This window comes from Melanotaenia boesemani, chromosome 21 (genome assembly GCF_017639745.1).
Source record: "Melanotaenia boesemani isolate fMelBoe1 chromosome 21, fMelBoe1.pri, whole genome shotgun sequence".
NCBI classification, from domain to species: domain Eukaryota; kingdom Metazoa; phylum Chordata; class Actinopteri; order Atheriniformes; family Melanotaeniidae; genus Melanotaenia; species Melanotaenia boesemani.
In genome coordinates, this window is record NC_055702.1 from 28,583,484 (window position 1) to 28,699,898 (window position 116,415).

At 43.2% G+C, this 116,415-nt stretch overlaps 1 protein-coding gene across 4 annotated transcripts; it reads right to left on the reverse strand.

Moving 5' to 3' along the window:
• Positions 1-4,392: 4,392 nt before the first annotated feature.
• On the reverse strand, positions 4,393-81,787 carry exoc6 (exocyst complex component 6). 4 transcript variants are annotated; one of them, XM_041973802.1, is made up of 25 exons: positions 81,391-81,787; positions 71,350-71,521; positions 60,955-61,002; positions 60,696-60,786; positions 60,415-60,460; positions 53,595-53,648; positions 51,122-51,272; positions 50,885-51,046; positions 50,435-50,503; positions 45,075-45,158; positions 44,705-44,751; positions 44,495-44,615; positions 40,993-41,064; positions 40,810-40,907; positions 39,762-39,867; positions 39,540-39,649; positions 38,334-38,445; positions 38,124-38,258; positions 26,074-26,253; positions 25,399-25,428; positions 19,307-19,448; positions 15,172-15,245; positions 9,906-10,018; positions 5,587-5,598; positions 4,393-5,121 (listed from the first exon to the last, which is right to left on the reverse strand). In XM_041973802.1, the coding sequence occupies exons 1-25, from the start codon at positions 81,486-81,488 to the stop codon at positions 4,995-4,997; spliced, it is 2,454 nt and encodes an 817-aa protein (XP_041829736.1). In that variant the 5' UTR covers positions 81,489-81,787; the 3' UTR covers positions 4,393-4,994. The 4 variants fall into 4 exon arrangements, with proteins under 4 accessions (XP_041829736.1, XP_041829737.1, XP_041829738.1 ...); XM_041973803.1 differs by lacking the exon at positions 5,587-5,598 and having other exon boundaries at positions 81,391-81,786; XM_041973804.1 differs by lacking the exon at positions 25,399-25,428 and having other exon boundaries at positions 81,391-81,785.
• Positions 81,788-116,415: the final 34,628 nt, after the last annotated feature.

A 116,415-nucleotide genomic window follows, 5' to 3' on the forward strand; every position in this document is an offset into this window, starting at 1 on the left:
ATATTAAAGTTATTCAAACTGAAACTTTATACAAGTTCTTTACAATAGCACAAAATATAGTTTTTATATTTGAACCATGCAGATGATCAAAAGTGGTATCAAGATGAATCACAGAGCTCCTCACATCATATTCTACATCAGCTAAACAAAAGAACGGCAGAAATTCAGTCATCACATTGGGTGAAGATGGAGTTTCGTTTTACAGCATCATTAACACACAATCAAGATATGCAGTTTATACAGCGGCATTTATGACCAAATAAAGGCAAATAATAAAAAAATAAATGAAAACAAGAACAACAACAGACACTCATGCTGTAATTTTCGTGCCAACAGGCTGCAGAGAGGAGACGACCCACCTGGAACAGGTCTCACATGTTCAGGTTTCCTTATTGCTGAGATCTCCACCTGGTGCTCACCTGAACGTCAGACATCCTCTGGTTCCAGACCCCTTAACCTACATTCATCATTAGATGTTTAACATTTCTGCAAACTAAACTGTGTTTCAGCATGTTGAAAATGAAGCAGTAGATAATTCAGTGGTTTTCCAGCCTCTCCATGCTGAGATGCTAGTTGTTAGCTTCCCGATGCACAGAACAGAAAATAAATGATCCACTCAGTATCTGAGTTGGGTAGGATGACTCCTCATTGGGTGGATCAGTAAATGGACTCGGCCGAGTGCTCAATAACATCATTTTTGTTTGTCTCATAGCACCATAATCAGCAACGTGCCACCTCTGACCCTCCGGCCTGCCTCTGTATTTACACACATCATTGCCGGCTGTGTCCACGTCTTTCAGCTGCAGCTCTGTGTTTACACCAACAAACCTTTCTGATTTTCAGCCAAAACACAGTTTCCAGCAGCTGCAAAGTGACAAGCTGCTGAACGGAGATCAATTTGTCCAGTAACAGACTGAAGGTGGGGAAAGGAACCAGGTCCTCTCACTGAAATAAAATATCATTCTGGAAACTGCACTGGTTTACACTTGGTCCCAGAATACGCTGCAGGGTCTGACGGATCCTCATGTTCCCACCAGGCTTCAGCGTTCTGAGACCATGTAGCCGTGGCATGAGCTCATCTTTCATGCAACATTTAAAGAGGAAAACACTGATTTTCAGTCTAAATATTAACTCCAGTTTCCACAGATTTCTGTCATCCTGGAACTCTGATCAACGTCCTCCATGTTTTCAGATTAAATGTGTGACAAACAGCAAACAAACCACCACAAAGCTCACCGCTTTTTTTTACGACTGTCAACCTTTTAGGATGTCCTCATCCATGTGTCCCTTGAGCATCAATAGATTTTTTTTTCACGTTTCCATGGTGACAGCAGGTGAAGTATTGGGGCAGTGAGTTCTTCTTCATGGTCTTCATGAATGATGATGAACAGAAGCACCAGTTTGACCTGCTTCATCACCTTTATAAAGAACTTCAGCTTTGTTTTATTCCTGACTCAGAACCAGGAGGCCATAAACCATCATCATCATCATCCTTCATAATGCTGCGCGGCTGAAGTGTTGATTATTCAAGCAGACGTGAAGATGCTGAAACTCTCCTGTAGACGAACAAGAGTCAGCATCAAACATTCGGAGGGAAAACCAGACTAAAGGTGCGAGCTGCAGCTGCAGCCTGGATAAGATGGCTGCATCTCCTCTACTGGGATGAAGAGCAGGAGGCAGGTGAGCAGCGCTCACTGCAACTGGAGCAACTTTCATATCAACTCTGGAGGAAGAAAATGAAGAAAAGAAATCAGCCGAGCAGGTCAGAGAGCAGCAGGCTCCAGAGAAGAAGTCCTGCACTGTAGAGGACTGGATGGAGGTGATGGACCAGCAACACCTGGACGGGGAGACGACGCTGGAGCTTTGGTTCTGGTCCAGGGACACAGACAAGCAGCAGGATTCCTGGGTTGGTGGTACAGGACCAGGAGAGGTGGAGGTCATTACCTCCACAAGAGCTGTTCAGCTTTAAGGATACAGAGCTCAGTGTTGATGAGGATGATGATGAAGCATCTTTCCACACATCAAAAAGCATTCAGACTTTTCTTCATCAACCCAATGACATGATCAGAAAGTCTGGATCTCAGCCCGGGTTCAGATTTATGGATTTATGATTCCATAATTCTTTGAGAAATTAAAAACCATAAATAACAGCAAACTTATTTGTTTTAAGTTCTGTTTAATAAAAGCATCATGTTTAGCTGCTAAATCAAGAGTTTTGTGTCATTTCTTTATTTTTACAATGAAAGCAACTGAAAGGGAGCAGTGGTTCCATGCTTTTCAGCTACAGGAATCAGAATCCTTAAAATCATAAATATCACATTAAATCATAAAACTGGTTTTCTTATGAGGAGTTCTGAATGTTTATATACAGATGCTGTTAAAAATCAGATGCTGAAGTAAAACACACACACACACACAGAAAGGTACAGCGCTCCTCGCTGATGGAACCGGAATAATAAATTCTCACACATCATCTACAAGTACAAACACTCTGCAGGAGAACCTCTAGAACCGGATTCCTGGACGGAGCTGAGGTTTATTATGAAAGTAAGATTAAAGTCTGAATGTTTTATTAGTGAGATATAACCTGAATGACGTCTTTAAACCCTAAAACTCCACCAGGTCTCCCCGAGCTCCATCTCCTCCACCAGCAGGGGTAGTGTGTGTATCTCTGTGGGGTAAATGTGATGGATAGCTACCCTTTAGCTGATCTACGGAAGTTTTCCAGACATTTCTATCCCGTCCAGGAAGTTTACAATCCAGCCACTAAATGTAGTTTTATTCAGAGACTCTATCTGGTAAATCCACAATGATCCATGATAACAGCATTATTTATCACATTTCACCATAAAAATATCACCATCACTACTATGTTGCTAAGAGACCTCTATTTAGACCTGGACATGATGATGAAGCCACTTCCTGTCAGACTTTCGACCAATCAGAGAGCTTAGATTGATGGTAACGTCCAATCAGGAGCAGCCAAAGATCAACCAGTGAGCAGAAAGTTCTATGTGTGTGTGAAAAGAAGAAAAATTAAAGCCGCAAGCGGCATCCATTGGGTCCAAGCCTCCTGGACCCCGCCACCCGATGCTAATAGGTTGCCATGACAACAGGTGGTGTAATGCATTAAGGACCCAACCTGTATGAATCCTGTCAAGTTTGGTGCAGTTCCCATGTATTCCTGTGGAGATATGCGCAAACCGTGTTTCATGGCGAGGCGTTTTTCCGTCGGTTGCCACGGTAACACGCTTTCTCCTATTAGAAAGATTTGAATAGCGTTTGGTCCCCAACTTGTCAGGAAGGTCCCCACCAAGTTTGGAGTCAATCACACAAATCCCCTTAGACTAGTTTGTTCAAATACGATGCGTATAAGGTGGAACAAATGGCAGTGAACTCCAAGATGGCGGGCACCCCGTTGCCATGGCAACAGGTGTTCGATTGACTTCTTAGCTGGACTTGGGGTGTTACACGTATGAATACTGTGAACGTTGGTGCAGATCCCATGTATTTCTATGGCGATATGAGCAAACCGTGTTTCATGGCGAGAAGGTCATATTCTGTCGGTTGCCACGGTAACACGCTTTCTGCTATTAGAAAGATTTGAATAGCGTTTGGTCCCCAACTTGTCAGGAAGATTCCCACCAAGTTTGGAGCCAATCGCACGAATCCCCTCAGACTAGTTCGTTCAAATATGATGTGTGTAAAGTACAAAAAATGGCAAAAAAATGGTTGCACACGCCAATATGGCGGGCACCCCGTTGCCATGGCAACATGTGTTCGATTGACTTTTTTGCGCGACTCGGGGTGTTACACATGTGTGCCGAGTTTCGTCTTCCTACGTGGAAGTAGACGTTCGGGACCCCATTCATTTGGGGATTTTTGGGGTGTCTAGGTGGCGCTGTTGAGCCACTTTTGCATTGAAGTGTATGTGGACCTTAGAATATCGCGATTTTCGCAGGGCTTGACATGTGTGCCAAGTTTCACAACTTTTCATGGGTGTTTAGGGGGTCAAATTTGGCCTCGAAGCGCTTAGGAGGAGTATAATAAACATTTCAACAACAATAGGGTCCTTCCATACTTCGTATGGCTCGGACCCTAATAATGCTCCTCTATGGCTGGAATAAAGCCAAGAAGACGTTTCTGATGCACGGTGGCGCCACAAAGCAGCTGAGCTGGAGTTGGTTTAGTGAGGATAGCAGGTAAATAGTAGCAGGAATAACTGGAAATGAGGAAAAAGTGGAAACATGGAAATAGTTTCTGTTGTGTGTTTGTTTCAATAACAATATTTTTTCTCCTGAAAGCCAAGACTTGAGAGAACGATGAGATGAGAAAAGGTTTGGTCACTGTTTATCTGTGTGTTATTTCTACAAAGTTCTGTTAGTAATAAATTCTGCTTTCTTCTTCTGGTCGACCTTTATGCTGCTAAATCTATTCATACATTCATTTTACATCATTTTAATAGATAATGAGAAAACAAAAACAGTAAAACTGGTTTGGAGTTTTAAGGGTTAAAGTTTAAGTAAAGAGGTGCTGATGTTTCATCAGAGAAAACCTTCATGAGTTAACATCAAGTTTTCATAATGAAATAAATAAATGAACCATGTGAACTGCATATAAAGAGGTCTGCAGTGGAACATGATGCGTGTGCCAGGGGTCGACCTTTGACCTCACCGCCTCAGTACTCGCCTCCAGCTGCTTCGTTTCCCTCCTTCTGCACCAGAACCAGACCACAGAGCTGTCTGTACATTCCTGTGAAGACTCCAGTTCAAAGTTTACCGTGTGTGTGACTATCAACAGGTAATCAGGTGTAATAATGGAGGAGTGGGCTCCCTGCATGCCTTGCACGGTGTGTGTGTGTGTTTTCTCTGTACATGACTGCCATGTTCATGTGTGTCAGGACGTCCTGGAGTTTTCTGGCAGTTTGTTGTTTGCATGCTGTGTGTTTCATTCGTCACATGTTGCTGTTACACACACCTGGTGTGTGTGTGTGTTTAGGAGGACATGCCGTTGACGAGGCTCCTCAGCTGTTTAACCACAGTCTCTATCAACTTCTGTTTGTCTCTGTCGTTCTTCCTGAACTGAGAGAAGATGTTGTTCTTCTTACTGGTGTCCTTCATCCTGGACAGAGAGACAAGAGGAGTCAGACGAACGCCTTGATGTGAGCGGCTTCAGGTCATTGCTAACTGGTAATGTCTACAACCCCAGTTCCAACTACGTCAGGTCTCTGTGTAAATGTAAAGAAAAACAGAATTCACTGATTCCCATTTATCTGTTCACAGATTCTGGTTTTGTTTAAAGTTTACACAGAGAGCTGACTTAGTTGGAACAGAGGTAGCATAAAAAGAATGGCATCCCTTTCTAAGACTGTAGGATTGGTTCTGTCCTGTGCCAACTCGTCTCTTTATACCTCTGCAAAAACACGCTGACCATCAGTGTGGATATATTTACGAGGAAAACAACAAGTGAAGCACATGAACTGTGAGCTGGAAGAGTGTGGGCCGAGATGATGAAACTAAAAAAGCATGTTTACAGCATGATGCTGCTGCACATTAGACTGGTAAAAGAGATGAGTAGAGGACCTACCCTCTGTAGACTCTGAGCAGCAGCAGAAAAACAGAAGAGACATTTTAGAAGAAGAGGAAAGTCACAGACAGCAAAAAAACAACCCAACAACATGTTTACAGCCTGTCCTGGGACGTCATGAAAAGCATTTACCGAGGCAGTGACAGCCCATTGAGACGACGGGGTTTTCGCCCAACCAATGGTGAGTGGGCTCACACAGCACCTGGTTGACCTGGGCTTCACCGTAAACCATGCTGTCCCAGTGCAGAATGCTGTTTTCCTGGGCTTGGCTTTAGATTTGGTGACATACACGCCCGCCTGTCGGCGGAAAGGGTTAGCACCTTTGGAGCTTGTCTCATCCGTTTCCGTGTGCAGTAAACCCTCCCTTTCAGGTACTGTCTCTGGCTACTGGGGCTAATAGCGTCTGCTATTCTAGTGATCTGACTCGGCCGCCTCCACATGACAGATTTTCAGTGGTGGGTGTCTTCTCTCAGACTGGAGCCCGTGCGTCATGGCGCATGGAGGATGAGTGTAATGGTGGAGTGCGTCTCGGCACTCCGCTGCTGGCGGTGTCCAGCTTTCCTACTGCTGGGGCTGCCTACGGGCACCGTCCTGTCACGGAAAGTGGTCCCAACCGATGCCAGCCTGTGGGGCCAGGGCCTCCAGATATCTCACATCAATTACCTGTAGCGATGTCTTTCTCACTAAAACGTTTTCTCCCGTTTCTTGGTGGACATCACGTCCAGGTGAGAACCGACAACATAGCAAAGGTGGCTAACATCAACCGTCGAGGGGGGCAGTGCTCCTGTCGGTGACGCATGTCTCAAGCTCTCTGAACCAGGGGGCGGATCTGCTGTCCTGGGGCATGTCGATGCTTGGCAACTGGACTTCACACCCAGTTATTGTGGAGCAGGTGTGGTCACGCTTTGGCCGAGCCTCGGTGGATCTGTTCGTGTCGAAAGAGAATGCACAGTGTGGTTTTCGATGCGTGACCCAAGTGCGCCGCTAGTCGTGTATGTGTTGTTGTGTATGCATCTCCTGTATGTTTCCACCCCAGCTCTTGTGGCTGCCACTCGATCCAGAGTGAGGGAACAGAGACACGCACTGATCGCTCCACACTGGCCAGCAATGCATTGGCTGGCAGAGATATATCATCTTCTGTGTAGACAGCCGTGGCAGCTCCCACTCTGTAGGAACATGCTGTCATAGGCAGGGGAACAGTGTTTCATCCGCATCCGGAACGCCTGGCACGATGGGCCTGGCCCAGAAGTTTAACTTGAAGACAGCGGGGCTTCCTCAGACCATTCAGAGTGCGAGAGCATCCTCCACCACGTCTCTTTATGACTGCAGGTGGAGGGGTTTTGAGGATTGTCATTCCTTCAGGAGCTGATTGACAAACGCAGGGCTTTCTCCACCATTAAGGCAGATTTATGGTCGCGTAGGCTCGGCGTAGCTCCGCAGAGGCTCAGCGCACCTCCTCAAGACCTTACGTGCACCCCTGCTACGCAGACGGTTATGTGGAGGTACTCCCTTGTGATTGGTCAGTTTGGGATCACGTGTTGCTCCTTGCTGAATTTGTGTGGTAATCACCATTTTTAAAAATAACTAGTGAATCATGTTGATGAGAGGCTGATCGAATTATTTCTTCCACAAGCTAATAAAGACAATGAACCGTACTGGACGCCATTGTTGTTTTAAAAAGGAAAATACCTACCGAACGGAAGTTAACCGTCCAAAGAACTCCGACCTGGTAAGTTTACCGGCCGATACCACCCCTGCTGCCACCTTCAGGTTAGGAGGAGAAACTGCAACACGATACCAAAACAACATGCACCCCGTACGCCGAGTGAGAGAACAAACTCACCAGCGTCAGCTACGCCGTAGCCGACCGCACGCAGACGCCGCACGAGCATAAAGCCAGCTATAAAGTGTACCTGGCTGCTACTTCTGCACGCCATGTCGCTTTTGGATGGTCAGCATCCATTGGTCTGTTATTTTATGACAGGGGTTGCAGGCTTCTCCCTTTGTCCAGACCCCTGGTGCCTCCATGGGATTTAGTTGGAGGGTCTTCCCGGGACCTCCTTTTGAAGTGCTAGATGTCACTGACCTCAAACACTTGTCTATCAGTATGCTGTTGACTTTAGCTTCTACAAAGCGTGTTCATCTTTCGTACACCCAGTTTGCCCGATGGGATGTGAGAGATTCACTGAAGCCTAATCTGTTTTTTTTTGCCCAAGGTGTTGCTCGCCCATAGTTCTTGTGGCCACCACCTTTCTCTTCACCTGAAGAGCAGCGCCTCATATGCTGTGTCTAGTCTGCTCTTATGTGGAAAGGATAAAGGGGCTCCGGAAGGGCGGCCAACTCTTTGTGTCCTGGGCCAAGCCCATGTTCTCATGCTCTCATAGCAGCATGAGTGAGATGTCTCACCAGCAGTGTTGGGCATGTTACTTTAAAAAAGTAATTAATTATAATTACTAGATGCTTCTTGCAAAAAGTAAACACGTTAGTAACAGAATTACAGCATAATAAAAGTAATTAATTACTTGGAAAAGTAAGTACTCCGTTACTTTATAAAAAAAATTTCAAATATGTTCCCTTGAACAGAATTTCAAATGAATCTGCATGTTCATTTATTCATAATAAAACCGAATATTAGATCTGACTAATGATTGAAATGGAAACCTAGTGGCATAAATTACTAAAAGAAAAATCATGGACACTAATCTCAGGATGCTGGAGGACGTCTCCATCTCCTCTTCAAGAGGAGCCTCACCTGATTCTACCTGCTTCCAGCCACCATCAGAAAACCTTGTTTCTGGTCATGATGAACATTTCTCACAACGTTCTCGTCTTTTATCCCTGAGGGAAAACTGATGTCTGTGGTTCCAAATTAGGACTCTCGCCGTTGCTGCTTCCTGCTTGTTTGTGTGTGTGGCTGGGCACTGATTGGGTCCGCTCCTTTACTGTCAGCCGGGTGGTGACCCGGGGAGAAATGGGTCCGCTCCTTTACCGTCAGCCGGGTGGTGACCCGGGGAGAAATGGGTCCGCTCCTTTACCGTCAGCCGGGTGGTGACCCGGGGAGAAATGGGTCCGCTCCTTTACCGTCAGCCGGGTGGTGATCCGGGGAGAAATGGGTCCGCTCCTTTACCGTCAGCCGGGTGGTGACCCGGGGAGAAATGGGTCCGCTCCTTTACCGTCAGCCGGGTGGTGACCCGGGGAGAAATGGGTCCGCTCCTTTACCGTCAGCCGGGTGGTGATCCGGGGAGAAATGGGTCCGCTCCTTTACCGTCAGCCGGGTGGTGATCCGGGGAGAAATGGGTCCGCTCCTTTACCGTCAGCAGGGTGGTGACCCAGGGAGAAGTGATGATGAGTGGACAGGAAAGCATTTGCCGGTGGTAAGAGCCTTTACCATAACAAAAGAGGCACGCATCTTTCAGGGTGAAATTGGTCATTAAAATAATAAAGTTAATAATAAAGCCAGAATTTTGTACACATTTCTTTCAGGTCTGCAAAGTGCATCAGTTTCTATTGGGGGTCTCTTAATTAACAGAGGACATTTAGATGGACGGAAACAGAACTGGAGCAACTGGAAGAATCATAAAATCAGCAGAAGTTGTTTGAGGAATTATAACAATTAATGATAAACAATCTACTCAACAAATAAAGGCCAAACATCAAAATGATTTATTTTCTAAGTTTATCAAAAAACAGACTGATTTCTTTGTTTTGTGGTTAAAAGGAGCGTTCTCGCCAAACAAGCTGTTGGAGAAGGTCTGCTACAGTTAAATGGAGTGAAAACTCCACCATAAATGGAGCAGACCCACCGAGCTTGCACCCGGTCACAGCACCACACCGCAGCTCTTCTACTGAGTGTATTCTCCAGTTTCCGCCTCCCTCACCCGCAGCAGCACAATATACTTGTGTTCACCCAAAACAAAAACAAATGTGATCTTATAAAAGTAATGAGCTGTCAGTAACGTTTTATCCTCAGTACCTGATTACCTGTTACTGAAATAGTAAGGCAGTTAGTTACGCCGTTATTTTTAAAGCCGTTACTCCCATCACTGCTCCAGCGAGGTGAGGTGCTGATCTTGAATGGTGCTGAGTTGTAGCTACTTAAAGAAAGAGTGACGTGAGGATTACAATCACCAGCCGATCAGGACTGACGTAATGAGATAAGTGCTTCTGAGGAATACGCAGAGGGGCGTATCCCATAGTGAGACATCACATTCTTGCTACTCTGAGAACCAGGGCTACACAAGCAACCTAAAGTTCATGTTGGTCTCAGAGAAACAAGCAGAAACAAGACAAACAAGCATTTTAAAGTCAGAGGAACTCACTTCTCCAGCAGAGCCAGCGCTGTGGCCGGGTTCACTCTCAGGTATTTGGAGTTTGGTTGCCCATAATCTGCCAGGTAAGTGGACCAGTCCCACACCATGAAAAGATCCAGGAGCTACGAAATACAAAGATTTACAGCTTTCAGACAGGTTCACATGGAGGTGGGAAAGCTGAGTCTCAGCAGCCTCTGATGCACATTTATCGGTAAAAAAAAAAACTGGTGCTTGATGTGGTCAACATTACTCATGGCATTAGCTGCTGATAAAAGCTTCAGAACAAAAGATGATTCCCTCCAGGATTACTGGGAAGTAAAAGAATCCTGATTTTAGGGCTGGCCAGAGCAAACATTTAAATTAGGTGGCACAGGTCATAGCTTTGTACCCAGTTTCATGTGAGCTCCTCTGGGGATCAACACATGAAAAATGATAAAAACAAACCTCAGACACCTCATTACATTACCAGAGTTCAACCTACAGACTGGATCAGAACCACCCCCACCATCATCACCATCATACTGAAGACTCACTCGCTGATACAATCCTCCATCCTGAGCTGCACCAGGAAACACTGGAGAGGAAAACCTCCATCTGAACCAGAACCAGGGAGGAAAACCTCCATCTGAACCAGAACCAGGAAGGAAAACCTCCATCTGAACCAGAACCAGGGAGGAAAACCTCCATCTGAACTAGAACCAGGAAGGAAAACCTCCATCTGAACTAGAACCAGGAAGAAAAACCTCCATCTGAACTAGAACCAGGAAGGAAAACCTCCATCTGAACCAGAACCAGGGAGGAAAACCTCCATCTGAACTAGAACCAGGAAGGAAAACCTCCATCTGAACTAGAACCAGGAAGGAGAACCTCCATCTGAACCAGAAGCATAGAGGAAAACCTCCATCAGAACCAGAACCAGGAAGGAAAACCTCCATCTGAACCAGAACCAGGAAGGAAAACCTCCATCTGAACCAGAACCAGGGAGGAAAACCTCCATCTGAACTAGAACCAGGGAGGAAAACCTCCATCGGAACCAGAACCAGGGAGGAAAACCTCCATCTGAACCAGAACCAGGGAGGAAAACCTCCATCTGAACTAGAACCAGGAAGGAAAACCTCCATCTGAACCAGAACCAGGGAGGAAAACCTCCATCTGAACCAGAACCAGGAAGGAAAACCTCCATCTGAACCAGAACCAGGGAGGAAAACCTCCATCTGAACCAGAACCAGGAAGGAAAACCTCCATCTGAACTAGAACCAGGAAGGAAAACCTCCATCTGAACCAGAAGCATAGAGGAAAACCTCCATCAGAACCAGAACCAGGAAGGAAAACCTCCATCTGAACCAGAACCAGGAAGGAAAACCTCCATCTGAACCAGAACCAGGAAGGAAAACCTCCATCTGAACTAGAACCAGGGAGGAAAACCTCCATCTGAACCAGAACCAGGAAGGAAAACCTCCATCTGAACCAGAACCAGGGAGGAAAACCTCCATCTGAACCAGAACCAGGAAGGAAAACCTCCATCTGAACTAGAACCAGGAAGGAAAACCTCCATCTGAACTAGAACCAGGAAGGAAAACCTCCATCAGAACCCTTTAGCTGATTCACAGAGTTTTTCCAGCATTTCTATCCCGTCCAGGAGGTTTACAATCCAGCCACTAAATGTAGTTTATTCAGAGACTCTATCTGGTAAATCCACATGAAAAAAGTTGAGCTTCTACAGGCAGTTTTATATTAGAAAACTATATCTGCTGATCTGGACATTGATGCAGGTCAGATCATGTAAAGTGTGTCCACCCTGGTGTAACCTGGGTGGTGGAGATCCTCTGAGACACAGGGGAAAGCTCTTATCCTACAGAGGAGGAGGAGGGGTTCTCCTGCTACATGATGGGTTGAAGAAAGCATCAACAGGAACATTTAAAATGACCTCGGGTTAACCCGAGGAGAAGACCCCCCCCCCCTCCCACACACACAGTATGCTAATGTCAGAGGGTGAAACAGCTGGGTGTTTAGGTCATACTGAAAGAGCATGATAGAGCAGCTTAGTGATAATAGCTTATTCAGCTAAATGCAGCACTCAGAGGCTTAGCAACAACTCCATTATTCTCACCTGATGAGCCACCGGCAGGCAAGCAGAGGTGTTATCTAGCTCACATCTAACACGTCCTTACAGGAAAACTCCATTTTACAATGATATGGATGCTTTTTTTATCAGTTGTGATAACAACTTTAATGTAAACCAACAAGTAGAAGCTGAAGCCTTCAATCACAGTATAAAACAGTGTGTAACAGCTTTTAATCCCAGTATAAACCAGTCTGTAGCAGCTTTTAATCCCAGTATAAACCAGTCTGTAGCAGCTTTTAATTCCAGTATAAACCAGTCTGTAACAGCTTTTAATCCCAGTATAAACCAGTCTGTAACAGCTTTTAATCCCAGTATAAACCAGTCTGTAGCAGCTTTTAATCCCAGTGTAAACCAGTCTGTAACAGCTTTTAATCCCAGTATAAACCAGTCTGTAACAGCTTTTAATCCAGGTATAAAGCAGTCTGTAACAGCTTTTAATCCCAGTATAAACCAGTCTGTAACAGCTTTTAATCCCAGTATAAACCAGTCTGTAGCAGCTTTTAATCCCAGTATAAACCAGTCTGTAACAGCTTTTAATCCCAGTATAAACCAGTGTGTAACAGCTTTTAATCCCAGTATAAACCAGTGTGTAACAGCTTTTAATCCCAGTATAAACCAGTGTGTAGCAGCTTTTAATCCCAGTATAAACCAGTCTGTAACAGCTTTTAATCCCAGTATAAACCAGTCTGTAGCAGCTTTTAATCCCTGTATAAACCAGTCTGTAACAGCTTTTAATCCCAGTATAAACCAGTCTGTAGCAGCTTTTAATCCCAGTATAAACCAGTCTGTAGCAGCTTTTAATCCCAGTATAAACCAGTCTGTAACAGCTTTTAATCCCAGTATAAAGCAGTCTGTAGCAGCTTTTAATCCCAGTATAAACCAGTCTGTAGCAGCTTTTAATCCCAGTATAAACCAGTCTGTAGCAGCTTTTAATCCCAGTATAAACCAGTCTGTAGCAGCTTTTAATCCCAGTATAAACCAGTCTGTAACAGCTTTTAATCCCAGTATAAACCAGTGTGTAGCAGCTTTTAATCCCAGTATAAACCAGTCTGTAGCAGCATTTAATCCCAGTATAAACCAGTCTGTACCAGTTTTTAATCCCAGTATAAACCAGTCTGTAGCAGCTTTTAATCCCAGTATAAACCAGTCTGTAACAGTTTTTAATCCCAGTATAAACCAGTCTGTAGCAGCTTTTAATCCCAGTATAAACCAGTCTGTAGCAGCTTTTAATCCCAGTATAAACCAGTCTGTAGCAGCTTTTAATCCCAGTATAAACCAGTGTGTAGCAGCTTTTAATCCCAGTATAAACCAGTGTGTAGCAGCTTTTAATCCCAGTATAAACCAGTGTGTAGCAGCTGTCAGATTAGGAGGTAAAATGATGTAAAATGAATGTATGAATAGATGTAGCAGCATAAAGGTCGACCAGAAGAAGAAAGATGAGTCGGACTACAGCCAAATGCTGAACCTTTAAGAGGTTTGTGGTTTCTAACTTACATGCAGACCGAGGAAGACGTTCAAGCTTCAGGACAGAAACAGAAAATGTCCAACAAAGAAACAGAAAGCAAACGGATAGAAACAAGAATTTGTGACGTTTGTGAGTGAACTTGTAGGAAAGGAAACATAAACCATCACTAAGACAGACAGGAGAGAACCAGCTTCCAGATTCATTCTATGGTCCTAGCCATCAGGATTTTTCAGTTTCTGTAGGTATAGTTCACCTTTCATCTAAAAACTATAAAATGAATGATGGAGTTCCACAAGTCTCGGTTGTAGGTCCTACCAGTTTTAATCTTTTTCAGGAGACGTGGCATCAGCTATCCTGTTATGCCGATGACACACAGCCTTACACTGCTGAATCTCCTGATGACCAATGACCAAGTGGTGTCCTTCTCAACTAGGTTTTAGACGTTAACAACACAAAGGTTTGAGTTTGGCAGTAAATTCAGACCCAAGTACATCCTCTAAAGCACAGAAGGTATATTACAAGTCCGTTTTAGAAAGAACACAACAAACACTAATACAGAGATCATTAAAATTCCAGCTGAATGTTAATTGTTGTCACCAGAGCACATTTTTATGAATAAAGTAATGAAGGATGACCTCTGAGTAACCTCAGCGCCGTCTCCGTAGGCTGGGATTAACATGTCAAACATCGCAGCTCAGACCCGTATACAGACCTGAGGTCTGCTCAGAAACACACGCAAACCAGGCAGCAGGTACCTCAAGCACGATTAGCTTTTTTCTCTCACCACTACAGCAGCTTGGTTGCTTAGACCCAGTTTGCACAGAATAACAAACCTGAAGCAACACAAGTGAAGTCCTTATTAGGACGACTTTACATGCAGCCGCTGACCTCCAAGGATGCAGAAGCATCCATAAACAGAGACTGGATTTCCTCCTGAATCACATTTATGACCGGGGAAACTGATGTGTAAAGCTGTAACACAAAAAGAATCTGCAGAATCTGACCTTCATATGAGCCAAACTCTCCATTTCATCTTCAATCGGGAATAAAAGTTGTTAGATTAATGTGTTGTTAGACTTTGAGTGAACTGGTGGTTGGTTTGTCTGCATGGCTGCGTCTCCAACCACAGAATACATCCCTCAGCACAGTGCTGTGACCCGGACATGTGCACAGCCAAGCCTCTGCCTCAGGCTCAGATTAAACTTTACATACCACCGCTGGTAACGAGTCAGGAGGCGGGGGGGTAGCCAAAGTTAAAAAGGCCAGTAAAGCTCAGTGTTACTGGGAGGTGGCCCAGTGAGGAGTGAAGTAAAATGGAAATGGAGGAAACTTTCATGTAAACTGATGCTGGTGGTGCAGGTAGAGGATACAGCGGTTCCTGGTTTTCCTTCTTTAGTCATTTATTTTTGCTGTTTTAATAAAACTCTTATTTTAACAGTTTTAATTGCATCTTTTCTTAATTTGAAATCAAAGTATTTTCAGGAAAAATCTTTGTTTTATTTTTGTTTGTTTTTTTTTGTCCCGTTCAGCATGGTGGCAGCAGAATGATGGTCAGGCTGATGTTGTGCCGAACAAATTTGCTTTGCCAAAAGGAGCTTGGCAATGCAGCTACACCAGCTACAGCAGCTCCACCAGCTTAGAAAAATATCAAGGAAATTCATCTGACTGTTCAGTCGGAGATTTACCTGTCGTAAGTCGATGAAAGCCAGCTGGAGGGTGTCTCCTTGGAAACCAGGGACTGGCTCGGAGCTGGCGAACACTGAGAAAACAAAAACAGCATAAAACAATGTTAAAGTCACAAACTCACACAGCTTGTAGCCAAACACAAGGCTTACCATTCAAGCTGGCTATCCAGCCCTTAGCCATGCTGTTATAGTCTTAGGCTGCATGCCCACAAGGATAGTCTGCTAGACTCGGTCCGATTGGGGGGGTGGAGACTGTATTCATGCTGCACTACTCAAACAAATCAGATCCTTTAGATAACGTCTTCTACTCTCCGCCAGAGGAGATCTATAACCTATTGGTGAACCATGGAGCTGAACCAGGTCCTAGTGGTCTTGGGTTGATCAGGTTTCTCTCAGAATTTTTACAGAGTTCTTCCACATCTGAACAACCAGACATTTCTCCCGCTAAAGTCCTACACACATGTGTGTTTTGGATGAGTTTACCCATAATGCCCTGTGCTGTACCCCCCCCCCCCCCCGCCCTGTATATAGTCCACCTGAAACAGACCAAGAGCTACGTTTGTAGGTTCTGATGATTTTTTTTACTCCTTGGTTTGGGTTCTGATGAAGGCTTCTTTAGCTAGATCATTATTTTATTAACCGCTTTATTTAAACGCGTCTTATACACTGGACTAATGTGGATTTTTGAAAGTGGATCACAATGAATTGGCTTGGATTAATCAAGCCTGTAAACTTAAAAATACAGCTGCACTGAATTGAAATGCCTCAGATCAGCTTCTTACTGCTCCAGAATAAAAAGCTGAGTTGATTAGTTCTGCTTCCTTAGGCCGTCAACCCGAGGAAGGCGGCTGGACCCGAAGGTGAGCTGGGTGCAGTCTTCAACAGGATCTTCAACGAGTCCCTGTCCCAGTCCCTCCCTACCTAAAATCCTCCACCATGGTCCCACTCCATAAAAAAACCTCACATCACTGACTACCGTCCAGTCACACTCATCCCAGTTGTGATCAGTGCTTTGAAAAACTGGTACAGGGTCATATCACATCATTTCTTCCATGACCTTTGACCTACCCCAGTTTGCTTACAGAGTGAACAGATCCATGGAAGATGCTGTTGCAACAGCCCTTCATGCTGCACTGTCCCATCTGGAGCAGCAGTGAAACTATGTGGGGTTGCTTTTAGTGGACTACAGCGCTGCGTTTAACACCATCCTTCCCCACAGACTGGTGGACAAACTGGCTGAGCTGGGTCAGCCAGTTACCTCCCAGTCCTCCCAGTCCATGGCTCACCGAGGTTCTAAGGAATAACAGAGCCGGACTCAGGGCTGCAGAAAGAAAGTGCCGCAAATCAGAGGAGCACACTGGCTTGTCTGAGTACCAGCAAAAACTTGAAACTTACACATCCAGCCTAAAGGCGGCCAAGATAGCCTTTTATCATAACAAGATCCGCAATGCTCCCAACACACGACATGTTCATGGTGTTAAACTCTCTTCTGTCTCCACCACCTGCTCAGCCTCCCACTGTGCTGACAGCAGAAATGTTTGCTTCCTACTTCACTGAAAAGGTCGCTACCATCAGTAACCAATTCACTGACCCTGACCAACTCAACCTTACCAAACCAGCTACTGGTGCCTCACTCTGCTCCTTCTGTTCTCTAAATGAGGACCAAGTCTCTAAACTTCTAGTCAACTCAAAACCCACAACCTGTCCTCTTGATCCTGTTCCCTCTGACATCCTGCAGAGCATTTTACCTACAGTCAAATCTGCAGTAACCCATATTATCACCTCCTCTCTTAAATCCGGTGTCTTTCCTTCTGCCTTCAAGCAAGCTCGGGTTACCTGCTGCTGAAGAAACCCACACTCAACCCAGCCCAGGTTGGAAACTACCGGCCGGTCTCACTGCTTCCATTCATGTCTAAACTACTAGAGCATGCCGTCTTCAGTCAGGTCTCACAGTTCCTCCAAGACAACAATCTGTTTGATCCATATCAGTCTGACTATAGGCAAGGTCGCTCTACTGAAACTGTTCTTCTGTCAGTTACTGATTCCCTACGGGTTGTCAGATCCGCTGGTCAATCCTCAGTCCTTATACTGCTGGACCTGTCTGCTGCCTTTGACACGGTCAACCATCATATACTGTTCTCCCCACTCTCGGAGCTTGGCATCTCAGGATCTGTCCTCTCGTGGTTTACGTCCTACCTCACAGGGAGATCCTTCAAAGTATCTTGGTGAGGGGGCGTGTCCAGATCACAAGGGCTGACAACAGGGGTGCCTCAGGGCTCGGTGCTTGGCCCTCTTCTCTTTTCACTATACACCTCCTCACTCGGTGCATCATTAGCTCTCATGGTTTTTCCTACCACTGCTATGCAGATGACACTCAGCTTTTCCTTTCTTTCCCACCTGACGACTCAACCGTCTCAGTGTGAATATCAGCATGTTGCTGATATCTCCGCATGGATGAAGGATCGCCACCTTCAGCTAAATCTGTCCAAGACTGAGCTTATTGTCTTTCCAGCCAATCCTTCCTTACCGCCACAGATAAGCGTGCAGCTTGACTCTATCACGCTTGTGCCTACGTCTTCTACCATGAATCTTGGTGTCATGGTAGACAACCAGCTGACCTTTAAGGACCATGTTGCCTCGGTTTCCCGGTCTTGCCGATTTGCTCTCTACAACATCAGGCGGATCAGACCCTACCTGACTGAACACACGACCCAGCTCCTGGTCCAGGCTCTGGTCATTTCACGCATTGACTACTGCAACTCCTTACTGGCTGGCCTGCCTGCATGCTCAGTTAAACCTCTGCAGATGATCCAGAACGCAGCAGCACGTCTGGTCTTCAGCCAGCCCAAAAGAGCTCATGTCACTCCGCTGCTAATCGCTCTCCACTGGCTTCCAGTTGCAGCGCATCAGATTCAAAGCTCTGCTTCTGGCTTACAAAACAATAACCCAAACAGCTCCGGTCTACCTTCACTCCTTAATCCAGAGCTACACTCCCTCTCCACAGTTACGTTCTGCCAGTGAAAGACGCCTAGTGCTCCCACCACAAGGTGGCACCACATCAGTAGCTAGACTCTTCTCCTCTGTTGTTCCCTGGTGGTGGAACCATCTACCAAACTCTGTCCGATCCGCAGAGTCCTTATCCACTTTTAAAAGCAAGCTAAAGACTCAGTTGTTTAAGGAGCATTTCTACACTTAGCTTAACTCTTCTACTCAGAATGAGTTAGAAAGATTTGTCCAGCTCTTTGGCTCAACCAAGTACTGAAGAAGCTGCTGCACTTATGCCCAAGATGATGTTGTTTGATGAAATCGTGATGTCTGTATTTAAACAAAATGACTTACAAAAACTACAAAAGCACTACATGACAGCACCTGGTCCAACTGGACTCCAGCAGAGTGACTACCACTTCATGATGTAAGTCGCTTTGGATAAAAGCGTCTGCTAAATAACTGTAGAATAGAATAGAATAGAATAGAATAGGCCTGCTACATGGTCTCTGCTTTTTATGTTGCTTTTATTTGTACGTTTTATACTAACTTTATACAAAAAGTATCTGACCGGATGGCAATTTTGAATTATTTGAAATTGAATAATTTGAATTATTACAATAAAAATATTCTATTCTATTTTTATTCTATTTTAGTTTCTTTTAAAGTTCATTGCAGCTTTATTGAAACTGTTATAAATAAATCATTTTAAAAAGCCAACAAGATGTAGATACTGGACTCTGTACCAGTCTTATTTACTGACATGCATGCATGATAATATTTGCCATCTAATGACATTTCCTGTAGTTGATAAATCATGCAGGTTAAATCATGGGTATTATACTATTAATTCTTTATTGAATATTACATCACTACTTTACATTAGATAATTTACAGTAAAATTTTATAATATAAAAAAACAAAAATATACAGTATATCATATAATTAAGTTCACATACAGATGTCTATTTAGAAGCAAATTTAGCTCCTGCTCTGCTGTTTAGAAGTGTTTCTCCCACCATGCCCCATGGGGGACACCCCTGGTGGGCGAGAGGACAGCGAGCCCCAAATCCAAGTGTATATATACCCTTTTTAAATGTGGTAGTTATGTGTTAAATGAGTGGAAAAGAATGGAATAAATTCTACTCACATTCACACTGGATGACGTCCAGGTTGAACTGCTGAATGGCCCCCATACTGATCTGTTTGAGCTCCGTGTCCAGCAGCATCTGCATCAGCGATGTGGACAGATGTTTACAGGCTGACATACAAGCTGTCTGGGCCACTTTCCCCTGGAAAGACAGGAGGAGGAAGGAGGAGAAGAGTTAAGACAGGAAGGATGTCAGGAGGGAAAGGTTTGAAGATAACAGAAAATAAAGGCGAGAAGGGAAAGAGAGAGCTCAGAGAGGATGAGAGTGATGAAGAGCAAAAGAAGAAAACAAGACGTGCAAAGATTAAAAAAAGCTTGAAGTGAGAAGATTTGAGTGATAAGAGAAATAGTAGATAAAAAGATAGAGAAAATAATGCAATGACATCTTTTTTTCTTTCACCTAAATGTGTGGTTATAGAGCAAAAAGAAGGACGGACAGATAAACATGTGAGATAGATGTCACAGCAGTCAGAAACAGCTCAAACCGAACCGGGTGTCAGGAACCTCTGGGTTGGGATGCTGGTGGTTTTATAGAAATCCACTGAAAGCAGCAGCGGCTGGTAGTATGGACATATACGAGTAAAACATCCATTTTCTAGTTTCTAGACTTGAACTGATCATTTTCTTTGTTTATGTGTGCAGACTGATGTGTAGCCGGTCGGCATGGTACACTTGCACTGTTCCAGAACGTTCCGAAATCCTCCATCGGATCCAAAATGCTACAGAAAGGTACTGATGAGAACTCCTGTTAAATCCAGGACAGAATCTAAAATTCTCCTCCTCATATATAAAGCTCTTCGAGACCAAGATCCGCTGGATCTTAAAGATCTGAGTTCCAGATTTTCCCATCAGAACTTCACTCTGAGACTGCAGGATCTTCTTATTTCTTAGCAGAAATCCCTGGACGAGAGTTCTGCTGCTGGTTCATCCTCTTTCCTGTCCTCTCCACCCCCAACCGGTCCAGGAAGATTCCTGGTCCTGATGGAGGTTTTCCTTCCTGGTTCTGGTCCTCATGGAGGTTTTTTTTCCTGGTCCTGGTCCTGATGGAGGTTTTCCTTCCTTGTTCTTGTCCTGATGGAGGTTTTTCTTTTCCTGGTCCTGGTTCTGATGGAGGTTTTCCTTCCTGGTTCTGGTCCTGATGGAGGTTTTTCTTTTCCTGGTTCTGGTCCTGATAGGGGTTTTTCTTCCTGGTTCTTGTCCTGATGGAGGTTTTTCTTCCTGGTTCTGGTCCTAATGGAGGTTTTTTTTCCTGGTCCTGATGGAGGTTTTCCTTCCTGGTTCTGGTCCTGATGGAGGTTTTTCTTTTCCTGGTCCTGGTTCTGATGGAGGTTTTCCTTCCTGGTTCTGGTCCTGATGGAGGTTTTTCTTCCTGGTCCTGGTTCTGATGGAGGTTTTATTTCCTGGTTCTGGTCCTGATGGAGGTCTTTCTTTTCCTGGTTCTTGTCCTTATGGAGGTTTTTTTTCCTGGTTCTGGTCCTGATGGAGGTTTTTCTTCCTGGTTCTTGTCCTGATGGAGGTTTTTCTTCCTGGTTCTGGTCCTAATGAAGGTTTTTTTCCTGGTCCTGATGGAGGTTTTTTTTTTCCTGGTCCTGGTTCTGATGGAGGTTTTCCTTCCTGGTCCTGATGGAGGTTTTTCTTTTCCTGGTTCTTGTCTTGATGGAGGTTTTTCTTCCTGGTTCTGGTCCTGATGGAGGTTTTTCTTTTCCTGTTTCTTGTCCTGATGGAGGTTTTTCTTCCTGGTTCTGGTCCTAATGGAGGTTTTTTTTTCCTGGTTCTGGTCCTAATGGAGGTTTTTCTTCCTGGTTCTTGTCCTGATGGAGGTTTTTCTTCCTGGTTCTGGTCCTAATGGAGGTTTTTTTTTTTCCTGGTCCTGATTGAGGTTTTCCTTCCTTGTTCTTGTCCTGATGGAGGTTTTTCTTTTCCTGGTCCTGGTTCTGATGGAGGTTTTCCTTCCTGGTTCTGGTCCTGATGGAGGTTTTTCTTTTCCTGGTTCTGGTCCTGATAGGGGTTTTTCTTCCTGGTTCTTGTCCTGATGGAGGTTTTTCTTCCTGGTTCTGGTCCTAATGGAGGTTTTTTTTCCTGGTCCTGGTCCTGATGGAGGTTTTCCTTCCTGGTTCTGGTCCTGATGGAGGTTTTTCTTTTCCTGGTCCTGGTTCTGATGGAGGTTTTCCTTCCTGGTTCTGGTCCTGATGGAGGTTTTTTTTCCTGGTTCTGGTCCTGATGGAGGTTTTTTTTCCTGGTTCTGGTCCTGATGGAGGTTTTATTTCCTGGTTCTGGTTCTGATGGAGGTTTTTTTTCCTGGTTCTGGTCCTGATGGAGGTTTCTCTTCCTGGTTCTGGTCCTGATGGAGGTTTTCCTTCCTGGTCCTGGTTCTGATGCAGTTTTCCGTAGCTAGGTCATTATGTTTTTAACTGGTTTATACGAGCACAGTTGTTATAAACTGGACTAACGTGGATCATATGATGGATTAGCTTTGACTAGATAACGGGACTACTGTGACTTGGACTGAATTGGACTGTTTGTGTAAAAGTGAGTTAAGATGATTTTGTCCTGAATAAGTGCTGTACAGAAAAAGCTGAAATGAATTAAACTTACCTTACGTTATAAAATGAATAAAAGCTGTTGTCATAAATCTGTATTGATGTTTATCTTGTCAGATAATAAATAAATAAATTCAAGGTTCCAGTGCACCAACCCACAAGTTCCTGTTCACCTGGTAGCATTTATGAGCCACAATTTAATCACAGCTGACTTCACTTTAAGGATTTTACCAAAGGCAGGCCTGAAAGTGAAGTCACAACATGTCAGAGGTCACGGACACTACGATCATCCTGACGGGTTTCAAACTTATTCTCAACATGGAAGATGCTGTTGCAACAGCCCTTCATGCTGCACTGTCCCATCTGGAGCACATATTCTCAAAAGGGACCAGATTACATTGAACCCCTTCTGACAATTGGAGGCCTGAAGTCATGCACACTCTTACATGAACTTTAAAAGGAAAAAACTAAAGTTAGATCCTGGGGGGGAGCATGCAACTGGGGAAATGTAGGCAGACAAGAGAAAATAATTAGGCGAGCTTAGATGACTTGGTAACATCTGATGGCTGCTTTGATGCTGCTTCCGCAGCTCTGCAGACCTGTAGTAGCATTGCTACACTTGTCTACTATGATCTAAAATCTTTCTAAAATCACCCCCTGACACCTGAAACTGAGAGTCTGAACAGACTTCTGCTGGCTCTAGGTAGTCTCGAATAGGGGTGGGAATCGAAAAACGGTTCCACTCAGGAACCAGTTCCAAATTTTCCAGATCACCAGAATCGTGCACCATTGGCTTCATCGGTTCGTCCAGTGGTGCCGACAGGTTTTAGCCAGCTCACTGACTACAAAAAAAACGATGGTGGACATGCGGGTCTGTTTGTCTCCAGAAGAGGCGATCCAGAGCCTGAACACATCTTCATTCATTGAGAAACATGACAATGGCAAACACTAAAATATTCCTGCTGTACCTGTCTGGAGGCTTTTAGTATATGTATGTGTGCTTCATGGAAACTTTGGTCGGCTGTAGTCGAGGACATTGTTAAGAAAATCCATTCTGAGAGTGAAGTGTTGAGACAGATATGGTGGGCGGGGCATATTTTGCATCTTACTTTCTGTGTGCACATCGGACCATGTGCACTACAGAGAGCAGAGGACAAATGACCTGTAGTTGTGCAAATAAGACCAATATCATCACAATGTTTAGTGGTTTCAAATAATAAAGTATAGACCTGTGCTAAAGGAAAGGTCTAAAGGCAGCCGGGATACCATCCTAATGTAATAGTAGGAGAACGCTGTTATGAGGAGCATTCAGGAGCCAGATATCACATTTACGCATCACTTATTTACCTGGTGAATCTGTTGGTTAAAGTGTCAGTACTGCATTAATAAGAATCACAATACAGTGTTCAGTGTTTCTTTTACTGCATTCATGGTGAACTCTATGTAAACATTTACTGAATTTTTATATGAATTCCCATTTTCAGAGCAGATCTGTAGTTTTGTATCCATTTCAGTTTGAGGATGTTGTTGATCTAAATCATCTAAAGCAGAACTGATAACGCTATTGGCAACAAAATGGAGTTCTCCAAGGCTCCGTGTCGTGCCCCCTATCGTTCAACATCTACATGTGGAGCTCGCCAAGGCTCCATTATGGGGTCTCTATTGTTCAGCATCTCTATGTTCCCACAAGCAAGATCGCAGAAAAAAACAAACAAACAAACAAAAAAACAAAACAAAACAAATATCTGATCATAATTAAGCTGACGACACACAGCGATATACAGCTGTCTCATCAGGGGACTCTGGTCCCAGATAAAGCTTCAGGTCATTTCATGCACAGATGTCTGCTTGACTTAACGAAAGCAGCAATTTTTTAGCTAACGCTAGATTTTAGGAACTTGTATAGTCCTTTGTGGTTTGGTCTGTTGGTGGCAACGGAGATTGCCATGTTTCCTCTGGTGGCATCTGACATGTCCGATACGTCACCTCTCTAGTAACTTAAAGTTTCTTGCAGCTTGATCTTGACACATCATCCAAGGAGAACATTTTCCTTGTGTGGCGTTTGAGAAGTATTGTGTGATTGGCTGCATCCAAAATCACATGACTTATTTAAAGATGACTTATCAGCAACAGTCACAGCCACAGTCTCCTTTTCAAGTTTTATGGAAAGTGCAGACCTAAACTAACTACCAGTATTTAAATTGTGTTTATCGTCCAGGTAAAGCTGGAGTTCTAATAACTTAATTACAACAGGCTTGTGTATATTACCGTCACCTTGGTGCAGAAAGGAACAGGAAAAAATTCCAAGGAAAGCACCTCCAAGTAAAGAAAAAGAGAACTAACTCCTCCTTTCCTATTGGTGAAAAATTGCACCACATCAACCATTAAAAAAAAAATTATATGGCAATGTGATGCATTTGGTTGCTGAGAAATAGGGAAGGTTTGACAGCAACCAAAATCCACCAAAAGCAGATTAAAGTGCTGCCTCCTGGTGGACAGGAGGCCTAAAACACCCTGGAAATGTCCAACCTGTGATGTCCTCTCCATCTTTTAGTAGACAGGAACTGTTTTTTCTTTATAGTTCATGTGTCATCTTTTTGGTGACCCCTGATTCTTTAATAATCGTATAAAATCTGACTGAGATCTCCTGCATTTTAATTAAACAGCTGTTTATAACTTTGTTGTTTGTTAAATTAGTATATTAGTTTTTTAAATTAATTTATATCTTCATTTTAAATTAAAAATGTAAAAAATAGACATGCAGCACGTCCAAACGAAAATATAACTTTAAAATCACAGAAGTGAGGCAGTTCTGAAAAGACTGATAACAAACAAAGCAGGTCCACGGCTTTAAAGCTCAAATGTAAAAGGGAAACTCAAAAGCTGTCAAAAACAGCCCATTATACCCTCAGCCCCACAGGGTTATAGTAGGCAAATATAAGAACTAATTATTAGTTTAGGTAGTTGTTGCAACATGTACTTTTTTATATATCATACAGGCCAACATCGTGGTGAAGGTATAGTCTGGATATATTCTGCAGCTCTAGTGCTCTCTGTCATGAAATCAGTCATCATCGGCCCCTTCCAGCTAAAGTCAACTTCAAACTAGTGAGTGTTTGATCAATACATTCAAAGTTTGTCCCTTTTTATGGAAAAAATACCAGTTTACAGGAGAAGAGAGAGACGTAGACAGATGTCTCTGTGTGAGTTGAAACAGTCCCTAAACCATCACTTTTATAAGGTAGAAAATGACGGACTTTAACCTAATAAGGTTAAAAAGAATGGACTAATTTCCAGCAACCGTTAAGAGGAAGTGCAACTAAAAGACACCCCTCGGCCACTTACTGTCCTACCTGATGAGAAGATCTGTTTCAGACATGGAAATCTTACATTTGTCAGTGAATGTCATCACTAAAAGCTGGAACAGATGCCAGCAGAGCAACAAGCCTAAACGAGTAGAGTTTCTGCATTCAAACATAAGCATGCGCTGCATGTCCCAGCTGCCTGTAGAACGGCAAGAAAACGTTAGAAAATCCAGGCAGAAGTACTCACCGACATTGATGCATGGTCATTGTTGTTATTCTGAGCAGACAGCCCCAAACCAACCAAAAATGGAAGAAAGGGGAGGAAGGGAGGGAAAGGACAGGAAAAAAATGTGGCAACAACAAATGGACAGGAGGAATTAAAGTCAACCAGATATCTCGGATGTTTGACAAGTCAAATTAATCAAGGAGTAAAAGAAATCAACTATCGTGCTGTTCATCATAAAAGGTGAGAATGGGGAGGTGGGAAACAAAGAAGAGAGAAAAGTTGGAACTGATTCAACACATGATAAGCAGTGCTGGAGAGAAGAGCAAGCAGATGGTCCACTGAAACTGGACAATGGTCTGAGAGCTGACAGGGCAAAAACACTCAGTAACGGAGCAGGTCCTGTCACCAAATGTGCCTCGGTTTATTCACGTCAGTAAAACCACACATAGCATGCACATGAACACACACTCAGTTCATCACCAACATGTAAACTCACTCATCCTCAGACAGTGCATACATGTTTTCACAAAAGTGATGAACATGGAAGAACAGAAGAAAAACACATGGCAGAAAAAAAAACAGCCTCCATCTGAACAAAAAGGAAAAATGAAGTGAAACCATGAAGATGGTGCATGTGGCTGCAGCTCCCAGAGAAAGGCTGGGAGGTTCAGTTATGTTTGGACTGATCAAACTCACCGGAAGGTGTGTGAAGACCTGGAAGGTGGAACGCAGGAAGTTGATGAGGTCCATGAGGTATCCTGAGGCACGGCCATCTGACTCGGCCATGCCCCACTCATAGTCTGCTAGCTGGATGAATTCATCGATCTTCTGGTTCAGTTTGGTGTAAATCTCTCCCTCTGCAGCATGACGAGCATCCTAAAAAACATCCAGAATTCATCAGTCAGAATAAGTTTTACAACACCGCTGTGGGTGAAGATTGAAACTATCTGAGCAGCTTTGCAGCAGGTCACTAACCCTTAAAATGCCACAAGATCTCCGGCGCCCCCGAGCGCTATCTTACATATCTCCAGTGTCTCAGGAGCGGTGGTGTGTATCTCTGTGGGGTAAATGTGATGGATAGCTACCCTTTAGCTGATCTACAGAGGTTTTCCAGACATTTCTATCCCGTCCAGGAGGTTTACAATCCAGCCACTAAATGTAGTTTTATTCAGAGACTCTATCTGGTAAATCCACAATGATCCATGATAACAGCATTATTTATCACATTTCACCATAAAAACATCACCATCACTACTATGTTGCTAAGAGACCTCTATTTAGACCTGGACATGATGATGAAGCCACTTCCTGTCAGACTTTCCACCAATCAGAGAGCTTAGATTGACGGTAACGTCCAATCAGGAGCAGCCAAAGATCAACCAGTGAGCAGAAAGTTCTATGTGTGTGTGAAAAGAAGAAAAATAATGCTCCTCTATGGCTGGAATAAAGCCAAGAAGACGTTTCTGATGCACGGTGGCGCCACAAAGCAGCTGAGCTGGAGTTGGTTTAGTGAGGATAGCAGGTAAATAGTAGCAGGAATAACTGGAAATGAGGAAAAAGTGGAAACATGGAAATAGTTTCTGTTGTGTGTTTGTTTCAATAACAATATTTTTTTTCCTGAAAGCCAAAACTTGAGAGAACGATGAGATGAGAAAAGGTTTGGTCACTGTTGGTCTGTGTGTTATTTCTACAAAGTTCTGTTAGTAATAAATTCTTTTTTTTTTTTTTTTTTTTTTTTTTTTAACTTGTCTTGTCCAGCATCGTTGCAAACAGAATGATTGTCTGGCTGCTGTCTGGTGCTGGGCAATTTTACTCTATCAAGCAGGGATTTATACTACATGTATAAAGTCCCTCTTGATGACATGAAAAACTTTATTAAATCAGACTCTTAATGCTGGACTCGACCGGAGGGGACAGAGAGAGAGAGAGATAGAAAAGAAAGTAGAGAGAAGAGGGAGGGGAGAGAGAGGGACAGAAAGGGTGTGGGGAGTGCGGGTGGGGACTTAAAACATTATACAGAAAACCATGTAATCCATACTACTTGCAACATATATAGCTAAGATCATCCTGGCCAGTAGGTCATTACACAACTAGTTGATAATAGTAACAATAATAATAATCACAATAATAGTAATAATAATAATAGTAGTAGTAATAATAATAAGAGTAAGAGTAATAATAATAATAAGAAGAACAGAAATAATAAAAAAAAAAGAAAAAAAAATATGATAATAGATATAAGTGAAACTGCTGTATTCAAGAACACGCGCAGAGAAACCTGTGTGGATATGCTGGAGAACTCGGCCACATGGCGACGCAAAGACTGTGTGGAGACGTTCAGGAAGGAGTGACCATGCAGAGTGATCATGCAGATGCCACCTCACTTGAACAGAGGCCAGAGTCAGGCCAGCGGTCCCGAGACCCAGGCCACCAGCCCCCCCGTAGGCTACAGATCCCGACCGGTCCACAGAGACGACCACTCGCCCGCCCAGGAAGGCAGCAGCAGGAGACCCCAGCAGGAGCCGCCCCGCGGACACAGGGCACCGGCCTCGGCGGTCCCCGACCCCCCCGGGCACCGGCCGCCCGGGACAGACGGGGCAGAGGGCCCGGGCCCAGGAGCGCAGGGACACCCCCCACCCCCACAGGCCAAGGGCCAGCACGCCCACCCCCCACCCCGCCCCAGTCCCCCACTCCCCACCCCCAAAACAGCACCTTCCCCCCAGGGCCAGCAGCCAAACCCCCCGGGACAGCCCGCCCACGCCCCGGGCCAACGCGACAGGCCACCCGGCCCGCCCCACCCCCGGGCCATCCATGGAGACAGGGGCGCTTGAAGACCCCATCGCCCCTCCCTCCCCCACTAGTGAGGGAATATATTATGTGCTGTTTGCAATTAAAAAAAGAGGGTTAAAATTGGGGGGCAGTAACTGCATTGAGGAGGGGGTGGGGCCACCTGAGCAGTCCCACCCACCTGACCTCGCATGTTCCACCCCCCAAAACGTGTTTGTATGTTGCAAATGTTATTTGTGCTCAGTGACTAAGTGGAATTAAAAGCTGGGAGGCATGCTGCCGCTCGGCGAAGCAACGGGGCCACTATGATGACCCCCCCTGCCCCGCCCAGCGCAACAAGCACACCCCCCACGGCCCTACCTGTGTATGTAGTGAAGAGTGGGGAGGGGAGGGGTCAGGAGATGTAGGTCCAGAGGGGGGTAAGCCTCCCCCCTGGAAGACGACCCGCCAGTGGCTTAGGGCGCCCCCGTCCCCTGCCGGCCCCGAAGGGCGTCACAGGCCCAGAGCAGGCACCCCAACCCAGGCACGCCACGAACCCCCCCAGGGGCCAGCCACCAGCCCAAGGGGCCACTTTCCTCTTTCTGAGTGGGAGGGGGGCGAGGCGAAGGAAGGGAACCCCAGGCCCCCGCCCCCAACACCCAGCCAGGGCGCCCCCCAGAGGACACGTCCTAACCCCCTGCAAACGCACACACTCTTTTTTTTTTTTTTTTTTTTTTTTTTCTCCCCAGCCACTCACACACACTCTCACACACCTCTATATACCAACACCTCAATACGTGCACATACCTCCACACACACACGTCACGCACATACCTATAAACACACACACCGGTGCCCACATACACACACACTCTCATACCACTCCATACACATACACCACTACACACACACTCACATACATACCTGCATATACACACAAGCACCTCCATACATACTCACGCCTCCACCCACTCCTTCACTCCTCCACACACACCTCGACCTCCACGTGCACACACTCATATATACATACCTTCACACACACCCACATCCCACATAGACCTCCACACACACACCCGCACACTACTCACACACACACATACACGCACACACCCAGACCTTCATACACACCCACACACACATACGGCACACACGTCCCTCTACACCCACCCACACACACACCAGCATACCCACAGACACACACACACACACACCCACACACAAACACACCCCCACCCAGGTTCCGGGGCTGCGACCAAGCACCAGGGCACGGACCAACCCCCGGCACGGCACATCCGGACGGGCCCAGCCCCCCCCAGCAGCGGCAGACCCCCCACCCCCAGGAGCGGGGGGAGACCCGACGCCCCAGAGCCCCCACCCGGCCCACCCCGGGCCCGACCGGCCACCCGGCCAGGGGCCGACGGACACCGACCCAGGCACCCCGGCAGCCACCCCCCACCGCCACGAGGCAGCCCCACCCCGGGGCCCACCCAATGCCGCCCGCCCAGACCGGAACCCCCAGCCGACCCAGCAGCGGAGCAGCCTAGATCCCCACCCAGGAGACAACCGGAGACCTGAAGCCACCAGGGACCCCCCACCCACATCCGCCCCCATCCCAGCGAAGCCGCAATCCTCCACCTACATTAAGTGATGTAGCCAGTCACAGGGGACCAGAGGGAATGAAAGTCATCTGACTGGTTCCTGGAGGAGGCAGACATTGTCTCAATGCTGATGTGATCTAACAGGAGATTTCTAAACTGCTGGATAGACAAATTATTCTTATCTTTCCAGTTCACAAGAATAGTTTTCTTTGCGATGCATAAGACTGCGAGGACCAAGTTTATGGAGTGTATTCCTATGTTGGTGTCACCCAGGTCGCCCAGTAGGCAAAGTGTGGGGTTTGCAGGAAAACTAGTTTTAAACCATTTTGAGAGATCTTCACACACCTTAATCCAGAACCTTTGGACAGGTGTGCAGGACCACAGCGCATGGATGTAGCTATCAGAGGTGTTCTCAGAGCAGTGTGGGCAGATATCTGATGGTGAAAGGCCCATCCTGAACATCCTGTGTCCTGTATAATGAGTTCTATGGAGAATTTTGAATTGTATTAGTTGTATATTTGAATTCTGAGTCATTTTAAACGTGTTTAAACATATTTGTGACCATCTTTTCTGATCAAAGTTATTAGATAAATCATCTTCCCATTTTGAAGTTGGGAGAGATATCCTGTCTTCTAGCTTTGCAAGTAATCTATATATTTTTGATAATAATTTTGGAGTATTATGATTCAGGAATTCTGCTATTCTGACAGGAAGCTGCAAGTCTAACTGTACAGGGGTATACTTCTTACATATAATTGATTTTAGTTGGTGGTACTCTAAGAATTTATTGCTGTTGATTCCATACTGTGAGATTATTGTGCTGAAAGATACAAAGTTTCCATTTTCTATTATCTGTCCTAACTGTTGTATTCCTTTAGTCTTCCATTGAGTGAAGTTTATCATCTTTTTGTTCTGCAGGATGTCAGGGTTGTTCCAGATGGGTGTAAGTCTACATGGAAAGAGGGAAGATCTGGTTATCTTACAGAATTCCCACCAAGCCATTAAGGAAAAACGGATGTTAAGGCTTTTAAAGCACTTATATGGTTTAATGGTTGAGCTGATGAACGGCAGGTCAGAGATGACTAAGTCCTCACACAAAGCCTGCTCCACATCTAGCCACGGCTCATCCAGATAACTGGGTTTGAGCCACTTGGAGATGTACTGCAGCCTGTTAGCTATAAAGTAGTTATTAAAGTTTGGTAGGTCCAGTCCTCCTCTATCTTTAGTCTGCTGTAAGGTTTTAAGACTGATACGTGACGGCTTGTTTTTCCAAAGAAACTTGGATATGAAAGAGTCCAGAGATTTAAACCAACTGGTGGAGGGTTTAGTGGGTATCATTGAAAATAAATAATTAACTTTAGGTAGGATCATCATCTTAATGGTGGCAACTCTCCCCATTATTGAGATGGGTAAGCGCCTCCACCGTAAGAGATCATCTTCTATTGTTTTTAGTAGCTGAACATAGTTTAATTTTGTTAAATCTGATAATCTGGGGGAAATATTTATACCTAAATATCTAATGTTTCCTGTCTGTATTTTGATATTAGGGATGTTTTGTAGGTCACAGTTGATGGACATGGCTGTAGTCTTAGACCAGTTAATAGAATAATCAGATATTGATGAGAACTTATTAATAACTGTGATTGTCTCAGAGAGTGATGTTTGTGACTTCTGAAGGAAGAGTAATACATCATCTGCATAAAGACTTATTTTATGTTCTATATTTTTGCCCTGGATTCCTTTAATTTCTATATTTTGTCTAATAGCAGCTGCTAACGGCTCTATGAAAATGGCAAAAAGTGAGGGGGAGAGTGGACAGCCCTGTCTGGTGCCTCTCTGTAAGCGGAAGCTTGGAGAAGTTTGATCGTTGGTTTTCACACATGCATTTGGGTTATTATATAATATTTTAATCCACTCTATGAAAGAAGGTCCAAACCCAAATTTGTCTAGTGTTGCAAATAGAAACTTCCAGTTTACCCTGTCGAAGGCTTTTTCTGCATCTAGAGAAATGATTGTGGATTCTAGATTATGTAAAGTAGAGTAATCTATGAGGTTAATTAGTCTACGTGTGTTAGTAGATGAATGTCGACCTTTTATAAAACCTGTCTGGTCCGGATGTATTATAAGAGGGGTTATTTTTTCTATCCTTCTGGCAAGAGCTTTACTAATTATTTTCAGGTCTACATTTATTAAAGATATGGGACGGTAACTGGATGGAAGTGTGGGGTCTTTGCCTGGTTTTAGCAATAGTGTTATATTAGCTAAGTTCATATTTTGCGGTGTTTTTTGTTTTTCCTGTATTTCTAACAACATATTATAAAATGTAGGAGCTAGCGTTGTCCAGAATTCCTTGTAAAATTCTGCTGAGTAACCATCTGGACCCGGGGCTTTATTGTTGGGCATATGTTGGAGAGCTTCGTGGAGTTCATCTACAGTAATAGGTGCATCTAAATTTATTTTATTTTCATTTTTTAGTTTTGGTAGATTAATGTTGTTTAAAAATTGTTCAATATGTTCATCTGTTGGATTAATCTGTGATTCATATAATGTTTTATAGAAGCTTCTAAACGTGTCATTTATCTTGTCTGGGTCATGGCTGATGTTTCCGTCTTGATCTTTAACAGAGGAGATTGTTGTTTTCTCCTTGTTTGTTTTTAGTTGATTTGCTAAAAACTTTCCAGATTTGTTACTGTGTTCAAAGTTCTCCAAGCGAAGTCTTTGCACTAAAAACTGTGTTTTTTTATCTATAATTTCTTTAAGCTGCAATTTAGTTTTCCTTATATTATTCATTGTGTGCTCTACGGGGGAAATGCGGTAAGCCTCCTCCAATGATTTAATCCTGAGTTCTAATTCTAAAACTCTTGCTGTTTCCTTCTTCTTCTTATGTGAGGAGAAGGAAATTATTTTCCCTCGCATTACTGCTTTTCCTGCTTCCCATAGGAGACACGCTGAAGTTTCAGGCATGTCATTTTTTTCTATATAAATTGACCATTCTTTTTTAAAATAATCAATAAACTCAGGATCTTTCAATAAAGAGGTGTTAAATCTCCAGCTTTTACCAATCGGTTTATTATTTTTGATTCTCAGACTGAATGAAACTGGTGCGTGATCGCTGATGCTGATTGGATGTATCTGAGTCTCTGAAATGTCGCCCATTAGTGAGTTACTATTTAATATATAATCTATTCTAGAGAAGGAGTGGTGAACTGAAGAGAAGAAGGTGTATTCTCTTAGTTTAGGATGGTGAGAGCGCCAAGCATCGCAAAGACCAAAATCCTTCATGTACTGTTTGATAGTTTCTGACGACTGCCAGACTCGATGACTACCTGATGTGCTGCAGCGATCTTGTTCAGTCAAGACTACATTAAAATCACCAGCTAGCACTATTCTGTTATCTGAATAATTCTGGAGTGTAGCAAACAGGGAGTGGAAAAAGGAGGGATCATCTACATTGGGGCCATATACATTGGTAATACATAATTTGATATTACAAATAGATAATAAAGTTATCAGAAATCTGCCTTCCGGATCCGCTACTGTGCTATCTATGTCAAAATTTAGTCTCTTATTAATAAGAGTAGCTACTCCTCTCTGCCTAGAATTATAACAGGCTGAGTAAACGTGAGGAAACTGAGCTGTTTGAAGAAGATCTATGGTTGAGTTTGTTAAATGAGTCTCTTGTAGTAAGACAATGTCAGCCTGCAGCTCCTGTAATTTATTAAAGATCTTCAACCTCTTCTCCCTGGAACCGGCTCCATGTACATTCCAACAGACGATTTTTAACATGGTTATTGTGAACGGTTTAATGCTTCATGCGTGTTACTGACGCGTGTGTCTTTGTGCGCCCCTCTTGCGTGTTCGCGCGTGTTTGCATGCAGCCTGATTGCGCGCGTTTGTCCGTATGTTAAATGTCCGTATATGTACCTTAATGCGTGTTCTCTCATACATAAAACGCGAGTGTTTATATTTATCATGTATGGTGCGGCTGTGCGTCCTGACGGTTTTTCGACCGGCCGCGTGCGCTGCTGATATTACGAGCTGGATTACAATTAACAGTGAAGACGTGAAATAGAAAGATAGTGAAAAGTGAGAAAAGTATTTGTGTGAAATATAAAAACAAAACAGAAAAAAATACATCGATCTAGGTGTCGAGGCTGTGGTGAGACGAGCAGTGTGTTCTACTGTCAGTGATCTATAATGGCGAGTTAAGAGTGATCATTTGGAGAGATTGACTTACAGCACCTGGGATCAGAAGAGCCACGGAGTGACGTCCGGGTCGCGGTACAGTTGTCCATTAATAAACAGTTTATCCACCGCGATGACAGCGCGAGCGCCATTAGCCATAGATTTCCTTCTGATGGGAAACAGGACTCTCCGTCGGTCCAGAATCTCTCTCGGATATTGGTCGTTTACTCCGAAGTTGGTCCCCTTCAGTTCGCGGCCCTGGTTCTTCACCTGCTCCTTCTGTTTGAAGCTGACGAACTTCGCTACTATGGGTCTTGGTCTGCTGGACCCGGGTTTCCTCCCGCCGAGCCGATGGACTCTGTGAAAGGAGATGTTTTTCACCGTTTCCTCCGGGAGCTTCAGGTGGGTTTTGATGAAGTTTTTCACCGTGGTCTCGGGGTCCTCCTCCGTCTGCTCTGGAATCCCTGCAAATACCAGGTTCTCTCTCATGCTCCGCGCCTGCAGATCGATCACCGTTTCCTTCATCTTCTTATTTTCATCTGAGAGACGGGTCAAGCCCTCGGTGAGGGATTTTACCGTCTCTCTGAGACCGGCATTTTCTGCAGCCAGACTTTCCACCTGCTTCTGGCTGAATTCTAACGATTCACGTAGCGCCTGGAACTCTTTGTGGAGAATTTCTACCAGACTCAAACGCGCATCAAAACTACTGAGTTTCTTATCTATGGAGATCAGAACATCTGTTGAGTCGTTCCCCGGTGGTGAAATAGCTCCAGGTGAATCCTCATTTCGCTGTCTCTTGGATTTAGATGAGGTGGAGGGGGTGGAGGTGTTGTTTGGTTTCCCCATGACGATTCTGTCGTAACAACGATCTATAAAATCTGTCAGGCTGGCCAAATCCTCCCCGCTGTGCTCCAGAGTGTACCTTTTAAAGACACTATAGTCCTACTTTAAAGAATATTTTTTGATTAAGTTGGCACAAAATACAATCGAATGAAAGTAGAAATGTTTGGGCGCGCCTAGTTTGAATCTGCCGTCTCCCCCGGAACTACGTCACCTACAGCATTAGCGTCACTTACCTGCCACCAGCGACCTTAGTAATAAATTCTGCTTTCTTCTTCTGGTCGACCTTTATGCTACTATACAGACGTGGACAAAATTGTTGGTTCCCTTCGGTTAATGAGAGAAAAACTCAAAATGGTTACAGAAATAACTTGAATCTGACTAAAGTAATAATAAATAAAAATTCTATGAAATTTAACTAATGAAAGTCAGACGTTGCTTTTCAACCATGTTTCAACAGAATTATTTAAAAAAATAAACTCATGAAACAGGCCTGGACAAAAATGATGGTAACTGCAGGAGGAAAATTGATGACAAACCAAGGAGATGGATAATACGAAGGGTAACAAAAGAGCCCAGAAAAACTTCTAAAGAGATTAAAGGTGAACTTCAAGCTGAAGGAACATCAGTGTCAGATCGAACCATCCGTCGTTGTTTGAGCCAAAGTGGACTTAATGGAGACGACCAAAGACGAACCATTGTTAAAAACAAACCATAAAAACAGACAAACTACATGTTGACAAGCCACAAAGCTTCTGGGAGAATGTCTTATGGACAGATGAGACAAAAATGGAACTTTTTACCATCATCTCTATGTTTCCAGATGGAAAAATAAAGCATATGAAGAAAAGAACACCGTCCCTACTGTGAAACATGGAGGAGGTTCTGTTATGTTCTGGGCTGCTTTGCTGCATCTGGCACAGGGTGTCTTGAATCTGTGCCGGTACAATGAAATCTCAAGACTATCAAGAGATTCTAGAGAGAAATGTGCTGGCCAGTGTCAGAAAGCTTGGTCTCAGTCGCAGGTCATGGGTCTTACAACAAAGACCCAAAACACAGCTAAAAACACCAAGAATGGCTAAGAGGAAAACACTGGACTATCCTAAGGTGGTCTTCTTTAAGCTGTGACCTAAATCCTATTGAGCATCTTTGGAAGGAGCTGAAACATGGCGTCTGGAAAAGGCTCCTTCAAACCTGAGACAACTGGAGCAGTTTGCTTATGAGGAGTGGACCAAAATACCTGCTGAGAGGAGCAGAAGTCTCACTGACAGTTACAGGCATCGTTTGATTGCAGTGGTTGCCTCAAAAGGTTGTTCAACTAAATATTAAGTTAGCGGTACCATCATTTTTGTTCAGGCCTGTTTCATGAGTTTATTTTTTTTTTAAAAATCTGTTGAAGCATGGTTGAAAAGCAACGTCTGACCTTCATTAATTAAATTTCATAGAATTTTTATTTATTATTACTTTTGGCACATTCAAGTTATTTCTGTGACCATTGTGAGTTTTTCTTTCATTAACCGAAGGGAACCAACACTTTTGTCCACGTCTGTCTCTATTGACACATTCATTTTACATCATTTTAGCCTCAGAATCTGACAGCATTCTGACAGCTGAATGCATGGAACGCCATAAGAATATGGACTGGAGACTCCTAGGTCACAATGGGAAACACCTCGCAAGTTGGTGGTGAATGAGAGGGCTAAGATCTTGTGGGACTTCTAGATACAGACTGACAACATGGTGGTGGCCAACCAACTGGACATTGTGATCATGGATAAGCAGCAAAGGAAAGCCGTAGTGGTGCATGTAGCCATCCCCAACGATAGAAATATCAGGAAAAAGGAACACGAGAAACTAGAGAAATACCAGTGAAGAGCTGGATAAAGCCTCTCTTCTTTGCATCATTGCTTCAGTTAGTTGAGGTTTGGAGCATTGGTACGTGCAGCTCTCTGAAGGTCCCACCATAGCATCTCAGTCAAGATGAGGTCTGGACTTTAACTGGGTCATATCGACACCTTGGTTCTTTTCTTTTCAGCCATTCTGGTATAGAGCTGCTGCTGTATTGCTGCTGCATGAGACAGTTCCAGCCAAGCTTTGTCAGACAAATGGACTCACATCAGACTCTAGAATACTTTGGGATCCAGAGGAGGTCTTGGTCCACTCAATGACTGCAAGGTGTTCAGGTCCTGTAGCTGCAGAACCATGACAGCACATACTTTTTCACCCTGCACGACTAAAGGCTGTTAAGACCCAGTGAGAAGGAAGAACTTTTTTCTTGTTCTCGAGGCCGTGAGGCCATGTCGTGTCTCTCTCGACATGTCAGATATATATTTTCTCTTTTCTTTTTCCCTAAAACACCAAGTAACTCACACAAAGGATGCAAGCAGGAAATGCTTTACACCCTAATCAGTGACCAGAAAAAAAACACCTTTTTTTCCAGTAGGGGCCAGAAAATATATATTCCATCAATATCATCATCAGAAAAACAACAGAACTTTGTGTAGAACTCAAAGAATCAGCCCCAAATAATTCCATTCAGTTCTTTTTTCTTAAACAGACATAAATAATATATTGAGTTCAGTTCAAAAAGAAAAACCAAAATGAATGCTGCTGCACCGTTCAGAACAGAAAACAACAAACCATCAGTTCAGTTCGGTGAACAAGAAATCCACTGCACACCTCAGGAAGACGTCCGTTCATTCCAGCTCCACCATGAGCAAGAACAATGACTCGGCAAACTCCACCCCAGGTTTTCAGTGACACTCCCGATGTAGGATCAAAATAAAGGAGGCTAGACGTCCCCAAATCGGTCACACGTATGCATCCAAACGACAGCGAAATAGACGACTTACTGAAAATCCTGGATGATGTTTGCTCTTTTTGCATATAAACAACATATGGCAGAAAATCCAGCTGTCACAATGTAATAATGAGCCACCCATGACATACACTTTACATGTTTGTTTTATGTTAAATGCATGGATGTGGTCCATATTTAATATCTCACTTTTGATGGATATGGGGTTATCAAGTGGATTTCATAAATAAATATCTGTTAATAAAAATTTCTGTGCCTTTCTGAACTTGTGAAGACAAGTTTACTCACCCTCTGCCAGAAGATGACAAATATTTTTCAACTTATTATACACACATGCAGAAAAACGTGTGATTCTAGATGATTACCTGCAAGTTATGTTAAAATCTTCATCAGTATTCATAGAAGTTATGAATAAAATGAAGTGAAATCATCTGAGAGCTGAGCTTAAATTCCTGTTAGCGCATATTTAGCAGCTATGAACGTTTGAGTCCGTTTGTCTGAAAAAGAAGGCAGAAAAATCCCCAACATTCCCAGTTTACCTTGAATGTGGACAGGCCATAGAGTCGTGTAGTGTGAACCGTTTCTGGGGAGATGTTGGTGATGTTGGTTATGAACTCCTCCAGATACCTGCAGGCCTGCTCCAGGTGGGTGGTGTTAATGATAATCTGCACCAGCTGCAGACAGAAAGGTTCAGTTTTACAGCTTTGTCATGAAGCCACACAGACGAAGAGAAAAGGATGTTCTCCCACCTCCGTCAGGCCGATGTGAGGCTTCTTGATCAGATTTTGCAGGCAGCTGCTGAGAGTTCTTGTCAGCAGAAGGTTTGTTGATTTTCGCAACATGTCATCAATTTCTGTTGAACTGGACACACACAAAAAAAGAAAATCAGGTCCAGAAATTGTACAGATCCATGATTAATAGAGCAAGTATGAAGATGTAAGATCCAAAGAAACTTCCAGGGTTTCGCCAACAGGAGGACTTCCTCCCCACAAGAGGCAAATGTGTGGTTGTAATGAACTGACAACATCAACAGCAGGCAGAACCGTTCGTTTCTCTGCACTCATAACGTAAAACCGTTCAGGAGCAGTGAAGACTTACCAACATGTCTTATTTAACAGAAGTGACAGACATTTTTTATTTTATTTTATTATTGTGTCTTCTTCAGTTTTACCATCATCTGGTGACCTTCATGTCCAAAAATGTCCTCATACAAAAACTGCTATAAAATCATCAAATGTGAATATGTTTTAACATATTTCAGACCTGCTTAAAACTATTAAACTACGTTCAGTCATTTTTAGGATTTTCATCCTTTGAATGACATTTTCATAATTTGAATAACTGCATTATCTATTATAAAAAAAATTAAACCACAAAAACATGAATTATTTTCTACATAATAAATATCAGGGGGGTGGGTCTTTGGTGGGGAAAATCTTAAATATTTCAAAAATTAGTGGCAAAATGAACCTGATGTCTTTAGTATCTTTTATGCTGTATCAAATACTCCCGCTGATGATCTTTGTGGCTAAAAATGTCCCATTGACTTCCATTAAAACAGTATATTGTAATCTGACAGTCATTCTAGTTTAAAACAAATTATTCTTTAATGTCAGCATTTTATTTGGAAGAAAAGTGGTGATATTTGACATTTTTAATGGATTCTACCAGTTCCAGCTGGTTTCCAGGTTACATATATTGGTTTGTAAGCTGATGCAGGAAATGTCAAATATCACTACTTTTCTTCCAAATAAAATGCTTTTTGTTAAAAGACTTTAGTTTAAAACTACGACCCCCTTTCACCCAGAAGAGAACTATTCATGAAATCAAAATGGCCTTGTGATAACGTGGATTTGGGGTCTTTGCAAACCAAACTCAGCAAAGCATCAGTAATGTTGGTCATGTTCAAAGTCCTGACATTTAAAATGAATCTTAGTGTGAACAGAGTCACCCACCTGCGGTGTAGTGATTCGGAAAACTTGAGGCTGGCGTAAATGAACTCCTTGACCTGTGTGTAGATCTGCGGGACGGACTGGGACATCGGCAGCTTCTTAGGAAAGTCCTGCTGCTCATGCACAAAGAAAACAGCAAACAACAGCATGAAATGAGTCTTATCGTCTAATGAAGGTGCGCAACTTAATGTGTGCATGTACAGATGGATTCTGAGGTCGCGTCACCTTTTCTATCTCAGCATCATGGAAAGGAAAGCGGCTGACCACCAATTTATACTCTTCCTCCGTTTCAACTGGGATTGGACTGTAGTTGTCCAACTCAAAGATTTCTCTGGGGGAAAAACAAGATGGTGACCTCTCACACATCTTCAGTTTTAGTATCAAACATAAGCATGGCAGTTTTCTTCTTGACACAAATATCAGAGTAATGTCGGTTCAGATATCTGGGGAAAGAAAAGCTCAAATCCATCACAGAGGCTTTCATTTTAAAACTTCTACTAGATTAAAACAAAACTAGAATGCAGCCACTAATGAAATGTATGTCAGCAAGGCTGTGTGTGTTGTTAGTTTACATTAGATAGATGGGAACAAGACTTCCATTGTTATCATAAACTTGTAACTGTGCTGTTTTATGTTGGTGGTGTTTATATTTTCCCTTTCTTTTGTGGAAAGCCCAACCAGGGAAGAGAGTCACAAGTTAGTTTCATGCTATATACTCTGTATGCAAAACATCAGTTGTTCTTTATGTCTTCTATGTTTCTTTGCATTGCTGCTGATAAATAAACAGATAAATAAGTATACAATGCGTCTGAATTAAATACAACTACGTGTTCTGATAAAAACTGTGTTTTAATCAAAGGTTTACAGTAGATACAGAGAATAGTTCCTCTTCCCGTCACTATCATTCACCTTAATCGGGGGGATTTAGAGTTTAAAGATTTGTTGTTTTTCCTTTGGCAGGATGTTTTCTCAGATTTGTAAAGCCTGTAAACTGAAGATTTCCATCAAAACAAATGTTCTTCAGTTCGGCAAACATAGTGCTGATGTAAAAACATGTATGAAGTAGAGGAACTGTGTGAATATGCACTCAATCATAAGGACGGCTTATATTTCCCCAGTAAGTCTCTAGTAGTTCCAAGTTATGCTGCAAAAACCTGCTTAAGCTAAAGAAGCTAAATGGTAAAGGAGATTCTGAGAAACAGCATAACTGTGAATGCTTTCTCCTCCACCAGAAAGTGGTCTGTGTTCCCCAGAGACGACCAGCTCATCCCACCTGAACACCAGCGCCCATTTCTTCAGCAGAGTTTCGTTGTACTGGTCTCTGACCTCAAACAGCAGGTCAAAGAGACGGTTGACTGGAAAACCGTAACCCTGTACAGAAGATGTTCATGTGTGTTAATGACAGCTGTTTGACACACTTCAGCCCGATCTGTTCACATCTCAGCTCCGAACCCACCTGAAGTGTGTCAGCAAAGATAACGATGAGATTTTTCAGCTCCAACACCAGATCTGGGTCATCACAGTACGACTGGAGATGAAAAATAATAATGATCAACAACACTTCCTGTTGTAGAAGGAAAGAAAACACAAACAATAAAATACTATTTCCATGACAACAATATGGCAGCTGTAGCTCAGGAGGAAGAGTGGTTAGAAGGCTGCTGGCAGCCCAAGATACTGAACCCAATGCTACCTCCACGTGAATAAAATGAATTAAACTATTTAGATAGAGTCGTGAAAGGCGTCTGCAGACACCAGAACGTAGTGCACTTCCATTACTTTCATTAGCCGCCTGCAGCCTTGCTTCCAACAACGGAATAAGGAGCAGATCCTGCAGATGAAGCAGCCACCCCAGTTATTGTGGACCCAGGTCGATGAGCCACATGTTGAATCACATATAATTTGTATTTTTAGAGAATGAAAATACTTTGGTTAATGACAGCAGATTTCATTTGCAATTTCCCTCTGGGATTATTATTATTAAATCACTTGGTGCTTTTTCAAACTTTAGTGCATAACCAGCAGCGATTCAATCTAGGAAACCAGACGTTGCTGTAAACGGCATTGTTGTGTTTCCTGTTCTCCCCCAGTGTAGGAAAGTTCATCTAACGTTGGGATGAACAAGTGATGCTGTCTAACACGTCTGGCATAACAAGGCTGAAGGTTGGCTATGAGATCCCCGACCTATCAGTCGGTTCCCCCTGGAAGGTGCCAGTTGCCAGAAAACCCAGTTAGCACTTACAGACGGACTGGCACGTTCCGGCACGTTCCTCCTGGTCCGTCCCTGTAACGCCGGGCCCAAAGCATCGCAGAGGTCTGAGAGCATCGCAGAGGTCCGAGAACATCGCAGAGGTCCGAGAGCATCGCAAAGGTCTGAGAGCATCGCAGAGGTCTGAGAGCATCGCAGAGGTCCGAGAACATCGCAGAGGTCCGAAAGCATCGCAGAGGTCCGAGAGCATCGCAGAGGTCCGAGAACATCGCAGAGGTCCGAGAGCATCGCAAAGGTCTGAGAGCATCGCAGAGGTCTGAGAGCATCGCAGAGGTTCGAAAGCATCGCAGAGGTTCAAGAGCATCGCAGAGGTCCGAGAGCATCGCAGAGGTCCGAGAGCATCGCAGAGGACCGGAAGCATCGCAGAGGTCCGAGAGCATCGCAGAGGTCCGAGAACATCGCAGAGGTCTGATGAACATCGCAGAGGTCCGACAACATCGCAGAGGTCCGACAACATCGCAGAGCTCTGAGAGCATCGCAGGGGTCTGAGAGCATCGCAGGGGTCTGAGAGCATCGCAGAGGTCCGAGAGCATCGCAGAGGTCCGAGAGCATCGCAGAGGTCCGACAACATCGCAGAGGTCCGACAACATCGCAGAGGTCCGACAACATCGCAGAGGTCCGAGAACATTGTGGAGGTCAGAGAGTTTTGTTTCACAACTACAGAACATATTTTAGCGGTTGAGGTTCTAATTCCCTTTCTCCCTTTCTCTTGTAAATCCTGATTTTTTTATTCATTCATCCATTATCTGTACCAGAGTCCAATAAAAGATCGAGGGGAAGCTGGAGCCTATCCCAGTAATTTACAGGCAAGATGCAGGTTCACCTGGACAGGTGGCCAGTCCATCGCAAGGCTGACACAGAGAGACAACAACCAGTCACTCCTAGGGAGAATTTTACCAATTAGTGACCAATTAACCTAACATCATGTCTTTGGACGTTGGGAGGAAGCCGGAGAACCTGGAGAGAACCCACGCATACATGGGGAGAACATGCAAACTTCACACAGGAAGGCCACGCTCGAAAGCCAAGGCTCGAATCAGTGACTTGCTGTGAGGCCGCGGTGCTAACCACCGAACCATGTGACTTTTTAACTATTTATTTTTTGTGAGCATGCACTTAAGAGTATATCAAATGTGCATCTTTAATATATAACGTGGTGTGAAAGGCAATATTTGACTTTGCATGAATGTCTCACATTTCACGTCATCTTTTTGGTTTTATTCTGTACCATTGGTGTCACAGTTTCCCGTTTCTCCAGACTGTGCGTACGCCAGGGTCAGAACTGCTGTGGCGGTAGGAACACTCTCCCACCAATTTTGGTTTTTATAAATCCCAAAAGTTGACTAGAATTGGCTTACGCCAGTTTTTGTACCTATGCCAGCTTTATAAATGAGTTCTCCAGAGAGAATGGAGACAAAGACCAGGACTTCTGGAATAATGTTCTGTGGACAGATGAGTCTAAAACACCACCACTGGACACCAGAACAGAAGACATGTTGGAGTCAACCAGATGCAGCATTCCAGGAACAGAAGCTCATCCCAACTGGAAAGCATGGAGGTGGCTGTGTCATTGTTTGGAGATGTGTTGCTGCAGCAGGACCTGGTCCTGGTCAGCCCCCCATCAGAAAATCCACCATGAATCCGGTTGTCTGTCAGAGGGAGAAGCTGCTACATGAACCAAAACAGACCAGGACATCCACCAAGGACTGGCTGAAAACCAAAGCAGCCAGAAACTTTATTAATAAAAACTGGGGAGTGTGTGAACGGATGAATGTGGCTTGTGTGGTGTCCTCTGGTGTCCTCATCAGATCAGTTTTACTCTTCTTGTTGCATTCTAAACAAATCTAGACAACTGTTACATAATCAGTCGGCTCAGAAGGTGGAAACATGCAGAAATTCAGTTTTTTATTGATCTTCAGGGAATTAGAAATACAATCAGTTTTAGCTCTTAGTCTGTAGTTAACCATCACTACTAGTCCTTCCACTTCTCTGGAGTGCTGAGAGATTTATGCTGTCTTTTAACATGGATCCTGTCAGTGTGTAAATCAACCACAAGTCATACACACACACCCCATAACAATCAGCTGCAACCGTAAACAAACAAACATCCTGTTAAATGTCTGTAACTATTGACTCTAAAACTCATTGTGCTGTTATCAGAATCAACCAAAGACAGACTGTATGGTGGAAGTATCTGTTTTAAGATAAATGAAGACAATGTTTAGTTCTAATGTGCTGACCACAGACAGCGTGTAGCTGCTTGTGTTGCGGCCCAGCAGAGGGGCTGCAGGCCAAGGGAGACCCAGGGCTTTGTTAGTGCCCTCACCTCATGCAGTGCAGCCCATTCTTTAAGCTGTTAGCATAATCCTGTGGGTCATTTACAACTGAGTGGAGCCCAGTGGTCAGAATATGCCTTCTTAATCTGCTCTTTTTGTTGAAATCTGTCTCTCATTAGGCCCACTGACCTCCTGTCCATGTGTAGCTGGGTTCTGACCTCTTCTCTTCACAGTGACATCATTACTGGGTCTGAGCTAGCTAACCTCCACGCTGCTGAGTGTCAGCAACTGAATAAGGATTATTCCCAGATAAACAGATGCACAGCAGGCTGTTTTATCTCTATTAAGTCCCATCGGTTTCCCCTTTCACCGTCACCTCCCTGCTGACAGTGTGTGTGTGTATGTTTGCCTACAGAGTGTGTGCGAAGCACAGCGATGATCTTGGATAAGGCCATGTTCCACAGCTCATCGGTGAAAGCTCTGGTCACCAGCCCCCTCGTGGCATGGAGGATATGGTCCTCAACAACAAAGAACCTAAAAACACACACATCGACATGTAAACCCTGTCAGATTTCATCCTGAAAGTGTTGGACACACATGAACTCATGAAGGGAACATCTTACCCTACGATCTGATTAAAGTATCTTCTGTATCCTTCCACTGTCTCGTGCTGAAAGACACGAACATGCACGTTAACACAGATAATGCAGACCCTGCACATCAGAACAGTCTTTTATTTAGTATTTTTATTTAGGTTTTGGAAGGTTTTTGGAAGGTAATGGGTTATATCAGTGGAGTCAAGCAGCTAAGGATCTGAACACTGGGAACCTCCTTAACCAGTTTAGCTACCCATCACTCAGTCCACTGTTGAAGTCTATGAGTCCAGATCCAAGCTTTGTCAAACAAATTATTGAGTCTCGAACAGAATTTTAGTCAGGGAGGTTGCCTTTATTTTAAACTGCATTCACATGTGCAGTGCTGTGTGTTGCTCACCATGTTAGCCTGCGGCTGCAGAACTAGTCGGGCCTGTTTTTTCCTCTGTTTCCTGTAGTAGTTCTCAAATGTTTCTCGGTCACCCTGAAACACAAAGACAGAAACAGACTTATATAAAGATTTTTAGGGGTGTTACTGATGAAAGTAGCATCTTGCACCTCACACCCCCGCGGCCCAGCGGCTGTGGAGCTAAACATCCGGTTTTATGGACGTAACATCAGGTCTGTAATGTAAATAGAAACATGTGTGGTATCCTTATAAAGTCTAAAATCCAAGCTAAAAGCTAATAAATACCATTTCTATGACCACCAAACACAGTTAAGACAATGAACAATTGAAAGAGCAGATAAACAAAAGCCCCAAAAAATATGTAAACACAAATACTGGATCCCCTTGTCCACGAAATGCATGTAAACGGACGAACAACTCCTCTACTCAAAGCACAGGGCACACAGATTCCAAAACTATCAGTTTAATCTTAATACAACCCAAATTTACCGAACCAGAAGCAAAAGAAAGCTGAAATTCTGCTTCATGTTTGAAAAACATCATTGTTATTGTCTAGTCTTGGATGGGTTGTACTGGAAACACAAATTTCCCTGAAGGGATTAATAAAGTATTTCTGATTCTGATTCTGATATAAATTCTGTCTGACCTTTGCTGTCTTGCCTTAAAAACTTATATGACCGGATAAAACCGCACTGAGGTAAAAACTTTATTTTTCTATGTTCCATACTCAGTTACTTGAATACAGTGGCATCTGTTGTGATGTTTTCACCTCTGATAAAATCTCATAAGTGTTAGCTTTATTTTGATAACAGTATTGTATCTGGAGTTTATAATCACACAGAAATCATCAGTTCTTTTTGTGTATGTCATTTTCAAGCAGAAACCCTTAAAGACACTTCAAGGTTTACACCTGCTTATAAAATACAGAAATATGAGGTCTTCTGTATGGAAATGTTATGCATTTAAATGTAGACACAGCTCAGACAAAAACAGTTCTTAGCAGCTTCAGACACCTTTAGCAGCTTCAAACACCGTTAGCAGCTTCAAACACCGTTAGCAGCTTCAAACACCGTTAGCTGCTTCAAACACCGTTAGCAGCTTCAAACACCGTTAGCAGCTTCAAACACCGTTAGCAGCTTCAAACACCGTTAGCTGCTTCAGACACCGTTAGCTGCTTCAGACACCTTTAGCAGCTTCAAACACCGTTAGCAGCTTCAAACACCGTTAGCTGCTTCAGACACCTTTAGCAGCTTCAAACACCATTAGCTGCTTCAAACACCGTTAGCAGCTTCAAACACCGTTAGCTGCTTCAAACACCGTTAGCAGCTTCAGACACCTTTAGCAGCTTCAAACACCGTTAGCTGCTTCAAACACCGTTAGCAGCTTCAGACACCGTTAGCAGCTTCAGACACCGTTAGCAGCTTCAAACACCGTTAGCTGCTTCAAACACCGTTAGCAGCTTCAGACACCGTTAGCAGCTTCAAACACCGTTAGCAGCTTCAGACACCTTTAGCAGCTTCAGACACCTTTAGCAGCTTCAAACACCGTTAGCTGCTTCAAACACCGTTAGCAGCTTCAGACACCGTTAGCAGCTTCAGACACCGTTAGCAGCTTCAGACACCGTTAGCTGCTTCAAACACCGTTAGCTGCTTCAAACACCGTTAGCAGCTTCAAACACCGTTAGCTGCTTCAGACACCTTTAGCAGCTTCAAACACCGTTAGCTGCTTCAAACACCGTTAGCAGCTTCAGACACCTTTAGCAGCTTCAAACACCGTTAGCAGCTTCAGACACCGTTAGCAGCTTCAGACACCTTTAGCAGCTTCAAACACCGTTAGCAGCTTCAGACACCTTTAGCAGCTTCAAACACCGTTAGCTGCTTCAAACACCGTTAGCAGCTTCAGACACCTTTAGCAGCTTCAAACACCGTTAGCAGCTTCAGACACCGTTAGCAGCTTCAAACACCGTTAGCAGCTTCAGACACCGTTAGCTGCTTCAAACACCGTTAGCAGCTTCAAACACCGTTAGCAGCTTCAGACACCGTTAGCAGCTTCAAACACCGTTAGCAGCTTCAAACACCGTTAACAGCTTCAGACACCGTTAGCAGCTTCATACACCGTTAGCAGCTTCAGACACCGTTAGCAGCTTCAAACACCGTTAGCGGCTTCAGACACCGTTAGCTGCTTCAAACACCTTTAGCGGCTTCAAACACCGTTAGCGGCTTCAGACACCGTTAGCGGCTTCAGACACCGTTAGCGGCTTCAAACACCTTTAGCGGCTTCAAACACCGTTAGCGGCTTCAAACACCGTTAGCGGCTTCAGACACCGTTAGCGGCTTCAGACACCGTTAACAGCTTCAGACACCGTTAGCAGCTTCAGACACCGTTAGCAGCTTCAGACACCGTTAGCAGCTTCAGACACCGTTAGCAGCTTCAAACACCTTTAGCAGCTTCAAACACCTTTAGCAGCTTCAAACACCTTTAGCAGCTTCAAACACCGTTAGCAGCTTCAGACACCGTTAGCGGCTTCAAACACCGTTAGCGGCTTCAAACACCGTTAGCGGCTTCAAACACCGTTAGCGGCTTCAGACACCGTTAGCGGCTTCAGACACCGTTAGCTGCTTCAAACCCCGTTAGCAGCTTCAAACACCGTTAGCAGCTTCAAACACCGTTAGCAGCTTCAGACACCGTTAGCAGCTTCAAACACCTTTAGCAGCTTCAAACACCGTTAGCTGCTTCAAACACCGTTAGCGGCTTCAGACACCGTTAGCGGCTTCAGACACCGTTAGCGGCTTCAGACACCGTTAGCGGCTTCAGACACCGTTAGCGGCTTCAGACACCGTTAGCGGCTTCAGACACCGTTAACGGCTTCAGACACCGTTAGCGGCTTCAGACACCTTTAGCGGCTTCAAACACCGTTAGCGGCTTCAGACACCGTTAGCGGCTTCAGACACCGTTAGCGGCTTCAGACACCGTTAGCAACTTCAAACACCGTTAGCGGCTTCACACACCGTTAGCGGCTTCAGACACCGTTAGCGGCTTCAGACACCGTTAGCGGCTTCAGACACCGTTAGCGGCTTCAGACACCTTTAGCGGCTTCAGACACCGTTAGCGGCTTCAGACACCGTTAGCGGCTTCAGACACCGTTAGCGACTTCAGACACCGTTAGCGGCTTCAGACACCGTTAGCGGCTTCAGACACCGTTAGCAACTTCAGACACCGTTAGCGGCTTCATACACCGTTAGCGGCTTCAAACACCGTTAGCGGCTTCAAACACCGTTAGCAGCTTCAGACACCGTTAGCAGCTTCAGACACCGTTAGCAGCTTCAGACACCGTTAGCAGCTTCAGACACCGTTAGCTGCTTCAAACACCGTTAGCTGCTTCAAACACCGTTAGCAGCTTCAGACACCGTTAGCTGCTTCAGACACCTTTAGCAGCTTCAAACACCGTTAGCTGCTTCAAACACCGTTAGCAGCTTCAGACACCTTTAGCAGCTTCAAACACCGTTAGCAGCTTCAGACACCGTTAGCAGCTTCAGACACCTTTAGCAGCTTCAAACACCGTTAGCAGCTTCAGACACCTTTAGCAGCTTCAAACACCGTTAGCTGCTTCAAACACCGTTAGCAGCTTCAGACACCTTTAGCAGCTTCAAACACCGTTAGCAGCTTCAGACACCGTTAGCAGCTTCAAACACCGTTAGCAGCTTCAGACACCGTTAGCAGCTTCAGACACCGTTAGCTGCTTCAAACACCGTTAGCAGCTTCAAACACCGTTAGCAGCTTCAGACACCGTTAGCAGCTTCAGACACCGTTAGCAGCTTCAAACACCGTTAGCAGCTTCAAACACCGTTAACAGCTTCAGACACCGTTAGCAGCTTCAGACACCGTTAGCAGCTTCATACACCGTTAGCAGCTTCAGACACCGTTAGCAGCTTCAAACACCGTTAGCGGCTTCAGACACCGTTAGCTGCTTCAAACACCTTTAGCGGCTTCAAACACCGTTAGCGGCTTCAGACACCGTTAGCAGCTTCAGACACCGTTAGCGGCTTCAAACACCTTTAGCGGCTTCAAACACCGTTAGCGGCTTCAGACACCGTTAGCGGCTTCAGACACCGTTAACAGCTTCAGACACCGTTAGCAGCTTCAGACACCGTTAGCAGCTTCAGACACCGTTAGCAGCTTCAGACACCGTTAGCAGCTTCAAACACCTTTAGCAGCTTCAAACACCTTTAGCAGCTTCAAACACCTTTAGCAGCTTCAAACACCGTTAGCAGCTTCAGACACCGTTAGCGGCTTCAAACACCGTTAGCGGCTTCAAACACCGTTAGCGGCTTCAAACACCGTTAGCGGCTTCAGACACCGTTAGCGGCTTCAGACACCGTTAGCTGCTTCAAACCCCGTTAGCAGCTTCAAACACCGTTAGCAGCTTCAAACACCGTTAGCAGCTTCAGACACCGTTAGCAGCTTCAAACACCTTTAGCAGCTTCAAACACCGTTAGCTGCTTCAAACACCGTTAGCGGCTTCAGACACCGTTAGCGGCTTCAGACACCGTTAGCGGCTTCAGACACCGTTAGCGGCTTTAGACACCGTTAGCGGCTTCAGACACCGTTAACGGCTTCAGACACCGTTAGCGGCTTCAGACACCTTTAGCGGCTTCAGACACCGTTAGCGGCTTCAGACACCGTTAGCGGCTTCAGACACCGTTAGCGGCTTCAGACACCGTTAGCAACTTCATACACCGTTAGCGGCTTCACACACCGTTAGCGGCTTCAGACACCGTTAGCGGCTTCAGACACCGTTAGCGGCTTCAGACACCTTTAGCGGCTTCAGACACCGTTAGCGGCTTCAGACACCGTTAGCGGCTTCAGACACCGTTAGCGGCTTCAGACACCGTTAGCGGCTTCAGACACCGTTAGCGGCTTCAGACACCGTTAGCGGCTTCAGACACCGTTAGCGGCTTCATACACCGTTAGCGGCTTCAGACACCGTTAGCGGCTTCAGACACCGTTAGCAACTTCAGACACCGTTAGCGGCTTCAGACACCGTTAGCGGCTTCAGACACCGTTAGCGGCTTCAGACACCGTTAACGGCTTCAGACACCGTTAGCGGCTTCAGACACCTTTAGCGGCTTCAGACACCGTTAACGGCTTCAGACACCGTTAGCGGCTTCAGACACCGTTAACGGCTTCAGACACCGTTAGCGGCTTCAGACACCTTTAGCAGCTTCAAACACCTGTAATCAGAAACTATAGACAAGCTTATCACTCAATCACTAGACTATCAGACCATTAAATGACTGAAAGTACAGGACAGGACCTGACAGGATGTGAATGTGTTTGTAAGGGATACCTACCAGCACTGTGTAAATGTGCAGACATCTATAGACTGGTGAGAAGTCCACCAAGTCCTGAGCTGTAAGAATCTGTCAAACAGACATCAATAAACATGATTACTGTCAAATAGATCTTTGTTTTCAACTCATTTCCTGAATGATTGTTCCAACAAATACCATGTAAAAAAACATGAATATTAACTGCTTGTATTTTCATCCATTTATTTTCTAAATGTCAAGAGGGGCCGGGTGTCACCTCACGGCCAGTTTGTGACTCAAGATTCAGGTCTAAAATCACAGGTAGTGGGTGTGAATTAAGACGAGCAAAGGTGAACCCACTGTAGATGTATATATACAGTCCATGTAGACTCAGGACAATAAGCAAACATATGAATATATACATGTAGATGTATATATATGAATCCAACTATTTAAACATTTTTAATAACACTACACATAACATTTCCTCACCTCTTCATCTGCTTCCTCCTCCTCTCCTGTGTCGCCGTCCATCAGCAGGCCGTTGGGAATGTGAGTGTGTGTTCGTCCATTGAGGGAATACATCGGCTTGGTGTAGTGGCCTATACTGGCCTGCTTTGCTACTGCACTGTTAAACGTCCTGTGCTGCTGTGCCTGAACACACACATACACACAATCAGAACCCTTCTCAGAGCTGATGGTGAACCAGTTGTGTGTACAGTCACATACCTGTCTCATTGCCGTCTCCCCAACCTTGTCTGAATGCTTTCGGATGCTTTCCAGGAAGTCTTTGAGGTCCGACATGGAGACCTGTTTGATTTCTTCTCTCAGTCTTGGCAGGTTTTCAGCCATTATCTGACAGAACCGGTACTGACTGACCCTGCAGAGGAGACACAGCGGAACCAACATTTGCTGCTTAAAAAAAACATCCACCCGCTGTCCACTTAATCAGCTCCAGCTGTTCTACTTCCTGTTAACAGTCATATCTAACCAGCCAATAAGAAGATAGGGGATTTAAGAGACTTTGAATGTGGCATGGTTGTTGGTCTGAGTTTTTACTGGGATTTCCACCCACAACCATCTCCAGGGTTTCCAGAGATGGTCTGAAGAAGAGAAAATATCCAGAGCAGCAGTTGTCTGAACCAGGATGTCTGGTTGATGTCAGAGGTCAGAGGAGAATATGCAGACTGGTTGGAGATGATAGAAAGACAACAGTAAGTCCAATCAGCACTGGTTCCAGGCAAGGTCTGCAGAACAGCATCTCTGAACTGAACACGTCCAGCCATGAAGCAGATGGACTACAGCAGCAGAAGACACACCGGGTGCCTCCTGCCAGCTAAGAACAGGAAACTGAGGCTACAATTCACACACACTCACCAACACTGGACAATAGAAGATGGAGAAACGTTGCTGGTCTGATGAGTCTCCATTTCAGCTCCACATTCAGATGCTCGGCTCAGAATCTGCTGGAAACATCATGAAAACATGGATCCATCCTGCTTTGGATCAACGCTTCAGGCTGCTGCTGGTGTCATGGTGGGGGGAGATTTTCTTGGCCCACTTTGGGCCCCTTAGTACCAACGTGGCCTGGTTTAACCAGCACAGCCTACCTGAGTATTGTTGCTGACCATGTCCATCCCTTTATGACCACAGTGGAGCATCTTCTGATGCTACTTCCAGCAGGATAATGCACCATGTCACAAAGCTCAGATCATCTCCACCTGCTTTCTAGAACATGACGATGAGTTCACTGGACTCCAACGGCCTCCACAGCCACCAGATCTCAGTCCAGTAGAGCAGCTTTGGGATGTGGTGGAACGGGAGATTCTCATCATGGATGCAGCCGATAAACCTGCAGCAACTGTGTGATGCTGTCATGTCAATATGGAGAAAACCTCTGAGGAAGGGTTCCACCACCTGCTTCATCTATCACACCAGGATTAAAAAGGTCCGACCCGGTACTAGAAGGTGGTCCTGATGATGAGGATGACCCGGTACTAGAAGGTGGTCCTGATGAAGAGGAGGGCTCGGTACTAGAAGGTGGTCCTGATGAAGAGGAGGGCTCGGTACTAGAAGGTGGACCTGATGAAGAGGACGACCCGGTACTAGAAGGTGGTCCTGATGAAGAGGAGGGCTCGGTACTAGAAGGTGGTCCTGATGAAGAGGAGGGCTCGGTACTAGAAGGTGGACCTGATGAAGAGGACGACCCGGTACTAGAAGGTGGACCTGATGAAGAGGACGATCCGGTACTACAAGGTGGTCCTGATGAAGAGGACGACCCGGTACTAGAAGGTGGTCCTGATGAAGAGGACGACCCGGTACTAGAAGGTGGACCTGATGAAGAGGACGACCCGGTACTAGAAGGTGGACCTGATGAAGAGGACGACCCGGTACTAGAAGGTGGTCCCGATGAAGAGGACGACCCGGTACTAGAAAGTGGACCTGATGAAGAGGACGACCCGGTACTAGAAGGTGGTCCCGATGAAGAGGACGACTCGGTACTACAAGGTGGTCCCGATGAAGAGGACGACCCGGTACTAGAAGGTGGTCCCGATGAAGAGGACGACTCGGTACTACAAGGTGGTCCCGATGAAGAGGAGGACCCGGTACTAGAAGGTGGACCAGATGAAGAGGACGACCCGGTAGTAGAGGGTGGTCCTGATGAAGAGGACGACCCGGTACTAGAAGGTGGACCTGATGAAGAGGACGACCCAGTACTAGAAGGTGGACCTGATGAAGAGGAGGACCCGGTACTAGAAGGTGGACCTGATGAAGAGGACGACCCAGTACTAGAAGGTGGACCTGATGAAGAGGAGGACCCAGTACTAGAAGGTGGACCAGATAAGTGGAGAGTGAATGGTAATCAGAAATACTCCTTATTAAAAATAACGTACTTTTGAAAGACATAATTGCTTCAATTGTAGTTTTAGGGGAAACAAGTTAGTTTCTCTAGGATGAAAGAATGAGGCAGACTCAAATGTTACATGTTCACAAAAGAAACAAAGATCAGGTGATTATACTAAACCGGAAAACTGCTAAATCAGCTCCACAGGGCCTTTAGCCTCAGTTATAACTTCACTTTGATTTTACAGCTACAAGCCTAAGTCTCATCAGCCTTGATTTGATCAAGATTTAAACACCTATAAACTCAAAATGTTAGTTGTAGAAATTTCCTTCAGCATCCCTGATGGTGTGATCTTACCTTGGAATATAGATTTTCTCCAGCTGCTCCATGGTTTTCAGTGCAGCATAATATCTGTGGAGACAAGCAGTGATGTTTCACTTCAAAAACAATAAAAGTGGTGTTTTCTACAATATACTAATATTTAGAGATGTCCACCTGAAATCAGATCAGTACAAATGTTTGCAGAAAATGCGGCTGAAAGCAGCTATTACAATCAGCTCCAATCCGGTTCATTCAGGTGTGTTAACACAATGCTGAGGAGGAAAGACATCAGCAGTGGTCTCTGGAGTCCATTCATTAATCTGGATCAGAACAGGTTTCCACTTTGCCTCAGGGCATTTTAAATGAGCTTTGGTCCAGAGAAGACGGAAGAAGCTGGTTCTGGATCCTGTTCACATCTGGCTTCTTCTCTGCATGATGGAGCTTTAACCTGCGTTTGTGGGTTTCAGGGTGAACTGTGTTCACAGACAGTGGTTTCTGTTTTGTATGTAATATGGAGATCTTCTCTACCACTGATGTGTGCTGGCTAAGTTGCGGCTCAGGTTATTAACCCCTCCACTAAGTTTTATGCCATTTTTCGTCTTAATTCTGTGTCTTGTTCCGCTTTCAATGTTGAAACTGTCACTTCTCACTTTGACTGTGTGTGTAAAACTACACTGGACATAGTTGTTCCTTTGAAGACGAGACGTCTCAGACCCAGGCATGAGCCCTGGCTAAATGACATTACACGCGCTACCAGGCGTATGTGCAGGAGAGCTGAGCTGAAATGGAAAAATGATAGGTCAGACATAACCCCAGATTCTCTTTACGGTCATTGACTCTGTTCTTTGTGCACCACGAACAACCTGCCTGGAGAGCTCAACTAAAATGTGTGAGGATTTTAAGAACCTTTTCATTAACAAGGTTGTGAGCATTGGGGCCCTTATTACTCCTCCCTCCTGTGATCCCTCCATTTCAGCGTCATGCTCTACTGTTTTTCAGCAGTTTGAGCCGGTTACCCTGCAGTTTTTGGAAGATCTAGTAAGACTTATGAAGCCTGCTGGATCTCCCAATGATCCTGCTCCACCTCGTCTTTTAAAGAGGTCTTCTCCACTTTAGCTCCTTATGTGCTCCATATCATTAATGGCAGCGTAACTAATAAGAGTTTACCTGAAAGTTTGAAACATGCAGTGGTTACACCACTCATTAAGAAGCCTGGCCTGGACTCTTCCATCTTATCAAACTTCAGGCTGATCTCCAAGCTTCCTTTCATCTCTAAAGTTTTGGAGAAAGTTGTGTACTCCCAGCTGCATTCTTTCCTGGAGAAAAATAGTGTCCTTGAATTGTTTCAGGCTGGTTTTAAAGCACTGCACAGTACCGAGTCTGTACTTTTGAGGGTTTTTAAATGATGTTTTTATGACCACAGATTCGGGTCACTGTGTGGTGTTGGTACTGTTGGACCTCACAGCAGCCTTCGACTCAGTGGACCAGCAGATCTTTTTCTCTCGCCTGGAGAACTGGGTTGGCATGCGGGGTGGAGCTTTACAATGGTTGAGATCTTACTTAACCAAGCTGAGTTTTAGTGTCCAGATTGGAGCTGCAGAGTCCTCTTCTGCTCCTTTCATGTGTGGAGTTCCTCAGGCTTGGATGTCTTTTAATTTTCTTCATTTTAATGACAGAAAGACTGAGGTGTTGCTACTTGGACCCAGTGACGTCTACATGGGTGCAGTTGACCTGGGGTTTTGGCTGATTATTTAAAATCTGCAGCAATAAACCTCGGAGTGTGCTTACATGGTAACCTCAGACTTCACTCACAGGTGAGCTCAGTGGTCAAGTCTATTTTCTTTCAGCTAGGACAACTGTCAAAGGTTAAACAATTTCTTTTTCAGCATCATCTAGAGATTTTGGACTACTGCAACACACTCTACACCGGGCTCAGTCAGACCTCCCTCGATCGGCTGCAGCTGGTCTAAAATGCTGCAGCTCGACTTTTAACTGGCACTAAAAAACGAGAGCACATTACTCCCGTCTTGGCTTCCCTTCATTGGCTGCCTTTTCGTTTTAGAGGCGATTTTAAAATTCTTCTATTTGTTTTTAAGTGCCTCCACAGTCTCATCCCACAGTATTTGTCAGACCTTCAACCAAACACACCGTCACGCTCCCTCAGGTCAGCAGACAGGTCACTTTTAACGGTCCCCTCAACCAAGAGGAAACTTAGAAGTGACCGAGCTTTTTCTGTGGCTGGACCGAAACTGTGGAACCAGTTGCCTCCACATATTAAGGACGGCTCTTCACCTGCTGTTTTTAAACCACTGCTTAAAACACATTTTTCTCTTTGGCTTTTAACACTAGTTGAGATGTTTGTTTTTGTGATTTTCTTTTTAAACTAAACTAAAAGGACAGTGAAGGCCATCAAGATCCCGACTAAGAAGAATCTGAGACTGATGTTCGGAGAATGACCTGCCAACCCCTTGTCTGAATAAATCAATAAAAATCCATTTATTGAAAGATGTGATGAAGGCTGTTTTTTCTGTAAACATTATCAACAATATAGCATATCTGACCAAACTTTGATAAATTTTATCCAATTGTAGTACACTAGAAGTGAGGTTATGTACCTCACTTCTCTGCAGTGGCCCAGCCCCATGTTTATTTTTCTGTATGTGGCTCTCAGCAAACTAAGTTTGGACACCTCTGCTGTAGCTGGTGGATCTTCAAAGTCTGAGGAACATTGTTCTGTTTTAGATCCAGTTTGTCTCAGATTGGTGAAGCTCTGTCCATCTTTCCATCTGAGAGACTCTGCCTCTCTGAAATGCTCCTTTTATACCCAGTCATGTTACTGGTGCCAGGTAACCTGGTTAGTTGTCCAATGCTCCTCCAGGTGTTTCTGGTTTGTACCAGGTACTTTTCCAGCCTTTTGTTGCTCCTGTTCCAACTTTTTCCATCAGATTCACTATCAGCTCATATTTTCATCTCATGGTGAAACGTTTCTGTTTCATCCTCTGATGTGTTGGTGATCTTCTGCTGGGAATAAAAGATGAGTTGAGATTCAGAAATTCTTCACTTCTGTTTTTATTGATATTTTACATGAAGACCAACTTTTTGGAACTGTGGTTGTGAAAGAGGGTGTACTTTACATTCCCACATGACTGTATGTCCATGCCTGCAGCCCTCTGTGGGATATTCTATTTACAATTTTCTTTCTTGCAACTTGAGGTTTTTGAGATTTTGTTCTCTTTCACTCTGCATAAATCACAAGGGTTCAGCATTAGGTCAGTGTGCTAAGCTCCCACCATTAGGCTGATAGGCAGGCTGTGAAGGGATCTAATTGGTTGGTCAGCAAGTGTAAAATGTGCTGTTGACTAAATGAATAGGAGACGCATAAACTGAGCAGTGAAAGGGTTTGGCAGAATGCAGAGCAGCAGGACAGAAGACACAAAGACTGGAGGTGGTAGGACACTGAACAGAATGTGACCTCTGAGTTACAGCACGCCACGTCATTAGTATTTTAGGTATACTTCACACACACTCATTTTTGGCTTGTAGGGACATACCTTCAGCATGTTCCCAAAGTTCCTTAGCTTTAACCATCACAACATGGTGGGTAACTTCTTCAAGCCGTTACATGCCTGTTTGCAGGGCTCTGAGCCCCTACAGGTACACAACACAACACATGCTGGCTGAAAGTTTATCTGGACGGTCCCAACTTTAGCCACAACAGTCAGTTTCAAAACAAGGAGGCAGAAGTGCCAGAAAGGACACTGCACAGTCTTCATTATTAACACTTAGCTTCACTCCTTCGCTCCACATGTTAACCTTAACATCACCCTGTACTTGTGGGGGTTAAAAGGTCTCCACACCCCCTCTTTAAGGAGTCCCCAAAAGTGGATATGTAATCAGATTTTTATCCCCATCATGAAGGAAAAACAAGCACCCCCCCTCACACACACAAGCAAATCCTACAAGGTGGCCAACATGGTCTAATTGCCTTGGATTGGCTGAGGGCCATGACAGACCAGCAATGAGGGGGCCCTGTTGTGAACAAGGGCACACTGTGGGTCAATTGTCCCTCCAGTGAATAGTCTCTTCCTTTTGTACACAGTAATGAACAAGAAAGGGTCATTATTTTCTTGTCCAAAGTGAGCTCCCCTCCCTTCTTTATACAGACAGGCATGTAATAGACCCAAAAAGGAAGTTCATGGGGTAAAACATGAAGTTCAGTCAATTTTATGGAGCAGAACAAGAGTTGAGAAGTCAGTCAGAAACCTGTCAAAGATTCTGGATGTCTGCAGATCAGCTTGGAAGGACAGCTGATGTCTGAAGCTGCCGTATAAACCGCTTCAGTAGAATAGAAAACAAAATACAGCGGTCCCTCACTATAACATGGTTCACCTTTCGTGGCCTCGCAGATTTCTTTTTTGTGCAATTTTGCATGCTTTTGTTTTACAGCGCATTGTGTTCTGCGTCCTGATTGGCTGTAGACCACTGTCCACCAGTCTCCTCCGTGCCGTGGCTCCTGTACAGTACAGAATGTGTTCAGCTTGCCAAATTTACATAAATTGACTTATTTTTCTACAAAGGTTTGAACTTTGGGGGTGTTTAAACAAGAGAGAAAAGTGTGAAAATGTAAATGCCTGTCTGAGAAAAGTGTATAAAGTGTGTAGAGAGGGGTTTTACAGCCTTAAAACATCTATAATAATTGTAAAAAATAAAGCTGACTACGTCATGGATTTCGCCTATTGTGGGTTATTTTTAGAACGCAACTCCCACGATTAACGAGGGACCACTGTAACCCAAAATAATACATAATATTCCTAAATAATCCAGAAAGGTTCTGACAGCTGATTCAGAAAACTGCAGAGAGGGTTCTGATGACAATCAGGCTTCAAACTTTTCTTCCTGATCAATCTTATAGCAGGTCTGACTTGGTGACCCTGATCCATCCGTTAGTCCTGCTGCTATAGGCCAAGGCTGCTGGGGGACGTCCCATGATGCACTGGGCTCCTCTCTGCTCTTTTTACTCTCCATGTAGAAATATCTGACATTGCTGTTGTGGTACTTGTTGACCCCTCTTTCCTGTCCTCCCCACCCCCAACTGATCAAGGAAGATGGCCATCCTTTCCTTCCTGGTCCTGGTGCTGATGGAGGTTTTCCTCCTTCCTGGTCCTGGTTCTGATGGAGGTTTTCCTCCTTCCTGGTCCTGGTTCTGATGGAGGTTTTCCTCCTTCCTGGTCCTGGTTCTGATGGAGGTTTTCGTTCCCTGTTCTGGTTCTGATGGAGCTTTCCTTAGGTAGGCCATTATTTTAAGAACTGGTTATTATGAACATAGTCACTAGAAACTGGACTAATGTGGATCACATGAGATGTTTTAACTGGACTACAATGAACTGGACTGTGTCCCCTGGGGCGCCAAAAACGGGGGTGGGGGGGTAAATGTAACAGTTTAGTTACAATGCATTAGTAAAATTAAGTTTCTTTGCTTTGGAAACATTTCTGAACAGGCTAAGACTAAATAAAAGCATTCATCAATATCATAACATGTGTTTTAATGGGGCGGGGCCGTTCGGGTCGGGTTAAAAAAAATAGAAGCGGAGGTGCGGGGAGGTTTGGTGCGGTCAAATTTTTTTAAGAGCGGGACCCGCGGGTCGGAAAGAAACCCCGACCCACGCATCACTAGTGAACAGTACGTCACCCAGTTCTTTCAGAGGCGAGGTGGTCGGTTAGTTCGTCTGATGGAAAGTTGTGGAACATCAGCTTGTTGTCTCTTCTAAACTTTGGCCATATAAGCTAGCTCACTTTGCTCCATATTAGCTCAAATTCCTGAAGAAAACTCTGGATTTTATTCATTTAACTGTTTTAGTCAAATAATCAACGCAGGTAAACGATTAACAAGCTGCTAAAAACAAATCACGCATGTTCGAACAGACACGAGAGCAGCCGAAGCAGATGCTGCTAATTTGCCTATATTTTCTAGATATCAGAAGATTAACTAGCAACAAGCATATAGCATCATATATGTTTCCCCACTAATCTAAAGCTTCACCTGTGAGTCTACAGATCTGGAGATAAATTAGACTTCATGTGTTGCTACATGAGGGAGACGATGACGTGGAGGATTGGTAGTCAGATCAGTTTCCCTTCACATTGTGGGTGAAATCACTGAAAACACCTTTAAGTAAAACAAATAGTGGGAGGCCACCAGAAATAATGATGGTGATGCTGTTACACATGACATTACATAACTGGAGGTACTATATAACAGAACAGCTGATAAATGGTTTTCTAGGGAGAAAGCTCCACTTTGGGCTCTTGGTGAAAAACGCTGAGCAAGGACAGGGGGTTCATTGGGGTTCATTGCCCATATTCTACTAAATACTACAACAACATGTATCTTTAGTAAATTATAGTGATATGAAAATCTCTCCCGGGTTAAACAGCATAAATGCAACTTGAGCCTACTGGTGAATGATTTCTCCACCAGCACCAAAAAGACTCAACAAATTACATAAAACTAGAATTTTGGGGAAAATTATTTACTAAGTATTTCAGAGACGTTGGCAGAACTCTGCTGGACCTGAAGATACTCGAGTTAGCACATAGCGACTTAGTGCCGCTTTGACTCTCAGTGGCTACGTCCACCATAATGGAACAGTGGACACATTCAGCAGAAAGACTGGTCCCACAGGAGCGACTGGATCTGGTCGTGAACAGGTTTACACTGAGAAACAGCCTCAAACAGCTGTGATGGAGTCTGGAACAGAAATGCTGCAGGGCACTCCAGATGTCAGCATCTGTTGGCATCCTAAGTCACACTGGGAGAGCAAATAAAGCTGTGAGGGATAGACGGTGAGATGGTTACCTTTTGGATTCTAGCTGCTCCTTTAATTTGCTATACATTTCAAGCACTGCAAATGAAGAGAAGACAGGAAACAGGATTAGTTTCCAGATTCTTGCATTTTAATCAGTCTTTCTCCACAGGAACAAACTGTTTAAAAAATGATCTAATAGGCTGATTAGAAGACACATTCCTGTAACTATAACAGCATGTCTGAATGAAGGGTGAGGAACATGACCAATGTCTGCATGCCGCTGCTTCTACACACTCATAGAGCCATGGACGTCTGATGTGTGAAAGGTTACCTGGTATGCAGAGCTGGAGCTTCTCCACTGTGGTGGCCATGTTCATCTGCTGGATCCGACAGCGAATCACCTCCTCCGTCTGAGCCGTCACCTGGGGGAGAAAACACACAATGAGGCCACCACTGCTGACAACTGGGTGAAAGTACGGCCATGTCTAATGCAGAACTGTCCTTGTGGTTAATGAGCAAGCATTTGCCGTGACAAGAGAACAAAAAGCATGTTCTCTGCATGTTGGGGTTATACACATGTACAGACTTACCTCCCTCCCAGCTTCTTGTAGTCTTCGGTTAGTGTCTGTCACTTGACCCTGAAAACAAACACAGTTCAACTGTAAAAAGTCTCATTTTAGTCTTTTCACAATGAATGATGAGAACTGAAGAGACCTGCTGTACACATAGAAACAGAGCAGTCTGGTCTTTTTCAAGCTCTCTTTTTTTAACTGTTTATTAGGGCTGTCAAATGGCTGGCTGCCGGGCTGGAGGCAGGACACTTCCTGGACAGGTCCGTTTCTGGTTTCCCTTTTTAACCGCTTACAGGTCAGAGCGTGAAAAATTCAATAACTGAATAATCTGATTATTTCAATAATCATACTAGAGACGTTTACATGCACAGCAGAAATGTGATAATAAAGATCATAGTTTACATTTTTAGTCTGTTTCCTTTGGACTGTGTACATACGTGGTGACACGAAACTCAAATTTCCTGTTATTTTCCAAACATCGTCTTGTTTTGTGAAACACAGTTTTAGCATTAGCTGTTCTAACGTGGGAGCTAATAGGCCTGCAAAACAGTCTACATGCTGCTCTGATACTCCATGAGGAGGAAACAACAGGCTTTCAGTGCTGCTCATCACTGCACCATCTCTACTATTTGTCCATCTGATCCACGGTGAGTGTTGAACCCCCACACATAAGAACCCCCTACGTCCTCTAGCAAGAACTGGGCAGCACGGACAACAGGATGTCTCTAACAGTACATGCCATGCGTAAACTGGCTATTTGTTCCTCCTTTCTATTTAAAGCATCCCTCTCAACCCTCTTCTCTTCTGAATGCTGCTGAAAGCATATTTATAAAAGCAGTTTATGGCAGCAACCACTGAACAAAGTGCTGAACATAAAATAACAAACATTAAAAGACATGTTTTAGTGTTTTCCTGCCACTAGGGGGCAGTGTATGTGGGACAACCTGAGCTGTGAGCTGCTCCTGGCTTGGTTGGGCCGTTGTTGGTGCTTTAGCTTTGCTCAGGTGAGGTAAACACATACTAATGCTGGGCTCACACCAAACGATTTTCACGATTGCAGACTGAAAACGGAAGTCTTTAGGAAATCTTAGGAGTTTTACTGTAGTCACAGCACGCTCCTGTCATCTCGGTCATTATGTGTGAGCTGGTAATGTGCGCTGTTTAACATCAGTCTTTCCCTAGTCTTGGATCTGCGATAATATCAAACATGTTTGATATTATCGCAAGTCGCAGTTACGAAACACGATCACAACCAATAGATGAGCTCTAAAAAACAGAAACAGGAATCCCGACAGAACACCGGCAAAAACGGATGGAAAAAAAAAAAAAGACAAAGAAGAAGCGGTGATGAAACGTCGTCGGTGGAGCGTCCAGAAAGAGGAGCGGACGGTTATTAAGAAGTAAACGTCTGCTGTGGATCATTTCTGTGTTACAGTATAATGATCTAACAAATGAGAGAAGAATAGAAACTCATTCATCCCTCCAGGTTCTGAAATTCTCCCCTTGTTTGCTTTACTGAGGGCAGATCAGCCCTGTTCCATATCAACTGTCCAACATGTCACAAAAAATGCTAAAAGAATCTAGTTGCAGTCTTTGTAAATAGTGACCCCAAAAGATTCACAGTCTTTAGCTGTGTCCCAATTCAGGGTCTGCACACTTCGAAGTGCGGATTCGTCGGCCACATACGTCATCGCGGTGCGCTAAGTACTGTCCCAATTCACAGAATTTGAAGGACCCTCCGAATCCACCCTTCGAATCCGCACTTCGTTTGGCCTCAAACGAAGGCTGCTGGTGATGCATCCTTCGCGGCCTCTTTTCTCCCACAATTCATTGCGCACAGGACGGTGGCGAATCAGCAACCTCACAAGAGTCTTATTAAGTTTAAATAAAGTTTTATTTTAAAAAAAGTTCGTTTTTTTAACTACACTTTAGTATAAACGTTACAAAACAAAGTACATTTAAAGCATGTTTGTTAAATGGTGACATTAAAATTCGGTAATATTTGATATTCAGATACTTTTAAGGGGTTAATTAAGTGTGTACCGGCTGGAAAACAACAGAGCCTCAAACCGTTTTTTTTTTTTTTAACTGTCGGTGTTGCCGCTCCGTGTTCAGCGTCTACTGACGTTTCCTACGAGTAATTTCTGAGGTTTAAGTGATTAAACGTCCTGTGTTGTTGCTATGGGAAATTCTTGTAGACTAGGTAGGCTGTCCCATTTCACGAACGTTAAGCAGACTTCGAAGTGTGTAGACTACGGAGGACACTCTGTAGCCTACGTAGTCTGCGCACTTCGAAGTGTGCAGACCCTGAATTGGGACACAGCTTTTGTCAAATCTCAGCTGAAAAAATAGCCATCCTTGAGGACTGAAAGCACCTCAATGATGGTATAAACACCATATGTATACATATATATATATATATATATATATACACATATATACATATTAGGGCTGTCAAATGATTAAAATTTTAAACCAGATTAATCATAGCTTACAAATGAATCATGTTTTGATTGATGTCTGAAACTGACCTGTTTTTATTGTAAGTCAATGCTACAAATATTTACTGTTAACTGATCTTCCCTCGGGTAAACATCACATGTCCAAGGGTCAGTAAATGCAACATGAAATGTACTTCTTTGTTGTTCTGTATCATCTCTACCATGTTCTAGATTATAATGCACAATTCATACAGCATCATCTCATCAACCATTTACACATGGTGACAACATCTGTCATAAAACCAGCAGATGTTGACGCTAAACAGCTGATATTGATGAAGAAACTCTGATAAAACTGATGATCTGGCTAAAAACACAAATGTCTCATTTGTGCCCCCCTTTTTCCTGGCCAGTGCTCCTGCCTGGCCCCCTTTCAAAGCTTTTCTAGAACCACCCCTGCATAGCTGAAGTATAAACCCTGTCTACCATCAGCCAGCTGCTGTGTTTGTGATACTTTGGGGTAAATACCTGAACGATAAACAAACACAACAAGAAAGAAAAGCCGATCAGCTGATCACTGTCAGCCATCATGATTCATGGAACAGGAGATGGAGAGGAGGAGGAGACACAGAGAAGACCACAGAGCCGCTAGACCAGCAATGTTGGTGCATGACGCAGGAAAAGAAGAAGAAGAAAAAAGTTTCAACCAGAGAAGTGTGGGAGTTAAAACACCATCATCCTCCACGGGGTGACGCTCATGTGTCCTTCCATCAATGTTCTTTTTATTCTCAAATCCATCCATAGCGTCAGCTGGCTCACCTTTTCCATCTGGCCTCTACATCTCGATGACCATACCAGAGAGATGATGGCAAGTTGTCATGACCCACACGTGTTGTGTTAAAAATTAAGGCCCAACTGATTTATCGGCAGGCCGATTAAATCGGCCAGTATTAGCCATTTTCAAAATGGCCGATATCGGCAGCTGTTTTGCAGATTTTATGCCGATTTATTCTTACTTTCTCATAAAACAGTAAATGCTGTTAAGTCTTGGAGTCTACAGAATGATGCCCTTGCAGTGGTTGTCCACTAGATGGCGCTCTGACTCCATTCAGTCTCACAGTCATCTCCTTGTCTTTTCAACAGGTAGCGTCAGCCAGGTTACATTACAGCAGTGGGCTGAGTGGAGCTTGCCGACAGGTACGTTTATAATAATGTTGTGACATTAATGACTCAGCATGTCTCCAGTTTTCAGCTTTTTATTTACGCTGCTTTGCTAACGTTGTGCTAAATTAGCTTAAGGTTAGCAATAACATCGCTGTTGTCATCCCAACCTAGCATAGCATTAGCTAAGTAGCCAGTAACTGTAGAAATAACAATAAGTGTATAGAATATCTGAGAGTCCAGAACGAGCGTTCATCACTCCGTCAGCTGCAGGTTGAGGCGTGTTTTAGGAGGAGAGATGAGGATGCAGAGGGGAGGAGCTTTATTCACTGCAGCATTGAAAACTTTATTAACATTACAGCCTGTCTTCACCACCGTCATGATGTCATGTCTTAGTTTTACTTTGTCAGAAAATACTAACGTGAGCGGCTGTAACAGCGACTCCATGTGTTAGCGCCAGACCATGGTGACCATCATATATAAAACACAACACTATCAAAGATGACGTCTTTCTGACATTTGAGAAAAACATCTCTGGTTTTTATTTTGGTTCATATATGATATTTGCTGTGATATATTTCATGGCAAAGAAAATATTGGAGTTAAAAAATGTAAGTTAACATTAAAGCACATCAGAAAGCTGCCTAAATAATGTTGGTAATATAAGGCAAACACCTTATATATATTTTTCTACAGCAACAGCAACACAAAAAGACAAAAGCTGGCATAACAGCAGAAAAGCTGGAGAGAAATAACTAAAACAACAGCAAAGGGAAATAAAAGGAGAAAAGAATCATATAAACGATCCATTCATATAATTAAATATTTTCTCTGATTCATTTATTCATAAATCAAATCAGTGATTTAACTTTCTATTGGGACATTTTCGTTATCTCCACATTAATTCCTCTATTATTCCGAATGAAAGTTCTTGTTCTTCCTTTCTGAGGAACTGGTGTCTTTCCGAACAGCAGCTGGTGAGAAGCTATGAAAACACAGCAGAGCTACACGGCTGTCCTGGACCGATGCAAAGACCCTCTGCTTCAATAAGTCCTCCTGTGTGAGAAAAATCTAATAAAACTAGTGATTTTAGGACATTTCAGAGCCTCTGAATAAAATGTGTTAATTTTGAGTTGGTTTTTATTTTTTTTAAAGATCTTTAAAAGTGAAGGAATGTAGTTTTGGTCCTAAACTTCTACAGACAGGTTTTGTTCCTTTCCGAGTGAAGACGGTCATTTCATCACATCTCTGGGTGGACCACCTTGCTTCTGGTTCTGCCAAATGAGCTGTCACATGTCTGTCCAACCTCCTCGTTTCGCTCTGCTCCCCCTCTTCATGCCCTCTCTTTTCCCTCGCTACCTCCCTCACTGCAGCTGCTCAGCCTTGTAATCAGCTCATTGTCCATGACGGAGCAAGAACAAAGGCAGGCAAATTCAGATTAACCAGGCAGCGGGGACCTGAACCCATCAGCGGTGCACTGGGCCTTTCATGCTTTTTAATGGCTTGTGACAGGCTCTTTCTCACAGATTCAGTGACAAACTTCTCAATTCTGGTTGTGGATTTTTGAACTCTCAGCTCTTGTCACACAGCTGAGAGCCATGACCCAATTGACCAGTCAGCTTTTTGATGAAAATTGTTTCAACAGTGAAGCTTCCAGACAAGGGGACCCGCTACATAATCACTGTTCCTTTTTATTTCATACAGAGGGTACAGCATCCGACCAGAACCGCCCCGCAGCAGAGACAGAGAGGACATTTATAGAAAGTGAATCAAGGCTGTTAGCTAAATCATCCTACACTGGTCAGTAGGCAGGAATCGGGTCTTTCCATTATGGGACAGAGGCTGTTATTACTGGTTATGTTTCAAAGTCCCTGACTGTCCTGGTTTTTACGGCTGGTCTCTGGGCTACGCTCTGTGGTGACGGGACCCTGTGTGTGCCAGCTCAGGCAGGAATTTACTGCGCTCTAACATTACAGGCTCACCTGGGTTTTGGTGAGATATTGGAAAAGTTTCCATCTGGTTTTAAGTCAAGTTACAGAACTGGAACAGCACTTTCAAGAGTTTTTAACAACCTTCTTTTAACCGTAGATTCTGGAAGTTCAGCTGTCCTGCTTCTTCTAGACCTCACTGTAGTTTTCAGTGCAGTTGATCACCAGATCCTTCTGGATCGTTTGGAGCGGTGGGTTAGCATCAGAGGTTCTAAATTAACCCTTAAAACTCCAGCAGATCTCCCTGAGCTCCATCTCTTCCTCCATCATCAGTGTCTCAGCAGCGGTGGTGTGTATCTCTGTGGGGTAAATGTGATGGATATTTAACCCTTTAGCTGATCTACGGAAGTTTTCCAGACATTTCTATCCCGTCCAGGAGGTTTACAATCCAACCACTCAATGTAGTTTTATTCAGAGACTCTATCTGGTAAATCCACAATGATCCATGATAACAGCATTATTTATCACATTTCACCATAAAAACATCACCATCACTACTATGTAGCTAAGAGACCTCTATTTAGACCTGGACATGATGATGAAGCCACTTCCTGTCAGACTTTCCACCAATCAGAGAGCTTAGATTGACGGTAACGTCCAATCAGGAGCAGCCAAAGATCAACCAGTGAGCAGAAAGTTCTATGTGTGTGTGAAAAGAAGAAAAATAATGCTCCTCTATGGCTGGAATAAAGCCAAGAAGACGTTTGTTGGGGCGGCAGTGGTTTCAGGTTCTTTTCATCCACAACATGGAAGACCAGAGGATGAGAACCACTTTCACTCTGATGGTGATTCTAGTTTTGAAGCAGCAGCTCGACACCAGCATCCTGCTTTTCACTGGGGTCAGCTGGGGAGGCGAAGGGAGGTAGAGGACCGTATCGTCATGGCGACAGGACAAGGGAACGAGCATGCTCAGAACGACCTGAATTGATTTAAAGTGGAATGAATGTTTACATGATCGAGGAACTACTCATTTCAGATTTAAAACCATAATAAATCAGCCTCTTACTTCGGACTGAAGTTTAATTCTGAATGGCTATTTTCATTCAGAATTAGGTGTTTACAAGATCATTTTAAAGAAGATTTCATTTTCATTCTGAATTAAAGGGGAATTAAAACTCACATACGTACAGCATTACATAAGCAAAGCAAGATTAAAAACAGAATATTTCTATAAAACAAAGACAAAAAGGGCAACGTTGCAGTTTAAAACAATTAAAAATTAAAAGGTAACAGTTAAAAACTAAAAGCTTGTGAGAATAGAAACGTTTTGAGTCTGCATTTAAAAGAAGATCCTGTTGTAGCGGACCTGAGTTCGTGTGGTTGGGAACGTAGCAACTGGGAGCTCCATGAGCTGATTTTGACTGTATTCTGGGAATACAGAGTAGATCGATGATCTCAGGGTTCTGCTTGGTGTGTATTCGGTGAGCATGTCGGAGACGTAACGAGGAGCTGTGCCATTCAAAAAGAATGAAAAAAAAATTCTTTGCCTCACTGGAAGCCAATGAAGAGATATTAAAAATGGAGTGATGTGTTCACAGCTTTTGGTTCTAGGTAAAAATAGATAAATAAGGAGCCAGTCTGCTGCCAGCATGTAGCCGTCAGTGTGGAAAGTAGCTTTGGTCCTTCATTCCGGCAGAGCGGGACCAGACTGGAGGCTGGAGGTCTAGAAGTGATGCTACGCTAACGAAACACACAAGAGGAGGATTTCCTTTATTTATTCTTACACAATGTTTTTATTGTTGTCCTCATTTCTGCCCACACGTCTTTATTTCCCACAACTACTTGTCCACCTGGTTAAAAACACCGCCCACACAGCTATAGAATGAATAGAAAGAAATATTATTTAACTCTAAATAAACTGCTACCAATCTCAGATGTATCTGTACATATTTATTTTATAAATTAAAACAAATGACTAAATTACCGGCATCATTACTGTCATTTAGCAGACATATTTCTCCAAAGTGATTCACCGCTCTGGGATTCCAACTTTGATCTCCTGCATGGCAGACGGATGTTCTACCGACTGAGATATACATCCGGACGTTCCGATGCCTCTGGCGTGTCTTCTTCTGACACAGCATCTCCACCTGCTGCCACTATTCTGTCTTTCTGACACCAGTAACGCCCACGCCGTGCCCACCAGTTCCAATGTGCCTCATCATGGAAATGAAGTGATGAATATATATTACAGGCGTCCACATGACCAGTTATAGCCACCATGTGGGCGGGGCAAGGTGTTCCCCTCAGGTGCGCCCGCTTTAGAATTGATTCTGATTTATAAATGGAAACAGGTGGAGGACGTGTGTGTGCACGCTTTTATTAATCTGAAAGTAGAAGGGCAGCATTTCCTTTTTGTGCAGCAGACGCAGCCTGTAGTTTGTTTTGCTACGTTAAGTTGGATAAATGAGGAACCTGGTTCCTCAGAGACCTCCGACTCACTAAAAGAATTTATTTTATCATCATTCAGTTGTAAAAGTTTTCAGTCATCCAGTTTCTTACATCATCAATACACTGAATGAGATCATTTATTGGACAGGTGGTCAGCAGAAACAGATATGTAGAACTGTGTGTCATCAGAATCGGAATATGCTTACGGATTAACCAAGTGGGAGCATGTACAGATTGAACAAGGGGGCCAAGAACAGACCCTTGGGGAACACCATATGAAATGCTTACTTTGGCTGGTTTCACACTGCAGGCTGAAGTGACCTAAATCCGAATTTTTACCCCTATGCGGCCTGTATCTGATGTTTTTTTCAAATGCAACCTAGGCCACTTGGATATGTGGTCCTAAATCCGATACGTATCTTTTGCCACGCGACTTCTGTAACTACCAATAAGTGGATCTAGGTTGGGCTTTTTTAACCTAGTAGCACATTTAAGAACGGTGGGGAAAAGTCCAAAGAGCAGCAATTCCAAGTACATCTTCTACCAGACAATCAAAAACACATTCAAAAGCCTTGGTAGGCATTGCATCAAGACAATAGCTTAGCTGATGTACCTAGTTTTGGAGGTCATGGTTTTGTAAGGGACTAAAACTGGAGAGCGACAGCAGCATGGCACAGTGGAGTTGGAGAGTAGTGAGTTTTACCAGCCTGAGGAGGAGAGCCCAGCAGTTTCATGTTGTACTAAACAGAAACTTGGAATTATAGATTTTCAGCAATAATTTGAGAAGAATATTGCTGTCTAGATCCTTTATTTCTGTTATTTTTTCTGAGTTGTTCTCTGTAATTTCTATAATCATCCTGCAGTTTAGTTTTGCACCATTTGTGTTCAGACTTACGGCAGGTTCTTTTTTATGCTTTTAACTTACTTAAGTTTGACTGGAGCAATTTCATCTAAAATTCGTGTCACCGAATGGTTAAAAGTATTGACTAATGCGATTTTCATGATTTCCATAGTTGCAGACTAAAAACGGAAGTCTTTAGTAAATGTAGGAGTCTTACTGGAGTCCCGTCATCTCCATCGTTGGGTTTAAGGCGGTAATCTGCGCTGGTTCATGTCAGTCTTTCTTGGGTCTGCGACAGTATAAACGTGTTTGATATTGTCGCAAGTGGCAGTGACGTCACACAATCAACAACCAATAGATGAGCTCTGACAACAGCAGAAACCCTGACAGAACGACGACAAAAACGGACGAAAAAGAAAAAAAAAAAGACGAAGAAGAAGCGGTGATGCACCGTTGTAGGGGGACCGTCCAGAAAGAGGAGCGGATGTTATTAGAAGGTCTGCTGTGGATCGTTTCTGGGTTACAGTATCACGATTTAACGAATGAGAGAAGAATAGAAACTCATGAGGCAGAGCCACACTTCATGAAATAATAACAACGTGTAATTCCTTATTGATCCTTATTGATCAGTCCTGTTCCATATCAGCTGTCCAACATATCACAAAAATGCTAAAAGAATCTCGTTGTGGTTTCGTAAATAGTGATTCACAGTCTGAGACTCGAGTTAAAACTCTGAACATTTGTTGTTAGATGTGAGCAGGTAGTTCTCTTGAATCTTTTCCAAATCTTGTTAAAGTCTTCTGATGTACACCCAGCATAAGTTGTCACATAAAACATGTCGACTACTTGAACAGTTCTGGAAGATAACATGAGTTCAGTTTCAGTCTGAGTGGTTGGATTGTAAACCGCCTGGACGGGATAGAAATGCCTGGAAAACTTCCGTAGATCATCTAAAGGGTTAAATATCCATCACATTTACCCCACAGAGATACACACCACCGCTGCTGAGACGCTGATGATGGAGGAAGAGATGGAGCTCAGGGAGATCTGCTGGAGTTTTAAGGGTTAATTTAGAACCTCTGATGCTAACCCACCGCTCCAAACGATCCAGAAGGATCTGGTGATCAACTGCACTGAAAACTACAGTGAGGTCTAGAAGAAGCAGGACAGCTGAACTTCCAGAATCTACGGTTAAAAGAAGGTTGTTAAAAACTCTTGAAAGTGCTGTTCCAGTTCTGTAACTTGACTTAAAACCAGATGGAAACTTTTCCAATATCTCACCAAAACCCAGGTGAGCCTGTAATGTTAGAGCGCAGTAAATTCCTGCCTGAGCTGGCACACACAGGGTCCCGTCACCACAGAGCGTAGCCCAGAGACCAGCCGTAAAAACCAGGACAGTCAGGGACTTTGACTGGGGGTGACAGAGATCTAGAGTTTTTAGGGCTACTTCATGCTAGCAGATGAGAAACCATGTCTGAACTGGTCCAAAGTTTAGTAAATTTAAAGATGTATCTGCTGTGTATTAAAACCTAAACTGTTCTTTTATCCCCACCTTGTTTAACCTGCAGTCCTCTGCTATCATGCCTCTTACCATCAGTTTCTCTGCATCAGCCCGAACTTTAAGAAGCTCTGTGATGGCATCCACAAACCCCTGGTGGTGGAAATTACACATCTTCTCAATCTCACGGTCATGGTTCCTTATCCTGGCATCCAACTTTTCCATGAAGCGCTTGTGGGCATTGGGCTGGTCATCATAAATGGACCTGACAGAAACCAGACAGGGAAGAAGGGAAGAAACAGGGACGTAGAAGGGAAAAGAGAGGGATGAGTAAAAGATGAAATAATACAGAAACTAAGAGCTGTGAAAAAGTCTGTCAGAAAGCATCTCTGCAGCGTATTACAAACCGATAGAACTGCAAATGAAACAACCACTGGATTCACTGGAAACAAGTTGTCATGGTGATACAATCAAGTAAAAAGTGAACAAGTTTGTGAAGGTATAAAAAAAACAGCTGAACCTGCAGTTATTTCACTACCACATTAATCTGTAATATAGGCTGCAGTGAGACTCCACAACACTGTTTGCAAGCCACCAATACACACCAAAAGAAGTAGTAGTAGACCTGGAAGGAGAAGTCAGCCATCTTGGTTTTCATAACACAGCCACCTGTCTGCTGTAAGGGCTAAATAATGATCTACTGCAACCCTTCATCATGTATGCCTTCAGAGCCTTAGAGCACCTGCTGGGTTGGCTATGGCTTAAATAGAAAGGAAATTAGAATAGTTTTAAAAAGTTTTAAACATTTTATCTGATCCTGTATTTTGCTCACAGATATTCAGATGGTACGTTAGCTTTCTGAGCATCCTGATTCACTTTACTGAACCCAGTCTGACTTCTGGACTCCGTCATAACAAGTCCCTTTTCTGCAGCTTAGTTTCTAAATAAAGATGGTGAATTGATTTTCAGTCAAGGTCATGCATTCAAAAATATTTCTTTGAAGCTGAATACACACACACACACACACACACACACACACACACACACACACACACACACACACACAAAACATAGTGTTTGCCCCCTTCTTTTTTTTACATTTGTCACACTGAAATGTTTCACATCATCAAATGAAATACTAGACAAGTAACACAAGTAAAGACAAAAACGCAGGGCTTAATGATGGTTTTATTAAGAAATGGCCATGTGTGAAAAAGTGATTGCCATGTACACACGTGGACAAAAGTGTTGGTTCCCTTCGGTTAATGAAAGAAAAACTCACAATGGTTACAGAAATAATCTGAATCTGACTAAAGTAATAATAAATAAAAATTCTATCATATTTAACCAATGAAAGTCAGACGTTGCTTTTCAACCATGCTTCAACAGAATTATTAAAAAAATAAACTCATGAAACAGGCCTGGACAAAGACAAAATAATGTGACCAAAGAGTCGTGTTAATCCAAGGTGTGTCCACTAATTAGCATCACAGGTGTCTACAGCCTTCTAATCAGTCTGGGCAATAGCCACAGCTAGCATCTGGCCAACATGTTTCTCTAGTAGCAACAAGCACTAAGAAGCATTTCATTCAAGGATTAAAAACGCTAATAATTCAGCGTGGTGTTGAGCTCCACTGGTTAGCCTTTCACCTCATGTACAGAAGCTATGGCTCCGTGATGCAGCTGGCCAGGGGTTCAAATCCCAGCATGGTGTCCTTTGCAGTACGTCTGTGCCTCCTCTTTCCTGTCCAAATACTGAGGAACAAGGGCCAAAATATCCTTTAACTAATGTAAACAATCTAAAGGTAGATGGCGGAGTTACACAAGGAAGCGTTGCCGATTTAACACGGCTGTGTACTGGAACTGCTGGAGAACCACTTCTGGTTCATGGTCCTCAAACCATGAATTCACAAAGTTTTAAAACTTTGAGATGTAAAGTGATCTGAGATAACGGAAGTCCACTGAAGAAATATTAAATCTGAGTTCATTATTTATGATGGGTCAGGTCTATCAGAGCGAAGAGTCCAGAAGGATCCGATCATTTCCAGTAAAATGACTGGAAATGATCTGCTGCACTGGAAGCACACTGAGGAGCAGCAGCACCACCTTGTAGGAGCAGATGGGACACAGATGGCCAGTTGGCACATTGTTAAGAGTTCCCACTATGAATCCCTACTGGTAATCCAACACTTTCTTACACACCAGCACACACATGTACACACCAAGCCATTTGTGCCAGTTGAAGCTGGGCCAGGATAGCACTGAAATCCTGTTGGTGTGTGTGTGTGTGTGTGTGTGTGTGTGTGTGTGTGCAGACTTTATAAACACACACTGTACAAATGCGTATTATTAGTACTAACTTTCCTCCACGCATGTAGCACTTGCTGTATCTATAAAATCTGTAATTTTGTGCTTTTAAAATGAAAGTGTGAAACTATAATGCAGCATTTCTCAGCTCGTGACCGTGGGGGGGGTTTAACTGCACTCTAGGGACAATCTGAAGATTCCCGGCTTGTTTAGTTTGTTTTAAATGTTAAAAAACATCAACTCTGTTGAACCTGTCTTGTTGTAAGGCCTGTAAAACTTTTTAAAAACAAACTCCATCCATGTTGTAGAGCACAAACCCAGCAACCGCTGCCAAGGCGACTCATTTCAGGACCAGCATCTCCATCTAGTGATCCAAAGTGGATTACTACAACCCAGCTGCACATCCACAGGGTTATTTGATGCTTTGCAAGTTTAAATAGAGCAGGGCAACATAAAACCTATACTGCTCTATTTCCACACAGAATGGTAGAGGATGGCATATATAATTATTTTCTATTAATATTTACTGATAAAAAAAAAAATGTCTACAAGAATGATCAAATATTTACATTTATGTTCAGCCAGCCAGAGTCAGCAGATAACATGCTGGTCCACCTCGTACTGGCTGTGTTTGTCTCCTGGATTTTGTAACAAGAATGTTTACCAGGATCCTTTCCTTTCCTTTTCTTTTCTTGGGTCTGCCTGATCCTGTTCATGTTTATACGTTGTTGTTGTCTACTCTTGGACGGGTTGTACTGGAAATAATTTCGTTGCACTTGTAATGACAATAAAGTTCAGTTCAAGTTTAAGTTTTTAATTTTCTTTCAAACTTAATTACATTTCAACAAATTAAAATAAATATATAAAAGTTTTTGTTTTATTGTCTTGATTTTCTTAAAAATGAAATAAAAATAATCTTTGTATTTAGTGAGAACCTTTTTCCAAAGTTATTCCTGCCATCACCCTGATTGCAAAATTAGAAAAAGACTCAGGTTTGCTGTTAAATAGTGGTTATTTAAATTAATTAATTAATTAATTAAAAAAACACTAAATTCTAATGTTTTGGGGGAATTAATAAAGAGAGTTTTTTCTACTACGTTTCTACCGCGACGTTTTGGTGTCAACTTGTGACACCAGAAAAGCTTCTTCAGCTGAGGAAAAGCTGCATTTCCTGAAGGAAACAACGACAGCGATGGATGGAGTTTGTTTTTTTTTGCACCAACGTTGCAAAGCATTTGTATCTGTGACCGGCACTTCACGGAAGACTGCTGGACGAATCAGGTCCGGTACAACGAGGGATCTGCTACCGGGCTGAAAGGAGGGTCTGTTCCCACAATCAAGGACCACGTTTCCGGTCCTGAGCTTGTCTGTTTTGTTTTGATAGTTAGTGTGTAAGCAACGGTCAAACTAAAGGAATTAACCTGCTGCGGACTGCTGAGTCGCTGCGGGCTGCCGAGTTGCTGCAGGGCTGCTGAGTCGCTGCGGGTTGACGAGTCACTGCGGGCTGTCGAATCGCTGCGGGTTGACGAGTCGCTGCAGGCTGTCGAGTTGCTGCAGGCTGCTGAGTCGCTGCGGACTGCTGAGTCGCTGCAGGTTGACGAGTCGCTGTAGGCTGTCGAGTTGCTGCAGGCTGCTGAGTCGCTGCGGACTGCTGAGTCGCTGCAGGCTGTCGAGTCGCCGCAGACTGTCGCGTTGCTGCGGGCTGTCGAGTCGCTGCGGACTGTCTGGTCGCTGCGGGCTGCCGAGTCGCTGCAGGCTGTGGAGTTGCTGCGGGTTGACGAGTCGCTGCGGGCTGTCGAGTTTCTGCAGGCTGTCGGGTCGCTGCAGGCTGTCGAGTCGCTGCAGACTGTCGAGTTGCTGCGGGCTGTCGAGTCGCTGCAGACTGTCGAGTTGCTGCGGGCTGTGGAGTCGCTGCGGGCTATCGAGTCGCTGCGGGCTGCTGAGTCGCTGCAGGCTGTGGAGTCGCTGCGGGTTGACGAGTCGCTGCAGACTGTCGAGTTGCTGCAGACCGTTGAGTAGCTGCAGGTTGATGAGTCGCTGCAGGCTGTCGAGTCGCTGCGGGTTGACAAGTCGCTGCGGGCTGCTGAGTTGCAGCAGGCTGTCAAGTCGCTGCGGGCTGCCGAGTCGCTGCAGGCTGTGGAGTCGATGAGGGTTGCCAAGTCGTTGCAGGCTGTGGAGTCGATGAGGGTTGCCAAGTCGCTGCAGACTGTCGAGTTGCTGCGGGCTGTTGAGTCGCTGCGGGCTATCGAGTCGCTGCGGGCTGCTGAGTCGCTGCAGGCTGTGGAGTCGCTGCAGACTGTCGAGTTGCTGCAGACCGTTGAGTCGCTGCAGGTTGATGAGTCGCTGCAGGCTGTCGAGTCGCTGCGGGTTGACAAGTCGCTGCGGGCTGCCGAGTTGCAGCAGGCTGTCAAGTCGCTGCGGGCTGCCGAGTCGCTGCAGGCTGTGGAGTCGATGAGGGTTGCCAAGTCGTTGCAGGTTGTCGAGTTGTTCACTCTCGTTTTGAGGGTCTGATTCGGACTCGAACATGTAAAGCTGCATGTTTTGTGTTGACATTGTTTACGGAGTATTTGTATTTCTTTGGCTTGTTTACAAGTTCTGCCGGTGTTTCTATGATGAAAACTGTGCGCGTTTCCGACAACTACTCCCAGCAGTTGACCAATCAGAGGCAGCCGCATCATGGGGAGGCGGGGCTCCGGGCAGAAGAGTCTCATTCTGCTTGTTTCTGGCAGAGGCTGATCCAAGGGCCCACGGAGAGGATCCGTTTAATAAATAAAGGGGTTTGTTACAAACGCTGGATTGATTCCTGCCCTTGTGAACTCACATACTAAAATAAATTAGCCTGAAATTAGCATAGACAGATTTTACAAATGTGACATCTGAGTTGTGCTCTGACCAGGAACAGGATCTTTTAGGATCTTTACTAAACCATTAACTAAAAACTATTTTACTGGCAGTGCTGAACATTTCTGATTTGTATTCCCAGAGTTTTATGTGCAACTTTCTGACTCAATAACTCAGGTTTAACACCTACAATATATCATAAAAGCTGTTCACCTGAAGTTTTACTACAGGACTGAGCTCTGTGTTTCACACCGGTGGGAAACATCGTGCAGACGAAGCTCTGACTGCCAGACAAAATCAGGGAAATCTAGAGACATTCAACTTGCTTACACAAATAAAAACATCCACTGCCTGTAAAAGTGAGTAACATGAAGAGACTGAGAATCCGACTTCCTGGTTTTACAGTCTGTGTTTGCACCAGAGGTCTGGCAGAGAAGTCCAATCTACCCTAATCATCTCGCACTGAAAATGAACAAAGTCCTGGCCTCAAATAGTTTTTAGCTTCTCCAATGAAGTACTGGAAGACAGGCAGGGCTGCACGGTGAAAGAGGAAAAATTAAACCCTGCCACAGCTTTAGAAGGAAAACAGACAGCATCAATAATACCAGTATACATGGCTTAGTTTGATTTCACATCTTTACTTAATTTATCTTCTTTTACACAAGTTAAAGATCAGTACACCACCCAGCCGTCACTGGGCAGGAGGAAGCTGCAGCATTCAGACAGCAGAAGGCCCAAACAAGCTTGTTCCTGCTCAAACAGAAGCTAACCACAATAGCCACGAGCTCCAGGAGCTTTGTAAATGTCAACACTCCTCTTACAGTTTGATCTATTTCTATGTTTTGACCATACGATTATGTCCCTGAGCTGCTGCTGGAGCTCCGTTGCCTCAAAGCTACCTCTACAACCTTTCTCCGCCCGAGTCCAAGTCAGCAGAGAAACACATGAAGCTGGAACCCTCTTCTTCTCTTCTCAGGGTTTCCAACATGATGTTAATACTTTACTAACCTGCTCATGTATATAACCGTTGTCCATATATGTCCCAGAGCCCAGGTAGAAAACATTCCCAGGGACAGAATGAGCAACACCAGCTGGAAGGTTGCTGATCTGTAAATAATACCATCCATTTTCTGTTCACCAACTCAGAGACAACCAACCATCCATCCCCACAAAATAAAATAATTTGTTGACCTGCTCACCATGCCACTAAATAATAAAAATATTAATAGGAACATTATAAGGTACGTCCACAAGTACAATCTGGCCCTGTAAGACATACCAATTCTAGATGTTCCGGTTGTTATTATTGTCAGAGAAATAAATATTATTTCTCATTAATAATTTCACATCACTGTAAATGTGTAAAATCACATCAACCCTCCTTATAGGTCTTTAATCTTTATTTATATACATAAATAAGAAGTAAAGTAAATTCCATCCAAGTCTCCTCTGCTGTGTGCAGAATACATAAATCCAGCATATTAACTGTGATTTCTCTCAGAGAAAGCAGATGAAAAGGCTCCAGGACCTCTGCCTGGACTTGGAGGCTTCTTTCTGGAAACTACATAATAAAATGCTTTTGAAGCAGGAAAACATGCAGCTAGCTTTCCAGCTGCTGTTTGACACCTAAATAACTAGACCACACATCTGGAACCTGCTACAGACCATCAAACTCACCTTACTGCACACATTGTACCTGGAACTAACAGAGCCTATTAGTACTTGCCTATAAAACAACACTAATCATTAATTAAAAAATCGAAAAGTCTGTTCAGATCTGTTGCATTTATTTCTTATGGCTCTATGTGCACTTTTTTTCCCAGAGTAATTTCTTTTGAAAACATTTTCTACAAAATACTTCCACACCGCTGCTGAATACGAACATTTTTTGGGTACGAGCTTGGTTCAGGTGAGGGGGGGACTCGCCACTACCGCTTGGGTTTTCTTCGCTATACATTTAAACCTCCTTCCTGCAGACCTTCCTCCGCCTTCACTCTCGCTCACTCTTTCCAAACACTGGCCTGCGGGCGGCTTCCGCCACTGAAACGCGTGTTGTAACGGCGCGTTGCCATTGGTTGAGGGAGGAGGCAACGGCAGTGCTCCGTTTGGGACGCTTGAAAAAATCCGGCAGGAAATTAGGAGCGTTGGTTTGAGATACAGCCGAGATAAAATGCTTTAGAATCGCTGTGTGTAGAAATGAGATCACGTGTGTGTGTGAATCAAGATCGCGATTTTTTTAACGATTTATTGTGCAGCTCTAGTTTGGAGGAAAAATCTTCCTCGGCCATGGAAACATGGAAGGAAAACAAAGCAGTGCAACTTTATTTTACTTCCTGATTCACACACGATCCCACATGGAAAGTCAGGATATAATGAGATCTTTATGGTTAATTACATATGCCCTTTATAGCACAATTAATAGTGAAATTATGAAATTCCTTTTTTCCTCTATTTATTTGAAATGAAGACATTGTACATTAATGAAGATGAAGGTGTGCGTAGAGTTAGCCTCGCAGCTAATTTACATCTGTTTTCCCTTGGCAGAAATCCCCAGTGGAAATCCCAAGTGGGACATGCTGTCACACCATCAGACATCTTCTCTGTTGGAAGAGACAAAGAAGACTCTGTATCGAGAGGTTTCAATAAGATTGAATCAAAATAAATGATGACTGGATCTGATCAACTCTCTGTTCAGAGGTAGTATTTTAACTAAGTTTGACCTTAGTAACACCTACCACTTCATGTCACAGAGGGGGGTGAGTGGAAGGCTGCACCAAGTGTTCAGTAATGGCTTTTGGAATCAACAGTGCTCAGTCATCTTCCACGCCAAGGTCAATGACTTCCTGTTGGACTAACTGAACCACTGTGTGGTTGTTTACTTTGACAACATTCTGGTGATCTTCAAATCTCCTTTGGAGTATGAAGGTCATGTGCAGCAAATGCTGCAGAAGGTTGCTGGAAATTAACTGTATGTTTCCCAGACCACGTTGTTTTTTTTGTCATTTCATGCATCCTCAGAGGTTAAGTCCTTCCTCCAGGAAGCAACAACAATCAGAACTCCAGCCAAGCTGTTGTCCATTTAACCACCTTAACGTCAACAGTTTCCTTCATGTGGACGCCTGCAGAGGAGTCTGTAATCAGCAGCAACGATCCATCCCTGTACCCACTCATGCAGCCTGATTCCAACTATTAACTCCGTATGGAGGTGGAGGATTCAGATACAGGGGTAGGCACTTTATTATCTCAACATTCAGAGACACACTCCTCTATGCATTTTTCCCCTTAAACTACATTTCATTTCTGGACAGAACACAAAAATCCAACAGCTCAACGACTTGAATTAACTGCTGTCCTGAGAGTCTGTTAGAATATATATATATATATATATATATATATATATATATATATATATATATATATATATATATATATATATACACAACTCGCCTTTAAGGTTAAATCTTTGTTCTTGGTTTTGGATTTTGTAAAATACACTTATAGACTTATAGTCCAGTGCGACTTTAATATGTTTTTTTCTTCTTCTTTCCTCTTCATAACGTATTTTATGGCTGATGCGACGTATATTCTAGACCAGGGCTACTCAATTCGGTCCTACGAGGGCCGCAATCCAGCAGGTTTTCCATGTATCCCTGCACCAACACACCTGAGTCAAATTAGGTGGCTCTAACAGCCAATCAGGTTCTACACAATGACTCATTAATTTGACTCAGGTGTGTTGGTACATGAATGCATGGAAAACCTGCTGGATTGCGGCCCTCGTAGGACCGAATTGAGTAGCCCTGGTCTAGAACAACTTATAGTCCAGAAAATACAGTAGTCATGTGATTACTAGAAAAACTGAAATAAAGTTATTCTATTAATTGTTTTGGCTCTAATGAAAACCAAACAGCACATGAGCACGATGAGCTGTCAGCACGGTGGTGGAGGGATGATGGTCTGGACACCTCACAGCCGCTCACTGAGTGGACCACGAACTCCGCTGGAAACCAAGTATTCTAGAGACAGATGTGAGTCCGTCTGTCTGACAGATGAAGCTGGAAATGTCTCATGCAGCAGGACAAAGATCCCAAACACAATAGCAGATCAGTTTGTGAGATGCTGCTGTCATCTGCAGAAATACTCTGATTACTCTGCAGATGTGGGGAGTACCAATGACGCGGTGGAGGAATACCAGTACTACGGACTGGACTGGAAATGCAACTGGTAATAAGATCATAAACTAACCAATGAAACCCAAACTAACTGAGTGTCATTTAGTGTTAACTTATGGGCATGTCTTCAGAGGTATTCCCAGGCATGCTAACAAAGAATCATCGCCCAAAGGCATGTCTACGGTGAAGGCATGTAGGAGGTGGAGGAATTCAGCTGAAGTCTATTCATTTATATCATTCATTGTGGCCTTGGCAGCTACTCTGACAGCTAGCTAGTACTCCACACAGAGGCGGCAAAGGGTGCTAGAAATCGTTAACTCCAGTGACTCAACGTCCGATTTCAGAGCTGTCAGCCTCCTTTCCATTCACATAACAACACCAAGGGTCATGATCGCAAATCTGACTTTGGTCAACTATAATGTCAGAGGCGTAAAGTGTCAAATTTATCATCATTTGTTACCAATTAGCTTCGAGCTAACACCAGCAGAATAACGTAAAGTCCCACAGTCACAGCTACAAATAATGTGATCATTTATGAGAACTTCCTAAATGACTTGACTGAGTGTAAAACCCCCACAAGAATTTTTGTTTAGATAAAGCTGTATTAAATTGACTTGAAACGGTCCGTGTTAGCCTCATTAACGCGCCTAGCTTCTGTCTTCATCACAACACCATATAGGATGCAGCTATCATTGCTAACGTTAGCCTGCCGGTCGCTATGCTAGCTCTGAAACGAAGCGTCTGATAATGGAGGAAAGACTACACAACACACACGGTATCATCGGCTTGGACCCCAGATTTCAGAGACTCTTACCGAAGAGTAGGACCGACACAGGCCGTGTCGGTACTCTCAATTTCCTGCAAAATGCGTTCGTGTTCCGTTACACAATCCAGGGTTTCATTCTCCGCCATGATTGTTTATGAAGAGTGCATCACGGCTATCACTGCAGCTGCTGCTCCGTGTAGGACGAGGACAGGTCAGTGTGAGGGCTGGCCTGTGAGAGGCACTCTACCGCAGCCGGGACTTCACTGACAGCTGATCTCACACGTCCAGGAACGGCGGGGCGAAGACCCGCAAAGTTTACCGCAAATACTGCGGTACGCATAAACACCTATAACGGATCTGACTGTATCAGATGCATAAACATGTCCTGCCTGAACTCAGTTACATGTCACCCATAATGTCAGAAATGTAAAGTACAAGTGAACGCAGCATGTAGGGATGTCAAACATACGGCCCGGGGACCAAAACCGGCCCGCCAGAGAGGCTCCAATGAATGGATGAATTCAACAAATGTGAATAAATGTAAATTTTTCCAAGACAGGAGGATGACTTGTTCTAACTTTTCTATATTTCTGACTTCAAAGATGTGACCAGTGCCAGTCGAAGGTAATGTGGAGCCCCAGGCGAACCTCAGCTGTGCACCCCAAAAACAAAATATGCAGAAAATGCACACATTGTAGTTTTATTACTGAAGTTCCAGCAGCAGCAACTGAGGAGTCAGTGTTTGGTTTTTGCATTGAACGCCGTGTTGTTGCCTCAGGAGGTCAGGGTCACTACTCACGAAGAAATGTACATCCATGTACATTAAAAATAACCAGATCTTTAAAAGTTACTCTGGTCATCAGTGAAATACTGGATTTTTCACTTCCTGGCATTAAATGGTGATTTTGTAGCTCCACTGTGATCTGGAAGTAAATAGCTAAAATAAATAAAAATAAAATAAATAAATGTAAACATAAACATTTTATAAATAAATTTTTGTAGATTTTATTTTATACATTTATATGAAAATAAATCAATATTTAAAACATAAATATATCTTTTATATAAATTCTATATATATATGAAATATAATAAAAATAACCTTTAAATAAATGAATAAAAAATAAACAAAATAGAGTATGTAAATAAGAAAAATAACTAAATTATGTAAATATGTAACTGGGGTTATATGATAACAAAATATTGTTGAAACGACTTATTTTTCTCCACAGCCTTCAGGTTCATCATGTTTTCTGAAAGGATAGCTCATGAAAAGTAAACATCTTGATGATGTACTTGTACTTCTTTGTACTAAAACAAGGGGGACATGTGGAGTTTTCATTATTTGTAGGTTATCTTGTTGTTATTCAACTGGTCCGACCCCCCGGAGACCAGAATGAGCTGAAAGTGGAACCTGAACGACGATGAGTTTGACTCCTTTGGTCTTCATGTTACACATGAGCCACGTTCCTAAACATGATTAAACCGCTTCATCTCACCGTGATAAAAGTATTTGTCTGTCCAAACTCTTTAAGTTTTATGTAAAAGTGATGAAACCATCAGATGTGGCAGCTGAAGTTCAACAGCTAAGAATGATGAAGAAACTCTGCCAGAACTGATGAAGGCAACGCTAGACCGCCCTCAGTAAACCATCAGCTCTTTGCTTTACTTTTTACATCACATGACCATTTTATTGGTAAAACTCTGTTTATTATTTCCTGAAATCTAAATAGTTCTGGTTCTTTTTTTAAGATCTCATCTACATTGTTCACCTCTGTTTCATATTTGTTTCCATATTTCCTCACAAATGCTGTAAAAATGCTTCATTAACATCGACCCTCCCTAAAAACTGGTTATATGAGGTGATGTGTTTGCTTTCAGTGGTGGCTGTCAGATTCAGATGGAGGAAATCCAGTCTTAAATAGTGCATACGAATACCTTAATGTTGTTCCCAAAGGTAAGTCCACAGACTCCAACTCTGCAAACATGTTCCCAAAGGCCTTCTCTTCATCTTTGTTAGTTAGTTCACCTCGAAGAAGAGGAGGGTCAGGTAAAGCAGCATGGACCCTGTCAGTGTCCATCTCTGCTCAGAATGAAAGTCATGTGTCTGAACGTGTGTGTGTGTGTGTGTGCCAGGCAGTATGCGATGGTCAGCAGAAAAATAAGGAGCAACAGGAAAAAGGAGACCTTGTGATTTACTGGACTTTGTCTCCCACAAAGCAAATTCCAGCCTCTGTGTGTGTCTGCTGCAGACGATGAAGAGACAGAAGGCTTTATTCATTACAATTCTTACTTAAAATATAATACATGGAATTTATTCAGACCTTTGGTAACTGGATGTCTGAGACAAAGCAAGAAGAAATAATACAGACTGCAGCAAACTATATGCAGATAAGTTTGTTTTTATTTTACTGCTGAGTAACACGACTGTGATGGTCCTTGAAATATTCTATGTCCCGGCTGTGACTTTGTCTTTTGGTTTCTTGGTTCTATGTCACCTTCCTGTCACAACTTTATTTACTTCCTGTTTAATCTGGTCAAGTTTGATCTCATGAGTATTCTGCTGTGTTGACTTCCTTTTCTTCAGGCTCCTGGTCCTAGCCCCCGGTCCTGGCCCCTTTGGTGCCCTCAGATTATGGTTGCCCCTCACCCTTTCTCCTCCTCCTCCTCCTCCTCCTCCAGTGCATGACACACACCATCCCAAACATTAATTAACAACCATATGGACACAATGAAATAAGATCACAACACATAAATAATAATGAAGATAATTAGAAAGTTATGAAACTGTCAATGTTCTTAAATTAACTTCTTTTAAAGGTGAAATATGTGACAATATTCAAATAAAAATTAGGAGCTGTGTGAAAAATACAAGTTACGTTGTTTTCTGGTGCCGTTAGGTTGGAAATGTTTAAAGGTTTGATTTAAATGTCTGGACAAAAGGACAAAAACATTCCAGGTGGGTTGTTAATACTGGATTAAACCCAAAATGTTTCTGGATGCTCCAGTCAGGACTCTTGATTATTTATTGCTGTCATTATTAATTTGTTGTTGTTTTTTTCTGATGGCTCACAGCAGGTGGCGCCCTGGGCATCTGCCTGCTCATGGCCGATGCCAAGAACCCTCTGCTCTTCATCTGCTCTCTGTCTGATTTTCTCCCTCATAAGGAAACTTTAGCTAAACACCTCTACAAAGATTTCATTGTGCATTTCTACATCCGCGGCCTGATGAGTCAATCCGTTTAGAGAAGAGGCAGGAAATGGAAAGCAGTTGTGTAAGCTGTTCAAGAAATAATGATTACAACTAAATATTATTGGAATCACTTTCACACAAAGTTGCAGAGATAAATTACAAAAAGCTCAATACAATGCAAAATTCCTCCAGCTTCAGCTTCCAGTGGGCAGGGTGCTGCTGCTGCAGTGGGAAGTGACCCTGCTGACACAGGAAGCATCATTCTACATGGTTCAGTTGGTGAAACAGATTGCATCAGGCTGAAACGAGAGCACAGCCACCTGACTCCCAAACATGGGACTCTTGGTTTAAGGTTCGTTAATAAAAATACTATTTCAGTTCACTGAAGGTTCGACCCTGTGTGAAATGCACACAGTGGTTTGTAAAAAGTCAAAACTAGATTTTATTCACAATCGAAAATTTAAAAAATCCAATGTTGAAAATAACTCATTTTACTATTTCATGAAAAAAAAAAGCTGAATTTGATGGCAGAAAAAGTAGGAAGAGGCTGTGTTTCCCTCTGAGCAGTGTCCCTGTCAATGATAGGAAATCCTTTTCATGGTGCTCCTGATCTTCCATGGGTCTGGACTGCAGGCTGGACGATGGAAAACTCAGCGGACATGTTTCCAAAAGGAAAAAAGTCAAATCTATACTCATCTGACCACAGAACAGGTTTCCACTCAGACCGTTTTAAATGAGCTTTGGTCCAGAGAAGACGGAAGAAGCTGGTTCTGGATCCTGTTCACATCTGGCTTCTTTTCTGCATGATGGAGCTTTAACCTGCATTTGTGGGTTTCAGGGTGAACTGTGTTCACAGACAGTGGTTTCTGGAAGTCTTCCTGAGTCCATGCAGTGGTTTCCAGTAGAGAATCATGTCTGCTTTTAATACACTGCTCCCCAAGGACCCCAAGATCAGATTTCTGAACCTCTGTCCATCTTTTCTTGTGAATGACTCTGCCTCTCTATGGCGCTCTTTTTACCCTGTAATGTTACGGTTGATAAATAACCTGTTTAAACTTTTTACAGATGTGTTGCTGCCATCAAAATGAGCTCGTATTTTCCATGAAATAGTAAGGTGTCTGACTTCTGTAATGCTTGGTTTTTGTTGTGAATGTTTTTCTATTGCACATCATTTCATAGTGTTTCTGTCCATATTTTACATGAGCTAACTGCTCTGGCTTGGGGATGTAGAAGAAGCTCAATGCTGTTGGTTAGCTTTATAAGAACCCTGACACACAGCACCATGTCAGGTGACACCAGTCAGTATAGATTAGAAGTTATTTAATATCATTTGGTAAAAGCTAACTCACTTTCCTGTGATTAGTTCTCACAGAGCTGACATACATGTGGTATGTAGCTGAACTGGCTGAGCAGCCACCCCATGTAGACCACAAAGCCCCAAAAGAGACTTTTATAGCGGATGAACATAAGAGAAGAAAAACTTCCTAATTATGTACATCTGCCTCCCCCTAAGATTATTATTGTATTGGTGGTAGACTGGTGGTAGTAGTCCTGGACTCAGACCTGGTAGCAGTCCTGGACTCAGACCTGGGAATAGTCCTGGACTCAGACCTGGTAGCAGTCCTGGACTCAGACCTGGGAATAGTCCTGGACTCAGACCTGGGAGTAGTCCTGGACTCAGACCTGGGAGTAGTCCTGGACTCAGTCCAGGGAGTAGTCCTGGACTCAGACCTGGGAGCAATCCTGGACTCAGACCTGGGAGTATTCCTGGACACAGACCTGGGAGTAGTCCTGGACACAGACCTGGGAGTTGTCCTGGTCTCAGACCTGGGAGTAGTCCTGGACTCAGACCTGGGAGTAGGCTTGGACTCAGACCTGGGAATAGTCCTAGACTCAGACCTGGGAATAGTCCTGGGAATAGTCCTGGACTCAGACCTGGGAGTAGTCCTGGACTCAGTCCTGGGAATAGTCCTGGACTCAGACCTGGGAGTAGTCCTGGACTCAGACCTGGTAGTAGTCCTGGACTCAGTCCTGGGAGTAGTCCTGGACTCAGACCTGGGAGTAGTCCTGGACTCAGACCTGGGAATAGTCCTGGACTCAGACCTGGGAGTAGTCCTGGACTCAGACCTGGGAGTAGTCCTGGACTCAGTCCTGGGAATAGTCCTGGACTCAGACCTGGGAGTAGTCCTGGACTCAGTCCTGGAATAGTCCTGGACTCAGACCTGGAAATAGTCCTGGACTCAGACCTGGGAGTAGTCCTGGACTCAGACCTGGTAGTAGTCCTGGACTCAGTCCTGGGAATAGTCCTGGACTCAGACCTGGGAGTAGTCCTGGACTCAGACCTGGGAATAGTCCTGGACTCAGACCTGGCAGTAGTCCTGGACTCAGACCTGGGAATAGTCCTGGACTCAGACCTGGCAGTAGTCCTGGACTCAGACCTGGGAGTAGTCCTGGACTCAGACCTGGGAGTAGTCCTGGACTCAGTCCTGGGAATAGTCCTGGACTCAGACCTAGCAGTAGTCCTGGACTCAGATCTGGGAATATTCTTGGACTCAGACCTGGGATTTGTCCTGGACTCAGACCTGGGAATAGTCCTGGACTCAGACCTGGGAGTAGTCCTGGACTCAGTCCTGGGAGTAGTCCTGGACTCAGACCTGGGAGCAGTCCTGGACTCAGACCTGGGAGTAGTCCTGGACACAGACCTGGGAGTAGTCCTGGACACAGACCTGGTAGTAGTCCTGGACTCAGTCCTGGAATAGTCCTGGACTCAGACCTGGTAGTAGTCCTGGACTCAGACCTGGGAGTAGTCCTGGACTCAGACCTGGTAGTAGTCCTGGACTCAGTCCTGGGAATAGTCCTGGACTCAGACCTGGGAATAGTCCTGGACTCAGACCTGGGAATAGTCCTGGACTCAGACCTGGCAGTAGTCCTGGACTCAGACCTGGGAATAGTCCTGGACACAGACCTGGGAGTAGTCCTGGTCTCAGACCTGGGGATATTCTTGGACTCAGACCTGGGAATTCCTGGACTCAGACCTGGGAATAGTCCTGAACTCAGACCTGGGAGTAGTCCTGGACTCAGACCTGGTAGTAGTCTTGGACTCAGTCCTGGGAGTAGTCCTGGACTCAGACCTGGGAGCAGTCCTGAACTCAGACTTGGGAATAGTCCTGGACTCAGACCTGGGAGTAGTCCTGGACTCAGACCTGGGAGCAGTCCTGGACTCAGACCTGGGAGTAGTCCTGGACTCAGACCTGGGAATAGTCCTGGACTCAGACCTGGGAGTAGTCCTGGACTCAGACCTGGGAGTAGTCCTGGACTTAGACCTGCATAGTCCTGGACTCAGACCTGGGAGTAGTCCTGGACTCAGACCTGCATAGTCCTGGACTCAGACCTGGGAGTAGTCTTGGACTCAGTCCTGGGAATAGTCCTGGACTCAGACCTGGGAGTAGTCCTGGACTCAGACCTGGGAATAGTCCTGGACTCAGACCTGGGAATAGTCCTGGACTCAGACCTGGGAGTAGTCCTGGACTCAGACCTGGTAGTAGTCCTGGACTCAAACCTGGTAGTAGTCCTGGACTCAGACCTGGGAGTAGTCCTGGACTCAGACCTGGGAGTAGTCCTGGACTCAGACCTGCATAGTCCTGGACTCAGACCTGGGAATAGTCCTGGACTCAGACCTGGCAGTAGTCCTGGACTCAGACCTGGGAATATTCTTGACTCAGACCTGGCAGTAGTCCTGGACTCAGACCTAGGAGTAGTCTTGGACTCAGACCTGGGAATTGTCCTGGACTCAGACCTGGGAATAGTCCTGGACTCAGACCTGGGAGTAGTCCTGGACTCAGTCCTGGGCGTAGTCCTGGACTCTGACCTGGGAGTAGTCCTGGACTCAGACCTGGGAATAGTCCTGGACTCAGACCTGGCAGTAGTCCTGGACTCAGACCTGGGAATAGTCCTGGACTCAGTCCTGGGAATAGTCCTGGACTCAGACCTGGCAGTAGTCCTGGACTCAGACCTGGGAATAGTCCTGGACACAGACCTGGGAGTAGTCCTGGACTCAGACCTGGGGAAATTCTTGGACTCAGACCTGGGAATTCCTGGACTCAGACCTGGGAATAGTCCTGGACTCAGACCTGGGAGTAGTCTTGGACTCAGTCCTGGGAATATCCTGGACTCAGACCTGGGAATAGTCCTGGACTCAGACTTGGGAGTAGTCCTGGACTCAGACCTGGGAGTAGTCCTGGACTCAGTCCTGGGAATAGTCCTGGACTCAGACCTGGGAGTAGTCCTGGACTCAGACCTGGGAGTAGTCCTGGACTCAGACCTGCATAGTCCTGGACTCAGACCTGGGAGTAGTCCTGGACTCAGACCTGGGAGTAGTTCTGGACTCAGACCTGCATAGTCCTGGACTCAGACCTGGGAGTAGTCCTGGACTCAGACCTGGGAGTAGTCCTGGACTCAGTCCTGGGAATAGTCCTGGACTCAGACCTAGCAGTAGTCCTGGACTCAGATCTGGGAATATTCTTGGACTCAGACCTGGGAATAGTCCTGGACTCAGACCTGGGAATAGTCCTGGACTCAGACCTGGGAGTAGTCCTGGACTCAGTCCTGGGAGTAGTCCTGGACTCAGACCTGGGAGCAGTCCTGGACTCAGACCTGGGAGTAGTCCTGGACACAGACCTGGGAGTAGTCCTGGACACAGACCTGGTAGTAGTCCTGGACTCAGTCCTGGAATAGTCCTGGACTCAGACCTGGTAGTAGTCCTGGACTCAGACCTGGGAGTAGTCCTGGACTCAGACCTGGTAGTAGTCCTGGACTCAGTCCTGGGAATAGTCCTGGACTCAGACCTGGGAATAGTCCTGGACTCAGACCTGGGAATAGTCCTGGACTCAGACCTGGCAGTAGTCCTGGACTCAGACCTGGGAATAGTCCTGGACACAGACCTGGGAGTAGTCCTGGTCTCAGACCTGGGGATATTCTTGGACTCAGACCTGGGAATTCCTGGACTCAGACCTGGGAATAGTCCTGAACTCAGACCTGGGAATAGTCCTGGACTCAGACCTGGTAGTAGTCTTGGACTCAGTCCTGGGAGTAGTCCTGGACTCAGACCTGGGAGCAGTCCTGAACTCAGACCTGGGAATAGTCCTGGACTCAGACCTGGGAGTAGTCCTGGACTCAGTCCTGGGAGTAGTCCTGGACTCAGACCTGGGAGCAGTCCTGGACTCAGACCTGGGAGTAGTCCTGGACTCAGACCTGGGAATAGTCCTGGACTCAGACCTGGGAGTAGTCCTGGACTCAGACCTGGGAGTAGTCCTGGACTTAGACCTGCATAGTCTTGGACTCAGTCCTGGGAATAGTCCTGGACTCAGACCTGGGAGTAGTCCTGGACTCAGACCTGGGAATAGTCCTGGACTCAGACCTGGGAATAGTCCTGGACTCAGACCTGGGAGTAGTCCTGGACTCAGACCTGGTAGTAGTCCTGGACTCAAACCTGGTAGTAGTCCTGGACTCAGACCTGGGAGTAGTCCTGGACTCAGACCTGGGAGTAGTCCTGGACTTAGACCTGCATAGTCTTGGACTCAGTCCTGGGAATAGTCCTGGACTCAGACCTGGGAGTAGTCCTGGACTCAGACCTGGGAATAGTCCTGGACTCAGACCTGGGAATAGTCCTGGACTCAGACCTGGGAGTAGTCCTGGACTCAGACCTGGTAGTAGTCCTGGACTCAAACCTGGTAGTAGTCCTGGACTCAGACCTGGGAGTAGTCCTGGACTCAGACCTGGGAGTAGTCCTGGACTCAGACCTGCATAGTCCTGGACTCAGACCTGGGAATAGTCCTGGACTCAGACCTGGGAGTAGTCCTGGACTCAGACCTGGTAGTAGTCCTGGACTCAAACCTGGTAGTAGTCCTGGACTCAGACCTGGGAGTAGTCCTGGACTCAGACCTGGGAGTAGTCCTGGACTCAGACCTGCATAGTCCTGGACTCAGACCTGGGAGTAATGCTGGACTCAGACCTGGGAGTAGTCCTGGACTCAGACCTGCATAGTCCTGGACTCAGACCTGGGAGTAATGCTGGACTCAGACGTGGAAGTAGTCCTGGACTCAGACCTTTATTTTAGCAGTTATATTAAGACAGTTGTGAAGGCAACCTGTTATCACTTAAAGAAAATTAAAAGGATTAAAAGATTGATGACTCAGCAGTTTTAAATCAGGGTTAAAAACTTTTTGCTGCCTTTTATCAGAACAACTGTTAATTCCCCACTCTGGAACTTTTCTTGCATTTTATCTGTTTTATTTAGCTTTTTTTCTTTCTATTTTTCTTTAATTTCTTAAATTTCTTAAAGTTTCATTTTAATGTACTTGTTATTGCTTCCTTCACCCCGCTGCAGCACTTTTATTGTTTGTTGTAAAGCACATTAAATGGTCTTGTACATGAACATGAAATGTGCTGAACAAATAAACTTGCCTTGCCTTTATAAGTTTACTTTAGAGAAAGACTAATAGAGCTCAGCCAAAGTTATTCTGGTTCTTTTTGTGCAACTTACTTTAACTCCTAACTAACTAAACATGTAACTATGACTTACTAAACTTTGCAAGGACGAGTTTAATCCAGCTGCTCCAAAGACAGAAGAGAAGACAGGACACATGCACCTGTGGTTGCTATGGTTACTACCTTGCTAGGTCTCATCACATTGCTGGAATCATCCAAACTGCTGGAAGTGGTTGATACTTGCAGCATGAAACCTGACACATGTTCCTTTCTTAATGTTATTATTGGATCATTTTCTTATATCCATTGTCCAAAGGTATCAATCTGCTGCTATTTCATTGAAGCTAGCCAATGACATTGTGCCAAATATTGCGATAACTGAAAGAACACTGTGTGTAAAGTAATCCTAGGAATGAGTAAAGTAATCCTAGGAATGTGTGTTCTTTCAGTTATCTGAGATTTGGTGATTACATAGAAACACAAACACACACAACTTGCAAATATCTCAAGAGATAAGTTTCCTCGATGCCACAAAAGCACATATAGGAACCTATTCTACTGATGATTCAGTACCACTATCAAATTAACTGTTAAATCATTATACACGAAAATTATATTTTAAAATATATGAATTAAAATCAAAAGACTGGATGGGAGTTCCTGACTTTTGGCGGTGCCTACTGTGGCCTGAATCAGACATCAGATATGTGTTACTGTGTCAGAGTAAACTCATCTGGAAGGCAGTAGAAACTGTGAATGTTATGAGTAAAGTAGTCCTAGACATGAGTAAAGTAATCCTAGGAATGACTAAAGTAATCCTAGGAATAAGTAAAGTAATCCCAGGAAGGAATAAAGTAATCCTAGGAATGAGTAGAGTAATCCTTGGAATGAGTAAAGCAACCCTATGAATGAGTAAAGTAATCCTAGAAAGGAGTAAAATAATCATATGAATGAGTTAAATAATCCTAGGAATGAGTAAAGTAATTCTAGGAATGAGTAAAGTAGTCCTAGGAATGAGTAAAATAATCCTAGGAATGAGTGAAGTAATCCTATGAATGAGTAAGGTGATCCTAGGAATGAGTAAAGTAATCCTATGAATGAGTAAAGTAATCCTAGGAATGAGTAAAGTAATCCTAGGAATGAGTAAAGTAATCATAGGAATGAGTAAAATAATCCTAGGAATGAGTAAAGTAATCATAGGAATGAGTAAAGTAATCATAGGAATGAGTAAAGTAATCATAGGAATGAGTAAAATAATCATAGGAATGAGTAAAGTAATCATAGGAATGAGTCAAGTAATCATAGGAATGAGTAAAGTAATCCTAGGAATGAGTAAAGTAATCCTAGAAAGGAGTAAAATAATCATATGAATGAGTTAAATAATCCTAGGAATGAGTAAAGTAATCCTAGGAATGAGTAAAGTAGTCCTAGGAATGAGTAAAGTAATCCTATGAATGAGTAAAGTAGTCCTAGGAATGAGTAAAATAGTCCTATGAATGAGTAAAGTAGTCCTAGGAATGAGTAAAATAGTCCTAGGAATGAGTAAAATAGTCCTAGGAATGAGTAAAATAGTCCTAGGAATGAGTAAAGTAGTCCTAGGAATCAGTAAAATAGTCATAGGAATGAGTAAAGTAGTCCTAGGAATGAGTAAATAATCCTAGGAATGAGTAAAGTAGTCCTAGGAATGAGTAAAGTAGTCCTAGACATGAGTAAATTAATCCTAGGAATGAGTAAAGTAATCCTAGGAATGAGTAAAGTAGTCCTAAGAATGAGTAAAGTAATCCTATGAATGAGTAAAGTAATCCTAGACATGAGTAAAGTAATCCTAGGAATGAGTAAGTAATCCTAGGAATGAGTAAAGTAATCCTAGGAATGAGTAAAATAGTCCTATGAATGAGTAAAGTAGTCCTAGGAATGAGTAAAGTAGTCCTAGGAATGAGTAAAGTAGTCCTAGGAATGAGTAAAATAGTCCTAGGAATGAGTAAAGTAGTCCTAGGAATCAGTAAAATAGTCCTAGGAATGAGTAAAGTAGTCCTAGGAATGAGTAAGTAATCCTAGGAATGAGTAAAGTAGTCCTAGGAATGAGTAAAGTAGTCCTAGACATGAGTAAATTAATCCTAGGAATGAGTAAAGTAATCCTAGGAATGAGTAAAGTAGTCCTAAGAATGAGTAAAGTAATCCTATGAATGAGTAAAGTAATCCTAGACATGAGTAAAGTAATCCTAGGAATGAGTAAAGTAATCCTTGGAATGAGTATAGTAAGCCTATGAATGAGTAAAATAATCCTAGGAATGAGTAAAGTAATCCTAGGAATGAGTAAAGTAATCCTAGGAATGAGTGAAGTAATCCTAGGAATGAGTAGAGTAATCCTAGGAATGAGTAAAGTAATCCTAGGAATGAGTAAAGTAACCCTATGAATGAGTAAAGTAATCCTAGGAATGAGTAGAGTAATCCTAGGAATGAGTAAAGTAATATCTGAGGAGGAACTGTGCTGCAGTTTCCAGGTGTTTAACAGAGGTGTTATGCAGGTAAATTGTCAGGAAGCCATTGTTTTAGCTATAAGAGAAGATCCATAGCTTACACAGACCTCCTGGTAGAAAGTCGTAAATGTGATGAGCTGTTTTTGATGATAAAACTTCATATGGGGATCTCTGATTTAAGCAGTGAGTGTTCACTGTTACTGTCGTTGCCCCAGTTCCTCTCTCCATCCGCTCTTCCTTTCCATGCTCTACCAGTTTCCTGCCAGCTTCCTGCCTGCTGTTTGTGTGTGTCTGGGGCACAGGCTGCTATACAACTTCTGACCTCTATTGTAAGTTACACTCCAAACAAACAGCACTGAAGGACATCCTGACAAACGGAAACTCTCTACTGAAGCCAGCTTTTCAGACTGGGTCAACGCGACTTTCTTTGACACTGTGAAAAATAAAAGTAAAAATTTTGTCAGAAAACCAGCTGCTGGTAGTGTTGTGGTCAGTCCATCCCAAATCTTCCTGGTTGAGTTGCTGTTTAACTGTTGAGGCATTTATGTTATTAAGACTGAGGTGTAAACTTCATGAGATTCAGTTGTGAGATTATACACTCTTTTAGGTGTTTTTATTAGTTCCCTCTGCTGAGATCTTTGGCAATGTTTAAGACATGTAGGTATGATATAATCTTCACAGGCAGGATGGATCTATAAAAGACACGTGGTTGTTTGTGTGGAATAGGCAGAGACCAGGAGCGTCCAGCAGAGGGCAGCAAAGCAGCATTTACAGGTGCTGGTCAAAGCTCAAACAAAAGGAAAGAAGCACCATCATCTGTGAACTTGTATGTGCTCTCATTATGTAGGTGTTATTTTTTTCCTTGGGCTACCTTTTATCTTCAAGATGTCATTTGGTTTAGAATTTATTTATTTATTCAATTCAATCCAGCTTTTTTTATACATCACCCATTTACAACAAAATCATTTCTGGTTAACTTTGTCCAGTTATAATCCTGTTAAAACAAATCCATCATATGATGCACATTAGTCAAGTTTATAATCAATTTTCATTTAATCCAGTTCATAAAATAATGACATTGTTAAGGAAACCACCAGATTGGATCAAATCTCCTCTTTGATTCAACACTCCATCCTGAGCTGAAGGAGGAGACAGTGGAGAGGAAACCTCCATTAGAACCAGAACCAGAACCAGGAAGGAAAACCTCCATCAGTCATAAACTGGGAACTGGTTCCACAGAGAGGATCTGATAACTAAAGATTCTGCTTCTAGAACCTCCAGGAACCAGTAAACCTGCAGTCTGAGAGTGAAGCTCTGATGGGAAAATCTGGAACTCTGAAATCTTTAAGATCCAGTGGATCTTGGTCACTAAGAGTTTTATATGTGAGCAGAAGAACTTTAGATTCTTTTCTGGATTTAACAGGAAGCTGATGAAGATGAAACTGCTGTCCGTGAAGGGACAACAGATTAGCAGTAACTCTCTGCACATTTATATTTTTGTATTTTTTCTGATGTTTCTTTAAAGTGTAATATGTCTCTTTTTAAAGTCATGATAAAAAAATTTCTCATGATAACCCTCACTGCAGCATTTCGGATCAGCTGGACAGAACAATATTCAGGAATGACTTTAGTCCAAACTGGAAGGAACAGATGGAGGAATTAAAGATGATGCCAAACAAAATAAGCAGTGAGACGTCCACCCCTCTAGGAGAAAAAAACTAGACAGCAGATACATGTGGGTTCAGTTAAAACATGGGCTGATGACCATGGATGAAGCAGATCCTGGAAAGACCTGGAAGAGCTGCACAGGCAGGGAGCCCTGATCTTCTGGTCATCCACGGAGTCAGAATGGTTGTAGAGACCTGCAGGACAACAGAGACAAATGAAGACAAAGTCTTTCTTTTATTAGAGTAGACATGGCAGAAAGACACTTTCTACTTTATTTATTTAGGTGACAGAAATAAAAAAACACACACAAAACAGCTCGGATTGTAAAAGGAATAAATAATGTCACTGAGGACTGAACTGTCTTCATGTCTTGTACTGTAGCTGTTGTTAGTTATTAATTAGGGAATTTAGATCATTTTCAGTAATATATCAGTAATTGGACAAAAGAGGTTGTTTTTCCTGCCTGATGGTTTAGTCTGGCTCCAGATTGTCGTAATTTTAAAAGAACAGTTGGTGCTTGAATCTTTAAAGAGCTCTTTTCATCCACCTCACAAGGCTCTGATGGTTCTACAAGTGTCTCAGTGTGCAGTTTATTAAGTGTACTCAGCCACATTTACCACTTTCATTGGTAATGTCTCTCACACACACACACACACCAACATGTCCGCGCCTTCTGGCATCCTTCATTATTACTTAACAAACACAAACCTCTCAGAACTCCCTGTTCCGTGTCCTTATGTTTTTATTACTGAAAACACAAAGAATGTGTTGATGCTGAAACTTGTCCCAGCATGTGTGTCTGTGTGAAACACCAGTTGCCCAGAAGTTTGGTCTCTGTGTAAAATATAAATAAAAAATAGAAATCAGTTATTTAAAAAAACACCCATCCATCTACATTTTATTCCCAGTAGAAGATCAGCAACATCTCAGATGGTGAAACTGAGACATTTCACCATGTGATGGAAAATATGAGCCGGTAATGAATTGATGCAGCAACACATCTAGAAAAAAGTAGTTCCAGGGTGATGTTCGGCACGGTGTAAAAAGTAGTTACAGGGTGATGTTCGGCACGGTGTGAAAAGTAGTTCCAGGGTGATGTTCGGCACGGTGTGAAAAGTAGTTCCAGGGTGATGTTCGGCACGGTGTGAAAAGTAGTTCCAGGGTGATGTTCGGCACGGTGTGAAAAGTAGTTCCAGGGTGATGTTCGGCACGGTGTGAAAAGTAGTTCCAGGGTGATGTTCGGCACGGTGTGAAAAGTAGTTCCAGGGTGATGTTTGGCACGGTGTGAAAAGTAGTTCCAGGGTGATGTTCGGCACGGTGTGAAAAGTAGTTCCAGGGTGATGTTCGGCACGGTGTGAAAAGTAGTTCCAGGGTGATGTTCAGCATGGTGTGAAAAGTAGTTCCAGGGTGATGTTCGGCATGGTGTGAAAAGTAGTTCATGGGTGATGCTGGGTTTCTGCTTCCATGATGCTCCAGATGTTGTGTACTGGTGAAAGGTCTGGACTGCAGGCAGGCCAGTTCAGCAGCCGGACTCTTCTCCTGTGAAGCCATGCTGCTGTGATGGATGCAGGATGTGGTTCAGCATCGTCTTGCTGAAATCTGCAAGTCCTTCCCTGAAAGAGACGTTGTCTGGATGGGAGCAGATGTTGCTCTAAAACCTCCATGTACTTTTCAGCATTGATGGAGCTTCACAGATGTGGAAGCTGCCCACGCCATAGGCACTAATGCAGCCCCATCCCATCAGAGATGCAGCTTTTCACCTGTCCACTGATAACAAGCTGGATGCTCCCTCTCCTCTTTAGTCTGCAGGACACGCTGTCCATGCTTTCCACAAACTAGTTCACATCTTCATCCAGGTTTCCACTTTGCCTCTGACCATTTTTAATGAGCTTTGGTCCAGAGAAGATGGAAGAAGCTGCTTCTGGATCCTGTTCACATCTGGCTTCTTCTCTGCATGATGGAGCTTTAACCTGCATTTGTGGGTTTCAGGGTGAACTGTGTTCACAGACAGTGGTTTCTGGAAGTCTTCCTGAGTCCATGCAGTGGTTTCCAGTAGAGAATCATGTCTGCTTTTAATACAGAAGATCACCAGCATCCAGCCATGTCCCATGCATACAGAGATTCCTCCTGATTCTCTGAATCTTCTAATGATATTCTACACTGTAGATGGAGGATCTTCAAAGTCTGAGAAACATTTTCTGAAATTGTTCCACAGTTTTAGATCCAGTTTGTCTCAGATTGGTGAAGCTCTGTCCATCTTTCCATCTGAGAGACTCTGCCTCTCTGAAATGCTCCTTTTATACCAGTCATGTTACTGACCTGTTGCCAGGTAACCTGGTTAGTTGTCCAATGCTCCTCCAGGTGTTTCTGGTTTGTACCAGGTACTTTTCCAGCCTTTTGTTGCTCCTGTTCCAACTTTTTCCAGATGTGTTGTAAGTATGTAAACACACACACACACACACACACACACAAATAATGTGACAGAGGGCTTCTGGATAAAGTGACAGTTGAGAGAAGCGAAGGATCCACTTCAGATGTGAGACACAATGGTGAAGCCGAATGTGCAGACTTGTGATTGTTTGCCGTGCAGTCTGTCTGTCTCCACAGCTGTTGACTCCTCTTCACCTTGGTTTCTCTTAAGACCAGGTCAAGCTCATCTGGCCACAAAGATTTAACAAACACTAAAAAGAGGCAGTCAAACAAAGATAATGGTCTTCCTCTAAAACTAAAAGGGTCTGAAAGAATCTTTGTTTATGAGGAGAAATTTATATTATTTCAGTCACTTTAATATCATTTAAATAATTTCTAAAACAATAAAGCTGGAACAAAAATCAAATGAATTTAACGATATTTTTTGACTAAAGAAAACTTATGTAGTTGAAATATCCACAGAAATAAACGCTAGATAAAATGGTAAACACATGGTTCACATGTACAAAGTTCCTTCTCAACCTCATCTGGGATCAACAACATGCTTTACAATCTGTTCGCACAAAACAAAAAAATACTTCTCTAGCATAGACAATCATTAAGCTTTAAGTCATTCATTCAAGTCTTTTGTCCCATGAGACAGTTGTTGCACAGGACTGCTACCTTCTAATTTTTGTCTTACCAGTCCCGAAGAAGCCTCTGGCTGAACACACTGTTGTTTAATAACATTTTTATAGAGGGTTTGAAGTGTGCTCCATTTTGTTGATCAAATGAGTTAATAAACAACAAGCAGTATGATTGTGAGCCAGGGATACCTGCTGACAAAGAAGAGAAACACAGATTACTGACGTCAGATATTTCCACATGGAGAGTGATGAGAGCCTGGTGTGGTAGACCTGCGGTTCTGCATGGTGTGGTAGACCTGGGATCCTGCATGGTGTGGTAAACCTGGGATCCTGTATGATGTGGTAGACCTGGGATCTTGTATGATGTGGTAGACCTGGGATCCTGTATGACGTGGTAGACCTGGGATCCTGCATGGTTTGGTGGACCTGGGATCCTGTATGATGTGGTAGACCTGGGATCCTGCATGGTTTGGTGGACCTGGGATCCTGTATGGTGTGGTAAACCTGGGATCCTGTATGATGTGGTAGACCTGGGATCTTGTATGATGTGGTAGACCTGGGATCCTGTATGACGTGGTAGACCTGGGATCCTGCATGGTTTGGTGGACCTGGGATCCTGTATGGTGTGGTAGACCTGGGATCCGGCATGGTGAGGTAGACCTGTGGTTCTGCATGGTTTGGTGGACCTGGGATCCTGTATGATGTGGTAGACCTGGGATCCTGCATGGTTTGGTGGACCTGGGATCCTGTATGGTGTGGTAGACCTGGGATCCGGCATGGTGTGGTAGACCTGGTCCTTTATTGCTCCAGTCTAAATGGCATATCACTCTTAGCGTACAGTTGTCCATGTAGAGGAGGCGACTGATGGTGGCTCCATTCCTGAGTCAGCAGCCATAGCTGGTCTAGTAAATTAACTGGAAACCATCCACACCAACATCCTCAAACCTGATTTAATAACAGGATTTTATCCTTCAGTAGATGCTGCGGTAATGTTTATTTTTTATACATGTATTTTGATAAATGGGTTTACTCATATATTCCTCTACAAAAACAGTCCTTCTGATGGGATTGGGTTTGGCTTTAGGTAGTGTCAAGGTTCGCTGTTCCAGACACTCAACCAGTTTCACTGGGCTGTTCTTTAAAGTAAACCTCTTTGTCTCATAGCTCTAGATTCCCATCGGCTCTTTGGGTCTGCAATCTTGCCCTTGTGACACAGACAAAGACTCTAATTTTGTTACAATAACAAATAAATCTGATTCTGATTTTGGTATATTTATACTGAAATCATGACGTTCAGCTTCTGGATCTGATTGTGGATCCAACCCGTGTTGCTGGATCTGAGCTGATGTCATGCTCAGGAACAGTGAGTTTGTTAAAAGTATTTACATTATGGTAACTTCCTGACTGGAGTGTCCCCACCTTTCTATCCCACTGATGAATACCGCCCACCAATACCCAAAACAAGCTTAAGAAATGCTGATATAATTGTTCAGGCTACTTTCCTCATAAGAGCTCATACTCCCCATCCTTACCTCACTGTGTGTGTGCAACAGTACGTGCAAGCTAATCCAGTCTGTCTGAAACTATTGTGAAATTGTCTCAGCATGCTTTTAGAATGGAGAAGTGAAAGAGAAGCACAGACACACATGCATGCAGGGTGTTTATTAAAGCAGTGCAGCTATACACCCTGAGGACATGTGTGGGCTTAGATTGCTTGTTGTTTTTCAACGGGAGAACATCTGCTGCTACTGATAAGCAACTCCTCTCAATGCTATCATTGACTTCTTACTGCTGCAGCTTCTACACCGTTCATCAGGCGTGGAGTCAGCGGTCGCAGGACAGCTTGAGGAAAGCACACTGAATTCATAAATGCATCACCAGTAATAAACATAGGTTAGCAGTCAAAGACAGTAAAATTGTAAAAAAGATTATTACAGTAAACAATTAGATGTCAATAAAAACAACACAAAAATACTTGGAAAGTATTCTTAGCAAAAGAACTAAAAATAAAGTACATCCTAAAACTTTCCAGAAACGAAACACAATCCCAGCTGATATTCATAAAATTGCAAATGGCTTCAATGAGTTTTGTTAATGTGTGTCTCGCCAAAGAAACCCTAAAAACTGAGGGGAATGAATCTATAAGTCTAAGAAATACTAACACTCAGCAGTTCTATGTCCTTACGTGGCTCAGATGAAAAGGAAATAATAGATATCGTGAAATCATTCAAAGCAAAAAAATCTACGGACTAGATGTGGATTTAGCAGACAAGAGTTCAGAGCGTTAAAACGTTCATTACCGGCCATGTTGGCCCTGCGCCTGCTAACTAGCCACCTGGCTCACCTGTGCCTACAGCTCGCTCTGTGGTCTTCAGATCAGAGGTCACTAGTAGATCCACGTACACGCTTCGGGACCAGACCAGCTCGATCCTTCCAGGCAGTGGTACCCAAACCTGCCGCCTCTTTCTTTGCGATGTCTAGATTCTGTTGATTCTCTTTAAAAGCAGTTGAAGACATTTTCATTCAAACCGGCTTTTTAGTTAAACGAGGGATTCATGACTGTGGTATCGGTTTTCTTAAGTCTTTGTCTTTTATTAATTTTGTTTTTTATTATTATTGTAAAGCACTTGGCGGTTTTTATCTGTGAAAAGTGCTTTATAAATAAAAACTTCTGTCCTTCCTTCCCGTCTCCAGGTACTTTTTCATGACTGTATCAGAAGCATGGTTGAAACTATTTACGGGATCATTATAAAAGTGGGCTACTTTCTCTAGCATGTTTTATTTATTTATGTTTTTGTTTCCTTTTTTGTTTTATATGGCACAAGGGAGCAGGTCTAGATAAGTCCTAGACCGCTACCTACTCCCATTCAGACATGCCATTGTTTATTTTAATTAGGATTCTGTGTCACTAATCACAAAACATGTTTCTTGTTTTGTGTTTTTTCACTTGCTCAAATAAAAAAAAAAAATTTAAACCAGAACTGTGTGAAAACTGGATTTTTTTTTTTTTTTTTTTTTGTACATTTAACCAACTTTGTGCCCATTACAAATGATAACTGGGCCTAATTTATACGGATCTTGTTATTATGGGTGTCAAGCCTAAAGACTTATTTTGGTAATATTCTGCTTCATCTATTTCTCCCTTTAACTTCTGTGCACAGTTCTAAGAAAATCCAAAACAAACTACATCAAAACTCGTGGCATGGTCAGGAAAAGAGTGTTGAGACTTTTGGTTGAATTGTGTTTCTCAAAGTTACAAAAAAACAAAACAAACAAACAAAAACAACAAACAAACAAGCAAAAAAAAAAACAGTTAAACTTCTCATACAGAAATAAATTTCACCAAAATGAGTGAAAAACCAAGCCCACTTTGGAGCCCAGTAACGCCGCCATGCTTTCAGGTAGAAATTTCACTCCAAGTTTAAACATAAGGTCACAAAACATAAAAGTTTTACTGTCTGAGGAGACGTTTTATATCTTTCAGAGTTTTCACACAGTCACTGTTACTATTACATTTCTGAAAATGCCCTCAGTCTACACTCTAGGTGATGATGTCACACACAAATTTCTGTTACTTAAAATTATTTTATCATTTAAATAAAAATTTAAAAATCTCTTAAACTCCACAGTTTATCCTGTACCTAAACACATTATAGATAAAAACAGCATTTTTCGCCGATGTAACCGTCATTGTGGGACAACAATCACCTCCCAAAGTTCCAGCCTCCTTGGTTCTAGATGTTTCCGGACTGTTGTTAATAGAAGATGGGATGCTGAGCAATGGGCTATACTGCAACAATTCCAGCCCCGAAGTTCAGTATTTAAAAACAGGCCACTCCAGGCACTTATACAGGGATGTATTTGTTTGATGTCTTTGTTTCATCTGTCTAGACTAGCTAAGCTAGCAGCTGCTAGCCCAGTGAGACCGGCAGACGGGCAGGAACGAGGTAAACCGGAAGACACAAGGATCAGGCCTGATTGTTACTGTGAGTAGAGAAGAAGAGACGTGTTGTCTGTAAAACTACTAACACATGAAAGTATTGGTGGCTTGCAGTGTAAAGAAGCTTATAGTGGTAAACTAGAAAAGTTGTGTTTAGCTGCAGTTTATTTCCATTTAACTTGAACCCTTGATAACATTTGTTGATTCAGTTTCTCCTTCCATCTGCTCTTCTTCCTCTGTCTGACATGGAATTTTCTTTATTATCCCAATATGACTATTAGGATGTGTTGCCAATGTGCTGCCTTTGAACCCTCATCCTTGCCCAACATCCTCCCTCCTCCCAGCATTCCTTCACCTATTAATGTCCTTTCCTGTCTGTGTGGCCAGTGCTGTTTTCACAGTCCTGCAGCGGAAACCAAACAAATTAACGCTGCATTGTTCTGGGCAGTCACATTAAAGTTGGAAACATCAGCACAGCAATAGCTTCCTGAAATTCTATATTAACATTCAAAGCCCAGCAATCAAACGAGTGTGCACGTGTGTGTCTCTAGTTTTCAGCTCAGATTTACATAGAAACATGCTTTAAAATGGGTGTGGAAGAGTAGAGCTGTTTTTATTAATCCTGAACTTGATATCAGCCTCTAATTTGGATCTGGTTTACTGGGTTTGTTCTGCCATCCTGAATATAAAAAGATTAGATTTTCTATTGTCCGACTCTATACATTTAATAAAAATGATTGAAGCTGCCCAGTGATTTTAATTCATTTTAGAAACATGTTATCACCTAAAAATGGGAATGAATTTAAACTTACAGACATCATTTGATGCAGTTAGGTGAGTTTGATGGCACACACACACATATACACTCTCTGGGATGAACTAATGGATCTGACTGGTTCCAGAAAGATGTTCACTCAGAGCTTCCAATGTGTACTTAATGGGAAATGAGTTTGACACCAAAGACTGACTTATCAAATGTTTCTTTAATCTCTGATTTGTGTTCTACCACTCACATGACAACATTATACTAATCATATAATGTTTTCCACAGGGTTTATGTTCCTTTGTTAGGGTTAGAGATGATCATTCATACTTCAGGGGAGACATGGTAACTGTTCTCTAGCGATTTAATTAAAGTTCCAGCTCTAAAATTCTCGAAGCCTCCTTCTTTTTTCTTATGGGAAGAGAAGTTTTATGGGAAATTTTTTTCACTCTCATTACTGCTTTTCCTGCTTCCCATAGAACACATGCTGAAGTTTCTGGCACATCATTGTTTTCTAGATATAAGGACCAATAATAAATAAAACTCAGGATCTCAATAAAACCCAATAAACTCAGGATGTTTAAGTAATGACGTATTAAATCTCTAGTTTCTAGTTGCTAGTTTATTGTTTTTATTTCTCAGAGTGAATGATACTGGTGCGGGATCGCTGATGGAAATGGGATGGACGTCAAAGTTTAACCTTCTATTGAAAAGAGTTGCTGCTCCTCTCTGCCTAGAATTATAACAAGCTGAGAACAAGTGTGGCAACTGGGCTGTTGAGAGAAGATCTATTGTTGAGTTTGATAAATAAATTTCCTGTAAGAGGATGATGGCTGCCTTCATCTTCTGCAGCCGATTTAAAAATCTTTAACTTCTTTTCCCTTCTACCAGCTCTACGCACATTCCAAGTGACAAACCTCAGTGTGTTCATGATCCGCCCACAGAAATTAGACTACATGCATATTACTGAAGCGCGTGTGTGTGTCCCACACATTCAGCTGGCATGTGTGTACATATAATATAACATATTATATTATATTATAATATAATATAACATAACATAACATAACATAACATAACATGTTATATTATATTATATTATATTATATTATATTATATTATAACATAACATGTTATATTATATTATATTATATTATATTATATTATATTATATTATATTATATTATATTATATTATATTATAACATGTTATGTTATATTATATTATATTATATTATATTATATTATATTATATTATAATATAACATAACATAACATAACATAACATAACATAATATAATATAATGTAAAAAAAAACAAAGCCAGATGACTGCAATTGTTTCTATTTCAGAGTTTTTCTCATGTCATTAGTTTGGTCTCAGCTCGAACATAGAGGGGAAAAATCAAGAGTCTACTGTAACACCACACTGCTGCTCCAAAATAAACACCTTTTGCTTCATCAGCCTCTTATCATTACCACATTTAGAAGTAATTTTCTGTTAAAAGAATTACCTCCACATTCAACTCAGCTGGGTTCAGCTTCCCATCTGGTGAGTCAATAGTTTAGGTCTGGAGTTGTCCCAGAAACCACTTACTGTGTGTGTGAAAAGGATCAACATCGAGACATTAATTCTCCCAAACAATAATGCAATAGATGATGTGTGAGGGACGCCATCTGAAGCAATGGAAAACAGGAGCGGGACAAGGAGGCTTTCTGAGAGATTCATTCCTCTGGCAGCTAAGGAGATGTTACTCACTGATTCATGGGTGCACTCAAGTGTGCTATTTGCTTTTCAATTAGGCCATAACCAAATGGGAGATAGGGAGGTTTTAAAAGTATTCCCTTGATAGGTTAAAGAGTACTGGATTTTCTGCCTCACCATCCAAATTAGATGGAGTCCATCTGAACAATTAGCTGCTCAAACAAGCTGCCCCGGCAGAGCACATCCACCCATAATAAATAGTTATTGGCCAAATGAATTAAGGTGCTATTAGAGTACAAGTGACATTTAAGAGGCACCGTGAAAAGCTAGCTTCTGGTTAAATAAGTAAAGCCTTCTGTACTGATAAATAAGTAGATCTTAGGCTTAAGATCTAAGACTGGCTGTAAACTGATATGACATCTGAAATCTCAGAAATGGAATAAAGGAACAAGTTCCTATCTGGCCATGCAACATGCAACTTGCAGCCCTGCTGACATGCACATTGAAGCTTTCTTTGGAGAGCTAGTCTCACTTCTTTATTATCAGCCTGGTCAGCACTGACTTCTTTGAAAGTTTATCCACTCAGCTTTCAGTCAAGCACTGAAACATTTATAAAGAGTATTGCTCATCTTGTGAAACAGTTTTGTAGAATATCCTGTGATGAGGTCATGGAGATGATACCAGCAGTACTGTAACTCAGCGTTGGGTGTGGAAAAAGCCAGTAAACACTGGAGGAAGTTTGAGGACAAAAAAAAGCTTCAATTTTGGTGGAACTCATACTACAGACTAAAAGTCACATGTTATCAGTCTTTACTGCGTTCATTCAGTTTCTGTCCAGTTCGGATAATAACTCACCCAACTTGAATCCAAAAGTGTTTTAGATAAATCTATAAATCTGTTCCTGCTGGAATAAACCAGAAAGGGAAAGGTGCTAGCTCTGCAAGAAACATGGGCACACCTCTCCACATTGCAATTAAGTTTAAAAACTTTATTTTTTCAGGGACTATGAGCCACAAACTGTTGGTTTGACACACTAATCCAGCTCAGTATGCTCCACCAAAAATCCTCTTAAACATATTTGTTTTTTAATGATTTGCATCACGTGAAAAACAGTAACACAACACTGACTTCTTGGTGTTCGTCTATCAGCATTACATTTGTGGGACTGACATAATTCTCCACTAAAAATGAGCCAGACTGATCAAACAACATGGCTGCAGCTGATGGAGGCTTTTCATCATGGAAGGAGCTTAACAGGAAGGTAGGCATGACTAAACTGTTTTTGAATTGTTAGTCCAAGCCTAAACTTTTTCATGCCAAGGCCCACCAAACAACATTAGCTTCTGGCCGGGGACCCCCAAACCCACAGACAATGCTACAAAATATGAAAAGAAACATCAACTTTATAATGTATTTTCTTACTTTTATTCACTATTCAATAATTATTACATTTGTTTAGCATAAGAAAATGATTAATGAACATCTTTTCAGCACCGTGTATTCCACTGAATAAACTTTTCAACAGACTGTTGACAGATAATGGCAGAACTAAAAGAAATCAAACCTGTCATGTGTGTGTGTGTGTGTGTGTGTGTGTGTGTGTGTGTGTGTGTGTGTGTGTGTGTGTGTGTGTGTGTGTGTGTGTGTGTGTCAGTGTCTGGGAGTGACAGACAGCGATTACACTAGTTGGACACTAGTGTCTCCATACAGAGGATGCATTTTGGGCAATCGTGGCAATTTTTATGTATGGCTGTAAAACCATATCTAATGTAGGCTGCATCATATTTCCAGATTTCAGTCGGCCATGAGTTCTTAGGTTCTGTTGCAGCAGCGTCCTCCACAGTGGGCTGTTGGTCTGCCAAGTCATCATTCTGAACTTGCTGCTATTTTTTTTTTGTAGGCACATATAAATGAAGTAAAAATGAAGATATTAAATATATGAAAGATATAAAAACTTCTCTATATTTACAGAAAATGAGAGATCACAGCAGACAGTAATATTTACAGGGTGGATAAAGAGCATCCTGGTGCAGTGACAGAGGTCTCTGTGCTTGGACTCATCTGGGATATTGTTGCCCAGCCAGGTCTGGATGAAGACTGCCACAAGGCTGTCAGTCTTGATGTCAGACGATCCTCAGACTAATTTCATCCAGTTTGTTGGCGAAAGATCACCTGTTTGGGTTTGCTTTTAGCATATCACGCAGCCTGTTCAGCTTTTGTTGATGTTGTGTCCTCCGTCTCCTGGGCCACAGAAGGGGGATGGGGAGGGCCTCTGTGGTCGGCTGCAGTTCCAGTTGAATAAAATCTGGCTTTGGTGATGCAGAAAACCATAGTTTTCCCATTTCCAGCAGGTCAGCCCTTCCGTACTGGATAAAGACTTCCATTCTCAAAAATACGGGTGAAAACATGAACAAAAACATCAAAACAAATCTAAATAGCTGAGAGCCTGCTGCGTGTGCCCGCACTGCCATCTTTCTTATTGATCCATCCATCCGTCCATCCATCCATCCAGCTATCCATTTTCTACTCTGATCTCTTGGATGAGCGTCTCACCCTATCTCTAAGGGAAAGTTCAGACACCCTGAGGAGGAAACTCACCTTTGAGCCACTATCCACGGCTGGTGACCATAGGTGAGGGTAGGAACATAGATGGTAATCTAGAGTGTCTCCTTTCAGCTCAGCTCCTTTACCAGGACAGACGGATGCAGAGTTCACATCACTGCAGATGCTGCGCTGATCGCCTGTCGATCTCTCGCTCCATCCTTCCCTCCCTCCTGAACAAGACCCGAGATGCTTGAACTCCTCCACTTGGGGCAGGACCTCATTCCTGACCAGGAGAAGACACTCCTCCCTTTATTGGCTAAGGATCATGGTCTCAGATTTGGAAGTGCTGATTCTAACTGTTTCACACTCTGCTGCAAATCATCCTAGCGGGAGCTGGAGATCCTGTATCATAACGTGGACCAAGCTCTGGCACCTGTCCTACAAGGGCCAGACAGCTTGTACAAGGGGGTCTGGTACGCCATACTCCGCGACCAACCCACACAGGAGTACCCGGGGCACACGGGCGAACACCTTCTCCAAGTCCACAAACACACAACATGTAGACTGGTGGGGTAAACCAGTCCCTCCAAGACCATGAAGAGGGTGTAGAGCTGGCCCACTGCTCCATGACCAGGACAAAAAACCACACTGCTCCTGCTCCACCTGAGGTTCGACTATCCAAAGGACCCTCCTCTCCAGCACCTCTGAACACAGCTTTGACATCAGGAGCAGTGCCTTTGGACTGGCAGATTGGGGTAGTGGGCCGCCTCTTCAAGAAGGGGGACTGTGCTCCAACTACAGGGGATCACACTCCTCAGCCTCCCTGGTCTAGTACCAGCAAGTGAGTGAGAAAGGGAGTGAAGGAGGATGGAGATGAATGTGTCATCCACACTCATTCACACTGTGCATAAATGTGGATGTTTTAACTTCATTGTTTTAGATTTGGTTTATATTCTTTGTGGATCCTGGATGAATGTCCTCCCATCTTGTCTGCACTACTGCTTTATGTACAGCGAAATGACGGTAAAGCTTTATTTGATTTGATCTGATCTGATCTGATCTGATCTGATCTGATTTGATCTGATCTGATCTGATTTGATTTGATTTGATTTGATTTGATCTGATCTGATCTGATCTGATCTGATTTGATCTGATCTGATCTGATTTGATTTGATTTGATTTGATCTGATCTGATCTGATTTTATTTTATTTTATTTGATCTGATCTGATCTGATTTGATTTGATTTGATTTGATTTGATCTGATCTGATTTGATTTGATCTGATCTGATCTGATTTGATCTGATTTGATTTGATCTGATTTGATTTGAGTTGATTTGATCTGATCTGATTTGATTTGATCTGATTTGATCTGATTTGATTTGATCTGACTTGATTTGATCTGATTTGATTTGATTTGATTTGATTTGATTTGATCTGATCTGATTTGATTTGATTTGATTTGATCTGATCTGATTTGATTTGATTTGATTTGATCTGATCTGATTTGATTTGATTTGATTTGATCTGATCTGATCTGATTTGATTTGATTTTATTTGATCTGACTTGATTTGATCTGATTTGATTTGATTTGATTTGATTTGATTTGATCTGATCTGATTTGATTTGATTTGATTTGATTTGATTTTATTTGATCTGATCTGATCTGATTTGATTTGATTTGATTTGATTTGATTTGATCTGATCTGATCTGATTTGATCTGATTTGATTTGATTTGATTTGATTTGATCTGATTTGATTTGATTTGAGTTGATTTGATCTGATCTGATTTGATTTGATCTGATTTGATCTGATTTGATTTGATCTGACTTGATTTGATCTGATTTGATTTGATTTGATTTGATTTGATTTGATCTGATCTGATTTGATTTTATCTAATCTGATCTGATTTGATCTGATCTGATTTGATTTGATCTGATTTGATCTGACTTGATTTGATCTGATCTGATCTGATCTGATTTGATTTGATTTGATTTGATCTGATCTGATCTGATTTGATTTGATTTGATCTGATCTGATTTGATCTGATCTGATCTGATCTGATTTGATTTGATTTGATCTGATTTGATCTGATTTGATTTGATCTGATCTGATCTGATTTGATTTGATTTGATCTGATTTGATCTGATTTGATTTGACTTGACCTGATTTGATTTGATTTGATCTGATCTGATTTGATTTGATCTGATCTGATCTGATCTGATCTGATCTGATTTGATTTGATCTGATTTGATCTGATTTGTTCCTCCTTTTCAGACACAAATAAAACATGTAATCTCATTCCCAGGAGTTACTAAATCATGGCCACAGATTAATATGTGTGCTATCAACGCCATCAGACAGACTCTGTAGGCAGAAAATTGAGCTGGACTGTTGTTTTCCAGCTGTGGTTATGTGTCTGTACGTCTCTTTATATTTAGTTTAGTTTAACTTCCTTCCTTTGTTCTGTGTTCATCAGTCACTCACCTCAGTTCAGAATCAACTCCTGCTCAGTTAACTCAGAGTTTGGCTTTCCAGAAATTTTCCTTAGTGTTTCTGTTTGGCTGGATTGGGCCTGTTCCTCTGGTAAATCTCTGATGTTTCCGATTCTTTAATTTACTCATTTATTTATACGCCCTGAGCTAGTTTCCTCCTTTTTCCTGCCATCTATCTGACTATCATTGTTTGACCCTCTTTAGTAATATCAGATTTATTAATCAGTTTTTTTTTTCACTGATATTTGTCTTTTCTCTTTCTCGTCCACGTCCTCTCTCCAGATCTCTCATTCCCTGCTGGCGACACCAGTATCAATGGCAGTAATGTCCTCTCATTAATTTATCAGCTTTGCAGAGAAGGGGCGCTTTAGCAGAGGGAGATAATGACTTCCATTTGGCCAAGGTCAACAGTCAACACATTCCTCAGTCGTTCAAATATAGCCATACATTAACCCATGTCCATCAATACCACACACACACACACACACACACACACACACACACACACACACACACACACACACACACACACACGCACACACAAACACACGAACATAGAGCTAACAGATTATTAGAGGGCTGTTGTAAGATTGTACTGTTCTTTGTTTCTATATCAGATATGACTCACATGAGTGTTTCCACATTGGAAAAATGTTCAGGATGAAGGCTTTTCACTTCAGAGTTAACATTTAGGCAACACATCGCTTCACTAAAACACCTCTGTCGCTTCCTGGCTGGCCTCAGATAGAGTTAGAGAATAAATCTGGTCAGAGCTAAATTCATCCGTTACTGACTTTCCTGGTGACACACCAACATTTAGTCACTTCCTGGTTGTGTTTAGATGATGAAATAACTCGCCCTACAGTTGGTTAAACTCGACACATTCTGCCATGTCATTTACTTCATGTGCTGTTGTTTAACTTCAAAGAGGCAACATTTGTAGGTTTAACTTTAACTAAGTTTAACTTTACTTAGGCAACATACAAACAACTCATTTTTCTATTTATCTTTTTATTTTTAAAAACATAGTCAGGGCTTTACTAACACTCACCAACCAGGGTCGGAGCTAAAGGGGTGGCCAGGGTGGCACTGAAGGAGTCGAGGAGGAAGATAGAAACATCTTTCCAGACCTGCATGGTATCACTACACCAATTTGAAGTAAATTATAAGTAGTTTCCTAATTATTCCTCCTTTAAAAAATATTGGCATGTCGCTGTAGGTTTCTAGAAGAGATTTTGTCCCTTTGCTTAAGTACAACTACTAACATTATGTAAGGCTATTAACCTGATGTTAGCATGAAGCTACATAGCAGTGCTAATCTAGTTCTATGCTAGCAGTAGATTAGTTTTTAGATAATGTGGGGAAACCAGGTCATGTTTAGTTTCCAGTGAGTGTATTTAGGGACTACACATCAACTCAGTCCATCAAGATTTTCACAGTGGAGCTGAAAATAAACTATAAAGATGCTCAAAACAAACCTCAGTATCCATGTTACTTAGTGCTGACTAAGCTAGCACTACAGGATCCAGTTTCATTTTTACAAGAGGCTAGTTGGTTTTAAAGAAGCTACAGCATGAAAATGTGCAGAAATGGATGCTGGAACCAGTCTGGTTCAGTAGAGGAAGATATAAGAATGAAGACCAGAACTGACGCCCTCTAGTACCACCTCAGGATCTGGTCTACCACCACCACCACCACCAGCAGCCGGTAGACCAGAACTGATCCCCCTACTACCACACCAGGATCCGGTCTACCACCACCAGCCAGTAGACCAGAACTGATCCCCTACTACCACACCAGGATCCGGTTCTACCACCACCACCAGCCAGTGGACCAGAACTGATCCCCCTACTACCACACCAGGATCCGGTCTACCACCACCACCAGCCAGTGGACCAGAACTGATCCCCCTTCTACCACACCAGGATCTGGTCTACCACCACCACCAGCCAGTAGACCAGAACTGATCCCCCTACTACCACACCAGGATCTGGTCTACCACCACCACCAGCCAGTAGACCAGAACTGATCCCCCTACTACCACACCAGGATCCATATTCTGCACCCAAAACAACCAACTTACTTTTTTGAACTGATTGTAAATTTTTCCACTTGGTGATCTAGATAATTAATGTCAAGGTGTTTAATTTCTCATGTCTTTCTGATGTGATCACAGTTGTCACAACAGTGTCAGAGAGAGGAACACGATCACTTCTTTATTACTATTTGCTTCCCTGATAAAATCTTAGGATGAAAATTTACTTTAGACGAATGTATTTGTTTATGTATTTTTAATTCTGATCAAATAGTCCAAAGTGGTGAACAGCAAGAATTCTTGTTATTTTAGTAATGATGTAAAAAGAATGAAACTGAAGTTTAAAGTTCAGTCCTTTTCAAAAGTGTTCAGAAAAAAGTTGTTTTTTGTTTTTTTTTTTGTTTTTTTTTTATGGAAAAATGTTTGACATTTTCATGAAAAAAAAACAATAAAAAACAGGTTAAATATTGGATGTAGTCAGTTTGTAATGTATGTATTTATATACGGGATTTGGGTTCTTTTCTTGTGTTTGGTATTTTCTTAATTTCAGTGAAAAACTCTGTTTTTTGTCTTTAGCTTTGATTTTACTTTAGGGTTTCTGGTTTGTTTCAGTCTTTAGTTTCCCTCATGTGCTGTGTTTTCTGTCCCTTGCTCATTAGCTCACCTGATTTGATTTTGATTCACTTCACCTGTTCTCAATTAGTTTGTCTGTGTACAAATACCCGATAGTTTCGGTTCTTCCCTGTCAGATCCTTTTGGTTAAGTTTCTGTCGTGTGTGGTTCCCTGTGCTGCATTTTGGAAATAAACTTTTTTACCTGCACCAGTTCTGACTCCTGCCTGATTCTGCCTGCATTTGGGTCCTCACCTCCGCCGCCATTCATCACACAAGGTTAGCATCACCCCTATCTTGGCTAAATCTGCTGTTACTATGGATACAAAGATAAACACAACATTTGTGCTGTTAAACCTGAGATTGAAGTGCACAATCTGATATCAGAAACAACAACCAACTTAGTCAAAAAATCTTTACCATGGAAGGTATTAACCTGCTGCTGTTAACGTACCTATACCACACCCGACCCCCGATATCTCTCTGTTACCAAGGTTGACTAAAGTCCCATTTTATGCTCAATGCAGAAGTCGGATATGCAAACTGAGGGACAGTTTCATCTGTCTTTTGTGTTGGTTACGTTTGTAATTTGGTCCATTTTCAGGGAGCTTAGCTGTCCTGTAGCTTGACGTAGAAGACGGGGTCAGTGTTGAGCAGAATAGCTTGACATGCGACTAGGAAAGAAGAAACCAGAGAAGAAGAAAATCAGGTAGGCAACAAAAAAAGCAGATGAAGAACAAAGACGAGCACAACAACTGTAGAAATGTGCGAGTTTTTGAATAAAGACTAGATGTGAGTGTTTAGGGAGTGTTGGCTGGTTGGAAACAACTTCATAGCGATGCATTACCGCTGCTAAACGGTGTTCTGAAACTGACGTTGTCTCATGGGAGTGAACTCTGATCTCTGCCCCTTAGTGGAGGAACTGACTTAGCAACCATGGCAATGTAAAACACTCATGGAAGCATGAGGATGGATGTTGCTATTTACATACATAAAGGAGCATAAAATGAGCATTTACCCAGACAATTCAATGTAATGTAATTCAACCCTGAGCAATCACAGACATGGTGAAACCCTGCAAAGCAGGTACTTCACCATGGAGGATTCTTGAGGAATATGAAGAATGTAAACGCATCATCCAGGCCAGAAGCAACTGTAGCCGCAGCAAATGCCAGGAAAGGACTTTGTTAATGTGTAAATAAGTGAAATTACACAATAATTAATCAGACAATATGAACGGACATTACTCTGATCAATTAATTTCACCTTATTATGGCCACAGATGTGTCAGGCAGATTCTTTTACTTTGTTTTTTTATTTATTATTATGTTTGTCTGTTTGTTAGCAACGATAAACTCAAGAAGTTATCGATGGATTTTTACATTTTCAGGACATTTTCAGGATTCTTTACTATAGGGCGATAGGGATATACTTGCCATTACAGCTTATAAGTTAAAACTAATGCCCACAATTATTGGCTAACAAATATATAAATAAGATTAAATGGCTTGGCGGAGGTCTGCCTTCTCAATGCTTCCAATGCGTTCTGTTCGTTTTGTTGGGAATATTAATTCTTTGTCATTACAACACAAGTGGTGGCTGTGCTTTCCTCAAATTCATGATTGCAGTTCTGCATGTGCGATGATTATTATTAACCTCATTATTTCATATGCAACCCTGGTGGAGCTGAACTGACTTAAGTACAGAAACTTACTTTAAAGTTCTCAGTGACAAGATTTTATTTCTACATCTTAAGGATGCATCTGACTCTAAAAACGCTTTCTCTCTAAGGCCTGGTACACACATAAATATTATGGGGCTGTTTTGTCCTGATCTTGCCTTTCCTGACCAAGGACGTTCCGATTATCTTGAGTCTCATAAGATTTCCTATAAAATGATCCTGTGGTCTGAGGTGTGTTAAGAGCAAATTTGTCCTGTCAATCGGCTCCAAAATGGCTCGTGGCCGACAATCGAAATATTAAACATGTTCAATATTTACGAGCCAAACATCTTCACTTGTGTGAGAAAAGCCAATGACTCCTGAGTCGTGACTGGTTGGATGGTGAGGTGGAACAGAATGTAGCCAATCAGAGAGCGAGCTGACGGGGAGCAAGGAAGTAAATAAAGTCCGTGTTTACGCCGTCTCCAGTCTGTTATTTTTTTTAATCTTTGTAGGTCTTAATGACGACAGACCAGGTCCTTAATGACGACAGACCAGGTCTTAATAAACGACAGACCAGGTCTTAATGACACAGACCATGTCTTAATAACGACAGACCAGGTCTTAATGACGACAGACAGGTCTTAATGACAACAGACCATGTCGTAATAACGACAGACCATGTCTTAATGAGACAAACCAGGTCTTAATGACGAACAGACCAGGTCTTATGACAACAGACCATGTCTTAATGACGACAGACCATGTCTTAATGACGACAGACCAGGTCTTAATGACAACAGACCATGTCTTAATAACGACAGACCAGGTCTTAATGACGACAGACCATGTCTTAATGACGACAGACCAGGTCTTATGACGACCAGACCAGGTCTTAATGACGACAGACCAGGTCTTAATGACAACAGACCATGTCTTAATGACGACCGACCAGGTCTTAATGACGACAGACCAGGTCTTAATGACAAACAGACCATGTGTCTTATCTAACGACAGACCAGGTCTTAATGACGGACAGACCAGGTCTTAATGGACGACCAGACCCTATGTCTTAATGACAACAGACCATGTCTTTAATACGAACAGACCAGGTCTGTAATGACGACAGGCCAGGTACTTATAATGATGACGACAGACCAGGTCTTAATGACGAACAGACCATGTCTTAATGACGACAGACCAGGTCTCTTAATGACAACAGACCATGTCTTAATAACGACAGACCAGGTCTTAATGACGACAGGCCAGGTCTTAATGACAACAGACCAGGTCATTAATGACGACAGACCATGTCTTTAATGACAAACAGACCAGGTCTTAATGACGACAGGCCAGGTCTTAATGACAAACAGACCAGGTCTTAATGACGACAGACCAGGTCTTAATGACAACAGACCATGTCTTAATGACGACAGACCAGGTCTTAATGACACAGACCATGTCTTAATAACGACACAGACCAGGTCTTAATGACAACAGACCAGGTCTTAATGACGACAGACCAGGTCTTAATGACAACAGACCAGGTCTTAATGACGACATGTCTTAATAACGACAGACCAGGTCTTAATTGACAACAGACCATGTCTTAATAACGACAGACCAGGGTCTTAATGACAACATGACCAGGTCTTAATGACGAACAGACCAGTCTTAATGACAACAGACCAGGTCTTAATTGACGACAGCCAGGTCTTTAATGACAACAGACCAGGTCTTAATGACGACAGGGCCAGGTCTTAATGACAACAGACCAGTCTTAATGACGACAGACCAGGTCTTAATGACAACAGACCATGTCTTAATGACGACAGACCAGGTCTTAATGACAACAGACCATGTCCTTAATAACGGACAGACCAGGTCTTAATGACGACAGGCCAGGTCCTTAATTGACAACAGACCAGGTCTTAATGACGACAGACCATGTCTTACTAAGACATAAAGGCTGATAAATTATTTTTACTTATTTCATTCATATTTCTCTTTTGTGAATATGGTGTAAACATCTACTTCCATCTGAGGAAAACCTGACTGAAAGAATGTAATTTCTTTTTCTTTCTTTCTTATATATGTATGTATGTATGTGCATATATATATATGTATATATATATGTAATTTCCTTTTCACACCAAAATATTAATTGATAATATTTACTCATTTGATCATTATCAGAACAACTAAATTCAGCTTCATTTTACTTAACAAACTTACAGCATTTCAAGCAGCAGAAGAAGGTTGTGATGGAAGCAGCTCAGGCCAACAATTATTTCGTTTAAAACAAAGCTAGTGTCATGGTTTAAATGAGTGGGTCCCAACCTGGAGTCCTGGACCCACCAAGCGGTTCCCCCGAAGAGTATAAGGGTTCCTTGTTAATTTAACAGACTCACCCTAACCCTCAGCCAGAACACAGTGTTTAT

Coding starts and splice junctions, on each gene's coding strand:
- exoc6 (XM_041973802.1), bottom strand. CDS start 81,488: ATGGCGGAGAATGAAACCCTGGATTGTGTAACGGAACACGAACGCATT. Junction 61,003..71,349: donor CTGATGCAGAGAAACTGATG/GTAAGAGGCATG, acceptor GTTTGTTTTCAG/GGTCAAGTGACAGACACTAA. Junction 51,047..51,121: donor GGGAGACGGCAATGAGACAG/GTATGTGACTGT, acceptor GTGTGTGTTCAG/GCACAGCAGCACAGGACGTT.